General features: G+C 38.9%; 3 protein-coding genes across 3 annotated transcripts; 2 read left to right on the forward strand and 1 right to left on the reverse strand.

Annotated features, from left to right (window-relative positions):
- Positions 1 to 15,135: 15,135 nt before the first annotated feature.
- On the forward strand, positions 15,136 to 31,072 carry THOC7 (THO complex subunit 7; the record flags this gene model as incomplete). The annotated part of the gene is given in 9 exon segments (XM_084247976.1): positions 15,136 to 15,165; positions 15,171 to 15,246; positions 25,587 to 25,704; positions 26,422 to 26,549; positions 26,836 to 26,922; positions 28,285 to 28,342; positions 29,691 to 29,757; positions 29,839 to 29,908; positions 31,005 to 31,072. Coding segments are annotated over 9 exon segments (702 nt in total).
- A 1,113-nt stretch (positions 31,073 to 32,185) lies between these two features.
- LOC311180431 (uncharacterized protein C3orf49) lies at positions 32,186 to 45,486 on the reverse strand (the record flags this gene model as incomplete). Its single annotated transcript, XM_084248257.1, has 5 exons — positions 32,186 to 32,383; positions 32,825 to 32,938; positions 36,401 to 36,525; positions 39,797 to 40,116; positions 45,362 to 45,486. 5 exons carry the CDS (start codon positions 45,484 to 45,486, stop codon positions 32,186 to 32,188), a joined length of 882 nt encoding a protein of 293 aa, XP_084104383.1.
- A 6,078-nt stretch (positions 45,487 to 51,564) lies between these two features.
- LOC311180080 (cadherin-related family member 3-like) lies at positions 51,565 to 114,664 on the forward strand (the record flags this gene model as incomplete). Its single annotated transcript, XM_084247747.1, has 19 exons — positions 51,565 to 51,592; positions 57,119 to 57,315; positions 60,758 to 60,929; positions 62,392 to 62,480; positions 77,956 to 78,050; positions 80,478 to 80,585; positions 81,365 to 81,561; positions 83,626 to 83,803; positions 85,671 to 85,833; positions 88,418 to 88,520; positions 92,117 to 92,215; positions 96,824 to 97,056; positions 103,356 to 103,527; positions 104,716 to 104,960; positions 106,631 to 106,830; positions 107,534 to 107,553; positions 107,654 to 107,718; positions 109,801 to 109,849; positions 114,324 to 114,664. The coding sequence occupies 19 exons, from the start codon at positions 51,565 to 51,567 to the stop codon at positions 114,479 to 114,481; spliced, it is 2,571 nt and encodes an 856-aa protein (XP_084103873.1). The 3' UTR covers positions 114,482 to 114,664.
- Positions 114,665 to 121,896: the final 7,232 nt, after the last annotated feature.

The raw sequence follows: 121,896 nt of genomic DNA on the forward strand, positions 1-121,896 counted from the left end.
GGACTCATTTAAAATTTTGTCTCCCGCTTTTCTCCCAGAGCTGTACATTTTCTCATTTCCCCTTCCCTTGTAAATAAACCTTTTATTAACCTTTCACGTGTGCCTGCAGTAGAGCATTGATAAGTCCTTTTAAGCGCGCGGGTGAGGACCCACAGTCAGGCACCCCATTTTGTATCGGGGTTGCTCTACAACAAGAGCACCTGAGGAGCTTGGATGTAGGCAAGATGATAGCAGAGATGCACCAAAGGGTAAGTTAAGGTTTTGAAACAATGTGAAGGTGTTACAGGGCAGGGAGAGGGGCAGCCCAAACCCCGCAAACCTGCCTATTCTAAATAGGTTCTGCCATCCGCCGCATCAACATAAAACATATGAGACTTAATGGGAAGGAACTTTCATACAACTAGGAAACAAGACAGGAAAGGCAAAGAATCTAGTTTCTAAATCAAGCACCCAAAGTTACCCATCCCCTCGTGGGTAAAAGTCCATCCATATGGGAATGGCCCAGAGCAAGGCCCCAAAGCCTGCCACAAGTCTAAAGCATCTTCCAGTGGGGACCCACAGAAAAGGGTCAGAAACAACCAGACAAGCCCCGAAGGAAAAGAGCAAAATCAAAATCAAGATAAAAGCTGCCATTGTCACCTCCCCACGGGTCTCATCCACATCTGTGTCACCCAGTCCATGACCAAAAGACAAGCCACAGTTTCTTCACTTGTCTCTAGGCTCCATGCGCCTCCTCCAGGTCTCCTTCTGGCTTCATCCTGCTTCCTTCCTTTCTCAGTCTCCTCTGCAGCTTCTTCTCTTCCTGCTCAGCTCCACCCTCCATTTGGGTGGGGCAGGGAACCTGGAACCTCCCCCTTTCCTGGGGACCACCCCGTTACAAAGGCACCAAAATACTGGCTGCTCTTGATGAAACAGTAGTGAAAAGATCATTCTGATTCCAGTTCTCTGAGGTCAGGGCGATTGGGATCTTTATAACATCTGTACTTCGACGACAAGGCAATTTGATAAATATTTGTTAGTCATATGAAAGACTGTCTAGTAAAGAGAAAATAAACTACTTCACCCTCTTAGCTGATGCTTCTATTAAAGTAGCTAGTATAGCTGGGTGTGGATCTATTTTCACTGTTTGATCGGAGGTTTCGGGAAAACTGAGCAGTTATTTATTTTTCTATCTCTCAAAGCCAAATGCTCAATAAAGTTATGGATTATAAAGACCTTCTTTTAATAGCTAAAAATCCTTTTTTTATATTTCTATATTGGCTGAGGCAGACTCTTCTTGCCAATTCATCTCACATTAGTTAATTTGACTGGAAGCAGTAATATGCAAGGACTTAAAAGTACAATTTTTATATTTTAGAATAAAGTGCTGTTATGACTCGCATATGTTTTTTAAATCTTAGTTTAATTTTAATCAAGAATAAAATGTTCCAATAGAAGTAATTTTCCAATTCCCTTGAAAATTATTCAGATTGTCTCTCTGAATACTTAATTATTCTGATAAGGGTAGGATAACTATTTGGACTATTTATATTAAAAGATATAACTGAGTCATCATCAATAGTTCACATGCTTTAAGGTTTATTTGGGGATTTCAGGAGATGACAGCAGGTAGTAGAATTATGACTGTTACTAGAGTGTGCTAGTAATTTTCTGTTTGCGCCCTTCTGCATTTCCAGGCCAACTTCTACCATTTTGGCCTACTGTGTGTCCCAAAGGCTGACCTCCTTGGGTAGCTTCACTGACGGGCAGCTATCCAGATGGATTTACCCAATAGGAGGCCCTGGAAGGAGATCAAAGAGGAGAAAGCAAGTGGGGGAGGAGGATTGTTTCCTCTTTCCCTCTTGGCCCTGGACTGCATTTTCTGGCAATGGCAGAATCCCTCCAGGATTAGAGCTCCTGTCAGAGGCCCCCTCCTCTATGACTCCAGCTCTTTCACTGGACTCCAGTAATGCTGTTTCTTCTGTTTGCTCCTATGGACCTAGCAATGATACTTCCAGTTGCTGTTAGTTTCTGGGCAAAGGAATGCCATGTCACCTTTAACTCTGCCCACTCCTCTGAAAATAATCCCTTCATTAAACTGTCTTGAACCATCTGAGTCAGACTCTTGTTTCCTGCCTGATCTAAGGACTCAAACTCGACTCATAAAACCAGCAATCTCCCTCTGTGCATGTGAGCAGTGAAACACAATGGTTATTCATCTCCCAAAGTAATTCCTTCACATCTTGCATCTCTTAGGTAGAAATGACACCTCTTAAACTGATGAGTGAGAACCCCTGAAAGACAGTTGGCAGAATGGACAGAGGGGCAACACAATTCTCTAGGCAGAGATCTGTAAGATGTCAAGTATAAAACTTTTCAAAGCGATGCCACTTCCTACTTCTCCCTGGGTTTCCTCTCTCTGAGGGGCTCAGAATCAAAGTCAAGATTGTCTTTTCACACTGATTACCAAGAAGTTGTATCACTGCCTGGGAAAGTTGCCCTGTATGTTACTTCACTTTGCTAGTTTCTCAGACCTGAGGATCTGCTTACCACTAGCCCAGGCACAAGGCAGGTGGCGGGGGGGGGGGGGGGGGGGGGGGAGCCAACCATTTTGTTTTACTAACCACCTGCCTATGATCTTGCCATCTTTCTCTCTTTCATCCCAGGATAAATCTTTCTTCTGTGCCAAGGCAAAAGATGAGCAGGATGAGAAAACACTGCTTTGCTCAGATTGCAGACATGTCTCTTTAACAGATCTGACCAGATTAGCACCCTTCTTTTCCACAGGAAAGGATTGGTATATGCTTATGTCATAATCTGCTCTGAGCTCCTTCTTCGGATTTTTCTCTTACCAAGACAACTGGATTTGAGGTCATGTGCCAACTGAAATCACCTGGGAATCTCTCAACTCTCCACCTTGCTTTCTCTTGTATAAATAACCTGGACATTACTGAATTTCTGAATATTGGGGCATTCTTTTGAACATGAGCTGATCTAAAGAATTCTTGTAGGACATTAATAAGAATTGATGTGCTTATGTGCACAGGGGCTCCAAATATTTCCCTGTGCAACCAGCATGCATTCAGATTTAACAGAAAGAGTTGTTAAGATAAAGACACAGGCAGATAGGCCATAATTTGCAGAGAAGATGCTATGCTACCCTTCATCTTAGGCTGGTCAAGGGGCAAGACAGCTCTTTCCTTCCATCCTGGTGAGGAAGCCCCTCTCTTCAGCATGAAGGCAACACCTCAGAGGCAGTGGGATTAACAAAAGTTGGTCTACTGTATAGCCATTTCTACTACCTTTTATCCCTTACTTCTAAGCATTGCAAAGGATAGTTACTGGGTAACTATCAGCAGCAGGGTGGATTTATATCAAATGTCAATAGCGATGTCTCTGGGTAGCAGAGCAAAGCAACTTTTATTTCCTTTTATGTATTTGTGAAATTGTCTAAAACTTCTAAAAACACCTATTTTCTGCAACCAGAGAAAATTATTTAATAAAATTCCTGTAAGCATTTAGGAAATTGTTTTCCTTAAGAACCAAATGCATAAAAATTTTAAAACTCAAAATACAAATTACATTTATTGGCTTTTGTATATTTTATTTTTTTTAATTATTGATCTTGTTTATTTTATTTTATTTTTTTTAAGATTTATTTATTTATACATGCACTGGGTACAGTCAGAAGCATGGTAGGGTGAGAGAATTCACCAGAGCCAGAGCGGGGAGCAGAGCAGGTAGAGATACCAAAGACAATGCTGAGGGGAGCAGTGAGGGCGCGGCAGGGGAGGTCTGTCGCACCATATGGGACCCTCGCCCAGTGGCCAGGGATCCAACGGGTGCTGAAGAGGCTGCGGACAGCTTCGCAGCCCAGCGCTCAACCACTGCACCACCAGGGGAGGCCCTGGCTTTTGTATATTTTAATATTTTCAATAGTCCAATGATTGTATGAACTTTTTTAAAATTAAGAAGCCACCCAAAATGTAAAAAAAAAAAAAAAAAAAGCTAATTAGATTTAATGTGTAAATTTTTTCTGGCACACATTATGACCATTATTAAGATAATTTAGATTCTTTAAGATCAAAATTCACTATTTTTATACTCTGAAGTATTCCCAAAACAAATAAAAATGTGATCTGTTTCTATAAGAACATAATGCAGATGGCAACATATGCAACTATACTATAGCTGAAACTACAGATAAAAATCCAACTGGTGTTTCTCCCACTACAAATGATAGCCAATAAAAATTTTCCAGTCTATAGCCGATTAATACTGGACACTAGATCTATGGAAAAGAAAGCTGGCTGTTAGATAAAGGAACAGACACTTAAGTAACCTACCTGCTACCCATTAGGACTACTGTTTACAATGCCAACTGATCTTTCAGTTTAGTGCTACTGCTAGTTCTAAACAAAAAGCTGGTATACCATATTCTCTAGATCTACCTTTCTCATTATATAGTCAAATATGTGTTATTCACGGTCTTGTAGTGTTAAGATTTGTTAGCATGGACTCTTGAAAACCGTAAACATCTTTACTAGCTTCAGGAAGCTAGTAAATTTGAACAAATGATTCCTTTTATACTGTACTAAATGTAATGGCAAATGGTCTATTTTCTAACTTCGATTTCCAAGTGATTTATAGTTATAACTATCAGAACAATAATAATCAACAGGGTGAGGAGTAGAGGGAGAGAGAATGAAGTCTTAAATATCCCCTCTTAGAACAGTTAAGAGGAGTTATGTGCCAGAACACTAAAAATGCCTTTGTGTTCAGTACACTAAAACTTAAAAACACAGGTAAAGAAAATATAAATGAAAAGTATGCCTTTTTCAACGTAGAGCTTTGCTAGCACTCTTCTCAGGTTGGAGGGATTCTAAAGGCTCGAAACATCTGCAAAACTGTGACCACAAAACAGCTAAATAGAAAAGAGAAAGTTTTTTAAATAGCGTTAACAGAACATGGCAAGAAGCTATAGCAAACAGTGCGTGAAACATGTAAGAAAAAGACTTCATTTAAAAACTAGTGTTAAATATAAGGATTTGATTCTCAAAATTACAAAAAAAGACTTGGGATGTTTCCATTTACAAAAAAGCCTGGCCAAACAAGAATCACTTTATTACCACTATGGTCAAACTGAGTTTAAACTAGAGTGGAACCACAGGGAGAAAGGGATGAATATACTACCCTATTGCTAATAGAATACTGTCTGCAGACCCTAATTGAGCAAAAGTGTCAAGTGCTACTCTAAAATCCTCTTGTACTGGTGGATCCGAGCAGCAGAAAACAGCAGACCATTTAAAAGAAGAGTTCAAGGGTTGGGAGGACAAGTGACTACACCACAAGGTGGTAATTACGATGCCAGGGAAGTAAAACAACCAGACTGGAGGGCTCCAAGAGGTACTTTAAAACCAGCTTTTCATGGTGAGAAGGAGTGAAGTAAATGGGCTCCTCAACTGACTATGTTTGGGCAAATAAAAAGATACTGGACCTCCAATGCAAGAATAAACAAAGCAGCTGCTAATGGCTGGTGACTACTAGATTCCTCCCTTATATACCCATGTCCCCCAGAAATAGAGGCCAAAGGTAAGTCCCTCATCTCCAGTTCAGCCTGGAACCCTGAGGAACCAGAAAAGGGATTCTGTAGCTGATGAACCACTTTTCTAGTACTGCCTTTTACAAAGGAATGGGTAGTTAGAACTCGCTCCCTTGCTCTCCATTCTATATATTGCCAGGAAAAAATGCTTACCTTTTCTACACTATTTGCTTAGCTGAAAACAGAGCTCTTCTTTGAGTTCCAAAGATTAGAATATAAAAAGAGGAGTATATACATGAAAATGTTCTAAATAAAATCACACAATATTTGAATATTTTATCATTTGAAGCAGGGTTTAACTTATACTGTAAGGCTATATAAATGTGGGACCTTTCACCCTATGAACTATAAGGTATAAAACTTTTAACTTATTTTAAAGCACTGGAAAGCTTAGAATGAAAGTAGCTAGACACCAGAAGATAGAAAAACGAATGCAGTGCAGTTTGTGAACATTTAGTGCAGGGACAAATAACTCTCTCTCTCTCTCACTGTGTTCTAGGGGCATCACTATGCTCTGAGTAAGATATTCTTAACAGGGACTCTGTTACCAACAAATGGTTAAATTACAGTCCATATGTTTTTCTTCTAAAATCAGAGAAATGCATAAAATGTTTTAGAGAAGATTGCCATACAAAAAAAATGAATGAATGTTATTGCACTTAGAGTGGTAAGTGCTGATTAGTTGAAGTGGAAATAGATGGTGTAGCTAGATCTGCAAGAGTGCTTCTAAAACTGGGGTTGAAGTGCCGCTGGAGGCATGTGCAACTGGAAAGGACAAGGGGGACCTGGGGCTGTTAGGGTGCTGCAAATATTAAATGTGATAATGTACACACAGTGGTTAAGGAAAGTGGATAACTGTCGGTTTTACCAGTCTGCATCCTCTCCTCCTGCAAATCAACAACTCCCCCTAGTAGGTACTTTCTGGGTGAAGCAGGAACCAGGGACCCTGTCTGGGCCTAAGAGATATTCTTTCAATACGGAATAGAGTTAAAAACAGTTGGAGACTGTACATTGAGGCTTGCTATCTGAATCCTTAAAACTGTTCTGGATCTGATCCATTCTGAGGCCTGGTTCTTCAGCTCTATTGTCAATTCTGGGAGTTACACCACATCCTTCAACCAACTTTTTTTTTTTTTTTTTGGTAAAGTAGCCAGTTTAGTTTCTTACTGCTTACAGCCAAAACCTTTAAGCTGATTAGCTACTATTTCAAGTCTTAAAGAATCCATTTTCTCAAAGATTTGAGGGATAAAATTTAATATGATTGGAAAGTAATTTAAACTATTATTTTTACAACAAAACAAAGGACAATATCATGGAGTGGAATACAAAATTCATGTAAAATTTTAATATACTGTTTTTCTTTTGAGATTTTTAAAGATATGCTTCCTCTCACTGCTCACTCTATGCTCCTACCCCAGTGCCTTTAGCAGTGGGTTTAAGTTGAAGAATAAACTTTGCTTAACTCTTAGGATCTGCCCCAACTAGGCGAAAGATCTAGGCAAGTTATTAACCTCCCTAAGTTGACTCATCCTACCTTTAAAATGAGGTTAATAGTAGCTAGTATGGCAAGAGCTAACAAAACAAAGCAGGGAGCACTGCCATCACAACAGAATTTATCAGTCATAGTATACAAAGAGTTTGGTTAGCATAACAAAAGTAAGGAACACACTGCTTGCAAAGATGGCTGCAACAATGCCTCACATTCTTAAATGTTCTCCCTGACCCCTCCTCTGCAGGCATGGCCTGTGAGATACTTTGCAGCACCTCCCATTGAGAGCCAGTACCTATTTTCACAGCTCTCCATTGGACTTTTGACTTGCTTTGACCAACAGAATGTGGCAGAATGACACTGTGACTTCTGAGCTTAGGCATCAAGAAATATTGCAGCTCTCACCCTCTTCAAACACAGTGCCTTCGTGTGAGGAGATCTGGTCTAGCTGCTGAAAGGTGAGATCAAGAGTTCAGATGAGTTGTCCCAGGTAGAAATCCCTAGACCTAAGTGGAGCTTTCAGAAGACAACAGTGACAATAGTGATCACTGCCAGGTAAGACCAGCTGAAGAACTACTTTGCCCTAATTGTGAGCAAATAAATGGTCATTGTTTTAAGCTACAAAGTTTTGGAGTGTGTTGTGATTAACTCAGCAATAGGTAACTGATAGGTATAAGTCATGAATTTTATTTCTCATTTTTTTATTTCTAACATTTCCTATGAACAAACTATGAAAAAAGCCCCAGTGTTAGCGAATAACTATGTCAGGACCAAATGTGGGTACACTTCTCATTCTTCACGACCAGGTCAATGTTTCTAATTCTACAGAAATGCTGAAATGTATGTATCTCACTCAGAACTTGGGGGTTTAGGGTGGAGGGAGTAGAACATACTCCACAGCCAAAATAACTTAAGTGAAAATTTTGTAAAATTATGATGGTTATGCCCCAAGATGCTGGTGCAAACATAGCAGAGTTGCAACTGAAGGTAACTGGCCAAGAAAGGCAGAATGAAACAAAAATACTGTTTTAAGTGGTAGAAATCATAACATTCTCCTAACAGTTTTTGTGCCTGGCATTTTCTTCCATACACTATAACTTTTAAAAGTTCACCACCCGCTGTCAAGAGGAAATGCCTGCTTTAAGTCACCATCTAGTCAAATATTTACAGACACTAGTGAGTTGGTACCCTGAACATGTTTTTGGATAGTGTACACTGAGATACTAGGGTAAATGGGCCTGACTGAGGGGGTTAAGAGGGCATGACCATGCACCTGTCCTGGTCAAAGTATATGGTGTGCTTAGAGAGTTTAGGCTGGTGAATGTGTCAAATAGGGTCTGCCCTCATGCAAACAAAGAGCCACAAGGGAGGAAATATTAGCAGTAACTATCATAACTATCATTATCAATAGTATTGTTGCTATTACAGTCACTATTATATATATACCCTTAGCCCTCACCACTTCTTCCTTCTCAGTTACTACTAAGTGTCTGGCACACTGCTAACCCCTGGTCTTATCTAATCTTCACAAGAATTCAGCAAGGTATTACCCACATTTTACAGAAAAGGGGACTAAGACGTTAACTGGATAAAAGTAGACAATAAGTGATGGAGCTCCTGCTTTAACCACTAACCTCTACTCTCTCCACAGATATGAATTCCTTATGTCACAGGAATTTCAGGAGTGGGAGAAATCCTTCGCAGCAAGAAATGAGGCATAACAAACTATCAATATAAGTACATATGCACTTGTGTATGCTTTCAGTGAGTTTCTTCTGAAAATTGTTACTTAGTCCTGTATGGAATTTGTGTTCCTGTTGAAAGAATCCAGAGACTATTCTTGTTATAGTAATACAGAAAACATTTTTAAAGGTAAAAAAATTGTATTTCACTTCTCATTCAACACAACACTGAGAAGGGAATTAGGCATCTCAGGGAATTGGAGCTCACTTAGGCACAAATAAATGTTTTTTGATATCTGTGTATTCCTTAATAGTTCTATTATTTTTTTTTCCTGATTATAAAAGAAGCACATGCTGGTTGAAAAAACAATTGAGGAAATCATAAAGGAAAAAGATCACCCACAATCTTATTACTTAAAGATAACAAGGTCTTATTACTTGGTGTTATTCTTTCAGATACTTCCTTTCAGGTTTTACTATACAGGACTTCTGCCAATGTTAAAAATCTTGTCATTCATATTCCCATGCTAGCCTCTTCTTTTCTTTTTCTTTTTTAAAGATTTATTCATTTACACAAGAACCCGGGTACAAGCCAGATGCGTGGTAGGGTGAGAGGATTCACCAGAGACAGAGCAGGGACCAGAACAGGCAGACTGACGAAACACACTGCTGAGGGGAGCAGCGGGTCAGACAGGAGAGGTCTGCCACGCCATGTGGGACCCTCGCTGGCCTGCCAGGATGGAACTGGAGCTGCAGAGGCTGCAGACAGCTTCATAGCGCTGAGCTCAACCGCCTGTGCCACCAGGGGAGGCCCTAGCCTCTTCTTTACCTAAACATCATTTTATGTCAATAAATATTGATGTGCATCAACCTTTTAAAACACTGCACAGTATTTCACTGTATGGACAGATCCTAATTGACCCACTCAATCCTTCATTAGTAGACATTTAGATTACTTTCTATGTTTTGCTATGGAAAAAAAGGGGCAGTGAAGCGAACAGTCTCATAAACTTGACCAGATTGTTTCTCTGTGATAAATTACTAGGTGTTTGCCATTTTACCGTATAACTTTGGATTTGTGTTGTCCCAAGTGTCATCCAGAAAATAATGTACCAAATTTATCTTTTGAAAAAGAAGAAAAATCCTTACATTTAAATGTAATAGCATATTTTATACTTCCAATAGTGTCTAGATAAAGTGGCAAAATATTAAACATTTTATCTCTAAATATCTTAACTATCAATAACTTCTAGTGGTTTTATTTATAGCAAACTGTTGTTTGGAAAAGTTAAACTCCAGAAACAATCATACTTGCTGCAAAATAAGGAAATTAGTAGAGAATGCTAAATAGCAGAAAGGGAGGCCAAAAGGAAAAAAAAATAGAATAATCAGCAGTAGCCATATCAGTCACCAAATCTGCATCCTATACAATGGCCAGGAGAGAAGGATCAAGAGAGAGAGAAAAGGTGACACTAAAGGCAATGGCTCTCAGAGCTTCTGTGATGGTCAGATGAAATTACACACAGACATATACATCCACATGCTCCGTACACACCAATCTGAGAGCTAATCTCCTGAGGCTAGAACACGAGGAATCTTTGTGTACTTTATTTAACCAAACATCAAGCAGAAAGGGGGTAGGAGAAGCCAAGATATGGATTTTCTTAAGGTAAGAATGTCTAGTTTGTGGCCTAAGGGTGTAGTATCAATTACTTTCCTTCCAGGGCAGAGAGGATGATAGGAACTTGAATGGTAAGAAAACTTCAAAGACACTGATTCCCTTCAAAACCATCACAAAGGACAGGGTGCAATCATGAAGCTCTATGAAAACTGGGTAGGGTGAAAACATTTTTAGCAATAAAGTAACTAGTGATACAATATAATGCCTGTGCCAAGGGCCACATAAAATCACACTACAACAGAATTTCATGATGGAGGCAATAGGGGCAGTTAGATCAAAACCACTGAATACCTGAGGTGACAAAAGGGTGTGTGTGTGTGTGTATGTGTATTGGCAGTTTGGTGATACCACTGACCTATAAGACTTATGGGTCTAACACTCTTTTAAGCAAGTAGTCAGCACACTTTGGCTTGAACATGGGCCAAACCTAGCTGCTGCATATACCATGACACTAGAATGGTTGTTATATTTTTAAGTGGTTGGAAAAAAATACCAATGAAATTCTAATATCAAAGTCCACAAAGTTTTATTAGAACATAGCCACAAATATTCACTTATGTCTATGGTGGTTTTCTAGACACAGTAGCAGAGGTAGGTGTGGCAGAGACCTGGGCAGCTGGCGAAGTCGAAAATATTTACTATTCTGTCTTTTACAAAAAGTTTGCTGACTACTGTTCTAGTCCATAAAATCATGTAGTATTTGAATGAATCACAGCTTCACTTGTGTATGCTTGTTGGTTTGGCCCTGCCATACCTAGTGTCTAGATGTAACCTACCAGGCTAACAGAGGACACAACCCCACTGTTCAGAACAGTGCATAGTTCTAATAGGTCCTATAGATATGAGGTACTAGCCCACGGTAACCAGAAGAATGTGAAAAGCTTTTCTGAGTGAAAATGGTCCCAGGAAGTATATGTGGAAATGAGTATGAGTAAAGGTTTTCTCTTCGAAGTGATGCAATGGCTATCACCTAAAAATGAGAATGAAATGATCCTCAAAATGGCTACCTCCTCTAAGTATTTTGTAAGGGCCTAGGACTGAGCAAACTCAGTGGTCATTTAATTTAATGGTTATTTTCTCCAGAGTCAGAGAGGCTAGCTGGCTCAAACTGAGCACAGATAGAAAACTCAGGGAGGTCTGAATTGAAGCCTTCATAACCATTACCTACTCAAAAGGAGAAAGGATGAACACGCACACAAATGAGAAGAAAGGGGCAAGGCCTCGGAATGAGTGGAAGAAAGTTTAATTTTATGGCCATTATAAATATTGTGTTCATCTCTCTTTTTATTTGTAAATTCCTCTCTTCCTTCAACATTTAATTAAGGAAAATACAGTTCCGTTCCAGACTCTCCCTGTTGAGAAAAATTGAGAGCGGTACTCAGTTGTGGGAGCATTATCCAGACAGGGATATGGGTGAGGAAGATTATATGACCACAGTGAAAGAACCCAGATTTAAACTTAAGTCTGCTTTGAATCAGAAATTATATTTTCCCCATCATGCTCTGCTGTCTTGCCAAGGCACAAACATTTTGTTAAAATTATCTCCTAGTCAAATTTGGGAATTTCTGGTAAGCAATAAGAGAGTGGGAGTAAATGAACCATTTGCACCAAGGGTTGGTTGTCACCTTCAAGTCTCTGCTTATTAATCATCTATTTAACTGGTTTACATTTTTAAGTAAAATTTAAAAATAGCCACAAAGCATGTAGGACTAGCATGTTAAGCCCTTTATGTGTGCACATGGTTTATCAACTGGTAGGCAATGCTTTGCTGTGGGAACAAAATGGAAGTGCTTTGTACCTCTAAGACCACATGACTAGGCTAAAGACAACTGTAAAAGGCAAGCATGCAGCACAAAGGTCTACCTTTTTTACTGCCTTTCTCTTGAGAATTGGTCTAACTCCAGTTTTATTTAATAAAAACAGAAATCTCTGACTTTTGTGGGTTGTGGACTTCCTTTAAAAAAGAACTATAGACCCTCTTCCCAGAAAACACACACACACACACACACACACACACACACACGGGTTTACAACTACAGGGTGTTCAGGAATCCCTTGAAGCTCATTCATGGATCCCTAGAGATCCACAGTCTCCAGGATCAGCTATTCTAAAAGCATATAAAGAAACCCCCAACACGTCACAGATCCAGGGTAAACACCATACTGCCAGCTCTCTCATCATCCCTCATAGTGTCAGAGAACTAACATTAAATAAACACTAAAACTTCTTACCTAGACTTTCATACTCTCAAAGAAATCAGGAATCAAATGACTTGAGTAAATCAGCAAATCTAAGGTCATTTAAGTTCAAAGTGCAAATCAGTCTTGTTATAGCTTAAATAAAGCTTTGTTATAGTTTAAAATCTGCTACTTCTTTCTGTCCACAGAAATCTCCCTAGAAAAGAAAGAAACATTAGTAAGGGATAGATCTTGAGTCCTTCCTACTTTAACATTCATAAACATGTTGGTAGAATTGATTACATGCAAAGAAGACCACTTCACTTCTAACATTTACCAAAAGATGTTCTCTCACTACATGACATGAAGAATCAATTTAAAAATTCTGAAATATTCATCACTTACACCTGTGTCATTGCAACTGTGAATTGAATTACATGGTTTACAAAGCATATTTTTGAAGTTCATAAAGACCCATATTTTTATGTGTTTTCTACCACTTGAATCACGAACTTTCAAAAGTGTATTTTTCAGATGCACCTCGAACTTAAAAGTCTTTTCAATCTCTCCTGGTCTTACTACTTCAGAAAATTTCTAACACTGTTCCACAAAATTACAAGTTACAAAGTGAACCCATAACAGCACTTGGTCAGAACTTTTGTCTATGAATAACTGTTAAAAGGTCTCATTTAAATTTAACAATTACAAGGGACAGTGATACTTTCTGATACACATTAAAGATTCTTTTAAGTCACTAGATACTGTTTCAAAATCAGTATTATGGCGCGAAGTCCATGTAACAAGTACCTTTAAAAGGATATCCTTTCAACACTTGACAATCACCTTTTAAACAATATGGGTCTCTACCAAAATGCCACTTGGGATATACAGACAATAATGGGCACTTTCAAAGTATAGTTGGTAGTACTTAACATTTGAGGTAATTCTTTTGGTTACAGCGTCTTCTCTCCCTTCAAAATCATGAAAATGAACAGAGTCTGCTGCCAAAGCACAGGCATGGCTTAGGGCATTATTATTTCAAAGCCCGGGAGGTGTCCCATCCTGGGAGAGGGCAAGTTATAGCTCAGAATCTCCACTCAAATTTTGTGCCTTCGGTGCCAAGTCAAACTCACTAATTCTTGAGAGCACTGTTGAAGAGCATTACTGAAGTCCTCACCTCCTGCATATGAATAAACTTTTACACATGCTGATGTCTAGCTAGAGGTTCAGCACACTTCACGCTCATACATTAGCATTTACAACTCTCCCTCCCCGAGAGAACGGAGAAAGCAGGGAGAAGGGACCCAGCAGGAGTAAGGAAACCGAAACAACGAAACCCATCCTACATAACTGCTTCAATCCGGATATGAAGAGGCAGGATACTTAGGGAGCAGGAAAATTGGAAAATAACTTCATACTCGATAAACGACCCACTCTGGGGTTCAAAAGTCAGGCACGCTGCTGGCTGAGAATCCCACCGGAGCGCAAATCAGCCCGTTTCCTCTCGCCTCTCACCACGTAAATGCTGCCATTTACGAGAAACTCATCGAAGTTGCATCAAAGTGACTTTTGGGAAGAGATGCCAATATATAATCTGCAGTGTGCTCCGGAAATGTGTAACTCTACACACCAGGCAGCGTTTCTCATAGAGCCCCCCCTCCCCCTTCACTTTCAACTTCCCCTTAAGATGGGGACAGTCGCACAACCCTTTTTGTAAAATCGCAGGGAAGGGAAAAAAAATAATAAATAAATAAATAAATAAATAAATAAATGCACCCCATTCCGATCGCCGACGAGAGTCCAGCGCCCGGCGAAGGCTGTGGGCGCCACGCTCTCCGTCGCCCCGCGAACTCCTCCCGGAGGTCGACAAGTTTTCTCTCTCTCCCTTTTCCCGGAGCCCAGGAGGGAAAGGGGCGGCCGCAGGGACCGGAACCGCGCGACCTGTAACCCGGGGCCCTTTCTGATCGCGGCCGCGCCCGGCGCAAATGCCCGCGTTCGAGACCCGCCCGGGCGCGCGTGGGCGCCAACTTTGCGAGGACCCCGGCGCCGCGCCCCCGCGGGCCCCCAGCTCCCTCGTCCCCCGGCTCCGCGGTCCAGGTGCCCCGCGCCCGCCCCACCCCCCGAGGCGGGACCCCCCCCCCCGCCCCGGCGGCGAGAGCCCGGATGGGGCGGCGGGGGCCGCGGGCCCCCTCCCGGGGCGGGCGCGGGGGCCCCGACCCCGGGCGGCCCGCGGCCCCCGTCGCCTGGGAGGCGCCCGGGCGAGCTCACCTGGCGGCTGGCGGCGGCCTCCGGGGCGGCCTCTGGGCGTGGGCCGGGCGGGGGCGGCAGGGGGGGCGGCGGGGGCCGGGGCTGCCGCGGGGGCCGCCGCCGCCCGCCGGGCCTCGCCCCCACACGCACCGGCCGCGGCCGCCCCCGGGGAGTGCGGGGAGCGCGAGGAGCGCGGGGCGCGCGGGTCCCGCGGCGGCGGCGCGGCGCGGCTCAGGCGGCGGAGCGGGCGGCCGCGGGCGCCGCCGCCTCCTCCTCCATGGCTGTTTACCCGGCTGCATTGTGGGAGTTTGACCTCCGCCGCCGCCAACCGCCGCCTCAGCTTGCGCCGCCGCCGCCGCCGCGCACGCCATGGGAGCCGTGACTGACGGTGAGGCCCGGTCGCCGCCGCCCCGGCCCGCTGCCCCGCGCCCTCCGGCCGCCCCGGCCCCCACGGAGCCCCCCGGCCGCTTCCGGGAGCCCCTCGGCCGCCCGGGTCCGACCCCCTCGGAGCCCGGGCTGCTGCGGCCGAGCCCCCGAGCCTCTCGGCCTTTCCCGGGCGCCGCTCGGACTCCGCAGCCCGCTCGCCCCGGGGCCCCGCGGGCTCGGGCGGGGGGTGCGGGGACCCTCGTCGGGGGCCGGGGCGCACGTGGCGCCCTGGGAAGGCTGAAGCCGTGCGGGGGCGGGTGGTCCCCGGAAGGGGTCCAGGCTGTCGGCGGCGGGGGCGAGCGGGCTTTTGGCGGGGCTGCTGGGGCCCGCGCAGCGGCGAGCGGGAAGCGGTGGGGGTCCTGGAGACGCGGGGGTCGGGGGCCCGCGGAGGGCGGGAGGGGGCACTCTTGGGAGGGGGCGGGGTTCGGTGCCCGCAGGGAGGGTGGGGAGACTGTACGGGACGAGAACGCGAGGGTGGTCAGTGTACAGAGTGGCGTTTGGGGGGGTCCTCTCGGCAGATCGGGAAGGGCCCCCAGTCGGTGAGGTGGATCTCGATGAGACCCGGGGACTAACTCCTGATGGGGGGGGGGGGGGAGCTGGGGACAATATCTGGAAGATGTGATGGGGCATCATGAGGCCAGTTGGGGAATGTAAGTGGAGAATTTTTGAGGAGATGGTGTAGGATTGGGGCTACTTGGGGAGCCATGAAAACAAAGATATGTGTGTGTCCCCTGGGGAGTGGGAGTCAGGGAAGAGGTTTAGCTGGTGCAAAGTAGACCCATAGGTGGAGGGGCCCACGGTGTGGAGTGAAAGCAGAAATAAAATAGGCTGACACCTTATGGAACAGGCAGGGAACTAGAGATGCCTGTGGAGAAGTCACTTCTGAAGAGGTCTCCATATTGAGGGACGAGGCAAATGCAAGAAGAGTGAAAGGCCCACCTTTGTGGAAGTGATGAGCAGTAGTGGAGAAGCCAGGTTAAGGCAGGAACCTGGTGGGGAATTTTAACTTTGCTTCTTTATTCCAGTTTCATTTACTTAGTTGAGGGTTATCCTGTCTGAGCTAGGCCTTGGAATTATAGCCCAAAAGCAAGAGGCAAAATCTTTCCCCTCTTGGAGGTTACAATCTGATGAGAAACACACATTGGATAATTATTTTTAAGGGCGACAAATATTAGCACAAGGCACGTACAAGTTTGGGAAAGTAGAATCAAAACTAGCAATCGAAAGATTGCTATTCATTCCCAGAAATCAGAACGCCTCCCTGAAAAAAGTTACTCCTAACCCCATTTTTGAAGGATGAAAAGATGTGTTTGGACTGTTTTCCAGGTGGGGAGCTACTTGTGCAAAGGCCCCAAAGTGTTGGAAGTATGCAAAGATGGCAAATATTAGCTTCCGACTTATATAGTTTGGAGCTATGAGCCTGAGAATTCAAAGGACAATGGGGAACCATTAAACCTTTTGACATTGGTGTGGGATGGTCAGCTTTGCATTAAAAGAACAACCACCACATTCTACTATGAAGAGGGAAAGTGAGGTGCTGGTTATAGCAGTAAACTGGACAGAGGAAAGCCATGCTCGTGCTTCTCTTTCTACCATATTGTATTTATGCCATATGTCAAGTTGTATACTAATTATTATCCCAACTTTGCAGATGAACCTGGGACACAAAGAGTTTAAGTAACTTGTCTAAGGTTGCACAGGTGGTAAGTTATAGAGCCTGGGCTCTAACCAGGCAGTGGCTCCAGAGTTCTTACTCTTCACCATTATCCTGTCTCTTAGCTACTGCTGCAATGGTCCTAGTGAGAACTGGGATGTTTGGACCAAGAGGCAGTGTAGAGAAATAGGGGGCAGAGAAATTTATGCGCTATTAGCCAGGACTTCTGTGATTGAGTGAATGTCAGAGGAAGAGCAGAGGATTAGGTTGGAATCTCAGGCTTCAGATTTGCATGCTTATTTGTGCTATTTTTCCATTTGAGGAAGAAAACTGGCAAAGAGGGATAGATTTTGTCTGTACTCAGGACCCTCCACATCCTTGGTGGTCACAGGATTCCCCATTCTGATACTTACAAGCTGTCTGACCTTCTGCAGTTAATTTCATTGAACCTCAGCTTCGTTCTTTGTAAATGGGGATAATAAAATCTACTTCTTGAGGGCATTTTGAAGGTTAAATGCAATAGAAGTTATAAAATCCTTTCCACTGAATAATGCTTTACGTTACTATAAACATAGTAATAAAATTCAGCAAATACTATTAAATGTAAAAGTTGGTTTATTCTTCTCCTTCACTTTCGTTTGACAAGGACTCTGCCTTTTTCCTCTCATTACTTGTACAGATTTCCCTTCCCTGCCTGGTGACCTGCATTTGTTCTTCAAAACCCGCTTCAACTCTTCCCTTCTCTTTCCTAGAACTAGTTATCTTTTGCTGGTTACCCATGTTATTTCATGAATGTTGCTGTTGTAGCCCGTAGTACGTATGTGGCATATTCCAGAAAATATTTGAAGCAGTTTAACATAATGAGAAAACATAAAAATAAAAGAAGTGAATGAGTAAACAGGACCAAAGAATATTGAGACTGGGAAAAACAAGAGGAAGTTAGAAGTGAGAAGTGGGGGTGATCCTCAAAATGTGGGTAAAATCTGGTACATTAATTAAGAAAACTACGTGAGTCTCTTCTTTCTTCATCAGCCCCTACAGAGAGGCAAATGCTGCTCCATTCTACTATCCAGTGTTTATGAGGAAAGGAAACATTAGATGCCAAGGACAAACAGTTTTTGTGCCCGCTGCTCCGCTCAGCAGTGTACTTCAGTCCTTCTGCCTGTTCTGCTCCCCGCTCTGGCTCTGGTGAATTCTCTCACCCTCCCGCGCTTCTGACTGTACCCAGTGCTTGTATAAATAAAATCAAATAAATAAATAAATAAATCTAGAAAAAAAAACTTACTGTAGGGTCCTCATTAAGAAAAGGCAGTGTCATGTCCTTAATCTTCTTAGCTCTGAGGATCATAGGGTTGTTTCAGTTAGTAGCTCTGCTGGCTACCTTAATTCAGAACAAAGTCTTTTTACTCATTTGCTTTAAGAATGTCTATCCTGTAGAGGAAAGGACGAACTACATCTTCAGAAATTTCTCTGTAAACATGGTTTTCTCAGCTCAGCTTTTGGTTAAAATCAAACAGGAATGAGTGGTAATAGGCCAACACACATATATCCATAGCATACCTTCTAGGCACAGTGTGAGGTGCTGATTACAGCAGTAAACTGTACAGAGGAAAGCCATGCTCGTGCTTGCTGGGGTGCAGCAGTAGCATGCAATCAAATAAGTAAGGTAATTTCTGAGAAGGAACATAATTAACTTGTGATGTTAAGTTACAAGGATGAATTAGATGGAATAAGGACAGAATAGTCAGGAAGGATTACTGACGATTAGGTTAAAATAGGGTGATTTTGAAAAGTGAGAGTTGAAAGGGTCAACTGTGTGAAGAGTTCAGAAAAGCATTCCAGATAATACAAAAACCTGAGGTGAAAGCAAACTCTTTGCCATTGTGGGAAGGTAAGGAAGGCTGTTGGGGCTGGATCCAGGTCGGCACAAAGGATGTGATGAAAAGAAGGTCAGAGAAATAATCCAGAGCCCACGGAGAGCCCTGTAGAACTCAGAAAGGAGGTTGAATTGTCTTCTGTGGGCATGACTGGAAATGATTTTGAAGGATGTTAAGCAGAAGAATAAGTGATCTAATACATTTTTTGCGTCATTCTTGGTTACTCTTTGGCAAGTGGATTCTGGGAAGGCAAAATGGAATCAAGGAGGCCAATGAGTGGTATTCCAAGTGAGAGGTAAAGTGGGATTGCTTGAGGGTGAGGGTACCAGGGAGTACTGAGAAGTGAATGCCCTCCATATCTTAGTTACCCTCCTGAAAAGTGCCAGGAGGACTTTCAATGCCTATCTATGGAATGTAGAGGAGGGCCAATGGATTCTTACAAATTTGAGGCGCCTGAAAAGGCATATGCCCTCACGTAATCCTTATCTGTGGTCTGTGTCCAGTTGGACTGGGAGCTCATGAAGGAGCTATTTATTTCTTGCACCCAGTACAAGGACACATTGGTTAATTTGAGAAAATACCCTGCCTCCAAGGGAAGGAGAGAGGCACTATATTGTTATCTATAGATACTGAACAATAATTGTTACCATCAGTACTATGGCAATAGATTTTTAGAGGCAAAAATGGAGGTCCCAGGAAGTTAGTGATTTAGTTATTGGTAAATAATTATGTTAGTTATATAGATAAGTTATAGTTATTTGTAGTTATATAATAACTATCATATAGTTACTGGAAAAGCCTTCTCTCTCGTTCCCCGTTGCCACACTAGCATTTTGGCTCACTGAAAAGCAGTTTAGATGTTGTCACTGTTAATTTAAACTATGTTCACAGTTTGTATTTTGTATGTGTTAATTTAAAGGGTGTTAAACAGTGTTAGTCTCGGATAGAAATCATTTCAGAAGCACTTTTTGTGGTACAGGGACCAGTAGGTAGATATAGTGATATGTCAGAGCAGCAGATGGGAGATGAGAAAGGGGTAGTAGGAGCAGGATGTGGCTGCACATTCCATTTCATAGAACATGTTGGTTTTCACAGCATTGTTTTATTTTTTAATCAAAAAGCATACTGCATGAATATATGCTTGTTAAAACTTGAAATAATGACTTCTAATATGCCTGTGAACAATATGGCAGAGTAGTGGCATGGTAGTATAGCTTTCTAATAAGGTAATTATGTACATTTTCCTATGAAGGCAGAGGTGACAGTACTTATCTGTAAAAGGAAGATAACTGTACACTGTATAGGTTTAAGGATGAAGTATGATAATATATGTATGGTACTTCAGAGCTAAGTGACCATTTATTGTCCAAACCAGGATACTTCAGAATGAAAGTAAACAAATGAGATATGTGGTCCCAAATAAGAGTGTATAAATGCTGTATTAACATCTGCTTCTGTTACTCCTATTTCAATTGCTGATCCAGTGTTAATTAGCCATAACATTTGTGGACATGGGGTTTGTTTGTTTGCTTGTTTGTTTGACTACTGCCAGTGGATTTGCCCACTTAGTTCCCTCTTTGATTATCCTAGCACAGGGACTACTGATGCAGTTCAACTGCTGAATGTTTCTTTAGCCGAGATAATGGTTTTTTTCAAAGCAAGATTGGTGTTTCAACCTTTTCTTTATTAACACCACACTCTAAACATTTAAATAAACATAGAAAAAAGAGGACCTTAGCATGATTTTTCTCCTTTAAAAATTTTTTATTTAATTTGCTTTAAGTAATTTACTTTGGCATCAGCAACTTATTTACACTGGTTCTAAGTATCTCTGGAGAGATCAATATTTACACGAAGGAATCAGGCCATCTTATTGTTCTTTCCACTTTCCTTTTTGTTATCTTGATGTTATTGGCCTTAATTTTTTCCATAGTTTTAAGCTTCTTGAAAGAAGGGATTAGGTGTTATTTCGCCATTTAAAAAATCTATCGCAATGAGGCAGACATAATTCATTTTAATAGCTCACAGGCAATGGTGATCTAATGGGTTATCTAACAGGAATCTGCATTGAGACTGTTATTGCGTGGTTTGAGTCTCTTGTTAATAAGTCAAATCAAGCCAGAATTCTTTTTTCTCATTAACCCATTGTGGCCATATTGAAGAAAATTGATTAGAATTTTTAATACAGAAAAAATGAAAACACTTCAAAATGACCAATAACCTCACTATCCAGATAACCACTCTATTTTTTTAACTGATCCATGTCAGAAAATTCGAGAAGAAATACATAAAATGACAAGTGAAAACCTCCCCCTCTTCCATCTTCGCCTTCCACTACTCCCTCTCGCCAAAGGCAATCATTATAAACTGTCTTTGTGTATACTTCCTGAATGTTTTCTAAATGCCTGTGAAAAGTAGGAAGCGCCTCCTAAGTTTGAGTCCCAGCTCTGCTCCTTACTTTCTGTGTCATTTAATTTTGGGCAAGTACTTTCTGTTTCTTCTTTGGCAAAACAGGGGTGATAATACCTACTTTATAGAGCTGTTGTGCCAGTTAAGTGTTTACATTTGATAAGCACTTGGAAGCGTACTTGGCATATTGCAAGCGTTATGTATCTGTTGATTGGTATGCCAGTATGTTCATAAAATTTAAAAATTTTATACAGATGTTTACACTTTTCTGTATTAATGCTTCTATAATTAATGCTAGATCTTGGACTTATTTCTACATTCTTTTGTATCCAATTTGTAGTGTCTATTTTTTTTAAACTTATCAAACATTTGGTTCAATTTTGTTACTCTTACAGTGTTACAAGGAAGATGTCTTTGTACACCTGTGGGAATAATGTCTAGAAGATAGGGGACCTTAGGGGGAGCATATATTTTGTTTCAAATTTAGATATATAGTGTTACTTTGCCCCCATAGCCAGCTATTTTTTTCCATGGTAATTCTGCCTCAAATTGTTACCCATTTCTATACTTTTCAGTTTGGATCAAGTGTTTTGGAACCCCAAGAAAGTCAGATATGAGTTCGCAAGAGGCTAGATTTCCTTGCCAACCTGCCTATAGAAAGGAAATGCTAATCCTCATTGGTAGATCACACTATTACAATTTCCCCAAAGCAGGTGAGATCACAGTGTTTGAGTTCTGGCTGTTGGGGAAGGCACATTTGAGATAGCTCAGCACAGGGAGGAAGTTACATAACAGTGAGGTGCTTGCTGCTGTGTTAAGTCTTGACCTGTCCTTAAAGAAATAATTTTGGAAGTTACCCCCTTTATAGCCCCACATCTTCCAAACTGTTTTCTTCTTTCCTTTTTTAATATTTCCTCCAAGATGTTCGGAAAACTTATTATCAAGGTTTTAATAGCTACTGTGCTACTGTGAGGAATAACAATTAGGGGTTTTGAAAGGAATGTTCATCTGGGTTTGTAAGACATCCTTTCCTTGCTGAAATGAGAGCACAGCTGAAATGGCTGTGTTGTCTGACCAGAGGCTGGGAAATTGAGAGTTGGTCTAGTGACTAGAAAGCAATCATTTCTTCCTGCCTTTCTATTCATGAAAAATGGGGCATTAATAGCTAATCCACTGAAAGGAATTTTTGAAGCTCATTTAGTATCTTAAGTAGTTTTATGTTTCTTCTAAGTATAGGTTGACATGTAAGACGGAAAAGGGTCTAAATACATACCAGTTTTGTAAGTGAAGATTTGCTTAGCATCAAATGTATCATAACTGACTTTAAAGTGACTTTGAATGGTAGCCATTTTATAAGTATAATTACAGTACAGCATATAACTAAATCCAGTAGGAAATCATCATACAAACCTAAAATCAGGTGAAAAATCACCATCCTCAGGACTGATGTTAAATATTTTGGTTTAAAAACTACTCTGAATAAAGAAAGTAATCATGACAACTTAGAATGATGTTGATAACATCAACAAAATAGTTTCTAAACCAGCTTTACTGTTTTCATAGGGTTTACTAGACCTGAGAGGATTGTCAATATTAGCTTCATAGCATTCCATCATATCCTTCTCCCAACATTTAACTGATCCCCTATTGATGGATATTTGGGTTATTTCCAATCTTTTGCTATTATAACATTTCAATAAATAATCTGACATATAGTGCATATCTACAACTATAGCTAGGATTGTTGGTTCAAAAATTATGTTATTTAAAATTTTAATATTGTTAAAAATGCCCTTTAGCTTTTTTGGTTGATGATTTTTGAGTATCTCAAGAGCAACACAAATCTACTTCCCTGCCCCCTCCCCCCCCAAGCCAAAGGAAGCTCTCCTAGCCTCTTCTACTGTGTGTGTCACTCATTTAACACAGCCTCTCTGTGAATGTGTTATTTCTCCAACTAGAGGAAAAGAGCTGGGGTCTTTTTTTCATGTCCTCAGAACTTAACTCTAGTACCCTACATACACATCTGCTCTTTGATCAAATATTCATGTCTTCTGTACAAGTAGGGAAATTGCTGCTGTTAACCTGAAAATAAGATAATTGCCTGCTAGGCCTTGTTAGTGCTTTATTGAGAAAATGCTCTTTGGAAGACAGATGGTACCAGGCAGGCACCACAGAGCTATTTAAAAATATTTATTGCGCATCAGATATGTAAAAACCTAGGGTGAGAAAAGAGAATGAACAGGACGCAGCGCTGACCCTCATGAACCTTTCCCCAAGTGGTTTTGACCTGAACATTTTCAAAAATTTGTAATTGGGAAATCACATGCATATGTGACAGTGTACAGATCTGAAGTATACAGCTAGAATGATCACAAAATATGTTTGAAATATTTTTTAGTTTCTCAATTTCAGAAATTTCTTGAAAAACCGTCTCTGGTAATAGCTTCTACCTTTGGGTCCTCCCTCCAGCTTGTATCTGCTATACCTAGAATGCATTTATATTTAACATTCCTGGTCCTCAATAAAGTGGGAGGCCTCTGGGAGGACGATGGCTTGTCTTGGAGTTTTGGAAGAGCAGAGCTAAAACCTGCAAAGGAATTGTTGGGCAGCATCCATGCTACCAGACTGCTGATCCGGTAGATGTTCACTTTCATGTTGAAGTTAAAACATGTTTGTAATTTTAAAAATCAGTTCACTTTCTGCGTTTTCATTCCTTCAAGGACTGTGTTTTCTCTCAGTCTCCTCAAACAATATTGTTGATGTTTAAAAACTGAAAATGTTAATTTGTATTTTAAAGTTTCAAAACACCTGATGAATCTGTAGCTGGAGAAGCCAGTCAAAGCCATGGCTGAGAGCAAAACCCTATTCTAAAGATGTTTATCTGATGTTGTCAAGGAATAGATTTTAAAACTGGAGCCATCTGCCCTCCAAAGTTTATCTCCGCTGCACCTGCGTTTTAAAATTCTTCTGCCTACACACACAGGAACTATTGTTTAAGATTTTTGTTGTTGCTTCATCAGGCAGGCTCTCCAAGAATTATGCACACTTTAAAATTTATTTTTTGTTTTTGGAAAAAAAATGCATGTACATGGTAAAAAACAAACACTCCAAAACCGGACAAGAAAATTAAATCTTTTCTCCACCTCCATTTGGAATTCCTCTCACCAGAACAACCCCTATTACCAGTTCCTTGGGCATCCTTACAAAGATATTTTCTGAATACGCAGACACATTCATATGTGATGTGCACACACATACACACAAAACCTCCCTTTTCTATGCAAACGGTGACAAACTTGTACTTCCCTGTACCTGTATTGTTTTCATTTTACTTATCTACAGAGATTTTTTTGTGTCGGTGCATAAAGCCACACTATTCTATTGGCTGCATAATTTTATGTTACATTAACGTCTGATAATTTAAACAGTCTCTGACTGGTGAATGTTGAGGTTTGCCATCTTTCTACTACACATGACACTGCTAAGTAGGAAATCCCTTTCCATTTATCTTCGTGCATTGGTGCATGTATATCTATAGGATGAGTATGTAAAATTGGAAGGAAGGGGCCAGGAAGGTACTTGCACTTTAACTATTGTTTACTATTGCCCAGTTGCCCTATAGCCTGTACTAGCTTCCATTCCATCAGTGTATCTAAGTGTGGTTTCTTAACACCCTTGCCAATGCCTTTATTATTGGGTCTTTTGATCTTCGCCAGTCTGATAGATGAAAATACTTTATAGTGGTTTTAGTTTCTTTCTCTTGTTATGATCCAGCAAAAGCTCTAGCTTAGGGCTGCCAGGCAGGCAGGTTGGGGCCCCACTTGTTACTCATCATCTGTACTGCTTTTTGGAAATTTTTTACCTTGGGGCAACTGTTCCTTTTACCAATAACCTCACACTAGCAAGAGATTTGAAGAGTTCGATTTTCTACTGTCTGTGCACAGGTTTTTTTTAAAGCTGTTCCCAAGAATTATTGATTTATTTTCTTGGTGGAACCTGAAAATTGTTTCTACTATACAACACATTGGGATGACATTCTGTGAGGGTAGGACTTTTCACAGCTGTCTATAACCCCAGGCCTTCCCTACAATGAGGCCGGATATACACAGTCTTGCCAAAAAATATATATATACACACACACATGTATATGTATTTATAGTTAGATATCAGTATAAATTTCAGTAAAACCTAAACAAAATTTAACATTTCAACTATTTTAAAGCATATAGTTCATTGACCTTAGTACATGTAAATTTCAGTGATTTCTTTTGGAAGAATGAATGAGTAGTCATATTGATTATTTTCCCTTGAGAGTTACCAAGAGCAAGTCATTTTAATTCACATTGTTCTTCTTACCTCCAGATGAAGTCATACGCAAACGTCTCCTAATTGATGGAGATGGTGCTGGAGATGATCGGAGAATTAATCTGCTAGTGAAAAGTTTCATTAAATGGTGTAATTCTGGATCACAGGAAGAGGGGTAATTCATTTCATTGTTGTTTCTGTGCCAATATCTTGATGTGATCTTAGACTGTATATTGTAATCCTGTTACTATTTCAAAATTTCAGTTATCTTAAATGTCCAGTGGTGTCAACTCTTGATTAATTAAGAGTAAATATTTCTGGCCTTTATTTCTCTGCAGAGGCCTGCTTTATGTTTATTAATATGTGCAGAAGGCAGAGTGGTAAGAAGAAGTAAAGATTACATTTAGACTCACTAATTTGATCACTTTAAATAGATAAATGTTTAGCAAGACAAAATTTTTCTTTAATGAGCTAATAAAATGTTGCTGCAAGGTTTAACATAAATATTACTTTTTTTACTTAGAACAATTTTCATTATTTGGATTAATATTCAATATAGATAATTATATAGAATGAAATAATTGTGAGAACAGAATTTTGAAGCTAAAAAAATCAAAATAGTTTTTAAAAATACCAAATATAGTTATTTGAATTAAGTTTATAAGAACAGTCCTATCCTTCATAGCTAGAGCCACTTACAAATTCAGGTATACCACATTTGGAAAAAGAAAACTTGGAAACCACAGGTGTTCTAAATTATTTTTTGTTTTAAATAAAACAAATGATTTTCTTAGAACTTGGTATAATTTAGTTAGCAAATCTTTGCCTGTACTGTAATAATACAAATTTGGTCATCTAAAGAATTCTTTATTCTGTTTCCCTTTCTCATCAGATATAGCCAGTACCAACGCATGCTGAGCACACTGTCCCAATGTGAATTTTCAATGGGCAAAACATTGCTGGTTTATGATATGAATCTCAGAGAAATGGAAAATTATGAAAAAATTTACAAAGAAATAGGTAAAAATAACAAACATACCAATGTTTTCTATCTGTAAATTTTTATGGTCTAAAAGAAAACACTATGCTAATAATTTTACTTTGCTTCGTGGTAAAATAATAATACAGTAGTAAGAGAAATAATACATTAAATATCGACTACAAAAATATATTCAAGTATGATACAATACTTTGGGTTACAGGTATTTTTTAAATGCCGCCTTTTATTCTGTTAGTAATGGAACTTAATTTAAAAGCATTTTGAAATTGAAATGGATGACTATCTTAAAAACACCTCTTTATATAGAATGTAGTATTGCTGGAGCACATGAAAAAATTGCTGAATGCAAAAAGCAGATTCTTCAAGCAAAACGAATACGAAAAAATCGCCAAGGTAATGGTTTTATGGGACTTAATGTGCAGATACTTTATTACTGACTAGTATTTTCATGCAGTTTTTAATATTCTGAGGTAAAATCGACAGCTAGAATCAACCTGAATTATGTAAGATAATTGGGGGCAAGCTAATTCTGTAAAACTCTATTATTTAAAGTAGAAAAGGAAGGCTGTACTGAAAAAAAAAATCCGTTACTGGATTGTATTGATTTTCCAAGTATTTAAGTATTCGTTGTTTTACTGTCTTCAGAACTCTTTGCTTAAATAATGCTATGGTTGATTAGCAAAGCAATTTGTGCAAATTCACTAGATTAAGAGTATTTGTTTTAATGTAGCTATTTTTAACAAAATGAAAAAAAAGAATGTAATTTAAACCCATTGAGTTTTTACTAAGTACAAACTTACTTGAAAGTACAAACAAACTTGACACATGAGAAACTAGAGGGAAATAAAAAATGCCAGTGGTTATTTGGTGTTTGTAGATTTTTATGGATTATGTTCTTTTTACATTGAGCATAGCTTATATTTTAATCCAAATAATTTGTGTTAAATCAATAAATATCTTTTTTTAAGATTAATTTATCCAATTAATAAGCTGAATTCAAAACCATGGATTTTACTTTTTAATAGCTAATTAAGGTGACCTTTAGTTCCTAATTTTTAGAAGTTGGTTTTGAATTCAGTCTAAAATACTTATGATCAAGTTTTGGAAGGCAATTTATAGTAAGCTATGCCAGCTTATTTAAAAATTATTTCAATTCTAAAACTCTTAAATGTTTCATTGTATTTTTGTTGATTATTGAGGCTTTTAAATGAATGTTGCCATTTATCATTTTATAAGAAAGGTTAACAGTAGATATATGACATATTGGAGGTCTCAGTGGAACAGAAAAAAGGTTTCTGAATTTTATAGCATTTCTGTTTCTAAAATATTTACCTTTAGAATGAGAAGTATAATTTGCTGTTGTCTAAGATCTTAAATTAATGGTAAGATATATTTACATTGCTGATCTTTTTGCTTTTTTACTGGGCAAATAGTGTGTAAGATACTCTTCAAATCAGTCCCCTTCATGATCAATGACTTTAATCCATTGTGCTTATGCTGAGCTTTTGTCTTCTGCCCATAGGTAAGTGGGAGAGAAAAAAAGTCTGAGATGAAGTCCCTGTTTAGAATACTTTTGAAGTCTGTATCATTACAGTTATGGTTGAATCACATGAAACTAAAAATATTCTTTCAATGTTTCTATTTCTTATGCAACTGGAAAGTGATTAGAGGAGATTTATGGTGTTATCCTTTTTGGTTTTGATAATCCACGTACAAAAAAGCCTTAATTTGGTTTTTTTTTTTTTTGCCTTTCAGAATATGATGCTTTGGCAAAAGTGATCCAGCATCATCCAGATAGGCATGAGACTTTAAAGTAAGTTTAGAGCTTTGCTTTGAAAGGAGCTTATCTTATTACATAAATATATACTCACATGCACATTCCCTTTGTATAAGAATACATGCTTCAAAAAGAGTCAGATCTTCAATATTACATATTCTAGTACTGACTGATTAAATTTTTCTTCCTCCTACCTTATTGCTTATAATTCTATATAAATGCATATATCAATAGAAAAATGGATAAACAGAATGGTCTGCTTATATAGTAACACATAAAAACAATAAGCAGCAATACTGTATACTCTTATATGATATGTTTATACTGTGTATTATTCAGAGAACGAATATCTACATTAAAAAAGGATTACAGTGATTGAGGAAGTACTAGAGGAGGAAAAGAAGTCTGGAATAGAGGGCTGACAGTAAGGTTCAAAAATAGTTCACGTCTGGGCCTCCCCGGTGGCGCAGCGGTTGAGCGCTGGGTTGCGAGGCTGCCCGTGGCCTCTGCGGCGCCAGTTCGATCCCCGGCTGCTCCCCGGCCACCGGAGGATGGTCCCACGTGGCGCACAGGCCTCTCCTGCCGCCCGCTGCTCCCCTCAGCTGTGTACTTCAGTCCTTCTGCCTGCTCTGCTCCCCGCTCTGGCTCTGGTGAATTCTCTCACCCTCCCGTGCTTCTGACTGTACCCAGTGCGTGTATAAACAAAACAAACAAACAAATAAATAAATAAAAACATGCTTCTATAAAAAAAATTTTAAAAAAATATTAAAAAAAAATAGTTCACGTTTATCTGCAATTATTATTTTTTTTTTTACTAATAAGAAGTAAATACAACAAATGTTAAAATTTATCAGTTTTGGGGTTCATTATCCTGTTACCTATATTGTATTTTAAAAATTATTCAATAAAAATGTAATTTTAATGAAAATAACTGCATATTTAGCAGTTAAGAAATCATTCTTAGTTTTAAAAGTCTTACCTTTAATGGACTTTTTTTTTTTAAAGATTTATTTATGTATACAAGAGCTGGGGTATAGGCCAGAGATGCTGGGGGTGAGAGGATTCACCAGAGACAGAGTGGGGAGCAGAACAGGCATATCTACTGAAATACACTGCTGAGGGGAGCAGTGAGTGAAACAGGAGAGGTCTGTTGTGCCACATGGGTTGCTCCCTGGCCAGCTGGGGATCGAACTCCGTGCTGCAGAGGCTGTGGACTGCTTCATAGTGCGATGTTTAACCCCTTGCGCCACCAGGGAGGCCTGAGGGTGATAACTCTTTATCATCTTTATTTTTTAAATACTATTTGATGACCAAAAAGTGAGATATTGTGATTTGTTGTCCCAAGTAGCAAAAACATAACACTGTTTTTATTTTTTTTTTTCAGAGAACTAGAAGCTCTGGGAAAAGAATTAGAGCATCTTTCACATATTAAAGAAAGTGTTGAAGATAAGGTATTTGCATGTATTCTTAGCCTTTGTGATATGTATATTCTTAAGGATCAATGTGTATTAATTTTCTTCTTCTTAACACAGCTGGAATTGAGACGGAAACAATTTCATGTTCTTCTTAGTACCATCCATGAACTGCAGCAAACATTGGAAAGTAAGTAGAGGGAATTTCCTTGAATGTTTTCAAAGATTTTTAAATGATCCAGGGCCAGGCCTTCTAAAATAACAAAGAACACATCTTCCCTCTCAGAAGAGGAGTATAACATTAGAATGTACTGACAATGTTCAACTTTTTTTTGCTTGAAGTACTGTTGTTTTATCTCCTTGCTAGTGTTTGACAGTATAGGGTTTTTCCCCTCCGGTGCAGTCTCACCAAGTCCTCCACCATAGTCTGTTGTGCTCTCTTTCCCTATCCCAGTCTCACCCCTCCCCCTCTGAAAGCTGCAAATCTATGATCAGCTTTCAGGGGTTCTTTTTAAATTGATCTTTGTCTGACCCTTTATTTAGTTTTTCTATATTCCACATATAAGTGATACCATCTGGTATTTATCTTCCTTCTTCTGACTTACTTCTCTTAGCATAATCCCATCCAGTTTCATCCATGTTGCTGCAAATGGCATGTTTATCTTTTTGATCACTGAGTAGTATTCCATTATATATATCTTGGCTTTTGTTAATAGTGCTATAATAAACATAGGAGTGCAGGTTTCCTTTTGAGTTAGCATTTTTATATATTTTTAATTATAGTACTGTATTATTTAAATACATAACCAGTGGTTTAAATTATGAGAAGTTCAAGGATGTTAGATCCACAATTTTTCTTGGTTTATTATCTTTTATCGATATGAAGTAATGATTCAAGACCCAGGCAAGCAATGATGAGTGAGTGAAATGATCCCAACATATGCACATTTGCATACACTGGATCATGGATGCTTTGGGGAACCGGAGACTTGCTCTTTTTATTGCCTATAGCAAATTGGAAATTTCTGTTATCTGATTGTTTTCAAGGAAGCCTAAGATTTAGATTTTTTTCTTTTTAGTAAATATATCACATAAATTTTATATTTTGATTAATCAACAACCAAAATAGCACTTTTAAAAACAAATCCTGTGTGGGCTGATTATAGGCATAGGTTATAATTTTGACATCTTTAAATAGATTGGCTATTAAAGAACAAAAATGGTATTTTATACAATTCAAACATTTAAGCATTTTGACCAAGGTGTTGGTTCTTTCTCAATTGCAGATGATGAAAAGCTCTCAGAGGTAGAAGAATCTCAGGAAACAAGCATGGAAACAGATTCTAAGCCATAGACAGGCTAGTCACTCACCATTTCCAAGAATATTGAAGTAGCAGTATGATCTTATTGTGCTTAGAATTTGTTGTGCTCTTGAGATAAAGTTTTGGCAGTGAACTACTTTGCTTTTAAATATTAATGCACAATTCTTTCATATTTCTTTACATAAAGAAAAATGATGTCGGTATAGATTTGTTGTTATTTAAATGCCTCTTTTTAATCCTTAAACTTAAAAGATTGGAAGCAACATCCAAATGTTCAATAAAGTGTTTTCAAGTCAAATATGTTTGTGTTTGTTAGTAGTCCAAGTAGTTTTTAATAACATTGACTTGCTTGCAGAATAAGTTGAAGATTGTGAAGTAGCAATTTCTGGAAATTACTACCACTTTTGAAAATGAAGTCCATGGACAGGCTTCAGGAGAGTTATGAAATTATGTGCAAAATACTTGTGGAGTATATGCATTATGGGAGAGGTTCTATGATGATATTAATAATTACTGGGATAAAGGTAATTACCAGACGCAAAGTAAATCAATATGCATTACTTTCTAGATCTGTTTAATACTGGAGCAAAGTGATTGTTAATTGTAAAGGATTTTATAATCCTTTTAAAAATTAAGCTACGATAAAATCAGTTACAATTTTCTTAAGTATTGAATTACATGTTCAATACTTGTTAGATTTTATCCTTATCCATTTACTTTAGTTCAGAAACATGACACTTCCCATGAATCATACTTTAATAATGTTATATTTTAATAAGAATTCTTATCTTTAAAATTGAAAGTTTAAAATTAGCTCAGTAGTAGTCATATTAAAAGTGTCATAATACTTTTAAGTGCTTCCTCTAATTTCATCTTGCAAATCATGGAAGAAATTTCCCAAATAGTTATACCCTAATAAATGTTTCTATTTTCCATTATTAGTGAGAATTATAAAGCGAAAGTTTGCTTATTTTGACTTAGAATTAAAAATTAAGGTTTTAAAAAAGGATTTAAGGACTATTGAGCAGAATATTCTAAAATATACTCTCCTCCCCCAATGATTAATTCACTAAAGATTTATTAGGATTATATACCAAAAGATAAGACTCTCTATTAATATAACCTCTTTGCAATCAGGAATAGAATCAAAAGCAGCAGCAGGTACATGGAAAACATACGTTTTTCAACTTATACTTCCTCATGGTTCTCTTGGATATCCTCTGGAACTGCTTAGAAGACTGAAGAATTTCATCTCCTAGAAACTCACACTGTTGAAGTTCAGCATGTCTTTGGGCCAATAGCTTCAGGGATTTATCAGTTACTGTTTCTATGAGGTCATCTACCTATAATACATAGAAACATGAAGCCATGTTGTTGGAAATCTTTGTCAGAACCAAAAGGATGGGTGTTTTTCCTGAGATATGAGTTCCGGAATTGGTGGACATTTTGCAAGTCCCAGAGTATTATTCTAATTCAAGTCATAGCAAACAGAGCTTGAAAACATACATTTACCACCCAGTGGTAAAGACAGTCTCATTTCTTCTGAAAAGAAGCCTGCGTGCATGCCTTGATTTTAATTGAATTCACTTAATATTTATTAGGCACACAGCATTATCCTAGGTGCCCTTAGCAATCCTTTAGCCACTCTCAGAATGCCCCCCACTAACATTATTTCTTAATGCTAATCATTAATTTCATCCCATATCCTGCTGTCTAGCAGAAGAGTGCATTCAGTACTGTTCTGATGTTTCTGAAACACAAAAGTAAAAGCCTTTGTCCACTACCTGCATTTGAAGCTTTCCTACTGTCAAATCTGATTTTCGGAGGATGTTTTCCATGCTATGTTTCTTTTTTTTAAGTGCCGGAAAGTGTGGTCTCTTTTTTGACGAATATGGAACCTATTGTAAAAATGCAAAACACATTGGATTAGGAAGTACCAACATTATTTCTGGGATGGGACTTTAGTAAGAAGTCTCACCCTTGGGACATTCCCTTATAAACTGAACATTTGCCACATAACGTTTGGTTGGAGAACGTATTCATATTATTCTCCACACTACATGCATTTCCTTTGTGCCTAGAGCTCTCTTTGAAGGGATCTATAGGGTGCAGAGAAATGAGATTGTCTGGTTCTGAAAGAATACAGTGTCAGGAAAAAAGCAGGTCATTCGTAAAAGGAGGAAGAAATTGCCTCTGCAACTGCTGAGCACAGCGAGAGAGTGGGGCTGTTGTGGACCAGTGCCCCAGAAAGCTCATTATTACTGGATCCAGTTGTTAATTTGGTCTCTCTTCTGCAGGTTTCCTTATTTTCATGGCAGACATGTCTCCAAACATAAAAAGAAAGCTCTGGGTTCTTTTCTCCCCATGCCTGTTACTTTTCCTCTCATTCTTCACTTGCTGGCTACAAGTGCCTGTCCTAATAGTGTTGCTATTGGAAATCATTCCTAGGTTATAGTTCCTGGCTAATGCACCCCTTTAAGTCTCAGTGGGTTCACTCTTCCCCTTGTGCTTAATAATTAGCACTAGGACTTTGGTGAGACCTATGCAAAGTAGGAAGTGGGACCACATGTTGCCCTCCCCTTAGTCTGATCGTGTTTACAGTGAGTCTATTCAAAAACTGCTCTGCCCTACCAGCTTGCTCAGGTTCCAAGGTCACTCATTCCAAATCCATCTAAAGTTGGATACCTCTTTTGTTTGCTCTCTTATAAAACTCAGTACTGGGGCCTCCCTGGTGGCTCAGGTGGTTGAGTACAGGGCTGTGAAGCTGTCCGCAGCCTCTGTAGTGCTGGTTCGATCCCCACCGCCCTCAAAACAACCCATATGGCGAGGCAGACCTCTCCTGTCTCCCCTGCTGCTCCCCTCAGCAGTGTATTTCATCATTCTGCCTGTTCTGTTCCCCACTCTGTCTCTGGTGAACCCTCTCACCCTCCTACACATCTGGCCTGTACCCCGGCTCTTGTATAAATAAAATAAAATCTTTAAAAAAACACAAACTCAGTACTTTTTCCCACTAAGCACTTACCACACTAGGTAATTTCTAAGTTATTTCTGTGTTTGTTGAATGCAACTATTAAAAAGTCAAAAGCCTAGGGCCTCCCAAGTGGTGCAGCAGTGAGCGCTGGATTGCGAAGCTGCCCGCAGCCTCTGCAGCACCTATTCGATCCGATTCGATCCCCGGCCGCCGGGCGAGGGTCCCACATGGTGCGCAGACCTCTCCTGCAGCCCGCTGGTCCCCTCAGCAGTGTACTTTGTCAGTCTGCCTGCTCTGCTCTCCGCTCTGACTCTGGTGAATTCTCTCAGCCTTCTGCACTTCTGACTGTCCCCAGTGCTTGTATAAATAAATCTTTAAAAAAAAAAAATTAAAAAAAAAAGTCAAAAGCCTAAAGAACCAGGCAGGATTTGTGAAACAGGACAAATTGGGGCAGGTGTGAACTAGTGGCAAATGCCTCCTGCAAAGGGGACAGCCTCTACAGTTACTACCAAGGTCATGAGGGTTATAAGTTTGCTGCTTCCAAATCCTCAGAAAGACTTTTGAGATACTTCATGTTTAACAATAGGCAATTAATACAACTATGTTTTTGAGAAAATCTATAGCCAATTGACAACCTTTGATTTAATGTCTCACCTAATAACATTCATAATTTTAATGTAGAAAAATGTATTTAGCTTTAACTTTATGATCAGCGATGCTTGCTTCTTCTTTTTTTTTTTCTGAGATTTATTTATACAAGAACTGGGATATAGGCCAGAGGTGCGAGAGGGTGAGAGGATTCACCAGAGACAGTGGGGAGCAGAACAGGCAGATGGAGCAGCAGGCAAGACAGGGGAGGTCTGCCACGCATGTGGGTATCTCCCTAGCTGGCCGGGAATCGAACCTGTGCTGCAGAGGCCACAGACAGCTTCACAGCACTGCACTCAACCTGCTGTACCACCGGGGAGGCCCAGTGATGTTTGCTTCTTAAGAAGTCTTAATCTATACCGAAATCATGAAGATATTTTGCTGTCCTCCAGAAGTTTTAAGGTTTTACCACTACCACATGGAATTAATTTTTTGTGTATGGTGTTGGAAAGGGATCACATATCATCTTTGTCTCCACACAGATGTTCACTTGTCCCGGCACCAATCATTCAAAAGATTGTTCTTACCCCACTGTTTTGCAGTACCATGTTTTAATGTCTATCTCTGTTAAACTTAAGTTCCACAAGACAGGACTGTGTCTGTTGGATCATCTTGATAGCACCCAAATCTTTATCCAGCACATAATAATAATATGATAAATATGAACCTAGCACCTAAGAGGCAAAATTCAAACTATTGGTGTTGAGAAAGTACTGCTGTAGAACAAACTTCAATAGAACTCTGTGGAAATGGAAATGTTCTTTATCTGTGCTGTCCAAAACAACACCCACTAAGTACATGTGGTCATTGCGCACTTGAAAGGTAGTTAGTGCAACTGAGTTAACAGTCAATTTTATTTCAATTTTAATTACCTTAGTCATATGTGGCTATTGGCCACTATGAGGTCCATATTAATTAGCTTAATAATTAAGAACATGGATTTTAGAATTGGGTCTCCCTGGGTTTGAACCCTGGCCCTGACACTTACCTGGGCGAATCATTCAACCTCTCAGTGAAATACAGTATTGCTAGTTACCTTATAGCACTGTTGTGAGGATTCTCTGAGTTGATATTTTCAAAGCGCTAAGAAGGGCCTGTAACATAGCTTTAATAAACACTTGTTATACTTAAAATAGTAATAATCATTCAGGGTTCTATTTTGAAAACCAGTCTGGGAAGTTTAGGTTCAAATCTCTATACTTACGAACTTATTGAAGAGTCCTGGACTGTCCAGTGCTGCACTGTCCACAAGTGGTATAGTATTTATATGTACTTATGTGGCATTAAATATATTAATTGCAATTAAAGTAAGAAATTTAACTCTTCAGTTGCACTGGTCACATTTCAAAGTCTCAAAAGCCACATGGGGCTATTGGCAACTCTATTGGACAATGCACACGTACATCCTCAGAAAATTCCACTGGGCAGTACTGGCCTAGTGAATTCCTCTCCACACAGCATGAATGGCAGGCCTGATACTGACATACTAACTTGACATTTGAGCACTTGACAAAGTCTAAAGCTGAAAATTCCACTGCTGCCCAGATTGTAGTTGAAACTGAACAGTTTGAGCTTAGAAGTGAAGGAATCAGCCAACTTTCTATGACCTCAATTCTTAGGAGATACTATCAGCACATTTAAAGCCTTTATTCTGAGGGGCTTGTGGTAGGAGAGAATTGGGTCTTACAACATCCCTAAATATTGACTTATGGTAAATCTTTAGGTGAGTTTAACATCTTACCTTTCGAAGTCCTGAAGGAAGGGATGTCACAGATAACCGCTTGGTGGTTCTCCTGGCCCTGAGGAGTGTATTTCCTCCAGTTATCTCCTCTGTCTCTGCTTCTACGACATCTAGCTGGATAGTTGCTTAGAAAGAGGAGAAAAAAGGAATCTATGAGATTCACAATTATATACATGCTCTCCCTAAAGTACGATAAAAAAAGGATTTGCTTTTCCAAATCACACTTAATTCTTCAGACATTCACCTTTTGGAGGGTCATGACCTCAGAAGTTACAGACCAGTCTTGAAAAGGTCTTTCTTTAGATTTCAGTTTTACCCTCCTTTGATTCTTCCTTTAAATATTATGGAATGAAAAACAGTACTCCTCTAATGGGCAAGGTGATTCCTTCAATATTTGTCGTTGAGTGAAGCCCAGTTTACATTTACTCTCAAATGTGGCTCCAGGTTCAGTTATTCATATAACATCTTAATAGTTTTTTTTGTATTCCAGGAGTCATACACATCTTAATATTTTTCTTTATGTCAATTCAATTATTACACACAATAGATTTATATAGGAAACTTTAAAACACTATTGCAAATCAAAGACCAGTGCTATAAATAGGCATTAATATGGCAAAACCAAAACCATGTTATTGCCTGCAAAAGGCACTAAGCTTAAGAATCCCTTATTTTCACTTAAAAAGGCAGGAAATGAGACCTTTTCCTAGATGTAGTCAAACGGATCAGCAGTGAGAAAAAGGTATTTGCAGTTTGCTCTGTGTTTCAGCATCTGCACAGCCCCTGAAATCATCTTGTCCTGCTTGTGGCCTGTTTATAAGAATGTCTCTGCTCCTAAATTCAGTAAATTGGGGTCCACTCTCAAAGCAGGTGTTCAGCTTGGGTCCCTTCCCTCTCTGCCGCCCTCCACTGTCCAGCTCTTCCCCAAATCCTACAATTTTCTCCCCATCCCCACAGCCACGACTAATCCAAGCTAGTCTCATTCCTGCCTAAATGAATGTGGGGGCCTGTTTATTGTTCTACATGCATTTGCTCCTGCCCATCACCAATCTAGTCTCTACTGCTGGAACTCTCTTTTAAAAATGCAAAGATATAACCCCCCAGTATGCAATGGTTTTATATCACTCTTAGGAGAAAGTTAAAAATTCTTTACATGGTTTACAGCACCCTTACCACCTTATTCACTATCCTCTCCCTGACCCTTTCTATTCCAACCATGTTGGGTTCCTTTAATTCCTTAATTATGCCTGATGCTCTTTTTCTGAGGAAATCTCCCTATTTTTTTCCTTTTTTGACTCTAAATGCCCTTCAGATCTCAACTCAAGTCAGGAAAGACTTTCCTGAGCCCCAGCCCTGAAAGATAAAGCACCCCATGATGTGTTTCTATAGTGCTCTGTGCACCTACTTTTGCTTAGATGCAATTATCTGCATAATGTTGGAACATCACTCTCTGCTACAATTCCATGGGCACAGGGGCCTCATCTGTTCTGTTTGCTACTCTATTCTTAACATTGTGACAGGCCTACAATAAGCACTCAGCAAACATTTCTTTAAAAATGTGAGGGTCAACAGGAAAGAGTGCACTGTCATTGGGTCACAGCTAAGGCAGGGTCGTGACATTTGAGCTGCAGCCTGAAGGATGGGCATGTGTGTGAAAGAGAGCTTAGTGAGAATTTTTTTATTCCCACTGTGATATAAAAATCCAAATCACGGATTAGGAGGAATTTGGTCCTTTGTTTTCCACTGGAATCTCCAGCTCCATCGGCATAGAAGCCTGTTCCTCTTTGCTATTTTCAACAGAAATAGACAGGTCAATTCCTACCAGGTGATTGTTGGATGCTTGGATGCTTGAATTAGTGACTGTTTTTTCCAGAAGAGCAGGTTTATTGGAAAGAGCAACCAGTCAGCTGGAAGCCATCAGTTTTGTTAGTTTCATGTTTTTATGAAAACGCACATACACACCAGGTTTGCAGCCTTGTCACTGTGTGAAATATGCAGTTACGTGTGGATTCCTTACCTATACATAAGGGCTATATATTTCTCCTTGTGCTGCACTTTAAAGGGAATTGAAAAGCTACAGAAGATGTTTGGGGCCGTGAAGCTCCGATAGGATATTGAAATAGCGGACATATAACATGATGCATTTTTGAAACCCACAGAACTGTACAGTGAAAAGAGTGCACCCCAATGTAAACTATGAACTATGGACTTCAGTTAATACTTCACCATTATTGGCTCGTCAATCATAACAAATACACCACACTACAGGCGCACCTCAGATTATTTCAGTTTGGATTCCAGACCTCCACAATAAAGTGAATCACACAGGCTTTTTGGCTTCCCAGTGCATCTAAAATTATGTTTATGCCATACAGTAGTCTTGTAAGTGTGCAATAACATTTTGTCTGAAAAAGCAATGTACAAACCTTAATTAAATGTGACACACGACACACAGACATGAAGTGAACACACACTGTTGACAAAATGGCAGCAATAGACGTGCTTGATGCAGGGTCGCCACCGACCTTCAATCTGTAAAAAGTGCCTTATCTGCGAAACTCAATAGTGAGGTGCAATAAAACAAGGTATGCCTGTACTGTAAGATGTTACTAATAAAGGAAACTGGAGGAGGTGGGGAAAGAAGAGGGGATATATGGAAACTCACTCCCTGTAACTATAGCTGCTAAGTTTTTCCAGGACAACTAAAACAGCACTAAAAAAAATAAGGTCTCTAAATTTTAAAAAGCTAGGAAGGAGAATGAGAATGCAAATATTCATGGTCATGTTAGTTATAACTCATAAGATACCCTCAAAATAGCACTAGTACACTGGAAAAAATAATGTTAACAGTTCAAATGTTGATTTTTTTCACAAAGTACATAGAAAGTAAATATAATAAAAGAAAATGGCCTTTGTGACTTGCTGATCATACATTTTATTTATAAAATTCCCACTACACCCTCCACTGTTGGGAGCAGCTGTTTGAAAGGTTGCATCACTATGTTCTCTGTAAGTAAAATTTAAAAAATCCTATTTTATTTCCTTATAAATGTATATAGTAGACACAGATATGTATACACGCACGCCATTATATATGTGTGTGTGTGTGTGCATAATTTTAAACAAAAAGTGACTTGAGACTGATTAGAGCACTAATTTTTGACTGGGAAAGACTTCAAGTGCAATCTAATTCAAAGCTTTTCAAAATGTACCTGTATATGAGTCACCTGGGGTTCTTTCTAAAATGCAAATTCTCACTCAGTACACCTGAGTGGAACCTGAGATCCTGCCTTTCAGACAAGCTCCCAGGACATCTTTGGGTACAAGAAAATCCACCCTAATTTCATTATTCCTCTTGACCTCAGCACTCAACCCATCAACTGCCTTTTTAATTACCGTTCTGTGAGAGCTTTCTCATTCTTGGTCTGGTAAATAATGTGGGAGATGGAAGCTTGACAATTCGAGGGAGAAGGCTCTGTGTGTTTGAAAGGAGGGTTTCCTTGTGGCTGGTGGAGCCTTCGTTGCTGACACATGCTGGCTTGCCTCTATGCGTGTATGACAACATCCTCCCCCAAACAGTCTTCACTTTCTTCATCAAATTTTTTTTCTGTGTTTGCTGGCTTTCATGAAATTCCACGTCACTATCATTGGATGATTCTTCTTTGGGGATCAAGACATTTTGTTTCACTAAATTGGTAGATACAGCTCTGTGCCATCTAAAAAGATAAAAAGAATCTGTGTTAAGGAAACTGAAAATTTAAAATTTTAAAAATTTAACATTAAAGTTAAAAATTTAAATCATCACCAAATCCAAACTTCAAATATGAACAAATTGTATCATTCCAAAAAATAAAACTGAAGGCCAAGATTCAAATCACAGAAAAATAAGCCAAAACTGCTATTTGGTATATTGTCACCAAACCATGGTAAGTTCACTGTCTCACTTAAACCTCATCCCACCTTAAGAGGTAGTTCACATTATCTTAATTTTACTAATGAGTAAACTGAGACACAGAGAGATCAAATTCATTGACCAAGGGCAGAATGCAGGTTTTAATCCAGGTGTGTGATGATTAGAATTGATTACCTCAAATTGGCGATCTTGTTTCAATGACAGCTTGAGGTAGTATTTGCTGGATTTGGGAACGCCAAGGCTACAGTGATAAGAGAATCTGCCAGGACAGTCAATAATATAGTCTTCCAGAGCCCATAAACACTGCATTTACATAAAACACTCATTTAGAGAAAATAACCTAAAGACGTATCCAAAAATCTTAAAACTCATATACCATCTTCATCATTTTAGTTTTTAGTGAAAAAACATCATTTGCTAATAGCTTTCTATGTATGAGCACTTTTTAAAATTTTTTCAGGTGTATTGCATAATTTATATATTATATGATTTAGCCCTGACACTAACATCTCCATTTTAAAAATGAGGAAATATGTTTCATATCTGTTTCATGAATATATATATATATATATATATATATATATATATGTTTCTGCCAGTTGCACAGCTTCTAGTGGGTTCAGTCAAGTATAATTATGATGTTAACTTTCTGGTAGATGACTAATGCCAGCAAGCAGGTTCACTATGGATTCTGGCAGACGGATAAGGGACAGTCCTGGAGCCTTGATGTTTTTTTCAGGCTTTAATGCTTTCTCAGGGAACCAGGTACACAGGTGTACCAGGCAGGGAGGCTGGCATGCAAGGAGGCAGGTACAGGTCAGGCAGGGGTTGCTGGAAGGTAGGCAGACTACCAAGACTCCTAGCCCCCTATGGATCTTTACACTCTTTCTCTGGGCTCTCTGGCATTCTCTCTCACGTGGCCACTCTCCAGGACCCTCTCCTGCTGTAGTCTCCACCACAAGCCATGTTCCCCACCCATCCACTGAGGACAGGTTCCTCAGCACCTCAACCTTATCCCAAAGTGAACAGGGCATCACTCACAGGTGACTTTCAAGAGGCTTGCATTCCTTAGCAAGCCTTTCAGGACTGAGGTAGTAGTTGCTGGATTTGGGAACTCCAAGGCTACAGTGATAAGAGAAGCTGCCAGGATAGTCAATAAGAAATATAGTCTTGGGCCTCTCCTGGTGGTGCAGCGGTTGAGCGCTGGGCTGTGAGGCTGCCCGCAGCCTCTGCAGCGCCGGTTCATTCCCCCGCCACTGGCGAGGGTCCCACAAAAAAAAAAAAAAAAGTCTTCCAGAGCCCATAAACACTGCATTTACATAGATATGAAACATATTTCCTCATTTGTAAAATGGAAGTGTCAGGGCTAAATCATATAATATATAAATTATGTAATACACATGAAAGAATTGAGAAAAATGCTTGATACATAGAGACGACTCAGGATTTCCTGACTTTGGCAACATCAGCTTTTTGCCTTATCTAAGTTGGCTTTTTGACACATCTCCTGCTTGGCTGCTCTCATGCCTGCCTGCCCCCTCCCCAACTCTAACCCATCTGCTAGTGCCATTGCCATTCCCAGCTGTGGCCACATGAGCTCCTTGGTGGGTTGACCACAGACACCCGCTGTGGCCCTGGGAATGTCGGGCAGTACACAAGAGCTGCCTTAGGCTACCGAGGCCCAGCAGCTGCCCCTTGATTTTCATCTCCTAGGGTGTGAAAATGATCCCATCCACCCCCAGGTACCATAGTCTTAACAACTAACGTCCCAAAGATCCCCCACCTTCTGGAAGAATTGTTTGTCTGTCAATTTTTTTTTTTTATCTTCGCATCACCACTGGGTGAGCTCTTAATGATGAATCATGGTCCCCTTTCTTCCCTGATGAGTCTGCTGCCTCAGGGGTCAGGGGCTGGTCCTTGGGGGCCATCTCCTCCTCCACACAAGTTCTTGTCCCACAGCTCCTGACCTTGTCCACCTCCTGCACTCCTGCAGCATCTTTAGCTCTTCTCAAAGCTCCTGGACTTTAGTCACCGCCTGTGCTGCCATGGCGCCTCCAGTGTTGTCCTCGACTCCATTTGCAGAGCTGAGGGGGAACACTCAACCCCCAGCCCTGCCTCTAAGGAGGCACCATGTCTGTCCAATGCCTCCCCCAATATGTGCGGAGGCCTCTCCACTGCCAGCGGGGTCTCAGGAGGTGTCCACTGAGAACTACACGCCCGCGGCACGCCACCCCCCTGAGGCTTTCAGAGGGCTCCATACCCATCTGCATTGAATCATCCTGCTGACCTAGCCAATTGTCATGGCAAGTCTGCAGGCTGGCAAGGCAGGCAAACAAGGCCGGGCTTGCCAGCCTCCTGGCACCCAACAAATCTTTGTGTTCTTCTCTGGACTCTCTTTGGCACTCTCTGGGGTTCTCTCGTGGTCTCGCCTCTGCTGTAGTCAAGCTGCTCATCCCTCTCTCATAGTCATCATCCCCCTCTGAATGATGCTTTAGGCTCAGGAGTGCACATTTGCACACAAACACATACCCACACCCCAAGTATTCATAATCAGGTTGTGCCTGCGCCCAACCTCTCAAGGTTTTTTGCATTAACACCATCAAGGCTGCAGGTGATAGCCACAGAGGCTAGTGGCATAAAAAGTCTGATTATTTCATTTACCCTACGATGAGAGTACAGGGTACTGAGAGAGGAGTACCAATTTCTAGTTCACCTAAAGATCATTTATAGGTTGATTAATCTCCCATGTGCTCCACTGAGAATCTTTTAAGAAAGCCATCAATATCCACGCCATAAATACACACTGTAGGGGAAGGATGACCACAGTGCAGGATGACCTCCAGCAGACCAGGAGGAGTCAGAATCAGGCATACGACAGACAGGGGTGCCGGGGGGGCAGCAAGTCTTCACTCTTTCTGGGCTCCCCGGCCTTCTCTCACATTCTCTCTGCTCTTCTCATGGCTCTGCTTCTCTCTCGGCGTCTGCTGGTGTCCCCGTGATGCTGCCCTTAAAAGCCCAGACTCAGCCCAGCTGAATCCCATCTACCTATGCCCACACCCTACTCCAGGTGCCCGCCATCAGGCATGCATTCAGGACCGCAAGGATCCATCATCTATCCTGATGGCGGGAGGGCAGAAAAGCCTGACATTTTTCCTTACCCTACACACACTCACCCCAAACAATGGAAATATAATGTTAAGTGGTTCAGAAGCCCTAAAGGCCACTCATGCAAGCCTCAAGTAAAAAGTCCAACTCTATGAAGTCTCAGAATCTCTAAAATGTGTGTCCCATCTCCAGACCCCCATCCACATTCTCAATCTATTTATAACATAATTGTAGGGTACAGAAAATATCAGGCTTTTCTGCCCCTCCGCCATCAGGATAGATGATGGATCCTTGTCCTGAATGCATGCCTGATGGCGGGCACCTAGAATAAGATGTGGGCATAGGTAGATGGGATTCAGCTGAGCTAAGACTGTGCTTTTAAGGGCGGCGTCACGGGGACGCCAGCAGCAGCAGCAGCAGCAGCAGCAGCAGCAGCAGCAGCAGCAGAGAAGCCGAAGCAGAAGCCGAGAAGCAGCAGAACGAACGCCAGAGAGTCCAGATAGAGTGAAGACTTGCTGGGGGCTGGGAGGCCTGCACCCAGCCAGCACCCCTGCCCGCCATATGCCTGGTGAACCCCAATAAAAGACCTGCAAAAACCCACTAAGGACTCTGACTCCTCCTTTACCTGGTCTGCATGAGATCAGAAAACCTGCTCTGTGGCCAGTCCTGCCCTTACAATAATTAACAAAGTTGATTTTGCTATAGGGCCTAGAAATAGAACTTTTGTAATTTTTGCCATGAATAATTAAAAAAAACCTCTTCCCTTCTTAAGTTTTTAAATATCTTGGTTGATAGTAAATTTATTTGGCTGTCTGCTTTCCCTTGTAGCCTCTATTTCATATTGAAAGTAGAGCTCTCTGAAGTATATTTTGTCTGTGGAAGTTCAGAAGTTGATACTTCAGGCCTGTTGAAAACACCTCACTTTTTTGACATATTGGAGCTAAAAAAAAAGTAAAATAAATGACCACAATAAACTCCCAAGTTAAAATGTATTATGTTTTCTGGATTTCATGCCTGTCTTATGGTTTTGCCATTGGCAAGAAAAAGCAGGTTGAAAACGTTTTAACTTCACTTTGAAGACAATTGTAGGGTAAGGTAAAAGTATCAGGCTTTTCCGACATCCCGCCATTAGGATGGATGACAGAACCCTGTGGTCCTGAATGCATGCCTGATGGCGGGCCCCTGGAATAGGGTGTGGGCATAGGTAGATGGGATTCACCTGGGCTGAGACTGTGCTTTTAAAGGTGGCATCATGGGGACACCAGGAGAAGCCGAGGGAAGAGAAGCAGAGAGAATGCCAGAGAGCCCAGATAGAGTGAGGATTTGCTGGGGCCTGGGCGGCCTGCCAGCCTCCAGGCCCCCCAGCACCCCTGCCTGCCATATGCCTGGTAAATCTAAATAAAAAGCCTGAAAACCAGCTGAGGTCTCTAGGACTCTCCTCCTTTATCCCGTCTGCATGGGATCATAGAAAACCTGCTCAGTGCCTGTCCTGTCCCTACAACAATGCACATGGGTAGAATATGATATTATGTATTTCAGCAGCCAAAATTGCTGAGAAAGGGAACAGGATCCATCTTGAATCGTGTATCCCTGAATTTTCAAAAGAATGTTTTTTTTGCATGGGACATAAGATGTTTAAGATACTGAGACTGAAGTATCTTCTTAGTATCAGTGCTTTAGTGTCACATGCCACCTTGAAACTCAAATTGCAACAGAGTGGAAGGGCTTTTACCATTAAAATTAAACCTTTTCTGATCATTGTGGCCCTAGACTCCTGGACCTAACCTATACATAAATGCAGCCTCCCAGAGCCAAGCCTACAATTCCAAATGTGCTGCTTAACAGGTGATGCAACCTTTCCTAACAATCACAAAGGATATTGTTTAATGCAACCCCCAAAGAACCTCATTCAACATAAAAGAAAATGAATCTCAGTTACTTACCTTTCAATCCCCTTCTTTTTGAATAAACCATTTTTCTTTCTGGCTTGCTGGATTCTCCGGTACTGGCCTACTCTTCTGTAAGCCACCTTAAAGGGCTCTCTTACATATAGCTGAGGGTATTCCATTGCTGTCAACACCACCTGCAAGAGCTGTTTTAAATTTCATTCGCTTCTGAGCTCACAAACTTCAGAACAAAATCACCTACAGACTGAGGCACTTTTAACTTCTGGGCTGTGTGGGATAAAGTATTTAGGAAAATTTTGGAATCTCTTCCTTATTCCCTTCTAGGTGTTAGAGACATCATTTGTGGGAGTGACCATGTTTACCACTTCACAGAGGTCACCAATGATGTATTTGACTGAGCAGTGGGAAATTCCGTGGAGCTTTGTGGAAACCATATTGTAGATTACTGAGCAGGCAAATGCAGAAATGGTGACCTGGGAGTCTAGCTACTGCCTTTTGGCCCACTGATAAAGTAATCACACAGTAATCAATGTGATTGATTATCACATTCAGATGTGCCTGTTTGAATTCCAAAGAGGAAAGACCCTCGAGGTATACCTAGGATCCCACCTTTGGTTAGCTCTCTCAACGGGAGCTAAGGAATGTTCTCTCTGTAAGGAGGGACTCACATGAAAAAGCGAGTTCTTATTTGGTCACCACACAGTGCACCCAGCAGCATATTTTATTATAGCTGGAATTCTGTAGTGGTTTCTCAAAGCACATATTGCAAAAATTGAGTACTTGGTCTACTCGTCCCTTTCAACATTTCCCTATTTATTTTGTGGAGACAAGCAAATTCTTCCTGGGTTGGAACTTCTCACCACAAGGTGGCAGCAGACACTAGGCTTTATTCCCATGACTTTCCTTGGTACTTCCTAGTTTTTCATTGCAAGGTAACGAAGTGCTAAGAAGGAAAACTCAAAGTACTGGGAACTATATTAATTTTTCTTCTGTGTTTGCACTCATCCAAAATCTGGAGCATCATCTCAAACTTTTGTGTGCACATGAATTATCTGGGGATTTTTTTTAAATGCAGATTGCAGAACAGTAGACCTGGGGTGAGATCCAAGGATTTGCATTTCTGACAAACTTCCAGATGAAGCTGTTATTGCTGATCATACTTGAGTAGCGATAGTTTTGTAAATTCCACTACTGGGGAAAGAGGTTAAAAATGGTCAAGAATGAGATATGTAACACTGAGGAGTTCAAAAGATAGGTTTGGAAGTAATACCTGGATTCTTGCTCCAGGCCAGCAGTGTGGCCTTAGTCAATTCCCCTACCTGTCTGTAAAGTAGGGGCTTTACCAGCACCCAAACCATAGATGATTGGAGGCACATGGTCTTTTGAGAAGCTCTGCAATATTGCTGATATACTTTATCTAAATGGGTATGGATTCTAGCTGGGCTGTTTTCCCCATTTTTTTTTTTTAAGATTTATTTTATTTTTGTCTGCATACAAGGACTGGGTGTGGGGGATGGGAGGATTCACCAGAGGCGGAGTGGGGAGCAAAACAGGTGGATCAACTGAAATACACTGCTGAGGGGAGCAGCAGGCAAGATAGGAGAGGTCTGCTGTGCCTTGTGGGTTAGCTCCCTGGCTGGGGATCCAACTCATGCTGCAGTGGCTGATGATAGCTTGATAGTGCTGTGACTTTAACCCCTGCACCACCAGGGAGGCCCAAATAAAATAAATATTAAAAAAAAAACAACAACAACCCTTGAAAGCTGACCTGATGTGAGACATCCAGAGGGGGAAGGGAGGAAGGGTGAGAACAGAGTGGGGAATCTTAGGGGCTGAGTGCACAATGAACTATGGTGGAGGACTGAGGGTGTTTTGGTGGTGGGAGAGCAATGATGACCACACCTGAGGGGAGAAATTCAATACTGTGAAAATACTAGCAAAGATGTAAAAAATAGCGGTACTTGATGAAATTAAAAAAAGAAAAAAGGATGTCTTAAAGAGGTGAAAGATATTTAATATTGAAAAGGAGAGCCTCCCTGGTGGTGCAAAGGCTTAAGCACTGCACTGTGACGCTGACTGCAGCCTCTGCAGCACGAGTTCGATCCCCAGTGGCCTGGGAGCAACTCACATGGCACAGCAGACCTCTCCTGACTCTCCTGCTGCTCCCCTCAGCAGTGTACTTCCGTCAATCCACCTGTTCTGTTCCCTACTCTGTCTCTGGTGAATCCTCTCACCCCCCCCCCCACACACACCTCTGGCCTGTACCCCAGCTCTTGTATGCATAAATAAATCTTTAAAAAAAGAGAGAAAAGGAGACAAACTACAGTGTGATCTTATCTTTCTGTATTCCAAATACAGAGAACTACCACAGTAATTGTTCTGAAGTGGGGTGGAATGGAACTAAGCTGTGCTTGAGTGCAGAAAGCAGAACCAATGTGGTAAAAACTAAGATCACAAGGAAAAGCAAAGCTGTGCTTTGCGTTTTAAAAAGATTGCTGTGTGCACCTTCAAAATACATTGGAGGAGGAAAGGTATGACTGTTGAAAGTCACTGGGTAGTCAATTGACCCAGGTTGGAGATAATGGTGGTTAGGAGTAGAGTAAGAAAAAATGTGTTACTCAAGAAATATTTAGAGGTGTAAAATTTAAATGAACTGGATATGGGACATAGTGGGGGGTGCTGAGCAGAGAGAGAGTAACTGGATTAAGAATTTAGATTACTGCAGTACTTCAAGTGTGAAATTGTAGTGGTTTAACTAAGTAGGAGATAATGGAGCTTGAGAGAAATCATCAATTCAAGAGTCCATCTTAAGTCTACTTTTTTATCAACCATCCTTCACAGGCTTCAAACCATGTCCATGTGGTCATTTCCTGGGCATTTATAAATATTCCACTGAAAAGTCAAAAAGGCTGGAGCAGGGCAAAGTCTGGTTAAAACACAACACTTTGTTCTAAACATCATTCTTCTATTGAACACATATGAAGTCATATAATCCTGTTTTGGTAACCATAACAACAGTTGACTCCTATTGAAATCGCCATGGATTGAAACCACTAAGTGGGTAGTCTAAGGAAGACTGTAGTCTTGCATGTAGCATAAGGAAGTCTCCTTACCCACAGGGTGTCACTCCCTGGATTACAAACTTGAATGCCTGCTGGAGGCAAGCAGGCAAATATGAGAAACCAGGGGGCGTGATAGGGAAGGGTGGGGACTGTTGCAAAGTGTAGCATGCTGGACCAATTAAAGGCTATTGAATTTCAAATTTTTAAGAAACCATGTACATTTAAAATGTGGTACATTAAAAATGCAGGTCATATTTAACCTGTGGAGCCCCTAGAGGTCTTCACGAAAACACTCCATTTAGATAGTCAGTGGTCTAAAAAGTAAACCACTCTTGTCTCTATCCTTCAAGTTTTAACTGAAATGTATTAAATTGCATTCTATTGGCTTTTGGCCAATTATTAGATTGTTTTTGCATCTATTCTCTATCTGGTTGCATAATAACCACACTTAGCAACTTGTAAGCCTTCTGCAAACTTGGTCAGCAGAAATCTGAGTATTACTCTGAGAGTGATTAACACACAAATTGCCTCGGTAACCTGGGGTCATTTTAAAACTGAATCCTTTTGAAAATGAACCCATGTAGTGAGTTTACCATTTCCTGAGGAGTCCCCACTAATTCTGGCAACCCCAGATATTCCAGGATTTGGGAGGCCTTCGCATGTAGGCAAATAAAAATTGGGGACTTTTCCTCCTTGCTCAAGAAAATCTCCTCTTGGAGTGTTTGCCCATTTGAGAGAAGCTATCATTTTACAGATCACTTATCAAGAATTGTGTCATGAGGAAGTTACACAGGATGCCTGGAAACAGAATGTTTCTCTGGAAGACTCCTTACCCACAGGGTGTCACTCCCTGGATGTCATCAAAGGTACAGGCTGGAATGAAGTGTCTCTGAAGAGGCAAAGAGGATCTCAAATTAACAATGCCTTTTTGTCATTTGCTTTTTATGTTGGTTTCGGCCCCAGGTTGGTATCTGACTTTGGACTAGTAACATAGAGCTTTGAAATAGTTGTTTGGTTTGCTTTCACTCTCTGTAGTCATTTCTTTGTGTTAATCTTAGAAATTGCTGAGTGCTCTGGACTGTGTCACATTGGAAGGTCTATGTTTCAGTCAAAATGTCCTCTTGTTTGCAGATGATATGAGTTTAACTGGTGTAAGCTTTTTGGCAGTACTATCTGCCAGCATGTGAAATCTGCCTGGTCCCTGAACCAGCATTTCATCTCTGGGAACCTAGTTTATCAAAATACTCACATAATGACATCAGGATATTTGTACATTTTTTTGCTAGTAACTAAAACTTGAGGCAATTCAAGAATAGAGGATTCAATAAACGGTCCACAGAGATATTATGAAAACTGTAGCCATTAAACAAAGGAAGCATTCCACATGGCTCAGCAGCAGACCTCTCCAGTCTCACCCATTGCTCCCTCAGCAGTGTATTTCAGTCTGCCTGTTCTGTTCCCCACTCTGTCTCTGGTAAATCCCCTCAACCCCCGCCTCTCTGGCCTATACCCCAGCTCTTGTATGCATAAAAAATAAATCTTTAAAAAAATTAAAAAATAAATAAAAGGCAATGCCTGGTGTACTGTGGGGTAGAGACTTTGTTCTACAACTATGAATGCGAGAAGACCCTTAAAAAACCTATATTCACAATTAAACAGGAATATAATGTCCTGAAAGAATATATGTAAGAAATGAATATATAAAAATATTTAAAAGCAGAAGTGGTGGTGGATTAGTAGAGGTAGGGATGAATAAGTAGAAGACTTAAAAATTTATTTTATAATTTTATATTATTTGATTAAAAAATAACAAGTATGCGTTACACTTATTCTAAAAAAAAATCAAATCCAAGAATGTAAGAATTAATTGCCTAGATTTTGGATGCATGATACTAAGACATTGATTTAAGGGATTATCTTTCTCATTTTTGCTTGGATCAAATTCATAAAATAATTCAACTTATGAATTTAGTCATTTGCTTTACTAAAATCAGTTGCTTCTAGAATTGGGTAAAAGCCAAACTGTCGTATTTCCAGCAAAAACTTGTACAAAATATGTTTAATATTCTAAGAATAAATGATGGGTATCTTCAAACTGAAAAAGCTTTCTGCGATAATTTCTAATTTCTTAGTTAGACATGACTAGATTTGATAGTTCCAATAAAAATAAATGATAATATTGGCAAAAACAACCAGAAACTTCTATCCTGTGCTGACAATGTGGTACCACCATGTATTTATACTTGTTAGCCACTTGAATGTAGCTAGGTTGAAATGAGATAGGCTGTAGTGTAAAATACATAATTTAAAGATTTCATATGAGGGGACTCCCTGGTGGTGCAAGGGGTTAAGACACAGAACTATGAAGCTATCCGCAGCCACTGCAGCATAAGTTCGATCCCCAGTCAGGGAGGTGACCCACATGGTGCAGCAGACCTCTCCTGTCTTGACCACTGCTCCCCTCAGCAGTGTATTTCAGTAGATCTGCCTGTTCTGCTTCCCAATCTGTCTCTGGTGAATCCTCTCACCCCCATACCTCTAGCCTGTACCCCAGTTCTTGTATAAATAAATCTTTAAAAAAAAGATTTCATATGAATAAAAGAATATAAAATCATATTAACATTTGAAAATGTTGATATGTTGAAATGATTGTATTTTGAATGCATTGAGTTAAATAAAATATAATAGTAAAAATGTTATATTGCACAGTGCTACTCTATAGTCCTAGAAATCCTTTAAGCAGAAGTATTCTTGAGGTATGGAATACTTTGCTTGAAACTACTATTACTGTTTTATGTGTGCATCTACCTTTTTGAAATTGAAATAATAGGTGAAATGATCACCTAGACTTAGCTGCTACGTCACTGAATAAAGTAAGGATATAACAAAGTCTAAGAAAGATTTTATTTCAATTTAGCTTTGCTCTATCTAGTTTTTGTGAGTTTGTGTTTGGGTGGAATTTTAAAAAAAATTTGTTAAATCAGTCTTTTTGTTTTCTGGTATTATTGATGATTTACATTGATCAAAGATGTGATTTAACAAAAATAGTCAGGCTCACAAGCTAGAAGACTTTCGATGTCTTGAGAGGACAAGATGTTTTGAATATCAGATTTCACATAAAATTTCCATTTTTAGATGATCATAAAAATAAGATGGGGTAACAGTCCACATTCCCATATGAGGCAAGTAGTGGCTGCCCCATTAGGTAGGAATTAGCTTTCAATTTCACCATAGTCCCCATTATACCCTGCCACTAAACCTAGCAACTGGGCATTATATCATATTACATCAAAGGAGTGCAACTAATTTTCCCAAATCTTCTCTTTTTCTTTTTTTAACAGAGTTTATTTATTTATTTATTTTAAGATTTGTTTATTTATTTATACAAGCACTGGGTACAGTCAGAAGTGCAGTAGGGTGAGAGACTTTACCAGAGCCAGAGCAGGCAGAGTGATGAAATACACTGCTGAGGGGAGCAGCGGGTGCGGCAGGAGAGGTCTGCGCACCATGTGGGACCCTCGCCGGTGGCCAGGGATCGAAGCGGCGCTGTAGAGCTTCGCAGCCCAGCGCTCAACCGCTGCCCCTTTTCTTAGATACAAAAGTGTAACTTCTCTGTCTCCATCATTCTATGAATTCACATGCCAGCATTTTAAAATAGTTTAAAGTTTTTTTTTTTTTTCACAACTTCTCCCTCTAATCCAGCTATGGACCGACCATCATTCTGATCCTTTTTATTTTTGTCCTATTAATTTCAGAAAGTGGAGTTTATTATGGAAATATTCTGATGGGAACTTCATAATAAAACGACAAACCTACTTATTTAAATAACAGTTTGATGAATGGGTTGATGTACATGGAAAATTACTGCCTTCTTTCCTAGAAATTGTTATACATTCAAAGTATTGTGATGTTTTCCCAGGATACTCCATTAGCATGGAAATCTAAACATTCCCAAGTTTTTCAGCACATAAAAATATAGTGAAGAAAACTTGAAAGCAATTCATTATTTAATGTGATGGCAAAAAGCCCTATCAAATGCAGAAGCCACCCTTGACATGTCCCAGACTAAGAATAGGAAAAAAAATCTAAAACCAATGGAGTAACATGTAATTTTAAAGATTTATTTTTATTTATGCATACAAGAGCTGGGATGTAGGCCAGAGGTGCAGGGGGTGAGAGGATTCGCCAGAGACATAGTGAGGAACAGAACAAGCAGATCTATTGTAATACACTGCTGGGGGGAGCAGCGGGAGAGACAGGAGAGGTCTGCTGTGCCATGTGGGTTAGCTCCCGGGATGGGGATTGAACTCCTGCCATAGTGGCTGGCAATAGCTTGATAGTGCTGAGACTTTAACCCCTGTGCCACCAGAGAGGCCCAATATGTACTTTTAAGTTTTCAGTTGCATACAGTATCACAAAAGAATACAATGCTGCTAATTAGGTCAATACTCCCTAATTGATGTACTTTAGTTAGCAATAAGGGAATCATTTTATTTGTTTACATGTTCACTTAATCATTCAACAAACAAATGGTTACTAGGGCCACACACTGTTCTTGGTACTAAGGATGTGACAGGGAATAAATGAAAATTCCCATTACAGTGTTTCCATTTGAGGAAGGATGGAGGAGGCAGAAAGTAGACTAATAAAACAATAGAAATAAACAAGCAATACATGAAAGTTCCTAACTTTCATCTACAAGGGCCATGATGTTGCTATTTTAGATAAGGGTGTCCTGGGGAGACTGTCTGACACAAGGATATATCAGGGTCTTAAAGGAAGTGAGTAAATGAGACTTGTGGCTATGTAGGGAAGAATGATAAGGGCAAAGGTCCTGAGGCAGGACCTCTGATAAGTTTAAGGAAGAGAAAGACTGTGTGGTTGGAACATAGAGAGTGAGGGTAAGAATAGTACAATATAAGATCAGATAGACAAAGGGAGAACTATTGTGTGTGGCCTTGAGGCCAATCTATGAACTTGGTCTTTACTCCATGTGAGATGAAAAGCAGTTAGCAGATTTGAGAAAATCTGCTACAATGCGCTTACTGATAAGTTATTGCTGCATTAGTTTTCTTTTGCTGCTGCAACAAATTCTCACAAACTTGGTGGTACCTCAAGACAGCACATAAATGGATTTATGTGTTTTTTTTTTAAACTTATCATTCTGCAACTAGTCTGACATGGGTTTCAGAGGGCTAAAATCAAAGCACCAACAAGATTGCATTTACTTTTGGAGTCTCCAGGGGTGAATCCATTTCCTTGCCTTTTTTAGCATCTAGAGTCCATACACATTCCTTGGGTCATACCTCCTGCTTCATCTTAAGGACCAGCAAAGTTGCTTTTTTCCTGACCTTCTCTTTACATCTCCTTTTGACAGTCTTCTGCCTCCCTCTTACAATCTTAAGGACCTTTGTGATCACATTGGACTCATCCAGATAACCCAGGAGAATCTCCCCATCTCAAGATCCTTAACTTAGTCATATTTATCACATTTTGCCATGGAGGCTAACATATTCAGAGGTTCTCAGGATTAGGAAATGAACATCTGGGGAAGGGGGGAGGGACCATTATTCTATCAAACCTCCAAGCATCATACTTTGCTAAATCATCATAGTCTCCAACCCCCAACATACACAAATATCCTTTGCAGAATACAAACATCAGCTATGGAAAAAAAGAGAATCTGAATAAGACTAAACTACTCTTCCAGAGGGAAATCAATGAGCAGAAATTAAAACTTTCCACTTACAGATTTCATGGTTCGGAAATTTCCAGATCAATTCTTAAACAGAAAGGCTGCTCTGTGACCTAAATCATGCATTTGGAAACAACAGCATTTTTTAATATAGGAAAGAGGATGGTGACAATATCTATGACTAGAGAAATGCCTGCAACCATCTTTAGAATCAGATTCAAGGACTGAGAGCCAAGAAAAACTCCTTAGATGGAGATTGAAAAAAAAAAAAAAAGTAAAAAGCATTAATTCTCCAGCAAAAAGGTGCAGGTGCTGGCAGATGGAAGTTGGGTGTGTGCATTGAAATGGTAAGAGCTGAAGGCATCTGGGTGGGTCAGAGTACGCATGCTTCCTTCCTCTTCCTGGATTCATCTCACCTCTAATTAGGCTGGAAATGACTGGGAAGGGAGATCAGGAGCAGGTCCAAGGCCTTATCCCTCACTGTGAAAGGCACTGACATGTTCTCTTACTGTGAATGGCCATGACAGTGTTCTCCATGGTTTTTTTTTTGTTTGTTTGTTTTAAAGATTTATTTGTTTATGCATACAAGAGTTGGGGTACAGGCCAGAGATGGGGGGTGGTGGTGAGAGGATTCACCAGAGACAAAGTGGGTAGCAGAACAGGCCCCTCAGTAGTGTATTTCAGTCAATCTACTTGTTCTGTTCCCTACTCTGTCTCTGGTGAATCCTCTCACCTCTCACACCTCTGGTCTGTACCCTAGTTCTTGTATAGACAAATAAATCAATCTTTAAAAAAACAAAACAAAACAAAACAATCCCAGGCAGATTGACTGAAATACACTGCTGAGAGGAGCAGCAGGCAGGTCAGGAGAAGTCTGCTGCACCATGTCGGTCAGCTCCTTGGCTGGGGATCAAGCTTGTGCTGCAGTGGCTGCGGATAGCTTCACACTGCGGGGTCTTAACCCCTTGCGCCATCAGAGAGGTCCCTATTCTCCATGTTTTGTAGTACATTGCAAAAGATGATTATTTAAGAATCAGCAAAGTTGCTTCTTTCTGACCTTTTTGCATTAATAAAGTAATAAACAGATAGCAATACCTGCCTACCTTATTAGCACTCAACAACTGCTTGACCAACTAAATGGACACAGAGCTTTAAATGAGAATGGAGAGGTAACAGGATCTGCATTTGGGGCATTGTCTTAATGTTTTCTTTTTTTGTTTGGTTTGATTTTTAGATTTATTTATTTATGCATATAAGAACTGGGGTGTAAGCCAGAGATGGGGGGGTAGGGTGAGAGGATTCACCAGAGTGGGGAGCAGAACAGGCACTGAGGGGAGCACTGTGTGAGACAGGAGAGGTCTGCTGCGCCATGTGGGTATCTCCCTGGCCAGTCAGTTGGGTCAATCAGCATCGAACTAGTGCTGCAGTGGCTGGTGATAGCTTGATAGCGCTGTCTTTAACCCTTGCGCCACCAGAGAGGTCCTGTTTGCTTTTTTTCAAAGAAGTTTTGAGATCTACCTTTTAGTCCACTTCATCTAATAATTTCACCATAAAGAAAAGGTCCAGGTGAAATTAAAGGGAGGAGAGAAAGAGAGAGTGAAGTCAAAGTAGGTCAGCTCAGGAGGGTGGATAATGACTTTTGTTGCTGAATGCTTTGTGATTTCCATCACTAAGTAATTTCCTGATACTGCAGGGTTAGACAAAAGTTGTATGGAATAATGTCATTTAGGGGCCTATTTTACTCCACATTTCTTGCTTCATGTCTAATAACTTAGAATGAATTGATGTAAAATAAATCCTACATTTCTTATGAGAGTAAATGGCAAATCTTTATTAAAATAATGATCATTAGTCCAAGTCACTTATCTCCTAAATATAGTGATCTGCTGCCTACTTGGTTCAGCCAAAAGATTGTGTGTCAAGCAACATTTGACTTAGAGCTTCAGAGACGATGTGGTGCTTGTCCAAGTCGTCACCTGGTCAATAAGAGGCAGAACTGAGATCCAAGTCAAGCTTTGCTTGGTCAAGTCCATCTCAAAAGAGTCCTGTTCCTTCTGCTCCAGAGCTACTGCTATAAGTTGGGGGGGGGGGTTTCAAAATTTGAAACTCTGAGAAACTTCTGTTTTTTTCTATTTTTGCCCCACGGGACTTCATTCTGAATCATACAAAAATATGTCATTTCAATCCAGCAAGTTTTGGGTTCAAATCCAGACTCTACCATTTATTAGATGTGTTGTTTAAGGTCATTTGGCCAGTCTGTGCCTTACTTTTCTTAAGCGCAAAGCAGAAGTGATAATAATACCCCCCAACACCCTGAGCTGCTGTGAAATTAATGAAGAGATTCATGTGAAAGAGTGTCATATAAATGGTCATGAATATTAATTATTATTCATTCCACAAATATATATTAGTGCTTTTATTTAGTGCTCAACAGAAACACATTCCTTGTGGTTAGTGTTTATAGAGATGTTCCTTCTTTTTTTTTTTTTTTTTGATAAAGCCAGAGTCCTAGAGGATTAAAGTTCCACCTTTATGACTTCATTTAACCTCGTAAATTACTTCCTAAAGCTCTTATCTACCTGACTCAGTATCTTGGAATTTAGAGTTTCAATACATGAATTTAAGGGGGATACAATATAGTCCATAGTATTCTGCCCTTTTGCCAAATGTTAATCTCATTCTGATATACCCTCACAGACACATCCAGAATTATCTCTGGTCAAATGTCTGGATTCCTCAGGGCCCAGGCAAGTTGACATGTAAAATTAACTATCACAGTCTCTGACCCAGGAGACTTGACACTTCATTAGCATCTGTGAAACTGTGGCAGGCTAACATCCTAGCTTGGAAGTAAGGTAAGTTCTCAGATCTTTCATTGTTCTTGATGATTTTATCAAACTAACTCAATTGATTTTAAGACTTTTAATAGAAAGGGAACTTTAATTATTGTGCTTTTCCTTTGTGGTTTCAAAATATAAAAGATGTTGGGAAGTATTGCAAAAATTTTTATTAAAAAAATATTGTGTTTCCTCTAAGTCATTCTAGCTTTTCCAAATTTTGGTATTGAAAATGCCAGCCCTGTACCGGAAAATGCCTCTGAACACACACGGGTTGCCTTAATTACTGTGTCTGTCTCACCTCACGCTTCTCTGATTGGAGATCCTGTTATCATTAATGTGAATCCTGTAATTCATCCATTTGTGCTGTCTCGTATATCTGCACATCAGTGGGAAGTAAGTATGTAGGTAAAGAGTACATCACTTGTACCAGAAGGGTTTTTTTTTTTTTAAAGATTTATTTATTTATACATATAAGAGCTGGGGTACAGGCCAGAGGGTGAGAGGATTCACCAGAGACAAAGTAGGGAACAGAACAGGCAGGCTGACTGAAATACACTGCTGAGGGGAGCAGTAGGCGAGACAGGAGAGGTCTGCTTCGCCATGTGGGTTTCTCCCTGGCCAGCCGGGGATAGAACTCGTGCTGTAGAGGCTGCGGATTGCTTCATAGTGCGGTGCTTAACTCCTTGCGCCACCAGGGAGGCCCTGTACCAGAAGGGTTTTAAAACAAAAGGATCATCTTCTCTCTTAAGGGAAAGACAGGCCTGAGAGTCTATGAGAACTTCTAAAGAGGGCACTTGACTAGTCAGCTTACTTGAGCTTACATGACAATCCTCAGAATGAGTAGAAATTAAATAGGTGAAGAGAGAGAGAACTACAGATGGAGGGAATAGCATGTGTAAAGGCCCTGAGGCATGAAGAAGGGTGGAGAAGGAACCAAGAGGAAACCGAACGTGGTGGGAGCTAAAGGGAAATGTAGTGAAAATTTAAACTTCAAAGGAAGAGCCAGCAGGACCTGTCAGATATGTTAGAAAGTTTTGTTTTTTTTTTTACCATCTAGTATAAAAAAGCTAATTTCTTCCTCCAGCGCCAAATTTATGCAGGCTTACTGATCATTTTAGAGGTTCTGAGTTTCCTACACTCAGTTCTTCAAATGTGATGCCAACCCACAGTCCTTGTCTGGGCCCCTCTGCACTACCCCTGTGGAGCCTGAGAGCAGGGACAGCAATGTGAACAGGAAGTCCCTGCCACTTTCTGTGTTGTGAGTAACGAGGGACCCTAGGGCTGTGTGGCTTCCACCAAGGTTTCTTATGCAGGGGAGTCTGAATTGGTTCTTAACTTTTAAGAGATTCCCAAACTGATAGGTTGCACACATACCTAAATCACCAATTAGGAGGAGTCATAAGAGACTGTAAAATAATAGTTAAGAAGAGGGATTGTGGAGCCATACTGCCTGGTTTCAGACAGAAGGATCAAATTATATTACATTCTTTGTAAAACACATTAAAAGACTTTGAAAAGCCAACAAGAAGTTTCCATGGCAGAGCTCAGTTGCGAGGGGAGCAAGCTGTTAGAAGAAAGGGTCACAGACGCATGTTTTCTAAGGCCTAGTCGGGGGATGGTTAGGATTTTAGATGTATTCTAAGTAAGGTAGGGCATTATTTACCTATAGTCACAAAAATATTGTATAACAAGCCACCTCAACAATCGGTGGCATACAGCAGTAAGCACTTATTTCTTGCCCATGTACCTGAGGGTTGGCTGTTCTCACAGCCGGAGTTGGGTTTGTTCCTCCTGCTCCTCATCCTCCATTAACATTGAGGACATGCCCAAAGCCACATGTATATTTTAAGATCTATGTCTCCTTATATTCCATGCATTACAACTAATCATATTTCCAAGTCATGGGTTGGAGAAATACACAGTACAAAGTCATATGGCATATGGCAAAGGACTGGATATAGGTAATGGTAAAGAATTGGTAACATTGAATACACTTCCTGTATCTAACAGAGCATTGGGAGTTTGCAGAAAAGAGAGATGATATGCTTACATTAAAACAAACAAAAACAAAAACAAAACTATTATAGCTACTGTGAGGAGAAGAGACTATATAGTGTCAAGGGGTACGTTCGGGGTTATTGACTATCCTCCCCCAATTTTTTTTAAGATTTATTTATTTATGCATACAAGAGCTGGGGTGTAGGCCAGACGTGTGGGGGGGGGGGTGAGAGGATTCACCAGAGACAGAGTGGGGAGCAGAACAGGCAGATCTAGTGAAATACACTGCTGAGGGGAGTAGTGGACAAGACAGGAGAGGTCTGCTGTGCCATGTGGGTCAGCTCCCTGGCCGGCCGGGCATGGAACTCTCATGCTGCAGTGGCTGGCAATAGCTTGATAGGACTGTCTTTAACTCCTGTGCCACCAGAGAGGGCCTCCTCCGCAAATTTTATTATTGTCAGATTTAAATTTGCTTCTAAATTCAGTTAGATTGAAAATGCTATCTCATGCCTGTTCTTATTTAGATATTAGATGTTTCTTGCAAATCTGAACAGCAGAATGGTAACAAACAGTGTGTATGAGAGAGTGAGGTAGTGACTCATAGCTGTTCTAAGCAGAGATTTGGGGGTTAGTAAACCTCGGTTTGAGCAACAGCTTCTCTAGTTGGTACAAAGTGACCTTGGGAAAAATAACTTGACTTTTTTTGCACTTTGGTTGTCTTTTCTGTACAAATAGATGAATAATAACAATACCACCTCATAAAGGTTGGTAAGAAAATCCTATAAGATAATGTATATAAAATGCCATCTTAGTGTTTGGTCCATAATGAGCAATTAACACACAGTTGCTCTTATTATAATAGTTTATACTTCAATAATCAACAATATTATAGTCCAATTACAGATAACAAAAAATGATAAGAAAGATGGTCATATCATAGCTATATCAGGACAGCTCTAGATAGCTGTTCAAATATGAATAGATAAAACATGAAGCAGTTGCAAAGGATAGAAATAAATCTACAGGTAAAACAAAACTAAATGAGTTAATATCTGTCTTATAGCCTTACAGTATAAAAGACATTTACTATTTCATTTGAAGTTTATGATTAAGTCTATGATTATCTTTTATTGTATATCCTTCCTTGAAGTGCATATATTTGTTTGGTTTACAAAAGACTTAGAGATTAGGGAGGGTGTCTGGGCAGGTAATCAAATAAAAAAGAGAAAAAATCAGAATCAAAGAAGTCTCCCAGAGAAACAATGCAGAGCTTAAATGAATTGATTTACGTAGATAAATCAATGGAGATGAGACAAGGTACCCTTTGGTTACCTAATTTTCAAATTGCTACCTGTCATTGAGCAATATAAGTGAGGTTACACAGGCAGAATGGCAAAAGGAATCTAAGTTACTCTTTGTATGTGCCCTTTTTGTTCCCTGGGTGAGAGTAATCAATCAGAGGGGACTTTGACCATCTTGCCATCTTCTTCCATCGTACAGTGTAAAGAATAACACCTGAATTTTTAAAAACCCAGCAAGTATTTTTTGAAAAGCCTTGAACTTTGCAAGGTGCTAGGGAGAAGAAGGGCACAGTTGCTGCCTGTGTAGAGCTCTCAGTGCAGAGGGAGCTACAACCAGCAGGGCCAGCCTGAGCTCAGGGCTGTGCTCGCTGGGTAAGGGAGGACTTGAGAATAGTGCTATGCTTAATTGTGGCTTAAAAATCCTGTATCTGGCCTCCCTGGTGGTGCAGCACTGTGTAGCTGTCAGCAGCCTGTGTAACCTCACTTTTATGAAGTCAGTCATTCACTATGTTATTCTGCCTTTTTTTTTTTTTAAGTTATTCACCACTGGAGAAATCAGCTTAGACTTTGAGACCGTTACTCTCTACTCCTTGGTAATCTATGCCAAAGACAGCCAAGGAGCCACAGCATCACAGACCATTTTAATCCAGATTGCAGATGTGAATGAACCCCCGACCTTTATTGGATCCCTTGCTCAGGGACACCAAGGTACAGAGCTCTTCTCTTGGGGAAGAAAACACCCAAAGGAGGGTATATGCAGAAGCCAAGCCCTATGTCCTCTGTGCTCTCATAGTGTCACAGCTAAAAGAGTGATAGGAGAATAATGATAACAAAAATCATGATAAATGGTCACTAATTATGTAATAGGCCCTGTACTAAGAGCTTCAGCTGTATTATTTTCACAGCAGTGGAGACAGGTTCTATTTGTATTTGTGTTGTATAGATGAGTTAACATTCTATACAAAGGTCAAGCAACCTGTTCAGTGTTAAAAATTATTCATTTATCTGCTTGATTATTGTGTACTAAAATGAGCCCTTTATTCATGTGATTATGTAATTAACACTGTCTATGTCATTAAGTAGAAATGTCGTGAGGGCAAGGATCATGTTATTTTTACTCTCTAATTGATTTCTATGATGTATGAACCTCTCACTTTTGTCTCATTCTTTCTCATCTGCCTAGGTAGTCAAATATTTAATACCTATGTATGGATGATCCATGTTCTCCATTAAAAGCATAAACATTTGAGGTTTAGCTGGTGATGGCCACTAAGGGAAGAGCTATTAAGCTTTTCTGAGCCTCAATTTTCTCATTGGTTAAGCTGAGTTATTAATCCATTCTTGATGACGCTTACCTGCAAGTGTGTTAATGGGTCAACCATAGTGCTAAGCATGAATAAATGTTAGTCTTGTTTCCATTTCCTTCTACAAGCAGATGATTAACTTCCCCACAGCAGATCCAAAGTCAAATCATGCTCTATGACTTCTGAAACAGAGTCTGGTGCCAGGTTGCTTTAGACACTCCACGAGCTTTTGCCTATGGGACAGCCAGGCCAGTGTCCTGTCAAGAATCCAAATGGACCTGTGGACTCTGGATTTCCCCAAATCCTGTCCTATTGACTTCTCTGGGGATGGGTCCTCTTCCTTAGGCACTGAGGGATCTGCCACTATTTCCGTATTTCTGAGCCCAGAAGAGTGGTTTAACAGTAAATTGGCAAGTTTGTGTTTCCCTGCTGTTATTTTAAAAAATAGAAGAGGGCAAATGTAAGAAAGAGATAGGCAATAAGATAATCAGATAATATTAATGTATTAGCTTTGAACTTGAGTCTATTGTTTAATCTTTGTAAAGCTCAGTAAAATGGAAATAATAAAGTCACCAATGATGTCAAGTACTTAGCAATTAAGAAACATTTAGAAATGTTAAATATTGTTATTGTTTAAATTTCTAAATATCCTTGCTCTGTTTGACACATGATAGACACTTGATACATGGTGTCTACTATTATTATGGTTATGATTATTATGATTAATGGGAATCACCCTTTAAAAATATCTGTACTGAGCCAGCACAATGCCTTAAGTTTTTTTGAAAATCCAGATTTCATGATGGTCTTGGGGTCTTGTAATGGTGACATGCACTCAAATACAACTATTTTACATTTTCTGGCAGTTACTGAGATTTATATTCTAGAAGACACTGCTCTGGGAACAGTCATTTATAGAGCAGTTGCCAAGGATCCAGAGGATGAAGTTTTGGAGGTAATTTATGGTTTGGGGCAAAGAATATCAGAGCCTGGTGGTTTAAATGTGACCTCAATCACATAGCCACAGAAACAATCACGTTAATTAAACCCACAATTTAGGTTTCAAACATAACTTTTGCCTCAATTGTCAGCACATTTCCGGCAAAAAGTATTGAAGGTTGGGTTGTCTGTACAACTGCTTTCCTTCTAGTATCTTCTACCCTGTGTAGGCAGGCCCCATCTAACCTTTAGGTAACTTCTGACAAAAGATTCTAAGACATTTCAATTCATTTTTGGGGTACAGCCATACACACTGTTAAGAAACAACACAGCTTTCTGGCTAAATCAATTGGTATTTCAAAATACTAGGTCTCATCTTCAGGCTTTATAATGCCCCAGGAATATACTTGTTTTCAGAATAGGTGTCTTCCAGTTATAGATAATGTGAGAGAGAGAGGAAACTTGGACTTGGTGCTGGGAGGCTTGGATATAAGCCCTGACATATACCCAGGAAGCTTGAATACAAACCCTGCAAGTTATTTGACATTTCTGCTTTTCTGTTTCAACTATAAAATTGGGATAAGGATATCTACTTTGGCCTCTCATATTGCTTTTTCTCATATTATGAGTGTTAAAGTGGTTTTTAAAACTCTTTAATTTGTAAAATAGCTTGCAAATGACAGCACTTATTATTGTCTTCATTTTAATGTCATATGAAATGACTATCAAACTGCAACATTTTTTAGCTAATGAATTGAAAGACAATAATATCCTAGTTTTAATTTTTTAATGTTGCATTGCTTTCCCAACTGGGTTAAAAGTTAGAGTTATCCATTTTGATGCTGCAATTTTAACATTTACAATTTACTGGTATTGCTTCTGGATCTGTGTCTAAAGCAACTGGAAACAATAGATGGCCACTGATGTCTGAGGCACTGTCCACATGGTTTTTAAAAATATTCAATACACTTGAGTAATTAATTACACAAAGGAACACTGCTGATGTCAAGCTCCCCCACACACATTTGTCTCATTCTCCTCCCAAAAGCACAATGCTACTTCCAGGATGGATCTAGAAAGGTCACAGCTTCCTTCACAACATGCAATTAAGCCACCTAATCATGCATATTTCTCCAAATCAACATGTTCAAGATTATAGCATTAAACCAAGCACTAAGCAACTCTAGCTACATAGAAATCAGATATCATATTACAATTGCTTCCTTGGTATTCTCCATGGCAGCTCACCCACCATGTTGACATTTCAGGGTGGAAACTATATCACTGTCCAATTGGGTTTCTCTCTCACTCTAACATGCAATCACAATGACTTAGGAGCCAATTAATGCAAGTAATTCATTTCAAATGAAGGACTCCCAAATGCTTGCTCACTGAGATTAAGTGTTTCTGGCCCTGGCCCTATACTTTTCTCAGAAGGAATTGGTTCCTGGGCCATATTTGGAAGGCTCATGCTATGTTCTTTGTAGGTTTTACCAAACGTGGAATGACATTTCAGGGTTGACATAAGCTGTGGAAACGTACATTTAGATATACTCCTACACACATCCTCTGACACAGTAGGTCAGGCCAGATGTGTTATTCAAATTCTAATGACCTGGCAACAGCTTTCATCTGTCAGAGTCTTCATATTGATACAGAGAAGAATTCATTCTAATTTGGGAAAGAACTCACCACTGTTTTGGAGTCTGATGTTTGAGGATACTAATAATGACTTTAATAATCGCGTTTATCATGTGACAGTCACGTAATTTAATTTTTATCAGTGAATTTCCCAGGTTAATCCCTGAAGTATATGTTATTTCCGCTATCATATTAATTAGTGAATTAATAACTGTATTATTATGTTTTTTAATTTATAGATGAGGAACATTAGGCTAACAGGATTAAACAATTTACCTAAATAATAAATAGTAGAGTTGAGATTCAAACCCATCTCCATTTTGCTCTAATAAAAGCTGTGTGTTTTTTACCAACAAAAACAATACCACAGTGTATGTGACACAGCACAAGTTCCACCAGATATTTCATGAGAGGAAAAAAGATTCTGTGATCAAATGACTTTGGAAGATAATGTCTATCCATCTCCTTTGATTTTACAATATAAAACATTTTAAATATCCTGAAGCATTCTCTTATAGATATTGAGTTAGCCAAATATGTTCTAATTATTTGTCTGTAGCATTTTTAAAAATAAAACACAAGACCTATTCCAGTCATCTATAAGCTGGAAGGAAAAAGAAAAATATCGGATGGTTTCACCTATAGCGGAATATAGGGGGACCAAATAAGACGTCAGTATAAAACAATAACAACAGTACAAAACACAACAAAGCAAAAACAGATAATTATAAATCAGAGACATCCTGCAGGGCAGGAGGCAGGAGAGGGATCAGAGGGAGGGAGGGAGGAGCACAGAGGACTGAGGTGATGGTGCACAGGTACATTGGTGAAGGAAGTTTTATGGGGACTACACCTGAGGGGGCGGGAAGCAAATATTGTTTAAAAATAAACAAAAGATGTAAAAAATAAAAAAATAATAAAAAAAGCCCCACACTTTCATAATTCTTTTTTAAAGACTTATTTTCATTTGTTTATACAAGCACTGGGTACAGTCAGAAGCGTAGGAGGGTAAGAGAAATCACCAGAGCCAGAGCAGGGAGCAGAACAGGCAGACTGATGAAGTACACTGCTGAGGGGAGCAGTGGGCGGCAGGAGAGGTCTGCACGCCATGTGGGACCCTCGCCGGTGGCCGGGGATCGAACGGTTGCTGCATAGGCTGCGGGCATCTTCGCAACCCAGTGCGCAACCGCTGCACCACTGGGAGGCCCCACACTTTCATAATTTTTACCACCAGAAACTCCATTAGGTTCTCACTGTAAGGACCTAATATTTCTCTGTGGGAGAGTAAAGAGAATCATTGTGAAATAAACCCAAAATGTTATCTATAGTAAAAACCTACTTTCTAGGGGAAATGACTTTTCCAGAGCCTTGTCTCATCTGGGATGCACATGTGTGCACACACAGACATACGCATACACACACACACACAGAAGTGAATGAATTTAAGGTTCAGAGAACCAGAGATAAAGTCGAGAGAAGTCATAGAAAAATAAACACCTTACATATAGAGGAACATCGACAAGAAACAAAGCGGACTTCATGTAAGAAACAGCATAAAGAAAGAAGATAGTAGAATCAACTCAGTAAAGTGTTGAAAGAAATAAGCCCCACCAAGAAATCTATATCCAATGAAATTGTTCTTCAAAAGCAAAGGAACAGGATAGTCAGATGCCATAAATGACCTTTCAGCCAATGACATGCGCATATGTGGATGGTCCTTATGTCCAGCCTTAGTGGGATTTAGGTTGTGCCATCTACATTTATGTAATTACACTTGATAATGTTTGCACAATGACAAAATTGCTTAATGATGCATTTCTCAGAAGTATCCCCATTGTTAAGCCAGGCATAACTGTAATAATTTTCTCAGACAAAGCATGAGGAAATTCATTACTGGCATACCTGACCTATAAGAAATATTAAAGGAAATTCATCAGCAAGAAGGAAAAGATATAGAAACATGGATCTACATAAAGAAAAGAAAGCTATGAGAGAAGAAATAAATGAAGGCAAAACAATTTATTTTTGATTGCTCTAAAAAGTAATTTAAGGGGCCTCCCTGGTGGTATAGGAGTTAAAGTCTCAGCACTGTCAAGCTATCACCAGCCACTGCAGCATGAGTTCGATCCCCGACCAGGGAGCTAACCCACATGGTGCAGCAGACCTCTCCTGTCTTACCTGCTGCTCCCCTCAGCAGTGTATTTCAGTCGATCCACCTGTTCTGATCCCCACCTTGTCTCTGGTGAATTCTCTCACCACCCGTACCTCTGGCCTAGACCCCAGTTCTTGATGCATAAATAAATAAAATAAATCTTTAAAAAAAAGTAATAAAAGTGGTAACAATGTATTGGAAGGTTATTGTACACTGAAAAGGGAAATCAATGATATTACTATCATAGGAAGGAACAATTGGGATATTCTGTTATAAGATACCTATATTACTTATAAAGTGTATTCTGCTATTTGAAAATCTACTTAGATTAGTTAAAAATGTAAATTGGAAACTTTGAGACAATAACTAAAAAATTTAAAAAGATGTAAAATTGATACACTAAGAAAGGAAATAAAATGGAATCATATAAAATGTTCAATTAAACAAAGAAGGGGAAAACAAAGTTCAAACTCAATGAGTAGAAAATGGTTATACACATGGTAGATTTAATTCAACTAATACAAATGGTTTATATGCATCAATTCAAAGACAGATTGTCAGAGTGGATTAAAAAAATAAGCTCCACTTACATGTTGTCTGAAAAAAATGCAATTTAGTATAAAATTCATATATAATATAAAAATAGATTAAAAGTAAAGAGAGAGAGAGACAACTATGTTAGCACCAATCCAAGGAAAGTGGATATGGCTATATTAATTTTAACAAAAAATGAAGAGGGGACAGGTAGGGAATGTCTAGAAAAAGCTAGTCAGCAAAATCTGGGGCCCATCTTGCAATGATTAAAAGTGACTACAGATAGAAGACATACCTCCTTACCCTCTCTGCAGTAATGAAATCCCTGGGTGACTTAAGGCTAACCCTACTCTTCTCCATGGAAGTCTAGATGTTCCCCTGGATCTCAAGTTTACCCCAAGTCTCCATGTCACATCCCATTCATTTTGTAACCCCCTACCTGCACTCCCAGTTCAATAGTGGTAGGAATAGTGGGGTCTGTCTTTATTATTTACTGATTTTCTCTTGGGCATTTTATAATAGGCCAAGGAAGTAATAAACTAAGTCAACATCCTAATAACTTGTTGGAAAGATTTAAAATTATTCACTAAAGAGTAATTTCATAAAGTTGCCTTGTAGCCCTTGAAAGAAAAAAGGTATACCATTTAGTGACAAATGCACTTCTATTTCTATGCTTTTATTATTTTTCCTTCTTTGATAAAATAAATGCAATGACTCAATGTAGGTCACAGATTACATTTCCATTCAGTTAAGTATATTGATTGAAGACTGATAATGATCAAATTTTTATGGTGAAGTGATATTTGGAAATTCTAAGAGGCATAATTAGTGATGGAATCATCAAAAGACTCAACAATTATACTGTGTTGAGCTTATAATTATGGATCTGAGGATTTTAATTATATACTCCTCTTTTATAACTCAGCTGCAAAACAAACATTAAAGGGGAGAAAAAGATGAGTCTATTGAGTTAGAAACCAGAATATGTAAATTTTGCTTTATAATTTGGGGTGGCAATTCTGGTTTTAATAAATTATTTTTAAGTATAATCATTTGAGGGAAAAGGCCCATGTTGTCCTTTTGTATCTACATTTTCAATTTTTGTGTTTCACGCATGGTAGGAAGCACATCAAATAGGTAAAATGCATCCAGTTGTTGGAAGTTTTAGGTCCTGTCATTTCTGTACATATTTTGAAGATGGAATTGATAAATAGGAGTCTATTTTTTCTTTCTTCCAGCCTTAATCACTCAGAAAGTATCAGGATTCTTGCAACTAAGCTAAAACTTGACTCATATGAGATCTGTGTGCCTAAACAATTTGCATGTATTTCAATTCGTCATTGACAAACTTACAGGCACATTAGATAAAGGATGTAAAGAGAGAGGACTCAAAACAGTTTCTAGGTTTTTGACCTTGGCAATTATTGAAGAGGAGTGAGGTTGTGGTGGGAAATGAAGCATTTGGTTTTGGATCTGCTAAGATTGGAAAACCAATTAGACATCTAGGAAAGTGTAGGCAGCTAGATTAAAATATTTGGAGCTCATTCAAGACATGGGGACTGGAACATCAATTTGTAATCACCAGCCTATAGATAGTATTTACAGCTCAGAATGAAATGAGTTTACTTCTGGAGTAACCATGCACATAAACAAGAAGAGAAAAAGTTCAAGGATTGAAGTTGGATGTGCTCAGTGTTTGGAAGTTAGAAAGAGGAAGAGGCTAGAAAAATGAGACTAAACAGCACCATGGAGGTAACAGAAAAATCAAGAGAGTGGAGTATTTCCCAGAAGCACAGGAAAATGTATTTCAAGCAGGAGGGGCTGATCAAGTGCTGAACTGTTGAGGTAGAAAGAACTGAGATTACTGATCCATGGAGTTGCAAGAACTCAGATACATGCCTATCACAGAGCAGCTCATCCACGAGTGAAGGAAAGGGAGTCGTTGGCGACCTTGATAAGTTGAGTAGTTCAGAGGAGTAGTGAGAAAGTCATATTTGAGTAGATTCAAGAGAATGAGAAGTGAGAAATGTAGGATCAATAAACAGAGATAACTTCTGAAGAATTCTCCTAAACTGTAGAGCTGATGTATGATGAGGAAGATGTAGAATCAAGGGAAGTTTCCATTTTTTTTTAATACTTTATTTTTTTATTTTTATTTTTTTTAATAATAAATTTTATTTTTATATTCCCCATACAATTGCAACCCCCCATTTTGACCCCAATCCCTCCCCTCCCGCCACCCACCCCCCCAAAAGTGTCTCTGGTTCATAGATTTTTGTTGATTTTGATTTTCACTTTCTTATAGTTATTCATTTTCCTGGTCCCTTATTTAAGTTTTCTAGATTCCTGCTATGAGTGAGACCATCCGGTATTTTTCTTTTTCTTTCTGGCTTATTTCGCTGAGCATGATCCCTTCCAGTGCCATCCATGTTGCTGCAAATTGCATGTGTTTATCTTTTTTGAATGCTGAAGGTTTCCATTTTTGAATGATGAAAAATTACAACATACTTTATGCTAATGGTAATAATCCAGTAGAGAGGAGAAAACAAATGTGCAACAGATTGCTGGAGTGATAAGCCTTGAGTAGGCTGGGGAGGATGACATGGGTTCATGAAAGAGACCTTGGCTCTGGAAACTATAAGAACAGAGAGGAAAACAGGGTATACATGGATATTTGCAAAAGGTGACTAGAAATGGTGGTTGCATGTTCATTCTCTTGCCCATCCAATGATTACTGAGCATTTACCAGTTCCAAGCAGTGTTCTAGGAAGTAGGGCTAGCAGTGAAGAAAATGGACAAAAATTCCCTGCCCTCATGGAGCTTATATTCTAGTAGAATGCACGTCAACTACATATTTCTCTATCAGATGCTGCCAAAATAAAGCAGAGATGGGGCAAAATAAAGCAGAGAAGGTGGTAAGAAATTCTTTGATTTTAAATAGAGTTCCAAATGGATATTTTTTTCTGATTTCAGTTTTTCTCAGTGAAATAGCAAACCAGGCACACAGCAGGAGAGAGTAAGGAGAGGGGAGAGGTTATGCCGATAGTAGAAGGAAAAGAAGGTACGGATTTGCTGTCTTCAAGGGTGGGAGAATGAATTATCGAGAGAAATCTGAAAGGTGAAGGGAACCTTTAGAGAAGTGGCTATGGGGGACTATGGACAATATAGGAGAGCTTATTCATAAAAAATATTCTCCAGGACACTTTGGTAGGGTTTGGGTGTGCTGGATGTTTTGGATGATAGGAGCAATTTTCCTGGTGGTGAGGATTGAACGTCTCAAGGTGACTGAAGTATGTAAGCTATAATAGGATGTGTCTTGATGGTCTCTTAAAGGATGCAGGATCTGGATGAGCAGCACCAACTGCAATTATTACTTGAAAATGGAAGTTTATATGGTTGATGCTGGCATTGTTGCTAAGAACAGAACAAAGGCGGCCATCTTACTGGGAGTGGGTTCCCTTAAAATCTGCTCTGATCAATGTCAAAGGGTGGGGGAGGGGCAATCATTGCAGGAGACGTATTTTAAGGCTATTTGCATAAGGAAAGTGATGATTCAACCATGATTGTCCTGTTCATGGTCAACAGCTATATTGAAGGTCCAACAAAATAACAAATGTTCTGTTATTCATATTTGAAAAATCTATCAGAAATTAACATCACATACCTACCAACACACATTGTTGCCCTAATTCATTAAAAGGAAAAACTTTTGTACCTAATAGAAAAAAACAACTCTTTTGGCTGTTCAGAGTTAATTAACATAGTTTGTGGTAGTGTAGACATAGTAATGCTTTTACAAAATTTTATTATCTACATTTGTATTTTTCCTACACATAATCAGGCAGTGGCCTTGTTCTTTTTGATTCTGATATGTCATGGAATATCATTTAGTTTAGGTATAGACTAGCCAAATGATTTTGAGAATCGAGGTAATTATCTGTGTTATTCAAGCTAAAGAACAATTTTGCTTGAAATAGTACGTAATTGGGGGGAAGTGATTTTTAAGAAAAGCTTTAATTGTCTAGAAAAAATCATCCATTCTCCACTTGAAAGGCAGGTGCTTGGAGACAACCAAAATCATATTTTTAATAAACGCTTTTTGAGAGTATTTCTTTCATAATTGTACAACTTGCACTATCCTCCACAAGATGGCATGCAAGTTTGTAACATAGGCTAGCCAGTAGTCATGCTATTGCAAAACATCTTGTAACAAGCAATAACACCAAACAATAACACAAATTATTTTTGCCTGAAAATTGCAAATGTGTACACCACTGTGTGTTTTCTATATATAAAGGCTATTGTCTTACAAACATAAGGATTTCAAAGTATAAGGATTTAAAGAATATCTGAAAGGAAATCAATAATGTTAAGTATGTTCACACAAAGCAAATGAAGATTTGGCAATGACTAGCCTCCTCAACGTTGACACATATTGGAAATCCAATACAAGACAAAACGAGCAAAAATGTTCTTCTACTTATGTTTGAAAACACTTTTTTTTATGAGACTAAGAACAAAATCATAAATAAAACACTTATTTGTTGGAGGAATTCTCTCATTATTTTAAAGAATTCCTGAAAACTTTTTCTGGGACAACTGAGAAACAACAGGGCAATTTATGCTGACATTACTGTGGCTTTTTCTCTTTGCAGCAATAACAGAATCACCTGGGATGCATTTAACACAACACAAAAGCCTAACCCCTCCTCAGTCTACATCAGAATCTCTGGAGGTATGCCAAGGCATCAAAAAGCTCTCTGGCATTCCAATGGCCCCTCAGACATCAAAGTTTTCTGGTAGTACAGTGACTGCCTTCTCATTTACTGATGGCAGGCATCACTAATCAACCGCAGCATTTCTCCAACCCGAGCTCACATTTTATCTTAAGAGAATGCTCTCCAGACCCCTCCCAATCAATTCAGTTGAAATGAAGCCCGCTTGCTATCAGAGTTATCACAGAATATGGGGCAAAAGGAAGTGTTACTCATATAAAGTGTCTGTTTTCTTAATGTGGCAACTATGCTTCCTAGCATGGAGGCATGCTAGAACAATTGTTTCATCTGCTATAATGAAAGACCTTTTGGAGATGGTAGTGTGCAATATCCATGCTCTTCCCAGATTGCCCTGGATCCCACTGTGCTATTTATGTGTGATGCTCCCAACTCTGCCCAACCTCAATGTGCTTTTGTCCTTCAAAAAGGACAGAGCTTAGAATTTGCTTGCACTTGCTACAGCAGTTAGTACCTGGGAATTTACACTTTCATGGAGTAGTCCTTAACCACTGAATGAGGAGTGCAGGACTAGAAAAGTCCCATCTCCTTTTCCTTGAGTGGGAATGACTCTTGGCACATAAGTTCCTCTTTTGAGCCACTTTTTGGGATCAGACCTCAGCGGGCTCTGTGAACATACTTCTGAAGCCCTTATTTGCCCTAGGACTCACTGTTGTGGGGTTCCTTCCCTTTCTCTGTCCTTATTTCCAACATTATTTATTTGGACATCCAACATTATGTGGACATGTCCACATCCAACCTAGTTCTCCTGGAGCACTTAATAAATCACTTGCAGACAAATTTTATCCCAAATCTGTTCCTGGGGAACCCCTAAGACACATGTCAAAATCTAAGACAGCCAGGCTTCAGGAACATGTATATAAACCAGGTTTTAAGACCTGTAGAGTTTTATCAGGTGGAAACACGTGAAAGGATGAATGCCTCTTGTCTACTCTGAAAGTGAGTGATCTCAATAAACACTGGATTGATGTGTAAGGAAAGGTAAGATGATCTATAGCAATAGAGCTCTGATTTGGTTGCACTGTGCAATTATCCAAAGAGTTTCAAAAAATATAGACGACCAGGTTATACTACCAGAGATTTAGATCTTATTATACTAGGATGTGGTCTGGACAATGGCATTTTTAAAACTGTCCAAGCAACTCTAGTGTACAGTTACCATTGAGAATCGCTTTAAAAGAATTGTCTATAGAGCTGTTAAAACAAATTTCACCTGTATAAATTTAGAGATCTAATTGACTTTACTAAATGATTCATGAACGAAGCAGAGTCCCATTTAGCAGGTGGAAAGGCTGTGTGGCATGCTGTACAAACTGGAAGGTTTGTACAGTCAGGAAGAGGGTGGCACAAGGTTATTAGCAAAAGAAAGATTGTTACAGGCAAAGCCACTTTCCTTCAGAGGAAAGTAAGGTGGTCTTACCATGTATATTAATTCCCTAATCCTGATGGTTTAAAAGTCTTGTTTTGGAAGAGGTTGAAACGGATGGTTAGTAAGTCTTGGTGAGTATATTTCGGGCCTGTTGTTTCTTTAACAGAATACATATAAATCATTCCAATCAGCCTATTAGTTCCGCATATCTAATAAACACTTTTGGAAAAATTTCATACATATAATAATAGGGGGAATGTTTAAAGAGCTCCCACTTAAATACCAGATTCAAATGAACTTGTGGATGAAGGTTTTTAATGTGTAGGTGGTACATGAGCCACACTGAGAAATACAGCAAAAATGTAGAGTTAGTTTTTCAGATGCCATAACTGCTACCAGCTGCATAAACACCTGGATAAGTCCAAGTCTGGCTAGGTCAGGGGTGGCCAAACAGTTTCCCCGTGCATACCTTCTCTAATTGATGGATAGAGTATCTCAATTGTGGTGAGAAGGATACTGAGGCTGAGTCTAGGTCTTGCCAGCAGATGCTGGGATGAATGTTTGCGTAGTGATCTCTAACTTTACCTAACAATTGGGATGATGCATTAGATGTGGTTAATAAGGTTCTGTGCTAAGAAGAATGAGGGCTGTAATATTCCCGTGTAAGTGTATAGGTAACAAGTTACTCTTAATGCTTATATAGTGAATGAGAGAGTATGATCTACTGCTTTGGAGGAAAGAAAAGGGGATCTCACATGAAATTCCAAGGCTCTCAAGGGCAAGAAAATGTCCCATCATGCTTCTTTTGAAGAAGATGCTCAGGGCAAGGTGCTGTCATTTTCTGTATAGCCCTAGGATTAAAATATAAGGTTGCACGAACATAATTAATGTTTAGAAGCAAATCTGTGTTTTCAGTCTAGAAATATTTTCTTGAAAATATACCTATGAAATATTTTGTAGATAATCAGTGATTAGTTAATATTTGTGCTTTAAAGACACACATCAATCAACTTGTTAATTAATGTATAAAAACACACAATATTAATTTCATTTTACAGAAATAATCTGAGATCACACTTCTGTACTAATTTTCTTCAGGAAAATTTATCTTGGGTCAAGTGACTAAATTCAATATAGTATTTCCATTCAAGAGCTCAGATTGTAATGTCAGATAGCCTTGGCTGAAATTTAGGCTTGGCCGCTTTCTGGCTTTGTGACCTTGAACAAGTCTCTTAAGCTCTCTGCATCTGTCTCTCTATTTGTAAAGGGGTTAACAATAGGATCTACTTCGGGGCTTTTGTGAAGATTAAAGAGGCCATATATACAAAGGACTTAGAAAAATGCTTGGCAGACAGTACTCAGTATATTAGATAATATTATTGGTTTCATCTTGGGGTAATAAACTCTCTTGGTATCATCCTGCCTTTCTGACCACACTGTCTTATTTTCCTTCCTGGTTCATCCTCCTCTGTGGAACTTTCAAATGTGAAAACTTTCCTAGGGCTGCATCTTACATTTTTCTCTTCTCCCCTTTCCTGTCTCCTTCCAACTCCATTTTCCTTTCTTTTTCTCTATCAACAGTAACACTGAGTTGCTCTATTACTATGTCTTTACGCACATAGATTATTTAATCCCCACCTAAAACATTTAGAACCAGGTTTGGATATAATGTTTTCAAAGTAGAAACATGCATTCCTTTCTCCTGGTGCCAGTCTCCCATGAGCCCCTCATTATGTTATACCCAGATGTTGCCCTCGTTATGTCAAGCCCAGAAAGAGCTGAGTTTGTTTCAGCTAGCCACTCCCTACTTAGGTGTTCTTGGACAGTTACATCGCCATGAGTAAGTCAGCCTTAGTTTCTTCACCTGTAACGTGGGGCTGAGCAGAGTACCAATCTCACAGCATTATTTTAAGGGTTAAGGCCTCCTTGGTGGTGCAGGGGTTAACAATAGTGCTATCAAGCTGTCGCCAGCCACTGCAGCACAAGTTCCAACCCTGGCAGGCCTGCCAGGGAGAAACCCACATGGCACAGCACACCTCTCCTATCTCCCCTGCTGCTCCCCTCAGCACTGTGTTTCAGTAGATCTGCCTGTTATGCTCCCCACACTCTCTGGTGAATCCTTTCACCTCCCCGCACCTCTGGCTTACACTCCAGTTCTTGTATGCATAAATAAATAAATCTTTAAAAATATTTTAAGGGTTAAATGAGATAATTCAGGAGAAATGATGAGCACAGAGTCTAGGTCAGATTCTCTTTTTTTTTTAAGATTTATTTATTTATTTGCTTATTTATTTATTTATACAAGAACTGGGTACATTCAGAAGCGCGGGAGGGTGAGAGAATTCACCAGAGCCAGAGCAGGGAGCAGAGCAGGCAAAAGGACCGAAGTACACTGCTGAGGGGAGCAGCGGGTGGCAGAAGAGGTCTGCGCACCATGTGGGACCCTCCTCTGGTGGCCTGGGAGCAGCCGGGGATCGAACCTATGCTGCAGAGGCCGCAGGCAGCTTCGTAACCCAGCGCTCAACCACTGCGCCACCGGGGAGGCCCTACGTCAAATTCTGTAACCATCTAGCACGTTGTTTTTATTATCACTGATGCGAAAGTCACAGAAAAATTCAGCACAGACCTATGGCCTTGCTCTTTTTTTTTTTTTTTTTTTTTTTATTTATTTTTTTTTTAATAAATTTTATTGTTATATTCCCCATACAATTGCAGCCCCCCCATTCTGACCCCAATCCCTCCCCTCCCGCCCCCGCCCCCCTAAAAGTGTCTCTGGTTCATAGTTTTCTGTTGATTTTGATTTTCACTTTCTTATAGTTATTCATTTTCCTGGTCCCTTATTTAAGTTTTCTAGATTCCTGCTATGAGTGAGACCATCCGGTATTTTTCTTTTTCTTTTTGGCTTATTTCGCTGAGCATGATCCCTTCCAGCGCCATCCATGTTGCTGCAAATTGCATGTGTTTATCTTTTTTGAATGCTGAGTAATATTCCATGGTATATATGTACCACATCTTCTTGATCCAGTCATCTATTTTTGGGCATTTGGGTTGTTTCCAAAGCTTAGCTATTGTAAACAATTGAAGCATGAAGGAGCCAGCTCTCCTCCTGGTGTCTGGTGTGCACTTCAAGCTCTGACATTTCCAATTCCCGAGCTTCTCTGAGAGCAAATAGTCATGAACAAGTCTTTCAGAGAAAAGAATAGACTGGATTTTGAAGATAAGTCCATGCAGAAGGACCGAAGGCTCCCCTTCCACACATGCTCCCCTGGAAGCTGTTGTCTGGCGTGGGGACCCAGGAGTCAGGCTGCCATTGTTGCTCGTAGGTTCAGATATTTCTTTACTGATTGGTGGTGTTCCCACGCATAAAATACAGAGACAATGAATTTAAGTTGCCTTGCTCCACAGAGAGTTAATTTCTCATCCCTTGGACTGCCTGCCTATTCAGAGGATGGTTCATTTAGGTGGCTTTCCCAGTGATGGCCCTGGCTGCCTAGCAACCACCAGCTCCAAACCTTCCATGAATAACGGCAGGAGCTGTTCATATCAGTGCCATCAATTTTTTTTTTTAAAGATGAACTCATTTTATAAAAATTCAACCTCATGAAATTATAGCTTCCCTATATATATTGTTCTCCAGTAATTGCTGATAACTGTGTAACACTAAAACTGATTTGGGAATGGCAAATTCTTGAGTGGCTACTAATATAAATGTGGGTATGTTTTAAAAAAATCATATATATTTATATATAAGCAGAGCTTGTGCTTGTGAACATTCTCAGCACTTTCAGAGGTAGTTGGTAACCACCAACCAGCTTCTACCCTTCCAGGACATAACTGGCATCCTTATTCCTGTATTTGCTTTAAGAGCAAATACATGATGATTTTTCCTGTAGTTTCTAAATTCTAATAGTCACAACATTGTTCTATAGCAAAAGAAATCAATTCCATCTTATTTATATGTGTAGAAATGGATGGTATGAATTTAAATTACTCAGAACACAATGATTCATCAGAAAGTCGATAAATTAAAAGGTCAGTAATTTCTCCAAATGATTTTGAGGTTGCTTTGCAATTCTTCTGGGCTTAATCTCCTCTATTAAATGATCTCTGGGTCTGCATAATTATTAAGTCAGTAGCATTCAGTGTGATTAACTTTTGATTTTAATCTTTTCATGGATTATTTTTGCCCTGGCATTTTCTAATCCTTTGATTCTCACCTCGTTTAGAAATTTTGATTCCACCTGACTTGTTTAGCTAAAAATTTGCCTTACGGATGCATTGTGATGAGCATCAAAATGTTACATAAAATGATTAAAAACCTCAACTCTTAGGCTGGGGACATGTCCCTAGAATTTTCTAAGTCTTGGTGTTCCTGTTGGTGCAGTGGGGGTAATATCTACACCAATAGCAAAGGTATTTTGAAAATTATAAGACAGTGTGTTTGAACCATTTAACAGAATAACTGGAAGATAGTATGAATGAAAGTCAGTGAATAAGGGAAACAACTTGAAGTGTTGCCTGTACCTACTCACATAAAATGAGATGAACAGATGCCCTCGCATTTCAGTTTTCCCGTCCACAGCTCCCTATTACCTCCCCCACCTTCCAAAGCATATCTTCAGCACTATCAAACAAACAAAATAATCCCTCAGTTCTCATTAAACAGCATGTTTCTCTAAATGTAATTCTGCTTTATTTAATTTTAGGTTTGGTAGAGTGTTGTAAGTGAGAAACATTTGGGTAACATACCAAATGGAAGAGATTAGAAAAATTTAGTTTTCATATTTCAGGGCAGGTTGTATGGCCTGAGATTAATTGAATGGAATAAAATCATAGTTATTGGCAGACATAATGAGCACTGCTGGTGGAAGTGGAGGGCAGGACTGGGGTAACCCAGAGCGCAGGAGATCACAGGTCTGTTTGTGGAGGTACACATCATCGTGCCAGGAAACCAGTTGGTGAATCGCCCTATTTTGCTTTTTCTTTACTGTCCAATAAACAGTACTTCCTTTACCCGGAGGGCTCTGGCTTCACAATCGACAGCACTGGAACAATTTCTACAGCAGCAGTTTTTGATTTTGAGCGTAAAGCTGGAAGGTAAATACTGCACCTGGCTTTTCATTCGCTTGAAATGTCTATCCTTTGGTTCATATTTCCCTGTTTGAGAATACTTGCATACTTGCTCTCATATGACTTTAATGCACTTCCCAATGAAGAGGCTTCATATTTCTTAAATATGAAATCACCACCTAAACTGTAATCGTACAATTGCTGGTTTAGGTATGAGATGTGGCCATTTTGACTCTTCTCTGCATCATCAGCTTTCTTGAGAATCAAGTAGCCAAATGATCTCAGTGGTGCTGTTGTGACCTGCAGTGGAAGTGGGTAGGGACTTCTCCGAGTGGCTGGGGCCCAGTATTCATTCACAGGGTAATCTAGCAACTTCGGAAGTTAATGGACTGACATTTTCTCCTCATTTCCTCCACATCTGCCAAATGGGTAGCTATTGTTTCATAGTTACTATTTCTATTTTTATAATGGGTTTTATGACCACCCTTTCAGTTATATGTTCTGCATCAAAGTGTCTTACAAGAAAGGGAAATGGACCTTTAAACCATTCCAATCAGCCTGCTCCTGAATCACATAAGGAGAATTTTCCTGATTATGAAAGTTGAGGATGGATATATCCCAAGCCTTAGAATCTTCTGTAAAATGGATTCAGATTCAAAATGGGATGTATTCTTTTCTACTGAGTTTATGAAAACACATCTGTGAAGAGTATGCCTAAACTTGTGTTATCTTTATATACATATTAGCAGAAATAAACAAAATCTTAATTCTCTTTCCCTCTGCCTCTGGGAATAATGGGTAATAGCCATCACAGCTTCTTTTTTTTTCTTTGACCTGATATACCTCATGCAAAGAGGATTATTCCCATTCGAAGGGAATAAGGTCATTCATGAGAGTTCTAAAAATTAGCTTTTTCTTTACAAGAGAAAATGAAAACTTTTCCTTTTCTCAATATTTTTGAAATCAGTGGAGTTGACATGGAAAAACTGGAGTTTTGTTTGAAGAATTTGAATAAATAATTATTTGGTTAAAGTTTTGCAGTGGGTTCTAACCTAAAGTTCTGTGGCGAACACATCGTTCCTTAGTTTTCTTGACTTCAGAGCTTCTAGGGTCACTGAGTCGAACTTTAAGTGAGAATAAAAAAAAATTTAGAATGCCTCATTACTTCTTATGAATTCTCTCCCTTCAAAGGAGATATAGAGGCATGAAATCTCTTGTTTAAATCCTGATGAAAGCATTCAAAAGGTTCATTTTTTTCTTATTCTTCTGCAGTCAACTCCAGCGTGCAGCTAGACCAAGAGTACTTTGAGGTATTTGGGCTTGCTGATCCCGCCCAGAACCCATTCCTTCCATTCTTGGAGTTAAGACTTTCCAGAATGATTAAAGAAATGCCGTTATTTTTAAAAGTGGATTGGCTTTGTGATTTTCATCAAGAGTTAGCTCATAAATAGTCATCTTGTAGGAAATGTTTTGGAATAAGAGGAAAATGGGAGCTGGTTTAATTTTTAGGATAACAAAAACAGTAATTTTGGTCTCAATTATTTAATTTAAATATTTTTTTCCCCTGAAAGATTGACAAGCTATTCCAGTTTGCCTGGGACTGATAAGTTTCTGGGATGTGTTTGGGACTTTAGGGTTAAAACTGGCCAGTCCCAGGCAAATCTGGATGGTTGGTTATGGATATAAATATTCATATATTTTTTAAAGATTTATTTATTTATTTATACAAGCACTGGGTACAGTCAGACGCACAGGAGGGTGAGAGAATTCACCAGAGCCAGAGCGGAGTGCAGAACAGGCAGATGAAGTACACTGCTGAGGGGAGCAGTGGGCGGCAGGAGAGGTCTGCGTGCCATGTGGGACTCTCACCCGGCGGCTGGGGATCGAACTGGTGCTGCAGATGCTGCGGGAAGCTTCGCAACCCAGCGCTCAACCACAGCGCCACCGGGGTGGCCCAATATTCATATTTCTTTAGGCTACGTTCAGTTTCCCCATTTCAAGCTCCATCATTCCTCAGACACATAAATACCTCTTTTGACATAAAAACATTTTAATCATCTAACCACCTTATCATTCCCCCATGGTCATGAAGTTGTTTTGAGTTGTTCTTACACCTTCTTTGCTTTTGCCAGTTTGTAATATTGAAAAATCAGCTTCTCAGGGTAAGAATTCATAACCATAGCTTTGTGTGCTCTACCATGCTAAGGAATTCCTTTTGCATTTTTATTATTGAAGGAGACTAACAGACTTTTCTGCTTCTGCTGTCCTTTCAGAAGATTTGACTAAATTGGTTCGTAACAATTATTTCTAACTTAGAGTAACTGTTTGACTGACATTCTAACTAAACTAACCAATTGTTTTAATTGGTCAGTTAAACCAACTGCTTCTATTTTTGTAAAATTCTGTTAGTTACTACAAAAATCATGACTGTCTTTCTTGTGGCTGCACTTTCAGTTTCTTATTAGTTGTTAAAGTGGTTGATCCTGGAGGACTGTTTGCTGTTGGGAATCTAAGGATTTTCCTCATCAATGTCAATAACAAGAACCCCATACTTACCTGCAGGTAAGGAACTAAAACATATTCTCTAAAATGGCCTTCAAAGTTGAATATAAAAATGTAGTCTCTGAAATTCATGAGTGAAATTTGCATTAGAATGAAATGGTTCTCTCCCTCTCTCCCTGCCCCACCAAGGGAAAATAAACAGGTAAGATGTTATTAATCACATAAAATATAAGATTCCAATGAAAAGACTTTCTTAAACATAAAGATAGTTTTAAATTATAATACGTATTGAAATTGCAATAGACTAAGGTATTATGATTGCAAATGTTCTTAATATGATGTACTGGATTGTCTGTAACTATTTCCCTAAAGGAAAATTCTGGTTAAAATTATCACCAGGGAGTTTATTAAACCACATTAGTTGTCAATAAATTAAAAAAAATTGGTTCTTATAATAGAGGGATAACAGCACAATGGTCAAGAATACAGTCTCCAGTGCCAGATAGACTTGGGATCAAAACCTCTCGGCCACTTGCTGTTTCCCTGCAGAAGTTACTTCATTTTCAAAATCTTAGTTTCCACATGTGTAAAATGGCAACAAATATGGTGCCTATTCCCTAGGAATGCAATGAGTAGTAAATGAGCAAACCTGAAAAATGTTAGCATTGTGTCTGAAGTGTAGAAAAATGCACTGTCAATGGGTTAGCTGTTAAACCATTGCCGGAATTTGTACTTTGAACAAAACTACCTCTAGTCTCCGAACCTTTCATCACCATAAATGGGTCCAAAAAATACTCACCAGCAAATGCCACTCTAATTGTCTTTTCTGTTGAAACAAGTTTATTCAGTATTGAAAATGCTGTTTTGGCTGTTACTTCTGTGAACTCAACTCTACACCATAAAGTCAACATCACACTGGATGAAGAAATTCCAGTTGGGCAGACAATTGGAAAATGCCAGGCAACTGATGAAGATAACTTGGGAGATTTAACCTTTAAATTAGATCCACAGAATATTTACTTTGCAGTTGGCAAAGGTGGGTTGAGAACTGTTCTCAGCAAATTATATCTTTTACATGCTATTATTATGTGTTTATGTCACCTGGGCAAGATTGAGTTTCTAAAATACTGGATGGTCTCACTCATAGCAGGAATCTAGAAAACTTAAATAAGGGACCAGGAAAATGAATAACTATAAGAAAGTGAAAATAACTATAAGAAAGTGAAAATCAAAATCAACAAAAAACTATGAACCAGAGACACTCTATGGGGGGTAGAGGGTGGGAGGGGAGGGATTGGGGTCAAAATAAGGGGGTTGCAATTGTATGGGGAATATAAAAATAAAATTTATTATAAAAAAATAAAAGAAGATACACTGGGAAGAAAAGAAGAAAAAAAAAGATTTGAGTTTCTAGAAGGAAAATATTGGAGTGTCTACATTTTCAGAACCTCTACAAGAAGCACATAGTAAATGCTGATTAAACATCTGTTGAATAACTCTCTGTAAGAGCCAGTTCTTTGTTCACTCATAAGCCAATAGGAGGCTTCTCATGGTTGCCTTAGCTCTTATTTTACACGACCTTCCCCATTCAGCTAACATCTAAATCACTCTTTTCTCTGAGTCTGAGAACTTTTGTGAGAGGGAATATGATTGGACTTTCAGGAGTGAGTCACTCACTTCTTGTCCAATGAGCTGCGTCTGAGACTAGGGGTGAAGTAGATCATGTGGTATACAAGGCTTCTTCTGGATTGATAAGAGTAGAAATGTGGCATAGCTGTGGGTTAAGCCATTGTAGCAGATGCTGTCAGTGTCCCACATGTTGGGAAAATACCACCCTCCGCCACAGTTTAACTAATGACTGAAGAGAATTGGTATATAAAAACTGTAGCTTCTTGCCGCTGGCAGAGGGGCAATTTTGAGTGCGTGGTTTTGCTATGAATTCCAGACTTCTAAGTGCTATTAAGCTCAAGTTGCCCACAGTGGAAACTTACTTGATAATGCGCTTTTTATTGCTTTTTTGTTCACTCATGAACAACAACAAAAAGCCCTCTTTTTCTACTCTCACTCTCCCCACCCCATCATTGCCTGAATCGCTTCCAGAGATAAACTACATGCGCTCAAATCTTCATCTCAGGCTCTGCTTCTGAGGCAGCCCCAACTGAGACAGCCACTGTCTGCTCTTATCTGAATTACTGCACAGATGTCTTAACTGGGCTTCTGCTTTCACACTTACTCCCTCCACTAGTCTAAACAGAACAGCTAGAATGAATTCAAAAGAAAAAAGTCAAATTGGATCATGTTCCTCCCCTATGTAAAATCCTCCTGTGATTTTCCTTTGCACTTGGAATGTAACCCAGACTTCTTACTCACTGCCAAGATCCTATTTTCATCAACCTTTGTCTCTCTTTGCAGCTTAATCCTGTTCCTTTCTTCCCTTGTCCATTACACTACAGCCAGCTGAGCAGGCTTCCTGCTTCAGGACCTCTGTTCTTGCATTTCTTAGGACCCAACCATTAGACATTTTTATCACATGACAATTTTCATTTCCTTAATGAGATGTCTATTGGAATTACTTTCCTTTTTGACCCTTGTTTAGTGGTTTGTGTCCCAGACCGGATGGTATATTCCACAAAGGCAGGGACTACATTGCAGTATATACAGTACTCAGCACAGTTCCTGGCACATACGTTGGTCTTGCATAAATGTTTGTTGAATGAATGGATGGATTGGGTAGAAAGAGTCCAATGAGTCATTATCTTTTTCATTTATGATGTTCTCTCTGCTGGGAATGATCTCCCACACACTACAATTCCTTATCCTACATATCCTTCAAGGTCTAAAATAAGGGCCTCCTCTTCTAGAAAATTTTCCTTGTTCTCCTAAGCCAAAAACAATTTTGTTTTTGCTATGAGCTAACATGATTAAATGAGCGTATTTTTGGTGACAAACAATAAACGTGGTGCTTATATTTTAATCAGTTCATTAATTCTAATGAAAGGGGCACAATTCATATTTTATCTCTTTTATTGCTGCATAAAAATATAATTTTGAAAATGACAGCATGGGTCAATTTGCAGCAAGATGTGCTATTTTGTTCCAGAGCACGGAACTGTGGTTTCTACTGGCCGCCTTGATGTGGAGAGAGCTGGCTTTGCTCGTGTGCAGCCCTTCTCCATTAAGGCTTGTGACCATGACCAGCGATGTGCCACAATTGCAGTGACTGCCTATATCCATGGCATTAATGACAACCCACCTTTCTGTGATCACTATCTGATTAGGTGAGCTGCAACCATGGGCAGGGTTAAGAATTCAAGTGAGTGGAGAACACAGGTGCTGCTGTATTTATGCTCAACTGGACATGAGGTCGATTATTTCATTGACTCTTGTTTAGTTTCATATCCCAGTCCTCAGAAGAGACCTGGACCGAAAGCTGGGTCCCAGATCTAACAGAAAGTGGTTAAAAGCTTTTGTTTTGGAGTCACAGACTTGGCTTGGAATCCTGGTTTTATCACTTACTAGTTGACCAATCTTGGGTAATTTGTTTATACCCTTTGATTTCCAGGTTTTTTCCTTTATAAAGTGAGATAATAGTCATATTTACTCTATAGGGTGGTTATAGAGAATAAATGGGATTATTTATGTAATATTCTTAGCTCAGAGCTAAGCATATGGTATGAGTTTCATAAATGTTATTTACCATAGCTCCATAACTCCTATTGGAAACCCTTGGCCTGGAGGTATTTCAGGATAAATGCTTTTTTTAATTATAGAAAGGTATCATAGTATGTATACCGCATCTTATGCAAGTACTGCATATTCCAATCCATAAATATCTCTGCAACGAAACATATGTATACTTACAGTAAAAGGTGTAAAGAAAGATTTGACAATTCAGGTAGTACCTATATCAGAAATTTAAGGTTAGATCAGGTTTGGGCCTCACAAATTATGAGAAAATTCTGAGTTTCTGAATTCGGAATCTGGACAAGGGATTATGAAGTTGTATTTCTGTCAGTAAGGCAATTTTTATTATTTGGAAATCATTCTCCATCATTCTTTGATGTCTCCCTTCTTCCTTCAATCTCTAAACTGTACAGAGGACAAGAGTCCTTGCCCTCAGATTTCCTAAGTTTTGTTCCTAGATATTCTGATTATTGAATGACAAATAACACCTAGTCTGCTTTAATTACTGCCCATGTGTCTTCAGTTCCAATTACCCTACCTTTCAAATGGAGATGATAATTGCATCTACCTCATAGTATTGTTATAAAAATCAAATACAACAAGGCTTGCAATTTGTTCAGTATGGAGTTTGGCATTCATTCAGTAAATGTTATTTGCTTTCTTCTCCATCATTTTTCTTCTTTCCTCAAGAGGATCATAGTTAAATGACCAAACACCTACCACATGCTGCACCCAGTGCTCTCAACCCTAGAGGTGACAGGAGGAGAATTTGCTATGCCTATTTGCTGTAAGGAACCTATAAATTGCCAGGGTGATAAGATGATCTACAGCAACAGTTAAAAAAGAAAAGATGATTTCAAATTAAGTTATATGTGGTGGGCTTTAATAGTTAAGCAGGAGAACGTGTGGGGATGAAGTAATCAGGATAGCTTCTTGAAGGAATGAAATCTATGTTAGTCTTTGAAAAATGAATAGAATTTAGAGGTTAAAGGTTTAAGAATGAATGCTTGGGGCAGAGATATTCCAGTAAAGATTTGGGTGAATACAGAGAGATGGAAGGAAGGTTCTGTGACTATAGAAAGGTAGGGTTTATTCCTCTTGAACACATCATACAGGAGCTCTAGGTTGGAACAATTTCAAAGAATAATCTGATTCCCACTCAGGTCTTGTCCATTGAGATGATATCCTTAAGAGATTTCTAAACCAGCCCCAGGTTGGGTAAAGAAAAGAAATACTCCTAGAAAATGAGGCTAGTCTTATTAAATTCATAGTACATTTTTTTGGGAAGTGGTTTTCCAGATGGTGCTCCAAAACTGGACTGCCTGTACCAAGATAAATAGGGCAGTCACAAATATGCATTGTTCAAAATAGTAGATATTTATGGGGAAAAAATTACATTAAAAAACCACAACCCTATCCATCTAAAGTATTTTTTCTTCTCAAAAAAAAAAAATGAAATAGGTACACAGGCAAAGAGGTAATTGCAAAAGATACAGTAGTTGCAAAACTCTTATGTCACGACATTGATGAGCCTCCTGATACCATCCATTACGCTCCAGGCTCGGGGCCAATTGGTTCTGGACAACTCTTTTTGCAAATGCCAAATGCTGAAAACTTCATCCAGGTGAGCACATGTTACTGTACGTCCAGGGAATTTTCCCAACTGGATGAAGTCATTTCACGGGCACAGTTGGTTTGATGCTGGTAGATTCAGCAAGAGAAGCTCTGATGGGGCAGAGTCTGGGGCCTCTTCTGCTGTCTCACTGGAAGGTATTTGGCCGAGTATCTTCATTGTCTTGCTGCCAGTCATCATTTTCTCCTCTTGTAGTGAACACAAAATAAGTTACTTCCTATTTAGCTGGGTAAATGAATCAGAGGCTAAAAAGCACTCTGATTTCCTCGGAGATAAGTCTGTATGAATACATGTACAAGATGGCTCGTTCTCCTTTGTGGGAGGGGGAGGTAAGTTCTTCCTCTCTTCACCCTCTTGAAGCTATTAACTTTCCATTGGCACAGGATGGGCAGAGTAAGGTTTTTTTCCCCCTTTTCAAGATGGGATTCTTCTTAGAAGAAATCTCTTCTAATTTCCTTCGGTCTTTATTTCTTTATTTTTTTATTACCCATCCCTGTTAGGTTGGCATCATTGTTCCTAAACCCAAACATCACCAATAACTTTCCCTCTGCTAGAAGATATGGCTGAGAACACCACTGAGGGTCTCTCTCTTCCTTTAGTCTTGACCCCAAATTTTCTTGACAATCTCCACGAACTACAAGCTGAGCCGTTGCATCTGAAGTGAGTTTTGGAAGTTTAGACATTGAGCCAAGAGGTTTCCTAGGCTGATGTTCATTTGGAAATGAAATGCCAAACTGTCATATTTAAAAATGGAGTTTGGATAAAGATGAAAGTTTTGTAAACACGATGCTAACTAACATTTGGCCCTTTGCATATGCTTGCTCTATTTCTGAGTAACTCCACAACCCTTTACCCTACTCTAATTAATTTCCATATTTTCTTAGTTATCCTAAATGTCACTTGTTTCTACAAGCTTTCTTTTACTACCATATCTGGCTAAATTCTCCCTGCTATGAGTTCACATTAAAAACTTAGCGAACTCTATGAAAACAACTTTCATTCTTGGTCTTTTTTTTTTAATTAATAAATTTTATTTTTATATTCCCCATACAATTGCAATCCCCCCATATTAATCTGTAGTTTTACATTTATTTCTGAGTGCTTCATTTTTGTGTAACAACACCTCTTATGGTGTGATACACAATGGGTACTTCAACGTAGCTAGGATGTACTTCAATGTACCCATTAAGTGGGTACTCTGTACTTTAATGAATGAAGGATACACTTGGTGTCATGTTGACTGATTTTAATTATTGCCAACTATGATTCATGCCAATACTATTATGTTAGGATTGTCCTCAAGTCTCTGTGTGGAATCATACTGTTTATTGTTATATCCCTAAAACCTATAGTTTTACCCTATACCTGGTCTTTACTTAGTACTCAATAAATATTTTTGAATGATCAATGACATAATAGGAATACCTACATTTATTATAGTGCTTTATGCTTCACAAAGCACTTTCAAAATATTTCATTTTTATAAATATTTTCCCTAAGGTCACACAATTAGCATGTAATGAGAGGATATGACCCATGCTGCTTCTATTATGTTCTGTCCAAAAATAAGTTGCTCTGGAAGGAGATCAGAGATGCTTCCTTCTCTATGTCAGTCTCTAACCAGTCACAGATGTTTTCTGATGCCATTTTTATTAAATGAATATGACCTTACACTTTTATTACTGAAAATATTTATATTTAAAAAAGCCAGGCCTAACAGGCATATGAAAAAAATGTTCAACATCACTTGTAATCAGGGAAATGCAAATCAAAACTACAATGAGATACCATCTTACACCAGTGAGAATGGCACATATTTAAAAAACTAGCAACAACAAATGTTGGCGAGATTGTGGAGAAAAAGGAACTCTCCTGCACTGTTGGTGGGAGTGCAAACTGGTCCAACCACTATTGAGAGCTGTGTGGAGATTCTTCAACCTACTAATGATAGAGCTTCCATATGATCCAGCAATTCCAATCCTAGGTATTTACCCAAAGGACACAGAAACATTAATTCCAAAGGGCACCTGCACCCCTATGTTTATAGCAGCACTATTTACAATAGCTAAGCTTTGGAAACAACCCAAATGCCCAAAAATAGATGACTGGATCAAGAAGCTGTGGTACATATACACAATGGAATATTACTCAGCAATCAAAGAAGATAAACACATGCAGTTTGCAGCAACATAGATGGATCATGCTCAGCAAAATAAGTCAGAAAGAAAAAGAAAACTACCAGATGGTCTCACTCATAGCAGGAATTTAGAAAACCTAAATAAGGGACCAGGAAAAAGACTAATTAATACAAAGCAAAAATCAAAATCAACAAGCAACTATAAACCAGAGATACACTACAGGTTGGCAGGGAGAGGAAGGATTAGGGTCAAAATAAGGGAGGTGCAATTGTACGGGGAATATAACCAAAATGAAAATGCATACATTGTGAAAAAATGAAAAATGATGTAAGAATTATATAAAATATAAAAAAAATCAGTTAAGCAAAAAAAAAAAAAAAAAAAAAAAAGGCCAGGCCTTTGAAAAATATTTCCCTGATGTAATATTGTTCTATAAGGTTGCCAAAGAATTGGATTATGAAAACCCAGAGATTGTTGCTGCTGGACACATCTATGAAATGACAGTTTCAGTATATGATGACTTACATCCCTCCCATACAGGTAAGCTTGATAACATTTTCAAGGAACAAAAAGCCTTTTCCTCAGTCTCTTTGCCTTAGATTCTAAAATATAAAGATACATTATCTTTGGGACAGTTTGGTTAAGTGAGGCAAGGGAGGAAGAGGAGAACTAGGTAGACTTGTGTTGGAAGTTTTCAATCTACCTGGGAAGACTTTATCATCTCTTAGCAACGGACAACTCTTAGGCAATACACAATTAGTGCTCAGCATTAAGTATAGTACAGTTGTAGCCATACAAATGCATCTTTGATGAGAGATCCTTAGAGCTAGGAGTAGTTAGGATGTATGGAGCCAAACCTTATGCTTGGGACTTCAGTAACTTTATGTTTAATGCTTTAGTCTGTATCAGGTTGCTATAACAAAATACCACAGACTGGGTGTCTTATAAACAGAAACTTATTTCTCACAGTCCTGGAGACTGGAAAATCCAAAGTCAAGGTACCAGCAGATTCAGTGTCTGATAAGGAAGCCTGCTTTCTGGATTATAGATGTCCTTTTCTCACTGCTTCAAATGGCAGTAGGCACAAGGGAACCCTCTGAGATCTCTTTTATAAGGACTCTAATCTGATTCATGAGGGTTCCACTTTTATAAACTACTTCCCAAAGTTCATTGCCAGCCCCCACTCCATCACATTGGGGGAATAGTTTTCAACATATGAATTTTGGAACTAACATTCAGCCCACAGATTTCATAATGCCAGACATCTCTTATCTGGAAAGAATCAGATAACATGTAATCCAAACAAAAAGGTAATTGGGTGGTTTTCTGTATTTTGAGTGATTTACATCATATGGGTAGAACCATTATCAGCCCAAGCCAGGGGACACTTGCCAAGATACATAGCTCATTGTTTCATGAAAGTGCAGAGTGGCCACCTCTCTCTGGCATTTGTTTCTCTCATAACAATCCTATCATTTTGGATCAGCCTATGCAAGAATATGTCTTTGGTGCTTTGAGATTAAGTCCCCCCAGATTGCATGATCATAAATCTCCTGGCATGTGTGGATTTAATAGTCAGGTTTTTGCTAATTTTAAAACATCCTGAGGCACGGATTTGAATTGTGTGCTGTGGAGTCAGAGCAGGGTGCCCGCTAGTGAGTGAGTTTAGCCAATCACGCAACACCTGCTTCTCTGTTTATTGTTTAACAAGTAAAAACACACACGAAATGCTGCAAGAGTTCATTTCCATGTTAAATTATGTTACTATATTTTAAGAGTGAATTTGTTGTTGTAGAGGTATTTGTGAAAAAAAGGATTCATAGAAATTTCTGGATACGTTTATTATTAAGTGTCTGTTGCAGCTGGATAATAAGATCATAAGTAATCTAGCAGGTGATTGGGAACAAAGCTATCCAAGAAAATGTGGGTGTCTGGGTGGAGAACATAAGTTTACTAGTAGAATGTCAATGTTTGTAGGGAGAGCCTAGAATATCAATGACATTTGAGTTTTATCTTTTGTGCCAAATGGTAGTTACTTGGGTCATTGCATTGAGAAAGACTGAGGTTGCATCAAAAGCAGAAGGAAAAAGTCCTTTGTCCTGGATATAGAAGGGTGGAGTGAGGGTATGTGTCTTTGTGTTTGCAAGGAAAGGAAACTTAAAGCTGAATTTTAAGCAAAAGACCTAGAAATCTTCAAATCCCTTTTGACTCACTGATAGGAGACTAAGTTTTCAAAGGTGATTTGTAGACTGGAGTCACCCAACAATTTATTTGTAGACTGTGGTGATCTGTCGGAAACAGTAGGCCCAAAGTGTTCTTGTGTTTTCTTTTCTCCCCGCTGGTGGAGTGTCATTGTTTCATGCAACAGCTTGTTACATAACCCAACTGACCTTCTGGGAAGAAAGCTTTATCTAGCAGCTATTCACTCCGATGGCCTAACTAATCTAAAAGGAATCCATTCCTTTCACCAGATTTGAGTCTTTTTTCTAAGATGGAAAGAAAAAAATCTCTCACAGTAATAAATCCACCTCCTCTCTGATTCTCACACTCCAACATATTCATTGCAACTGCTCATAAAGGATGCGTGTAACACCCCACATGTGGTTCACTCTATTTTTATAGGCCAACTCATTAGCACAATTTTCAGTCTTTAGGGATGCAATAAAAATCATAGTATGGCAAAACTATAAACAGCACCTGCTCTTGTAGCACATAAAAGGAATTTATTGAAGGAACTATGGGGACTTTCACATAAATTACCTGTGTCCACAGAACAATGCTTCTTAACTTTTCCTAGGGGTCACGGATATCTTTCAGATGCCAATGCAAGCTAAAGGCCCCTTATTTATAATAAAATATATCAAAATGTAAAAACTGCCATGAATTCTCTTAAGTAACAGCTTTACAGAGCCCAGATAAATTTTCTTGTTTGACATACGTGACATAGATTTTCCAAGAGAGATAATGTAAAGCATTCTTCAGAACATTTCTAATAAATAATACACTAACATAGAATTTCCTTGTGAAATAAGTTTTGGGTTCAATGTATAGTTAGAGATCAAAATATGTAATGATTTCTCAGAAATCCTAAGAAGATTTGCTTTACAGAAACCTTTTTATCCTTGTTTAAACATTTTGCATTTGACATGTTAGCATCTCAGAGGAGACATTTTGGGAGTTTTGGGACATACAACTTGGTCCAGTGACTTACTAATTTTATGATCTTTGACAAAGATTTGAACTCTGTGAACCTCAGTTTTCTCATCTGCAAAATGGGGACAATAATATTAACGCTGAGTCTGTGCCTTGTGTAGCAAATGTTAATTACTATTTTATTTTTATTATACAAAGTTTCTCTGCTTTCAATATGCTGGCTTTTATGTTTGATCATCATATTCTTTCTTTTTTGATAACTTTCTCATATGATCATTTGAGCTTATTATTCTGAAATACAGAATTCCTCTTCTATAAAACACAATATACAAGTGTTTGGCTGAGATGAATGAAATGTAATTATTATTCTTCATTCAGCCTTTCCTAAGGTGAAAAAGACTTTTGGGGCATCATCTCATTTTGTCTTCCTATACGTACTTGTGTAGAGAGATTGAAATAAATGTGATTCCTTTTTTTGTTGATGATGAAGCTGGGACTGAGAGGTTGAGTTTGTTCTAGGTTACAAAACAAGTTTCAAAGTCAATCTTTGAATGTGGGTTTTCCAAGTCTCCTAGGATACATATTAAAAGCAGAATGTAGAATGTTATATGCTGGGATGGGTGACACCAACAAACTTGTTAATGGAAGAGATTGTATTCATGACAAACATAACAAGTTATCTTGTGTAAAGTACACAATTGTACATTTATATACCACATATATACATATGTATCACCATTATATAAAATAAAATATGGCATATAGTGTATTACATATCTTTGACTAATTGCTTTGGCTGGCCTGAGAAATTCATTTATGTTCCTTGAGAGAGAGAATCTGGAAACGGATCATTTGGGTGCTGAAAGAATCCCATTATAGTTTCAAAATCCTCCACTAAGTCTATTCCTATGAGCACACTTCACTTGTTTGTAGAAGAAAATCACCACCACAACAAAGCATTTACTCACCGTTCAATTTTGCAGTAACTGTGACAGTCATCATAGAGATTGCTCCTGTCAATGATTTCAGCCCTGTTTTTGAAGATACACACTATTCATTCTCTGTTCCAGAAACATCAGGAGGTAAGAGAGCTCTTGCTTCTGTGGTGATCCAGCATGCACAACCTTTTTTTATTTCCATGCAAGCAAGGAAATGCCTACTGGGTCTCAAATGAGTGACCAGTGGAAAAAAGACATATGTTGACAAAACACAAGCAGGTGAGGGCACTTTATGGAGCTCCAGACCTTCAGAATTAGTTTTCATTGGCGATGCCCTCAGTATATCATCCTCATGGTTCCCCAAAGCCTCTTGTGAAATCTGATGTGAGATCTGGGACTTTTGACTAGTACACAAGATCTTAATTTTATTTTCCTATTCTTTCCTCTGGCTTCTGAAGTCTAAAGAAGGTAAGGACAATGTGGCCATCACTCAGGCACTTTAAATTCTGTCAATCTCTGGGCTTATATTTCAGGTAGAGTCTAGATCTTGGTCAGGTACCTGTCTCAACCATGAGTTATATATGAATTAGGATATATTAGCATAAACCAAGGAACATTAGATTTGGAAAGGACAACAGAGGTATTGCTGTGTTTCCTACCATCCAAGAGAGGAACATGTGCATGCCTTCCTCAGCATCACTGGGTGATGGGTGTTCCATGCTTTACTTGGATACCTGAAGGGATCGAAGGACACAGTTGTGTGCTGGATTCAAATCATACTGAATTTACAAGAGCCAATGGTGAAAATTTAATAAATTTTATGATGTGATCATTTATAACAGTCCCTAAAAATAAAATAATATAAATTTAGTTATATGCATTATATTAAAAACAAAATGCTCAAAACTTAGCACTTCTTTTTTACATTACTATTTTACCACTACCTATCCTACATATTTGAGATTATTTATTTAGATTGGATCTTCATGGTAAAATTCTATATACATAATGATGTGTTACTACCTTTTTCCAAGTTAGTGTAATTACATTGATAGCTTAACATTAGCAGCAGTGGCAGTATTTACACCATGTAAAGAGGTAAATATTACATATTGGGCCTTGATTCTTTTTTTTTTATTATTTGAACTTAAGAAAATGCTAGAGAAAATGTTAATAATGCAGATTAAATATGAAAGTCTGTTGGGTTTGAAGCTATTACTGTGAGTCACAAAAAGTATGGAAATATTCTGGTAATGAACATCATTATCCAGTTAGCAAAGAAGCCATTCCATCATTAATGACTAGTGAACTCTGACATTGTTTCATGTGTACCTTTTTCTTTAACAAGGAAAACATTAAGATTTATGTTTGAATTACTTTCTCTTGCCAATTGCAATCATAGGATGACTAGGGATAGGCAAGTTAGGCAAAAAATCAATGAAAGCACCCCATGAATTAATTTTCTATTTGTACATTTTATGTTTTGAAGATAAAATGCATTAAATATATAAAACACTTCTATGTTTTCTTAAGCATATTTTAATACCTTCTGGCTCAAGCATAATGGTTGAGGAAAAGGATTTAGAATTTTGAATTATATCCCTGTTGATTTGGGAGGGCTGGAAAGATCTAACCTTTTTATTTTACTGTGAGAAAACTGGGGCTGGAGAGAGAATTGGGTCGTAAAGCTAGTGAATGGCAGTTCATGGCTAATTGCAGACATCCACATTTCTGGCCCAGTTCTCTGTTTAGTATTCCAGGTTGCTTTTCTTGGATGACTTTTGGTGACTTAGATCATTAGAAGTCTGAAAACAAATTGTGAGAATTCATACAAAGAGATAAGTGGATCATTCCTATGTGTGCTGATTCACACATAGAAATGTGATTTAGCAGAAAACCATGAATGTTGGAGTCAATTTTTGTCTCTGTCATTATTAGCCAAATGCCCTTAGGCCAGTCATGTAACCTGTGTGCCTTCAAGTTCTCATCTGTGAAATGGAGATTATGGTTCACTATGTCAGAGTTGAGATGAAGGTTAATTCACAATTATATGAATGTTAAGTACATGACCTATGACCAACAGCCAGCACAAGGCCTCCTGGTGGTGCAAGGGGTTAAGCACAGCACTGTGAAGCTATCTGCAGCCTCTGCAGCATGAGATCAATCCCCGGCTGACCAGGGAGGTACCCACATGGCACAGTAGACCTCTCCTATCTCACCCGCTGCTCCCCTCAGCAGTGTATTTCAGTCATTCTGCCTGTCCTGCTCCCCACTCTGTCTCTGGTGGGTCTTCTCACCCCCTGCACCTCTGGCCTGTATTCCAGTTCTTGTATGCATAAATAATAAATCTTTAAAAAAAACTTATTAAAAAAAATAGCCAGCACAACATTGCCAATAATAATAGCTTCTAACATTTACTGAGTGCCTACAATGTGCCAGAACTTTTTCTTTTTTTTTTAACCAGCTCTGTTTCTCTCTACCAGTGTACACAAACCAAATGAAATTAGGGATTGTTTTTTTTTTTTAGTGGCTACCCATCATAGAAGACAAAAACTTCACGACCCAGTGGCAATTTTCTTGAAAGGAAGAAATTGAAAAGTTAATGCTACTCTGAAAACAAACTCTCTACAGAATATCAAACATTTAGCCTGTAGACCTCAAGTATATTAAAAAAGAATCCATTAATGTGAAGACTTTTTTTCATGCTGTGTTGATTAGCTCAGAAGATGTCAGTGTGCCTTGAGGACTACATGAAGTTTTTTCCCCTACAAAATTATAGGAATCCATATCTTTAAAATAAAAAAAAAAATTGTGATGTTATCCAAGGAGTAACTGAATCTCTCATAGACAAAAACCTTCTGGAGGCAGCTAGGCTTAGGCAAGAAATTTCTTTATCAAAATGATTTAGATGAAAATGAAATCATGCTGGGTTGCAAGTCACAAGGGAAAACATGTTTCATTTCCAATAGGTTCTGATGAGGAAGCTTGGCAGAGTTGCAGAGCTTTATAATTATTTTAAACTTTAGCTAAAGATGCTCGAGATAGCTTTTCATTTCATTGAAAGATTAATTTTACACCTACAGAATAAGCTTCCTATTATACTTAACCAGGTGTTAAATGTGAAAATGATACCATCCTTGCCCAGGACTATATGAGAACGATGGCAATCTTACTCTTAATCTATTTTATGTAGACTTGTGATAACTTTCTCTTAATAATGATACCTTTACATTTGCAATAGAATGGACTTTTTATGTGCTGGATTTGTTAAAATGAAACATTATGTTCTTTTTCACAAATGTGTTTTCTGTTCTTGGTATTAGGAGTTGTGTTCATTGTCTGCTTAATAACACATTATCAGAATCAAATAATGTGGAAACAGAGAAAGCGATCTTGGGAGGTTGGAGGTGGTGGGGGATATCACCTGAAGGGGTTTCTTCATTGTAATTTTTTTTCTTGATTATGAACAACCAAATATCCTATCCACAAGTTGGGAAGTGTAGCCATTTGTATGGTCGTTTCTACTAAGTGGAGGAGGTTAGGTAGCTTCCCTAGAATTTATAACTCAGTGAGAAAGGATTGAGGGGTTAAACTACTGAACCAGTTATCTATCGCCGATAAGTATGTGGTATAATGAAATCCACCCTCCCCAAAAGGATACTACCATAATAGACATTTATTTAACCCATGTGTCTGGAATTGGCTGGTTTGTCCCTCTGGAAATTGGCTGCATTTTGCTGACATAGTTTCAGTCTGATCAATGGATATTGCGACTCCTTTTCCATCCTGCAACAGGCCAGCCTCAGCATGTTTTTGTGGGACAGTAAGAGGTATAGGAGTAAGGCAAACCTAATCACACATGTGTTTTCCAGGTCTCTGCCACAAGGTTTGACAATGTCCCATTGGCCAAAGGAAGTCACGGGAGAGGGCACTATAAAGATATGTGGTGAAGAGAATAAATATGGGAAAGATAAAGAATTTGGGCCTATTCATGTGATCAAACTACGACACCCATCTTTCAAAAGATTATTTGGGAAAACTATACACCGAGATTACAGCAAAATGATTTTAAAAACATGGGCTGTGTGTTCAGCAGTCACAGATTTGAATCCTGACTCCTACCACTACTATCACACTAGATTGTATTTTCCTTATCTGTAAATGGAGACAGTATAGGCACATAGATCATGGGACTGTTGAGAAGATTTAATGTAAATATCAACTAATTCTTATATGGCATTTATTATATCCTAGTCACTATTCTAACTGCATTATGTATTTTAACTCATTTAATCCTAACAGCAATTCTGTATGATAGATACTGATACTATTACTAGTTTTCAGATAAAGAACATGAGGGCCAGAACAATATACAGAATTTTCCAAAGAGGTGTATCTATATATCTAGTCAATGGCAGAGCTGAAATTCATAACCTAGGCTTTGGGTTCCAGAATCAATGTCATTATCTTAGCATAATGCATGGTAGAAAGTAAGCATGCAACTCATGTAAGCTAATTATTATAAATTTATTGTTATCTCATATAATGTGACTTATCCCATTTGGTTTAAAGTGCCAGAAAACTATAAATTTCCTTCCATCATGTAATCGAGCTTTTCAAACACATTGTCCAAAAGAAATTAGGTTGATCTTTGAGAAACTACAGCACTGGATGAGAGGCAAAGAGCTGTTAGACTTCCTAAAGTAGGGTATCTGCAGGGCAAGCATGAATATTAATAAATGTTATTGGCAGCTTTTTACAAAGTTGGAAGAGTGACTGCTATTGATGAAGACCATCCACCTAACTGTGTCAAATACAAAATAATCAGTGGAGACATCCAGGTTATACAAAGATTCTGGATTCATCCTCTCTCTGGAATGATTGAACTCATCACACAGCCAGACTACGAGACTGTGAAGCAATACAACCTCACTGTGGAAGGTGTGGACTGTGATAGATTTCATCCTCGCACAGGACTGACCATGGTGAGCAGTGTGCTCTGGGTTTTGATGGAATAGAGATGATCTATTAAGTTCCAATTTATTTCAATCAGAATGGTCAAAAAAAACAACAATGTAGAAAGTTACAACTTTCTCTATTTCCCAAGTGTTCTATAACTATTATTGGTTTTAAACTTTGGAAGTTTGGGGCTTGGCTGAGAATAAAAAATTTACTAACTCGTCTCATTCTCATGAGATTAAAAGAAATAAGAATAGTAAACACATATGTAGCACCGACAAGTGCCAGTTCCTGTTCTAGGTACATCTTAGGGAGTTTATCTTCACCTTAAGATTTCAAGGTGACAATGTTATTATCATTTCCATTCTAAAAAGGAGGAAACAGAGACAGAGTTTAGGAAACATAACTGAAGTTACCTATAAGATTTGTTGAGCTGGACTCAAACCTTGACTGTCACTCATGAAAAGTGATGTTTAGAATGAAGGTAGTTAACCAAGGTGCTTTTTTTTTTTTTTTTTGGCATCAGAATAGGGGGAAGTGTGGACAGATTCATACTTTTAATTGTGTTATTTTTTTATTGAGGTAGTATTGCTCTACAGCACTGTATATGATTTAGAGAGCTATACCTCTTAACATCTCTTCAAATGTATGTTACCACACCATATCCCTCAACAAAGTACACAGAATCTTCCACCACAGTCTATCAGCCCCTTCCCCGCTTAGTTCTCTACCCATTTATTCCCCCTCTGGTAGCCTCAATCCTGTGGTCTGCTTTTTGAGGGTTTATTTTGCTTTAGTTTTGTCTGCTGCTTTGTTTTATTTCTCTATATTCCATGTATGAATGAAATGATGCAATATTTATCTTTCTCCTTCTGAATTATATTGTTTAGCATAATCCCCCCCATCCATACTGTTGCAATAGCACTATTTCATCCTTTTTTTTTTTTTTTGAACAGTTGAATAGTATCCCTTTGTATACCACATCTTCTTAATCAGTTCATCTGTCTTTGGACACTTAGGTTGTTTCCATAACTCGACAATTGTAAGTAGTGTGGTAGAGCACATGGGAGTGCATAGAACCATTCAAATTTGCAATTTTGCATTCTTCAGGCAGATACCTAGGAGTGGTAGATATCTACTGGATCACACAGTAAATCGATTTTAAATGTTTTGAGAAACTTCCATATTGTTTTCCACAGGAGTCGGAGTAGTCCACATTCCCACCAATGGTAAACTTTTTCTTCTACATCCTCAATACTTGTTTTGCTTTTGTTTTTGTATATATATATATATATATATATATATATATATATATATATAGGCCATTCTCACAGGCATGAGCTGGTATCTCATTGCGGTTTTGATTTGCATTTCCCTGATGATAAGCACTTTTCATGTTCCTGTTACCTGTTAGCCACTTTTTTTTTTTTTTTTTTGAGAAATGTCCATTCTCCTCTTCTACTTTTTGTTGAGTTCGGTGAGTTCTTTGTAAATCTTAGATATTAGTTCTTTCTCAGAAGTATGGTGTGCAAATATTTTCTCCCATTCAGGAGGGTTTCTTTTAATTTTAATAATTTCTTTTGCTGTGCAGACTCTTTTCAGTTTGATGTCCCATTTTGTTTCTTTTCATTTTTGTTTTTGTTACCTTTGCTGTTGGAGTCAAGACTTCAAAGACATCCCTGAAGTCAATGCCATGGAGTGTTTTGCCTGTGTTTTAGTCTATGTGCTTTATAGTTTCACATCTTACACTCAAGTCTACTTGTTCTTTTTAATTGAATTACCATTGGTTTATGCCCTTGTTTATATTTTGGAAATACAGGCTTTCTGCCTCAGGTGTCATCACCACAGCACACACACAACCAAATCTCCTGTCGTCAAATCTTTAATCCTTATTGAGTTAATTTTTGTGTGTGGTATGAGGTAGTTGTTTAATTATTTTGCATATAGCTGTGCAGTTTTGCAAACATCATTTGTTGAAGAGAATTTCCTTTCTCTATTGTATACTCTTCACTCCCTTTTCCTTTCCCCTTTGTCATAAATTAGCTACCTATATAAGTATGGGTCTATTTCTGGGTTCTCAATTTACTCATAGATTTGTGTTTCTTTTTTTATTTCAGTACAATTCTCTTTTGGTCACTATCATTTTGTAGTATGGTTTGAAGTATGGGATTGTGATACCCCTGTGTTTTTGTTGTTGTTGCCTTTGTAATGGAGTGGTATAATTCCTGAAGTATTTCTTCATTTTCTTCTTACTCTGTACTTCTCCCTCTTCTACCACCTAGGTCCTTTATGCTTTGTTATCTTCAAGGTCTGATTTCATCCTCTATTAAGTCTATTCTGCTTTCATAGTCTTCTCTAGAATTTTTTTAATCTCATTATTGAGCACTTTATATCCCTAGGCACTGTTACTTTCTTATTTAAAGCTTCAATTTCTATTTTCTGTTCATTATTTTACTTACTTCTGTTTATTTAATTCATGAGGTCATTAGTTTTTCTGAATTTTGGTGTATCTCTGATTAGCTTTTCTGATTTATTTTGTATAATTTTTATGTCCTTTTTTGCATTGTCATCCATGTCTTTGATTTTTTCTTTTTTTGGTACATTATAGCAATTTTTAATTCTCTGACAGGGATCTATAAATCTTCCATGTCTTTGTAATTGGATTCTGGAGAATTGTTTTCTCTTTGTAATATCATATTCTCTTGAAGTCTCAAGATGCCATCCATGTATTTTCTTGTCTGCTCATTTTGCTGCTTCAATTTCCCTATTTAAAAAAAAAAAATCTGTAGCAGTAGTAGAGAGTTGAACTACTTTTACTCTTCTAGTAGGTGGGTCTCTGGTTTTATTTGACTGTAGTTTTATTGGCTTTCTTGGCTTCCATATGTCCTGATACTTGATCTTGCAGTTGCTGAGTCGGAGGATAGGGGAAGGGTATGAACTGGTCCATTCACTTGTTAAATGTGCCGGGGAAGGAGGCGGCTCATGTTCGTGGCACCACTGCTATCTCTCCTCTCTGGGGTTTCAGAAGGGAGACTCGGGTCTGTGTGCTTCCCCTCAGTCAAGGGTATGTGCTTCCATACCAGTTCTGGCAGCTGCACATGTATATGACTCCCACCCTGGGCCAGAGTCTCCGGGTTTTTTTTCCCACCTACCTCTTTCAATGAAACATGACTCTGACTCCTCTCTGTTGCTGTCTCTGTTGGTATGTGTTGTCCAAAATGTTCTAGCTTTGCACCAACCCACAGGACTTTCTGGGTATATTGTTCTTCTGTTAACTATTAGATGATCCTCTTGGGAATGAAGCAGAGGACCTCCTCTATCACCATCATGGTCCACTTTCTGAATTTATACATTATTTTAGCAACATCAAAGGCCTCTTGAGAGATATTAAAAGTGAATATTGCTGTATTGATAATGTATATATTTTAATGACTACAAGTCTTCATCATCTTTATTAGAAAAGAGTCAGAAATGGGACTGAAGAATTGAAAAGTCCCCATCTGGTCTGATGATTCACTCTGCATACCTTCCTACTGTATAGAGCCCTTGGTTTGCTGCTTACTGTGATGAGGTTTCCTGAGTATGTCATTCTGAAGAAAATGTCAGGCCTATTCACATCAACAATTAGAAAGACTTTCACAGTGACTGAACGATAGTCAAGCAGATGGGACTATGTGGCTTAGTTTGTCTCAGGAAGATACCTATGAGAGTGATATTTACACCTAGACACTTGTGGAAGCTTTTCCTGTAGACATTTGAGTGTGTGTGTATGTGCATTATACATATATATATATGCATACATATATACACACATATATATGTATGTGTATATACACACACACACACACACACACACACACTCCCAAGAGTATAAAATGACACCACTTGCAGCTATCATACATTTATTACAAATCCGAAGAGGGGAAAACAGATTTTAAAAAATATAAGTTCAAGTGACTTTGTTCTGAAAAGAAGAATTTATGTCTAGCTTATATATAAAGCAGCAACTTGTTCAATCTCTTTCCATTTTTTAAAAACAAATATTTATTGAGTGTTCACTTTGTGTACAACCTAGGTTATGAAATTGTATACCTCTTCAGGGAGCTTAAGATTTTTAATATATGAAAAGATAAAGAGTATATAGCAGAGTTTAAAATTAGTCAACTTATCCAAGTTTTTTTTTTACCCAGCTAGAGAATAATAGCAGAATTACCTTTAGGCATTTAATTACTATCATGTACCCTAAATTATTTCTTTAGTCCATCAGCAAATCCTGTTGCCTCTACTTTCAAAATATATCCTGAATCCTTCTATATCTCACCCACCCATCTCAACCAGCTCCCATCCTGATTGTGCCCTTGTCATTCCTCGTCTGGTCTAGTACAGCAGCCTCCTAACTAGAATCTGCACTTCCAGTCATTCCCTTTATAATCTATTCTTCACATAACAGTCAGAGTGATCCTTTAACAATACAATTCTCCCTTTTTCTCAAAGCTTTTCTATGGGTTCCCATCACAGTTAACATAAGCGCCAATGTTATTTCTGTGGTGCTGTGCTCTGGATGGTGTGGTCTCTGTCTGTCTCTGTCTTCAGCTCCTAGTTCTCTCCCTTTTACTTTGGTCCAGGCACATGAACTTCTTGCTGTCCCTTCAACACACCAAGAATGCTTGCAACTAAAATCCTGTGCCCCAGATAGCCACTTGGCGCACATTCTCACTGAAGTTGCATTTCTGCCTAAAGGATACATGCTTCCTAGGGCCTTTTTTGTTGTGTGTTGGTGAAATTTTGAAGCAACTCATGTGTCCCTCATTAGGTGCCTGAGTAAGAATAGTGTGGTAGGTATATACATGGATCACCAAGAATCAAGAAGAAATAGAAAACTAGTTAATCAAACAAATATAGAAAGAGCAAGAAAACATGATGCTGTGTGTGAAAAGTAGGATATAGGAAAGACCATAGCAAAATACTGTTTATGTAAGTCAAAATCACATAACCAAATAGTACATATTCTGTGAGGATAAATGCTTATATGAGGACATATATCAAATATGGGGGAGGAAAAAGGAATGAGAACAACAAAAAAAGACCTTCTCTGCACACTTTATTAAAAGTTTCATTAGCTATTCTCTCTCCTTAACCTGCAGAACATCAATTACTGTATGACATTGCTTAATATATTTACTTGCTGATATGTTTGTCACTTTTCCTTTTCCTTTAGAAAATAAATTGTAATAGCGTAGGGAGTTTCTTTTGTTTACCACTGTACCTCCTGGGTCTAGATTAGTCTTTAGTTGAGTGCTAAATAAATGTTCTTTGAATGAAAGAATTTATCCTCTCAACAATCCTAGGAAGGGAGGGATTGAGAACTCCTTTTTATATATGAGGAAAGCAAGGTTAAGTCACTTGGTCCAAATAAAGAACCTATCAAATGGAAGGCTCAAGGTTTTAATAAAGATTTCTGGTTTGTGGTGCTATTTGCATTATGTTGCAGCAATCGTTTTAAAACCATAGGATTTCTTACATGTTAAACAGAGTACAGGGCTATATTCAATGTAAAAAGAAGCATGACGGAGTTATTTCCCAAGAATTTGGCTGTGCTGTTAAAATTTTACAAAATTTTTTTTAAAAGATAATACTTGCAAACATGAGCACACCGGGGATTCTTCTGCAAATGTTGTTGAGAGAGTTATTACTTACTCATCTAAGAGGTGGGCAGATAACCTTTTTAGGCTGACTGGTATTTGATCACTGACATTTTAAAATCCTTGAAGTTTTGATCTTTTTCCATGTAAATCACAGTTTCCCAGTTTGCAGTATTTTAATTAAGGTTGATAGTAGACCCTAATTAAGATCTGAGCATACTTTGAAATACCCTTGCCAAAAAAAAATATTATCATTAGTGGATGGTGAATAGAAGACCCCTACATTAAGGAAAAAGAAGTAAAATCAGGATTTGTTGGCAGTTAAACAGATGTATTTAAATGTTTCAAGGGATTACAATTTTTAGAGGCTCCATTCTCTAGCTTTCCTTCTTTATCATTTATATCATTTGTGAGCTTTTCACAGGCTCTTTTAATGAGCCGGAAGTTCTCCCTAACAGCCACACCAAATGTCACGGTTGACTTAAGAATAATAAGCCAATTGACTGGTTGATTGACAGGCAGAATCCAAATATGCAGGAACATTTCTTCAAACTCAAAATTCTAGACATTTTTAGTTAATAATTCTGAATGATCTGTCTCTACCTAGGTACTTATTTCTGATTTTGTGTATAAATAGTCACATGATGTGAATATGACGCTTCTTTCTCCCTCATTACTGACAGGTCACTATTGACATAGAAGATGAGAATGATGAAGCACCAGACTGCATACCCTCGCTCTATAAGGCAGTCATTTTTGACAATGCTGCTGCTGGGATGAACGTCAATGGCTTCAAACTAAACTGCCACGACAGAGATTCACAAGATTTTGAAATGCGCTTTGAGATGGTTTTGGGTGATAATTTTGTAATTTGTTTTAATCATGAGCATGTGTCAAATTGACATTTGTCATGCTCTCTTTGATATGATATGGCTTTAGAAATAACTATGGTTATGAAGTTCATTTCATGGTATAGCACTATGTTTCCTCAAGGAAGCTCTTCATTTTCACATGAACAGTTCATTCCTCTTCTGATAGGACTGTCTGTAATTTCGATGCTATTTGACAATGATGAAACTTGGACTTGCTTGGGAAACACTGAAGGTTAAGTTTCAAGCAACTGAGTCTGCTGTCAGCGGGACTAGCAGAAAATAGCAGCTACTTTCCATATGATATTAATTCAGATTCACTAGATGTTTTCAACTGTATTATAGTTGGAATCACACAGATCCAGATCTACTTTAGTCATCAGCTTGTTACATATAGAAAACATTTTTTATTGGAGACCAAATATGTACTAGGAGACAGGTACACCATTGTTTTCTAAGACAGACAGGGATCCTGTATCATGAACTCACTGCTCACTAAGCTATTAGTAACAGCAACAATTATCGAATTATAAAGTATAACAAATTCTATAGAGGAAAGCTGAGTACATTGCAATAGTATAATAAGGAGAACTATTTAAAGCATGATGTACTGTCAGAAATCTGAAGGAATGGCAGCATGGACATCAGCAAACTCATTATCAATTATTCATAAAGACTAGTTCATTGTCTGCTTCTGTTGCTGGAGGACAAATTTCAAGAAGGCGGGGATTAAGCACATCTTGTTTGCAGCAGTGTCACTAGCACAGTGGAGAGTATTTGAAACTTAGTAGGGTTCAGTAGATATTTGTGGTCTCACTGGTGCATTTGATACTGATTTAGACCACACTGAAACTGGGAACATAATTGCACTGATAAAGCAAGGAAGGGGAAGCAATTAGGCAGAGTGATGTGATAATAATGTAAACCTGTTGACCACATATGGGAATCAAACACATGGAATTAACCTTTAAAACTTTCTTTTTTCTTAACTGACTGAATTTATTGAGTGCTTGATCATAATTTTATTACAGGCTTTGTATAGAAATAGGAATTCAGAGTACTGTAGAAATTTTATTTCTATATCTATTGCATTTCAAAAATAATTTAAGGTAGCTTAAAAAAAGAACTTTCACTATGTATTAAAATTATAAATTTTGAATTATTCTTTTTCAAGGCAATGAGAACAATCATTTTGGATTTGACCCAACTCGAGGTTCAAATACTCCAAAATTAATTGTGAAGAATCCCTTTAACTTTGAGTCTGGAGCTGAACTGCAGCAGCGGTACCATCTTGTGGTGCACATCACTGATGACAACCTGAAATATGGCAAAGCCCCCAAGCCTAGGACAGGCACTGCTGTTATAGACATTTACGTGGAAAGGGCCAATCTACCACCACCTCCAACCACCAGTTCTGAAGTAAAGAGTTATGGAGTTTAATTGGGGTCTGAATGTGGGAAATACCCTATTGTATATTTGAATTTCATCTGGAAAGGCTAACAGAATGCTGAGGGCAGCACCCTGATCCATTTGCCATTCCATTTGGGCAATACCCCATTCAGGCCCTTTGTAGAACACACAGCTGTGCATATAAACTGTGATCATTGCAGGTGAAACATAGACGATCCCAAGTGACTGATTATGCCTCAACAATCTAAAAGACCTCCCCACCAAAAAGGTCCACTTATCAATGAATCCTATCAATTAAAAATCTCTACAAATGGGCCTCCCCTGGTGGTGCAGGCAGTTGAGCACTCCACTGTGAAGCTGTCTGCAGCCTCTGCAGTGCCAGTTTGATCCCAGCCGGCTGGCGAGGGTCCCACATGGAACTGCAGACCTCTCCTGTCTCGTCCACTGCTCCCCTCAGCAGTGTATTTCATCAGTCTGCCTGTTCTGTTCCCTGCTCTGTCTCTAGTGAATCCTCTCACCCTCCCGTGCATCTGGCCTGTACCCCAGTTCTTGTATAAATAAATAAATCTTTTTTTAAAAAATAAAGATACCCAGAAAAGGGAAAGAAATCTTAAAAAAAAAAAATCTCTACAAATGGAGATTCTCAAATACCATTCTCTGGTGGCCATGCTGTCATAATAATGGGCACCTACTATGTGCTAGGCAGTATACTATATGGTTAATATTCACCATTTCATCTAATGTCTAATCTAATCCTGGGAAGGTTAGCAGACCTGTTGGTATTTTATTTTTTCAAAAAAGATACGTAAAACCTCTGCAAACTCCAGAATGGTCTTTGAGTCACCCAAAGATAAAGTATGTTCAGTAGATTTTATCTACTGAACAGGTTAGTGTATTTTATTATTTTCTATCCTTCAAATAAAAGGCTCTTTTTTACTCTATGGATGATACATCTTGCCAGTAGAATAATTGATTTTCTTTTTTTTTTTTTTAATTTTTAGCTTTTTTTTTAAAGATTTATTTTTTTTTATACAAGAGCTGAGGTACAGGCCAGAGGCAAGGGAGGGTAAGAGGATTCACTAGAGAGAGAGCATGTAGCAGAACAGGCAGACGACTGAAATACATTGCTGAGGGGACCAGCGGGCCTGACAGGAGAGGTCTGCCACGCCATGTGGGACTCTCCCTGGCTGGCCAGGAATTGAACCTGCACTGCAGAGGCTGCGGACAGCTTCATAGCGCTGTGTTCAACCTGTTGCTCCACCGGGGAGGCTCTAGAATATTTGATTTTCAAGAGCACACTGTTCTCTCACATTGCACAAAAGGGTTAATCCTGTGTAGATAATAGAAGTATATTAACCCAAAAGGATGCAAAATACCATCTAGTTCAACCTTTTAATTTTACAGGTGGGAAAACTGAGGGTGAAGAGAAATGGTTTTGTTCAAGTTCCCAGAGCATGCACTGCATACAATTCAAGTCTTCAGATCCTGAGATTTGTGCCTAAGAGGCTGGGATGACCCTCACTATCATCTGTGGTGTTAAAAAAATCCTATATATCTTAGAACCCCCCGCCCCCCAGCCAATAGAGGACTACAGCGCATAGTGATGCTACTCTGTGTTAACAGATGCTCTCGGAAAACACAAACTAATGCTCTGTTTGCTTTGAAATAATGTTTTCCAGCAAAGAAAAGGTCTCACCATTGTGTACACAGCTATCAACACATACAAGTCCAGTGACTGGTACATTCCTTTCATCTTCACTCTGATGGCTGTTTTCTTTGTTGGGTTGATTTCCTGGGTATGTTTTCTACTTTGGAGATATGGAAACATTACAGAATGCTGTCAGAGCCTGGCCAAGAATGTCTCCAAGCCCAAATCCAAGTATGTGATTTTTTTCTTTCTCAGCTTCTGATACAAAGGGTTTTGGTGTTTATTCTGAGGGCTACTGCCAAAGTTTGCTTTTGGGGGACACGGAGAAAAAGGCTTGGTCCAACTTACGTACTCCAAATGTACTCTTTCTTAGAATAGGCGGGGGAGGTTGCTTAAAAAAAATAGCAACAATACATTCATGGGTTCTATCTGAAACAGATTTCCTTTGAGAAAAAGTACTTTTTTAAAAAAAATTAAAAAGACAAGCCAAACAACTTTACATATTAATTTGATGTGAGCAGTTCATGGGCAGGTGTCTGATAACCACTGGAACTAGCCTAGACACGATGAATTCATGTAGTCGCTCCATCCTTGTTTAGAATGGATGTGACACTAGGCAGAAAGGTCAAAGATATGGATAGAAAACACAGCTGTGCTAATCTCCATCCAAAAATAGTTCCTTAGTGTGTAGCATATCATGACTTCAAAACAGAGTTGGATATGAATTTTTATTAACTAAGTAAAGATAATTTATGATCTATTGACGGGGCTGGCAATGGTGAATGAAGCCAATTTATTATTCCCCATGGAACATCTAACAAACTGGATGTGGGAGTGATGTGATAATAGTCTTGTGCTGCAAGACGTGATATACTTTTTAGCCATGTATTAGCATAATGAGGCTGATATTTTGTCAAATTTTCTTTTCACACAGACGAAGAAAGCATATTGCAGGTAAGACATAGGTTGCTAATTGTCACATTATTAAAATTGTGTGATTTTAAAAAGTCACTCATCTGATACCTGTCTTTTATTTACTTATGTATTTGAACAGAAGATATAAACCTAAAAGAAAACATTATCTCTGGAAGCAGAAATAAAAAACTAGAAGTACTAACTGTAAGTACATTTCTGTGATCTTTCTCCAGTAGGAGAGAACTAACTATGTATTTCCTTTAACTGGTGCTCAATGAAAAGTTCCCATACATAGAAATGTACTCAGGCATAGTAGAGAGGAAATAATATACTTTCAATTTATGTTTCTGTTGAATTTTTGTGCACTACAAAGCTAGAATTTCAGATCCAGTGTTAGAACTTGGTTTAGGTCAAAATTTATCTCAAATGTTGTATGTGTGTTCCACAAACAACTATAGACCCATGGAAATCCAGCATTATGTACCATTACTTTAAAATAAGATCTTGATTTGGTAACACATTGTAGATGTGATAGAGCTGAGTAACTTCTTCAACCCTGGAGTTTCTCAGTAGGTGGAATAATCTGCACCCTTGAATATGTAAGCCATCTCGCAATTGACTGACACTTATTAATTAACTGATCCACATAAACAACTGTACAAGGGTAAGGTTGGTTCCAGAAAGTATAAATGTGGAGTGGAAAAAGGGCACTTTTAGTCTTCATCTTTTTTTTTCCTTTCCACCTTCCACCCCATTCATCAAAGACATTCCTCTCAGGCCTCCCTGGTGGCGCAGGTGGGTGAGCGCCGCACTGTGAAGCTGTCCACACGCAGCCTCTGCAACGCATGTTTGATCCCCGCCAGCCAGCGAGAATCCCACATGGTGCGGTAGACCTCTCCTGTCTCGCCCGCTGCTCCCCTCAGCAGTGTATTTCAGTCAGTCTGCTTGTTCTGTTTCCCGCTCTGTCTCTGTTGAATCTTCTCACCCTCCCGCACATCTGGTCTGTACCCTGGTTCTTGTATAAAAATAAATAAATCTTAAAAAAAAAAGGACATTCCTCTCTGAGTCCTGACAGACCTTGGCATTGATTCATGAGCTGGTTCTCTTTCTATGCCTCCTTCCTCTGCCTCTTCCTTAGGAACTGAGGCTAGCTAATTTGTATTAGTTCTAGCTGCCATAACAAAAATCCCACAGAACAAAAGTCAGTTTTCTGATAGTTCTGGAGGCTGGAAATACAAGATGGTGTTGGCAGATTTGGTGCCTTCTAGGGTTTCCTTGGCTTGCAGATGGCTGCCTTCTTCCTATGTCTTCACATGGCTGTCCCTCCACTTATGGTGTCTATGTCCTAATCCAGTTCTAATACCACCACCAGACATATTGGATTAAGGCCGACAATAGAACCTCATTTTACCTCAATGACCTTTGTGAAGGACCTATTTCCAGATGCACATTTTGGGGTACTGGGACTTAGGCCTTCAACATAAGAATTTTGGGGGAATACAGCTCAACTCATAACACCTTTTATCCCAAACAAGGACTTTATATCAAAGAAAAGATCTGAGTTGAGGGAGGGCATGGTGGGCAACTGATGTTGGCAGAGGCCCTGGTGGAAGGCAAGAAAAACAGGGAGGTTTTGGACCCTAGGTTGCTAGCCCTCTATAGACTAAAAGATGAGGTAAATATGAGAAGTTGTCTGTTCAAAGTACTCAACACATATCAAAACTGGTTTTATCCTATTTCCTTTCTTTCCCTGCCTGTCCCACTCCTCTCCTTCCCTGTGGTAACCAGCATATTTTTCAGTCTAAGAATTGAAGTCTAGGGCCTCCCCGGTAGCGCAGCGGTTGAGCGCTGTGTTGTGAAGCTGCCTGCAGCCTCCGCAACGCCAGTTCGATCCCTGGCTGCTCCCAGGCCGCCGGAGGAGGGTCCCACATGGCGCGCAGACCTCTCCTGCCGCCGCCCCTGCTCCCCTCAGCAGTGTACTTCGGTCCTTCTGCCTGCTCTGGTCCCCGCTCTGGCTCTGGTGAATTCTCTCACCTTCCCGCGCTTCTGACTGTACCCAGTGCTTGTATAAACAAACAAATAAATACATAAATCTTTAAAAAAAAAAAAAAGAATTGAAGTCTAAGAATGGAGGTGTGAAGTTGTACTCCCAAAATTACACAGCTATGTAAATGACTGACAGATCAATCAAATTGAGAGGGGAAAAAATAGATAAAAAAGAAGCAAACAAAAAAAAAACCCTAATTATATCAAGCTGCTTTATGGCTGATATTTTGTGTTTTTAAGGAAACCATTGTGTATGAGACTGTGTTTGATGGAGAAGCCATTGATCCAGGTATGGTGCTTAAATACCTTTTGAGTTAAGCCTGTTTTGCCTATTTGGACAAAAAGCTGCATGAATAAATAACTTATTCATTATGTTTTGCATAATGAATCCCTGTTTTAACACAAGCCATTTAAGGACTGGGCAGGTAAAATACATGGCTGAAAAGGGCTGTATTTGGCAGTGAGTGAAATTGTTAATGGCAACTAGGGAACATGGTTATTACTCAGCTCCATCAAATCACTGCCATGTTGGGAATTAAATTAAAGTTGCCACAATTCTGATGTGTCAAAAAAAAAAAAGCTAAAAATCTAAATGATTACCTGAAATCTGTCAACTTTTAAATGTAGGTAATTTAATTAAAGCAAATTACATTGCACAGGGCAAATTATACACATTTTCCCTCTGGGTCTGTATTGTTGGGTAACAATATACAATGATATAGTGAAGCCCAAGACTGGAAACTGGCACAGTGCCACTCCCACTACATTTTACAGGTTAAAACAGCCAGTTGACCCAGATTTATAGAGGCACACATACACCCCACCTCTCAAGGGACAAGAGTCAAAGAATTTATAGCATCTTCAACCAGTCACAACATCTTCAACCAGTCACAACATCTGTAGAACAGATGAGTCATGGATTGGATCATGGTCTGAAGGTTTATCTCCATGAATCTTGAAATTACATAGCAGATTGTACTTCCATTTTATGAAATATTTCAGAGATTTTTCTTTTTACCAATGCATTTTTTCCTTAATGGAAGGGGCAAGAATAGGAAGTCATCACAAATATTGTTAAAATCCAGGATATAGAGTTAGAAGATTTACTTCTGAGCATTGACACAACCGCTAACCTTCCATGTGAACTTGGACAAAGAATTTAACTACCCAGTGTCTCCCTTTTCCCAGCCAAGACAAAGAGGGTGATATTATGGGTTTTGTCTGTTTCATGGGGTGATTATAAGGTTTAAACATGTATTCAATAAATGTAAAAATTTCTTTGTAAAGTTGCATTCCCATGGATTCATTGGTGCTGTAACAACTTGTAACACATTATAGCAAGTCAAATTCTGGCAGCTCTGAAGTCTTGGTGTGAAATTATGGATGCTTTATAACTGAAGCTAAATTCTCCTAGAAGAAATCTTACCCCTTATACTAAATTAAAAACGACTGTTACCCTAATCTGATCTGTATTAAATAACTGGAGCTCTATAAATTCCTATTTTGGGGAGTTCTTTGAAAGTACATATGGACTTTCATTGAATACTTATCTACAACCAATTATGCTTGTCCCGTTTAATCCTCACAACAATCCTGAGATGAAAAAGGCATTATTGTCCTCATGGTATGGATTTTGAAAAAAAGACTCAGAGTATAGGGAATGTGTCCAAGGTCACATAATAGTTTTCTTTCTTTTCAATGAAAAGAAGGAAGAGAGTTGATGGAACTCTTTAGAACAGATACTGACTCTAACAATGGTAAAACAGAGGCAGATGAGGAGGAAGTGGGTGGATGCTTTTCTATATGAGCAATGAGCAGACTGCTGTGGGCCCACAAGTTGTGGTGTGTCTTGGACCAGATATGGTAGGAAGTTGGCAGAGTGGCCTGAAAACAGATATGCAGGTTCTGTCCTGTTTCCCACCCCCCAACTGTTGTGATTGAAAACAATAAAAACTACTATATACCATTTCTTATTTCCTCCAAAATTGAAAAATGCAGATTTAGTATTTGTAATGCACCAGGTTTGCTCTAGGCATTTCATGATTATTAACCTAATTAACCTTTTATTGTGTTAACTGCATGTAACATAAAATTTAAACTTTTAATTCTATGGTTCTGTGGCATTTAGAGAATTGCAGTCATATTGTTGTGCAATGGAAACCACTATCCATCTCCAAACTGAACACTTTCCCCAATTGAAACTCTGTACTCATTGAATACTAACTCCCTGTTCCTTCCCATCCCCAGGCTCTGGAAACCATCATTTTATTTTTCTGTTCCTTTTAGTTTGATTACTTAGGTATTTCCTAACTGGAAGAAACAAATAAGTGGAATCAAACTGCATTTGTTCTTTTTTTGACTGCTTATTCAAATATAATGTTTTCAAGGCTCATCCATGTTGTAGCATGTGTCAGAATTTTCTTCCTTTCTCAGGTTAAATCCTATTCCATTGTGCTGAAATAACCATATTTGATTCATTTATTCAGCAAAGGATTTTCTTCCACCTTTTGACTTAACACTGATATTTAAGCCTATTTAATTTTAACACTAAAAGATTTTATAGTTTGCACACTGAAAGATTTTCTATTTAATTATGCAGTTGTAAACTTACAATAAGATGTTTGGGGGACATTTATAATACCAGATCTTAGCAAAAAGTGAATTTTTAGTCTGATCAAAGTATTTTTACAAGAATTGTTTATCCTCACAATTGTTTATGAGATAGTGACTATTATTATTACCCTTATTATAGCAATGAGAAAACCATGGCAGAGAGAGACAAGGTAACTTCCCCAGAATCACAGTGAGAGGAAAGAGCCAGGATTAAAACCAAAGGAGGAACACTCAACCCCACACTATTCATGACATGTACTGCCAGTGGTCTAGTAAAAACCAGGGCATCAGTTAACACTAGACCCTGATCTCTCCACTCCATAAAATTAAAAAAAAAACAAAACAATAAAACAAAACAATGTGAAGTAAAGCATGACCTGATAAAGACAATAGACATCATTTGCTATCCACAGCCTTTGGTTTTCTCAATACCCAACACACGGTTACTATGTGTTCAGGCTAATGCTTTTGGATTATTTTGAACTTGGATATTGGTTGTATGAGTCAGCGATTAGTTTTCACATTCCAACAAGCACTACCATGTGAGAAAATACATTTTTGGCAGACAGAGGGATTTGTCAAGGAAGTGTATTGTTTACCCTACACAGTGGCCCTGTTAGAAACATCACCTCTCAATGGATTTTTGAGTACTTACTCAGCACAGTGAAATGTCACATGACCCTTAAAGAAGAAATGTATTTTTAAGTAAAAATAAGTTTAGCTGTATGTGTTGTGACATGCCATCATTTATCAAATGAATATTCATGGACCTCAATCAAAGTGAGATAAGACATTGTCTCCTGCCTTAGGTGATTACTACTGTGTGCTCCATAGCTAGACTCTGTGGGTTCAAATCTAGGTCTGCCATTTACAAATGGCCAGGTTACTTGTGCATTGCCAAATTACTTAGCATTTTCTGTGCTGCTTCAGTTTCTTCATCTCCAAAATGTGGCTCATACTAGACATGTATCTCATAAAAACGTTGGGTGGGTTAAATGAATTAATATATGAAAACTGAATCTGGCATATAATAAATAATATAGGAATCAGCTGTCCTTATTTTTGTTGCTGTGGTCATTTTCTTTATTTATTAATACATCTACCAAACTATTGGTTCATTTCTTACTATATCTGGTTCTATTTATCCTGTTTCTTTTCTCTTATTTCACTAATGTTTCTATGACAAGTTGACTTATAAAACTTAGCTACTATGAGAGATAGGTGGATTGTGGGTGATTTGGTGGTAAGTATCAGTGATGCTTGATGGGGAGAATCCTAATGTTACCACAATTAAAAGAATAAAGTACTGGGCCTCCCTGGTGGCACAGGCAGTTGAGCGCCACACTCTGCAGCATGGGTTCGATCCCAGCTGGCCAGTGAGAATCCCACCCTGTGCAGCAGACCTCTCCTGTCTCGCCCACTTCTCCCTTCAGCAGTGTGTTTCGTCAGTCTGCCTGTTCTGTTCCCCGCTGTGTCTCTGGTGAATTCTCTCACCCTCCCACCCATCTGGCCTGTAACCCAGCTCTTGTATTAATAAATCTTGAAAAAAAACCCAAAAAAATAAATAAAATAATAAATTACTATTTTAAAAAAAGAAAGACAGGTCACTTGAGAAAATAGTTCGAAATGGCATTTTCTTAAAATTTCAACTTTACCATAATGACAGACTCACATGAAATTGAAAAAACAGGAGAGGGACACTCTGTTGCCATCATCCAGTTTTCCCCAAAGGTAACATCTTTCTAACCATAGCACCCAAACCAGGAAATTAATATTAGGACAACATAATTCACTATATAGCAGAATTTAGTTACATTTCATAGCTTTTGCATGCACTTATATTTTTTATGTCTGTATTGTGACATTTAGTTTCCTATATAAATTCATATAGTCACTACCACACTCAAGATAAAGAACCCTTCCTTTACCACAAAGAGCTGCTTTGTGCTAAAGGGCCCACTTTTAATGCCTGTGAAATGCTGCCTCAAGTCATGTTTTCAGTTTTTCCTTTGGTAACAGAGCAAGACAAAAAGACAAGTCAGTCAGCGGACACTGGCCAGGTAGCAAATGCTCAGTAGACATCACGAGATGAATATGTGCTCGGCTTTATTGGAAACGACTTCTCTGTGTTTTGTGTTCTCCTCATGCAGTCTCTGGGAATGTGTACAAATATAACAGCAGAACAGGAGCAAGAAAATGGAAGAAGAACCCCAGGAAACAGGAGGAGTCCTTGGCATGCAGACATTCCCTTCCAGAGATCTACTCTTCCGAGGCATCTACAGCCTCAAATATTCCTATGCAAGGATAGCATTTTCCCATGTCTCTGAATGATTTTTTTTTTTTACATATGTCACTATTATGGGAAGGTTTTACTTGGATATCTTGGATATCTAGAACTCAATTGCAGTTGCAAGAACAGCTGTTTTGTTTTTGTCTATAACTTTCTGTGATGTTTCAGTTCAGGATGTCTGGATGAGGACACCATGAGTGATCAAACCTGAGTCACTGAACAAGTTTGGCTGAAAATTAGAGGCAAAATTTATATATGTATATTGTCTTTGTCTTATTTTGTCCAGTGGAACACATGGTTACTAGGAACTTTGAGGCATTGTTTTGCTCACTGCTCTACTAGAACACATGCTTGGCATATAGCAGGGACTGCATATATACATGTTTGTTGAATAAAGGATTTGAATATGAGTTTAAATCTTTTGCTTTTAATTCATATTGCTCATTATGCCTGTGACCCATGGAACAGAAATGAGAATAACCTTTAGAACTTTTTTGTTTTCTGCTTGTCGCAAAAACTGGCAGTTTTTCAGCATTTTTAAAAAGCACAAGTGAACTTGCTTTTAATTTTCTATTTATAGCACTGTGGAATATGATCATGTGAAAACTCTTTATTAATTACTTGCAAAAGAAATGCCAGAATCAAGTGTTCGGAGAAATACGCCCTTAGACACATAAATGTAAGATACATATTAGTTCCCTTGGCTGTCCAAAGACACTACAGCAGGAGACCAGAAAGATTATTGATGGTAGAGGTTAAATACATATTTAACCCAAAAGAGAGTTCAACCTGAAATAAATTTTAAAAATAAATCTAATCCAAAAGAAAATATACTATGAACAATGAATTAATATTTAGGTAACAGAATAATGGGAACTTGGATGATTAGAAGTGCTTGATATTTACTCAGCTTTCCATATGTCCACATAGATGATTGATTTCTGTCCAGGGATACCGCATGTCCTGACAAGAAGGAGCACCTAAAAATAAACAGATGCATTTAAAATTGTCTAGATGGGAAGAGTTGATCCTCAGGAGACATAATATTGTCTAGGACATCCAAGGATTTTGTTGTTTTTTTTTAAAGATTTATTTATTTTTGCATGCAAGAGCTGGGGTACAGGTCAATGATGCGGGGAGTGAGAGGATTCACCAGAAACAGAGTGGGGAACAGAACAGGCAGACTGACTTGAGGGGAGCAGCGGGTGAGACAGGAGAGGTCTGCTTCTCCATGTGGGTTTCTCTCTGGCCAGCCTGGCATCGAACTCGTGCTGCAGAGGCTGTGGATTGCTTCATAGTGAGGTGCTTAACCCCTTGTACCACAAGTGGGAGCCACAAACAAGCCACATAGCCTCTTTGAAGTTCAGTTTTCTTCTAGCAAATGTGTATGATATTTTCTGCCCTATTTCTATCTCATAGATTTGTTTAGATGCATCCTAAAACAAGTGAAATTTTACACTTGGCAGTGCTTTTTTAACTTTAAGTGCTACTTACTTGTAAAATAGGATTAGTTTCATTAAGCCAAAACTGGTTACTGAGAGAGCAGTGGCTTGGAATTTGGAGACAGTCACTCCATGGTTCTTAGCCAATCTTTGCTAGAATTGGTCGGTAATTAGCTTTTCAACTTCTGTGAAAGGCGTTTACTGCCTTGTTTCCAGATGGCATGATATTTCTTCACCAGGGGAGAGACCAAAGATTGTTTGGGAAAATGCACTCCCCTCTCCAGCAAAGCTCTCCCTGGATCAATTACGATGAGATAGATGTACATATGTGAATATCTCCATCTGCTACCACCTGAGTATTTTTTGGGGATGGGTGGGAGGGATTTGTAAACTTCTTTCACAAAGTCTCGATTGGAGACATTAGTATTTGATCTGCCTGTGCCCAAACCAAGAAATACTTATATGCTGGTGTTCACTGTCCTTGGTTTACTTGTTTTATGTGTCAGTTTTGGGCATGGCCAACAGAGAATGTGTGAGGTACAGAAAACATAGGGGATTGTTTGGGAGGAAACCAAGAGTGTTGCTCTCGAGAGCAGAGCTTTGGGGGCCTCCCTAGTGGCTCAAGAGGTTAAGACACAACCTATGAAGCTGTCCACAGCCTCCGCAGCATGTATTGGATTCCCAGCCATGGAGCTACCCACATGGCACAGCAGACCTCTCCTGTCTCGCCTGCTGATCCCCTCAGTAGTGTTTTCAGGCAATCTGCCTGTTCTGCTCCCCACTCTGTCTCTGGTGAATCCTCTCACCCCCTGCACCTCTGGCCTGTACCCCAGCTCTTGTATACACAAATAAATAAATATTAAAAAAACAACGACAAAAAAAGAGCAGAGCTTTGGAATTTCACTTTTTTTTTTTTTTGGAGCATTAGCAATTTGCCTCCAACTCTAGATGCTCTTTTATATTTTACCAACATGTGTCAATTTAATAATAGTGGTTGTTTAGCTTCCCAAGGCTGCCATAACAAGTTAGTGCAAACTGGGTGCTTATACAACAGCATTTTTTTCATTCACAGTTCAGGAAGCAGAATTCTAAATCTAATTGTCAGTCTGCCACAATCCCCCTGGGGACTGTCGAGGAGAAAAGGTTCGTTGCCTCTTCCTGGCTGTGGTGGCTGCCCCAGTGCGCAGGCTGCACTGATCTCTCTGATCTCTGACTCCTCCTTCACATAGTTTCCTACTCTGCATATGTCAAATTTCCTTCTGTCTAACTTTTCTTATTATATAATTTATTTATATATATTTTAGATCATTGTTCATTTTTGTACTATTTGCTTTCTTCTCTCAGGTATAATCCCCATAGAGTCCCCACCATCCATTCACCCGTGAACCATCACCAGAGTCCCCTGTGCTCTTCCTTCCCCTGTTTTGATCCCTTTCCCTCCCCCTCCCCTGCAGTATGTTTCTGATTTATAGTTGTCTGCTAGTTTTTTTTTAATTGTTACTTTCCCCCCCAATCCTTTATTTGGTTTCTCTATATTCCTCCTATAAGTGAAACCATCCAATAGTTTTCTTTCTCCTTCTGGCTTATTTTGCTGAGCATAATCCCTTCTAGCTCCATCCATGTTGCTGCGAATGGCATGAGTTTATCTTTTTGATTGCTGAATAGTATTCCATTGTGTATATGTACCACATCTTCTTGATCCAGTCATCTATTTTTGGGCATTTGGGTTGTTTCCATAGCTTACCTATTGTAAATAGTGCTGCAATAAACATAGGGGTGCAGGTGTTCTTTTGAATTAATATTTTTGTGTCCTTTGAGTAGATTCCTAGGAGTGGAATTGCTGGGTCATATGGTAGTTCCATTTTTAGTAGTTTGAGGAACCTCTACACAGTTAAACAACTAGCAACAATAAATGCTGTCAAGGATGTGGAGAAAAAGGAATTCTCCTACACTGCTGGTGGGAATGCAAACTGGTCCAACCACTCTGTCTCACTCTTATAAAATATGTGTTATTTGGTGTAGGATCCACCGCCTAACCCAGGATGATGGCCTCATTTTAAGATTCTTAATCACATCACATCTGCAAAGTTTCTTTTTTCAAATAAGACCACAGATTTTGAAGATGAGGACACAGACATATCCTTTGGAAGGGGGATCATTATTCTACAAACTATGTTTAAAAAGTCATTAATTTGGATAAAAATCAATGAAATATTTCTAATGAACAATGGGATCATTTTAGTTTCTTTAAAACTTTTTTGAGTGCCGATAATGTACCAGCAATATTTTAAGCCCTTTAATAAATAAAAATGCAATTGCCTTTGCCCAGGAAATTTCACTGCTTGGAATTTCCCAATAGGTATAGCTTACAAAAGATCTAAAAGATTTTTAGTGGTTGCTCATGGTGGCATTGTTTGTAGGAGAAAATAAGTGGAATAATGTCAAAGTGTTATTTATAAGGGATTGGTTGGGGAAAAAAAATCACATAAAGTCCACATCACAGATGTGACTAATGAAAAGAATTAGGCATGTCCTGATATGGATGACATATTGAGTGATAAAGTTTGATAAACTGCAGCTTGGTAAATTAATGGAATTAAAAATAGGCACCACTACAGATAATATATGTTGGCATATGCATAAACTTTAGGGGGCAGTGAAAAATCACAGGGAATTGTTAGTGAATATATTTCTAATGAACGACTAGGGGAGGGAAACTCAGAGGATGAAGGGAGTTCATTGTTTTATGAACGATTGCATTTTCTAAACCTGTATATATTTTATTTTTACTTTCTGATAATGTAAGTAGGTTTTATCTGGTGGTAAGAATTTAGGATTCTCATTTTTAAATTATTTTATAAAATGCCTAAAGCTTTTATTTCCAATCAACTTGAAACTGAGTTCAGATCTTTCTATTCCTTGGCATATTTTCATCCCTTGATTTGTATAATTGTTGCTCTTCCATCTGTCTTTTTTCCTCCGGGGGAAATTGATTATTCGCATGTTAGGTGTCCAGGATTTAGCAGCTAAATCTCTCATCTTTTCCTTTCATGCATTTATAGCCCATTGAATTAATGCTCTGCTGTTTCAGTGATTTCTTTCACCTGATCTTTTGGGTCACTGATTTGGGTCTCACCAGTGACCGCCTTCAGCCTCAAACTTGTGTACTAATTTGTTAAGTTAAAAAGAAAATCTTTAGTTCCAGGAAGTTCTTTGTTTGTGTGTACAGGGAAGGTGTTTACATATTCATATTACATATGAATATAAATCATTACCTTCTGTTGAAGTTTTTGTTGAACCCAGGTAAAGGTTTGTTATAAATATTTTCTATTTTCTTCCTCAGGGTTTAGTGGCTCCTTTAGGCTCATGGTTCACTTGTGTTTCTTGTCAGTCTGCTTTGTGTAAAGGTTGAGTTTCTCTGGATCTTTCTGAAGCAGTGATGAAGGGACTGCTGTCTCTGGTGTGTGGGCTGATGATGATACAGCAGAGGCAGACTTTCCCTGATCCTTCAGTTCCAGGAACAAAGGAACCTTAGAACACACCTTCTCAGTGCTTCTGAGGTGTTTGGGGGTCAGAGAGACATATCTCATCATTAGCTAACATTTTAACGTCTCTGATAGTGGTGAAGATCCAGGGAGATAATCTCCAAGAATGAGGTCTTCTTAGATTCATGCACTAAGGCTCCCCTATGGTGGTCTCTCTTTGGGTTCAAAGGGGAGAAAATTTTGGTATATTTTCAATCACTCCTCTAGGCCTTATCTATGTACTATCTGGAGCTGCTCCCGCTAACCTACCGATGCATGAGTCTAGAATAAATGAACAGAATGGCCCAGCAGAGGTCAGCCTCCATCAGCCAACCACTAGTCCACCCTCAGGCATATGACCTATGACAATAAATGATTGTTTGAACTTACTGTTTTGTTAACAAAATAGGCCTGGATTTCGTTGTCTTGTCACTACCAAAAAGCCAATGAACAGGCAGGAATAGAATGTATAAGCACTTTCATATTTCAGATTGCTGGCCATTGATCTGAGAATGGTGGGCATAGCACCCTGAAGAGACCATTCTTGTATCTCATCTCAAGTTAGCCTTTTTTATAATGAGTTAAACAAAGACAGTTATAAGCAAACAGCCCATCAGAACACCCATCATCACAAATGATGTTTCCAGTATTTGTCATGTTCAGCCCCAAAAACTTGTTTTCAGCCTCCCAGTTATTTTGACCTTGGTACATCCTGGCCTGCTTGGTTAATTTCTGATGGCATCACTGTCTAGCACTCATTCAAGCATCATCAAAGCAGAACTCTCAGTTTAAATCCAGAGTTTTAGCTTAAGGAAAACAGATCATTAGTCATATACTGTGTACTACCCACTAGCTCCCTCTCATTTTGTTACATAGCAGAGCTAACTCATGCCAGAAAAGAGAGACACTATTTCCTCACATTTTTTTTCTAGAACACGCACACACAAACACATTTTAACAATGCACATGTTGTTAAAAATTGAGACAAAAGAAAATATTTAAAAAGTGGAGAAGAAAGATCTGATATAAAATTCATCAAAATGGGGCCTCCCTGGTGGCGCAAGGGTTATGACGCAACCTATGAAGCTATCCACACCCACTGCAGCACAAGTTCCATCCCCAGCCTGGGAACCACCCACATGGCACAGCAGACCTCTCCTGACTCAGCCGCTGCTCCCCTCAGCAGTGTACTTCAGTCAATCTGCCTGTTCTGCTCCCCACTCTCTCTGGTGAATCCTCTCACCGCCCCCCCCCCCCCGCACCTCTGGCCTGCACCCCAGATCTTGTATGCATAAATAAATATTTAAAAAAATAAAATTCATCAAAATGAAGTTGTAGAATGTCAAAGTTTAAATAAGATTACTGGACTATATTTTGCTTGAAGATAGGAGCTGTGACTTACTCAAAGGCCACTCTATAATGCCTATTCCAAAATAAGGGCCAACAAACATTTACTAATAAGTTACCTTCAAAATATTCCTAGTCAAATCCTTATCTCATATACTAAGTGAGAAGATTTTCCCCTGCAATGTTTCCAAGGTCTATCTTAGTCTGTTTCATTATCCTCATGATGGGGAACTCACCACCTACTCACCAGCTCTTTCCTTTGTGGAACAATAATTATTAGAATTATTTTACTGAAGCAAAGCGGAAGGCTGGTTAACTGAAATTTAAGATAAATAATTTAAAAACATGGTGTTTTTTTCCTCATGTAGAAGCTCTGCTGGACAACACAGGCATATTTTCATGAGCTGATAAATTAGCTACTGTGAGCCAGAAGATCTGCCTAATAGCTTCCATTCAGTATTGTTACCTTATATTCCATCCAACTCCAAAATTACACTATTTCATCTATAATAAATGATTTGCTTCCAGTTGGAAAAAGCAAAATGATCCCTTTTGGATCACAATTACCTAGGAATGTAATTAACGGCATCTCATTTTGTTAGCTCATCATCTAAACTCTCTGTGGATGTCTTTAAATAGGAAAAATTGGCAGTTTTATTGTGTTCTTGATGTATTGCAAACATTGCTTACTTGTATGTCCGACTCTAGAGCCAGTACAGATAGTCCATTGGACCTAAAACAAATTTAATTTGTATTTATCACAGTAAACAATTACATTAGATTTAAACAGATACCCATTTAACATTCTACAGCATCTTAACAGACAACACCAACTTTCTTGAATGTAGGGAAGGTTTAAGGACAAAGATAATCAGTTGAGTACTTTCTCTCATTCTTTTAATTTCATTGAGTATGGGAGTTTTTATTCAATTTACATAAAATTATTACTAAAATACCTACTGCATAGTATTTGTTATATTAATAGCTACTAGCAGTACTGTTAAATAGCCTCTAGCATTATTACTGTTAGTAGCTCTGAGATTTCTAGTTCCGCACACAATATGTTGGATCCTCAAACTCTTTCTTACCAGCACATTTTTTCCTGCCTTACTAGAAAGAA

This window comes from Talpa europaea, assembly GCF_964194135.1.
Source record: "Talpa europaea genome assembly, chromosome: 11".
NCBI classification, from domain to species: Eukaryota; Metazoa; Chordata; class Mammalia; order Eulipotyphla; family Talpidae; genus Talpa; species Talpa europaea.